Source organism: Mesocricetus auratus, unplaced genomic scaffold, assembly GCF_017639785.1.
Source record: "Mesocricetus auratus isolate SY011 unplaced genomic scaffold, BCM_Maur_2.0 Super-Scaffold_100676, whole genome shotgun sequence".
Classification (NCBI taxonomy): domain Eukaryota; kingdom Metazoa; phylum Chordata; class Mammalia; order Rodentia; family Cricetidae; genus Mesocricetus; species Mesocricetus auratus.
This window is the reverse complement of record NW_024429266.1, coordinates 43,158,539-43,302,717: the sequence shown is the minus strand read 5'-3', so window position 1 is coordinate 43,302,717 and position 144,179 is coordinate 43,158,539.

Below are 144,179 nucleotides of genomic sequence, written 5' to 3'. Positions count from 1 at the left end.
CAATCATTTAATAGGACTTAAGACCCACTCAGTAGCAAAGAACTCATGCTTGGCACCATAAAATTGACAAACTAACTATGGCTAGTGACACTACAGAACCTAGAGCATGACTTAATACTTCCACTCTATAAATCAATACAGTTTCTAGTTGCATTGTAAACACTTAACATTGTATCCACAGCTAATTGTAGCTTTCTCTCCTTATCAAAGAAGACCTTTGTAACATGGGGGATCATACAGAATTTTACAACTTCTCAATATGTAGACCAACTGATAATCGAGTGCCTGTGCCCACTTAATACATTTACAAAACAACCCCTGAACTTACTAATTAGAGACTATCATGGAAGAGGAGGCACCAAGACTGAATCATAAGACCAAAACTTCTGTTGTGAGATAGGTTTTTTTCCAAAATAAAATCATGGAATGGGGAGTGATTATAGGGAGGAAAGGTATATGTGGCAAGAGTTCAAGGATAGGTAGAGGGTGAATATGATGAAGGTATTATATTTTTTAGTTGTTAAGAATTGATAAAGGTATGTTATTTATAAAGATTACTGAAGTATTCCTTGCAGAAACTGCAAGTAACTATAAATTGGAATATAGCAGAAAAGCAAGATTCTAAGAAAAAAGAGAAATATAAGATGAAGTTGAGTATGTAATGATGCATCTAAGCCCTAAAAGAAAAAGAAACTTGTAGACCTTAATTTGTATGTACCATACTGATTTCCTTTAAGTAAGTATATAAAGACTTTCCAAGGCAAACATTAAAGAATCCTCAACACTAAGGTAACATCGTTAATGACAGTTGATCCTACATATAAAACAACAGTATAAAAACAAGAATCGGAAAAATAGAAGAAATAAATGCCATCAAAATTCTAGTGAGGTCAGTTGAAATTATGAAAGGGAAATAAATTTTTAAAAATCACCAGAATTAGAGAAATGATGTAATGCTTTAAATTATCACCCCATTTAAAAATGTTGACCATGTAAGACAGGCTTGATGATTGATTGAATTAGAAAGCAAGACCCATCTATGACCTCTCTGAAGAGTCTGAAGAAAAGGAATGAAGAAACCATAGTGTCTCTAACATGAGGTGTTGCTAATATTGCACATGTACATGTAGAATTTTGAAAGTAGACACTGACTCTCTATTTCATAAATTGTAAATTAAAAAACATATTTCAATGATTAGAAAAGAATAGATCCTGAATTTTAGAGAATTAGAAAATGGAAGTGTTGGAGAGTGAGGAAGGGGTAGGAATGATGTAAATAGAATACTCATATGTGAAATTCTCAAAAGATGTAAAAAGAAAAATCAAATTTACAATTTATTTAAATAAAATCCCAGATTAAAATATATAACAAAACTTTCAATTAAATGAGAAATTACTGAAAGCATCATTAGAAATATTTTAAATAAAATTGATACATAGTCAGTAACTTCCAGAAACACTATTGGCTTAGGACATTATGGAAAAAATTGACAAACTAAGGTCATACATAGAAGAATAGGCAATAAACAAAATATGGATAAAGTGGATAATCTTTCTCAGCTATTTATTTGAGAAAATTAATCTAGAGCCAAATATATGAACAACAAAAAATCATTTAATTCAGTAGATAAATAAGTATATATAGCAAACAGTATTCAATTACCAATAAATACATGAAAGTTTGCTAAACATCTTAAGTCTTGGGAAACTGGAAAACAGAAGGATTTTGAAATTCTATATTTCTCCAGTCATAGTGGCTATTATCAAGGAAGCATAAAGCAGCAAATACAAAGTGATGACATTGAGTTACAGAAATTCATATACATTATTATGGAGGATGTAAACTTGAAAATATGGTAATCAGTTTGACAATTATTTAAATATTAAAAAATAAAATTAACATGTCATATAACTATAATCCTTCTAAGTCTATACCCAAAGTATAGAAATTCAACATACATTGGAGAAACTACATATTGATATTTATTTTGATAAGATTCACAATAAAAAAGAAGTCATCTTATTTTCCTGAGTGTAGATGAACTGGCAAGTGAAATGTGACATATATTCACAATGAGATGTCATTTGTCCCCAAAGAAGAACAGAATAATATTATTTAAAAGGAAGTGGAGCAATGTAGAGATAACTAAATGAGTGAAATACAGCAGACTCCAAAGTCAAGTAGCTACTTCCTCCCTCTTATTTGTGAATGAATAGTAATGATATGAGAGCCACACATCTTTTTGTAAAGAAGGTGGCATCAAGCATAATCAATGGGCAGATATGAGCAAAGTGTATCATCTCCCAATATAAATTGTCTTAATGAAACCCATTATGAATGTTAATTTTAGTCTAAGCTTGTGGATGGCCTTTTCTGTATTCTCCACTGTTAGATTTTCAGATAAGGTTCCTGTATGTGGGCACAAGACAAAACTAGTTCAATGTTGGTTAAATATCTGACCTGAAAAATCATGAAAATGTATTTGAGTTTGAAAACATGAAAAAAGATTGGTGTAAGGAAAAGAAAGCCCTCAGAATAAAGTTAAAATTTCTCGGGGAGAGTGATTTTGGATTCATAACTAGGAAGAAGAATATTTAGTTCTTTACCCCACTATTTAATTGGAATTTTTGGTGGCTAGCTTCTTGAGTTCATTTTATTTTTTGGAAATCAGCCCTCTATCAGAAGTGGGGTTGGAGAATATCTTTTCCCTTTCTGTGAGCTGTCATTTTGTTTTGTTGAATGTGTCCTTTGCCTTAAAGAAGCTTCTCAGATTCAGGAGGTCCCATTGTCTATGCTATGTTCAGGAAACAGTCTGCTGTAGTCTGCTGTACCAATTCTTTCAAGGTAGCTTCCCATGTTCTCTTCAAGGAGGTTCAGTGTACCTGGATTTATGTTGAGGTGTTTGATCCACTGGGACTTAATTTTGTGCATGGTAATAGATATAGATCTATTTGCAATCTTCTACATGTCCACATCCAGTTAAGCCAGCACCATTTGTTGAAGATGCTTTTTTTCCATTGTATAATTTTAACTTCTTTGTCAAAAACCAGGTGTTGGTAGATGTGTGGGTTAATATCAGGGCTTTCAATTCAATTCCATTTGTCTACCTGTCTATTTTATGCCAATACCTAGTTGTTTTCAGGAGTATAGCTCTATAACATATCTTGAAGTCAGGGTTGGTGATGCCTCTGGAAGTTCCTTTTGTGTGCAGGGTTGTTTTGACTATCTTGTGTTTTTTGTTTTTCCATATAAAGTTGAGTATTATGCTTTCTAGCTGTGTGAAGGAGTGTGTTGGTATTTTAATGGGCATTGCATTGATTTTGTAGATTGCCTTTGGTAAGACTGCCAGTTTTACTATGTTGGTCCTACTTATCCAAGATCATGGGACATCTTTTGATTTTCTGGTGTCTTCATTAATTTCTTTCTTTAAAGACTCAAAGTTCTTGCTATACAGGTCTTTCACTTATTTGGCTACTGTTATCCCAAAATAGGATAGTTTCTTCTAGCTCTATCCATTTGAAGATTCCATTGTTTTCCCCAGAGTAGTACTTCATTGTGTAAATGTACCACATTTTCTTTGTCCATTCTTCAGTTGAGGGGCATCTAGGTTGCTTCTAGGTTCTGGCTATTACAAATAATGCTGCTATGAACATAACTTGATATATGAATGTTCATCCTTTGGGTATATGTCTAACTGTGAAATTGCTGAATCTTTTTTTTTAGTTTTAAAGCGCAGTTTTTTAATTTGAGAAAAATAAATGGAGAAAACATTATTGTGTACAATAAATAACCAACTTTTTTGTATAGAAAGCATTCTTAAGAGCCAAAAATATCAGAGAAATGTGTTTCAATATGGTTTTGAAGGCCTTCTATAGCTTCTTTTTATGATCATTTTTTATTTTAATTTTAAATAGCTTCTTTTACATGTCAATCCCAGTTCCCTCTCTCTCCCCTCCTCCAGCACTCCCCTTCCCCCCCACCCTCCCAACCTATTGCCAAATCCTTCCACATAGGGGATATCTAGAGTCTGTTATTTAACTCTGGGTAGGGTCCAGGCACTCCCCTAAGAGTACAGGCTGAGAGAGCATCCCTCTTTATGCTATAGGCACACAAAGAATGTTTGTATACCAGGGATAGACGCTGATCCACTGCTCAGGGCCCCATAGGTTGCCCAGGCCTTCTCGCTGACACTCACATTTGGGGGGTCCAGATCAGTCCCATGCTGGCCTCCCCACTGTCGGTCTGGGGTCCAAGAGCTCTCCCCTGTTCAGATCAGCTGTCCCTGCTGGTTTTGCCAGCCCATTCTTTGCCAATTTGCTCATCACTCCTCTCTCTCTGTCACTGGGTTCCTTGGGTTCAGTTCAGTGATTAATTGTGTGTTTGCCTCTGCTTCCATCAGTCACAGGATGAAGGCTCCTGGATGGTTATAGACATCAAGTTCATTATCAGGAATGGGCATTCGAGGTGGTCTCTCCACTATTGCTTAGCTTGCCAATTGGTGTTATCCCTTTATATCGCTCAAGGTCACTCTGGTGCCTGATCTGTATTCGATCCTATGATTCCCTCTTCCCCCTATTCTACCCCCACCCCCTCAACTTCCTGTTCCCCCATGACCAACTCTCTTCTTCTTCACCCCCTCCCTTCTTCCCAGGTCCCACTCCCCCCCACCCTTCGCCGTGTTCCCCATCCATTCAGAGGATCTTGTCTCAATCCTCTTCTCTTGGGAACTATGCATATATGCATATCTTTTAGGTTCTTTCCTGTTTCCCAGACTCTCTATCAGTGGAAGTGCAGACTGGCACTATCGTGATCCTTGTCTAAAATCCATATATGAGTGAGTACATACCATGTTTGTCTTTTTGCGACTGGGTTACCTCACTCAGGATGGTTTCTTCCAGTGCTATCCATTTCCCTGCGAATTTCAAGATTCCATTATTTTTTTCTGATGAGTAATACTCCATTGTGTAAATGTACCACATTTTCTCTAACCACTCTTCAGTTGAGGGACATCTAGGTTGCTTCCAGGTTCTGCCTATTACAAATAATGCTGCTATGAACATAGTGGAGCAGATGCCCTTGTTGTATGAACTTGCCTCATTGGATATATGCCTAAGAGTGGAATTGCTGGGTCTAGTGGTAGATTAATTCCCATTTTCCTGATGAATCTCCATATTGATTTCCAAAGAGGCTGTATGAGTCGGCACTCCCACCAGCAGTGGAGGAATGTCCCTCTCTCTCCACATCCTCTCCAGCATAAATTGTCTTTGGTGTTTTTGATTCTAGCCATTCTGACAGGAGTAAGATGATATCTCAGAATTGTTTTGATTTGCATTTCCCTGATGGCTAAGGATGTTGAGCACTTTCTTAAGTGTCTCTTGGCCATTTTAGCCTCCTCTACTTAGAATTCTCTATTTAACTCTGTACCCCACCTTTTAATTGGGTCCTTTGGTGTTTTGGAGACTTGTTTCTTGAGTTCTTTGTAAATTATGGAGATTAGCCCTCTGTCAGATGTAGGGTTAGTGAATATCTTTTCCCATTCTGTGGCCTGCCTTTTTGTCTTTTTGACTGTGTCCTTTGCCTTACAGAAGCTTTATAGTTTCAGAAGGTCCCATTTGTTAATTGTCGATCTCAATGCCTGGTACACTGGTGTTATGTTTAGGAAGTGGTCTCCTGTACCAACTAGTTGAAGAGTATCTCCCACTTTCTCTTCTAAAAGTTTAAGTGTGCCTGGATTTATGTTGAGATCTTTGATCCATTTGGACTTAAGTTTTGTACAAGGCGATAAACATGGATCTATCTGCAATCCTCTGCAGACCAGTAACCAATTATGCCAGCACCATTTGCTGAAGATGCTTCCTTTTTTCCATTGTACAGGTTTAGCTTCTTTGTCAAAAATCAAGTGTTCATAGGTGTGTGGGTTAAAATTAGGGCTTTCGATTCGGTTCCATTGGTCTACCTGCCTATTTTTGTGCCAATACCAAGCTGTTTTCAGGACTATAGCTCTATAATAGAGCTTGAAGTCAGGTATGGTGATGCCTCCTGAGGTTCCTTTATTGTATAGGGATGTTATGGCTATCCTGGGCCATTTGTTTTTCCATATAAAGTTGATTAATGTTCTTTCCAGGTCCTTGAAGAATTGTGATGGAATATTGATAGGGATTGAATCTGTAGACTGCTTTTGGCAAGATTGCCATTTTTATTATGTTGATCCTACCAATCCAAGAGCATGGGAGATCTTTCCATTTTCTGGTATCTTCTTTGATTTCTTTCTTTAAAGACACAAAGTTCTTGATATACAGATCTTTAATTTCCTTGGTTAACATTATCCCCAGATATTTGATGCTGTTTTTGGCTATTGTAAAGGGTGGTGTTTCTCTGATTTCTTTCTCAGTCACTTCATCATCTGTATATAATAGGGCCACTGATTTTTTTGAGTTTACCTTGTATTGTGCCACATTGCTGAAGGTGTTTATCAGCTCTAGGACTAACCTTGCGGAGTTTTTTGGGTCACTTATGTAAACTATCATATCATCTGCAAATAGTGAAAGTTTGACTTCTTCTTTTCCTATTTGTATCCCCTTTATCTCCTTTTGTTGTCTTATTGCTGTAGCTAGAACTTCAAGTACAATATTGAAGAGATATGGAGAGAGTGGACAGCCTTGTCTTGTTCCTGATTTTAGAGGAATTGCTTTGAGTTTCTCTCCATTTAGTTTGATGTTAGCTGTTGGTTTACTGTATATTGCTTTTATTATATTCAGGTACGTTCCTGTTATCCCTGATCTCTCTAGGACCTTTATCATGAAGGGGTGCTGGATTTTGTCAAAGGCTTTTTCAGCATCTAGTGAGAGGATAATGTGGTTTTTCTTTCACAGATTGTTAATATGTTGGATTACATTGATAGATTTTCTAATGTTGAACCATCCCTGCATTCCTGGGATGAAGGCTACTTGATCATGGTGGATGATTTTTCTGATGTGTTCTTGAATCTGGTTTGCGAGTATTTGAGTATTTTTGCATCAATGTTCATGAGGGAAATTGGTCTATAGTTCTCTTTCTTAGTTGTGTCTTTGTGTGGCTTGGGTATCAAGGTAATTGTAGCCTCGTAGAAAGAGTTTGGCAGTGAGCCTCCTGCTTTTATTGTGTGGAATACTTTGAGGAGTATTGGAATTAGCTCTTTGAATTTCTGGTAGAATTCTGCACTGAAGCCATCTGGGCCTGGGCTTTTTTTGTTTAGGAGATTTTTGATGACTGCTTCTATTTCATTAGGGGTTATAGGTCTGTTTAGATTGTTTATCTGTTCTTGATTTAGTTTTGGCAAGTGATATCTATCCAGGAAATTGTCCATTTCCTTTAAATTTTCAAATTTTGTGGAGTACAGATTTTCAAAGTATGCCCTGATGATTCTCTGGATTTCCTCAGAGTCTGTTGTTATGTCCTCTTTTTCATCCCTGATTTTGTTAACTAGCATGCTCTCCCCGTGTCTTTTGGTTAGTTTGGACAGAGGTTTATCTATTTTGTTGATTTTCTCAAAGAACCAACTCTTTGTTTCATTGATTCTTCTCAGTGTTTTTCTGGTTTCTACTTGATTGATTTCAGCCCTCAATTTGATTATTTCCTGGCGTCTGCTCCTCCTGGGGGAGTTTGCTTCTTTTTGTTCTAGAACATTCAGCTGTGCTATTAATTCTCTAGTGTGACTGTTATCGAGTTTTTTCATGTGGGCACTTAGTGCTATAAACTTTCCTCTCAGCACTGCTTTCAAAGTGTCCCATAAGTTTGTGTATGTTGTGTCTTCATTCTCATTGAAGTCGAGGAAGTCTTTAATTTTTTTATTTGTTCCTTTACCGAGGGATGGTGCAATTGTGCATTGTTCAATCTCCGTGAGTTTGAAGGGTTTCTGCGATTTGTGTTATTGTTGAATTCTAATGTTAATGCATGGAGGTCTGATAAGATGCAGGGGGTTATTCCAATTTTTTTGTATCTGTGGAGATTTGCTATGTTTCCTATTATGTGGTCAATTTTAGAGAAGGTTACATGTGGTGCCTTGAAGAAGGTATATCCCTTGTATTTGGGTGGAATATTCTATAGATATCTGTTAAACCCAGTTGGGTCATAACTTCTATTAGTTCTTTTGTTTCTTTGTTACGTTTCTGTCTGGAGATCCTGTCTAGCGGTGATAGCGGAGTGTTGAAGTCTCCTACTATTAGTGTGTGAGATTTTATGTGCATTTTGAGCTTTAGTAATGTTTCTTTCACGAATGTAGGTGCCTTTGTATTAGGGGCATAGATGTTTAAAATTGATACTTCGTCTTGATGTATTTTTCCTTTGATGAATATGAAGTGTCCTTCTTCATCTCTTTTGATTGATTTTAATTTGAAGTCTAACTTGTTAGATATTAGGATTGCTACACCCGCTTGTTTCTTGGGACCGTTTGATTGGAAGATCTTTTCCCAACCCTTTACTCTGAGATAACGTCTGTCTTTGATGTTGAGATGTGTTTCTTGTATGCAGCAGAAGGAAGGGTTCTGTCTTCGTATCCATTCTGCTAGTCTGTGTCTTTTTATAGGCAAGTTGAGGCCGTTGACATTGAGGGATATTAATGACCATTGATTGGTGATCTTTGTTTGTGCTTGATTTATTGTTAGTGAAGTTATTTTGTGTAGTTTCTCCTCCCTTTTTCTTTTGGTGTTTTGTAAAGTGTGATTATATATTGCCTGTGTCTTTGTGAATGTAGTTATCTTCCTTGGCTTTAGGTTTTCCTTCTAGCATTTTCTGTAGAGCTGGATTCATGGATACATATTGTTTAAATCTGGCTTTGTCATGGAATATTATGTTTTCTCCATCTATGGTCATTGAGAGCTTTGCTGGATATAGTAGTCTGGGCTGGCATCCTTGTTCCCTTAGCATTTGTAGGACATCTGTCCAGGATCTTCTGGCTCTCATCATTTCCATTGAGAAGTCAGGTGTAATTCAGATAGGTCTGCCTTTGTATGTTACTTGGCCTTTTTCTTTAGCTGCTCTTAATATTTTCTCTTTACTCTGTAGGTTTGATGTTTTGATTATTATATGGCGAGGTGACTTCCTTTTCTGGTCAAGCCTATTTGGTGTTCTGTAAGATTCTTGTACTTTCATAGGCATATCTTTCTTTAGTTTAGGGAAGTTTTCTTCTATGATTTTGTTGAATATGTTTTCTGTACCTTTCAGTTGAATTTCTTCACCTTCTTCTATACCTATTATTCTCAGGTTTGGCTTCTTCACGGTGTCCCATATTTCTTGGATATTTTGTGTTAAGGATTTGTTGGTTTTGAGATTTTCTTTGGTTGACGACTCTATATACTCTAATGAGTCTTCAACACCTGAGATTCTCTCTTCTATCTCTTGTATTCTATTGGTGATACTTGCATCTGTAGTTCCTGTTCGTTTACCCAGCTTTTCTATTTCCAGCATCCCTTCATTCTGTGTTTTCTTTATCGTTTCTATTTCAGCTTTCAATCCGTCAACTGTTTGAGTTGTTTCCTTCATTTTTTTGGTTGTTTTTTCTTGGTGCTCTTTAGATTCTTTGAGATTTGTTTATTTCTTGAATTTTTCCCCCATTTCATGGATTTTTTTTGTTTTTTCTTCTATTTCTTTAAGGGATTTCCTTGTTTTTTCTTTGAGGGTCTCCATCATCTTCATGAAATAATTTTTAAGGTCTGTCTCCTCTTCTTCATCTATGTAGTGCTTTTCGGGTCTTGCTGGTGTTGGATCCCTGGATTCTGGTGGGGTCATGTTGGTGTTTCTATTGCTGAGTGATCTCTTATTCTGTCTTCTTCCCATCTCTTCTTCCAGTGGGTGCTGATGGGGTCTTTCTGTCTCCACTGGTCTCCTTCCTTCCTGCAGCTGAAGCTGGGGATACTGACACGGAGTTTGGGTCCTGGTAGGGCTGATGTCTTTCCTGAAGCTGGACTTGCTGGGGTTGTGGTCTTGGAATTGTTGACATCTTTGCTGTGTGGGCAGGTCTCCTGAAGCTGTACTCGCTGGGGTTGGGGTCCTGGAAGGGCTGATGTCTTTCCTGAAGCTGGACTCGCTGGGGTTGGGGTCTTGGACAGGCTGATGTCTTTCCTGAAGCTGGACTCGCTGGGGTTGGGGTCTTGGAAAGGCTGATGTCTTTCCTGTGTAGGCGGGTCTTCTGGATGTCAGGAGTGGCCCAGAAGATCAAGGGGATGGGTGATGGGCAGGGGGTCCTGCTGGAGACCCAATCTCACCTGAAGCTGGACTCACTGGGGTTGGGGTCTTGGAAGGCCTGATGTCTTTCCTTTGTGGGCGGGTCTTCTGGATGCCAGGAGCGGCCCGGAAGATCAAGGGGATGGGAGATGGGCGGGCGGTCCCTGCCAGAGTCACAATCTCACCTGAAGCTGGACTCGCTGGGCGAAATTGCTGAATCTTGAGGTAGACTGGTTCCCATTTTCCAGAGAAACCTCCATACTGATTTCCAATGTGACTATACAATTTTGCACTCCCACCAACACTCCTTTCTCGATATTGTTTTCAGCATAAACAGCAGAAATGACTGGTTTTTTTTCATTGTATAGCCTGTGTTTAAACTGTGGCTTTTGTTGCCATTCTTATAAAGATTAATGTTCATTTCTTCCTTTATTATATATTGATCCTTTTTATTATTTTTGAGTTCATGATATCTTGTTGGCATCTATGTCTATGCATAGAGCTTCGGTGTTTTTAATCTAGCATGTTTTTAAGTTTAAAGTCTGCTTCATTCTAAGCTGATCCTGATGCATAGTGAAAGTTGTCCAATTTCAGTCTTCTTTAGGAGCATTTAATTTTTCTCCACAAGCCTTTCTCATATGCATATATTTGTTCTCTTTATAGAGAATAAGATGGCTGTAGCTACATGGTTTTGCTACTAGATCCTCTATAGTATTAAATTTTTCTGCCTATCTGTGTTAGTGTCACTAGCACATGTTTGTTTATTTTTTTAATTGCTATGGACCTATGTAATAATCTCAATCAAGTGTTTAAATACTTCCATTACCCTCAATCTAGATATCTCTGGCTGTATTGGAACTCACTACACAGACTAGGTTGTTCTTAAACTCACAGAGATCCGTGGGAATCTGCTGCCCAAGTGTAGGGATTACTCAATTCCTGGTTCTTTCCTTTTATTTGATTAATTATTTTTCAATCTTGTATAACAGTAATCCTGGGAATATGTGAATAAATATCTATTCATTCCAGATACAGAACTCACAACAGTTCAATGTAAGGTTATCAGTAATGTCAAACTGGTTGAATCCGTATTATATGGGGTATTTGAAAGACTATGAGTAAAGAGTTACAAAGGCAGAAATGACTGGAAGACAGTTACATCACCAGTGTTCACCCCAGCATGGGTGACAGCCAATGAAAACTACAAATCTTGAGTGCACTGCCTTCCCTGCAGACAGCTCAACAGATTGGTTGGAGAATGTCATTTTTCCCATTGGTTAATTAGTTTGAATCTCTTCCAAGCAGCTTTTTTGTCTCATACAGGTGGGTCAGCTTGTCTGAAAGTATTTTTCTGCAGTTCTTAATACCTATGTGTATTTCAATACTTGCTTATTTTGCCAGTTTCAGACAATCCCTGAAGTGTTTGAGTTTGTTTTGGGGGCTTAAAACTTCTTGAAGAATGGAATGTTTTACAATACTAGGTCCCTACACCTCTCCCTTAAGACATATTGCATCTTTATGAGGTTTCCTGCTTATCTCAGAGAAAATTGTTATATAAAATCTTGGATTTCTTCTTTTCAAGGAATCAAATTTCTTTGGTTCATGTTTTCTATTGTTCTTTAGTTTGAAGTTATGCATTGCACCCCTGATCTTTAATTTTTATGTTTGACTCATTCTTGCTATTCCTAGCCTTGAGAAAGATTTTTATGTTACTTGTGATCTTTGGTTATTGAATGTAAGCAATTATGCTTGAGAATTTCCATTTTAGAACAATATAAGGATCCCAAAAGTTTTGGCAATTATGTTTTCTTTTATTTTTGTCTTGGTATCTTTACAAAGTAATTGCATGGATATTTTCAATTTCAAGTTAACTAGAAATAGTATAATTTTCAGTGTTCTTGTATTTTAATATAGTCTATATCAGTGACTCTCAACCTATGGTTCATTATCTATTTGGTGGCCGCATAATCAGATATCCTGCATACCAGATATTTATATTATGATTCACAACAGAGGCAATATTGCAGCTCTGAAATTGGAATGAATGTTATTTATGGGTTGTAGTTACCACAACATGATGAACTATATTGAAGGGATGCAGCATTGATCTATAGGTTTTGTTACTGATTTCTACACTTAAGTTATTATGATCAGTCTTCCTGAAGTACAAGGGAATATTCCACTATTTCTCAATTGTTAAAATGTGCTTTATGGTTCCCATACTGAGAAAAGTAGTACCAGAATCTGTACCACCTCCTTAGTGCAACATTGTGAAAATAAGTACAAGTACATAAGTCACAACTATTCAGAGGAGACTGGCCTCAGGCAACACTTACAACCTGCTACATCTCACAATTCTTCAACCAATACCAAAAGGAGCTTATTGGAAGAGGCAGGCTTCAATGAAGAAGAAGCTGCCTTAAATCCATTACAATATAAACAAATCAAGAAAATATTGAATAAAGATTTATCTCATTTAATATAAACATATCTCAGCATTTGCCAGAAAATTTAAAAGTGGACAGCAGATAAAAAATACATTTTACTAAGAAGAAGGATAAAAGTAAGACATAATCTGTATCTTGGCTTTTATCAATACTTATGTAACAAGTGAAAACAAATTCAAATGATTTTAACTAATAACTGATGGCATAATTTTGCTGTCTCTTACATTCTAACATTTATCTCATTTGTTTCCACTTACGTTTCAACATCAGTCTTTGTGTTTATATTTACTTATCAGTAAATAAGAAATCTAGAACAATAGTAAGATCTTAATTGAATGAATAATTTTTGATTCAGGGGAATTATTTCAAATTGAAAACAATCACTTTTTAATTAGTCACTTTTATAACATTATAATTTATTGCTAACAAGTGTGTTCAATTAACTGGAGTGTAATCTGAATTAATGAGATAATTATGTAGAATCTTAATTTCCCTGAGTAATGGTGGACGCTAGTTTTATTTTTTCAAACATTGTCACATCAGAATAATTGCTCCAGTACTGCTTATCAATGTACTTTTCCTTTCAAATGTAAAACAATCAAAGTCACATTATTAAAGGTAGTAGTAATTAATATTTAACCAAACTTTACTTTGAAATTATACCAATTACTTTAAAAGAATATGCAAAATTACTTTCAGAATTAAAATTACTTTTGAAATTGTTGTAGTCATATATTCACTCAATTTATATAAAATATGCATTACATTCCCATTTTGTTTACTCAGTGAAAGCAAACAATCATGGATCTAATTAAAACAGGAAAGGTTTTACTCTGCTTCAATGACAGAAAAAAAATACTCTTCTTGAAAAATCTTAGAATACTATGTAACTGCATTCTTTCATCATTTTCATTACTCACTTAATCTGTTTTTTAAATGCTTTACAAATCTTTCTGTCATATATGGAATTATAATAGATCTCTTGTATTTTTACCTGTTACACCATGATATACATATGTACCATGTCATTGCTATTTTTACAATTGTATTATGTATATTATTTGGTTAGGTTAACCTTCTGAATAATATATGAGCCCTCATTTACTTTTGGGACTGTTTTCATTAAAATTGCTCATTAGATATTTACATTAAATGCAACCCTTCTTTTTTCAATTTAGAAATATTAACTTTAGGGATCTCTAAAGTCTGTCATTTCATCCAGGGCAGGACCTAGGCCCTTCCCCATGTTTCTAGGCAGAGAGAGTATCCCTTTATTTGGAATGGGCTCCCAAAGATCATTCGTAAGCCATGGTAAACACTGATAAGTACCTAAGGCCCCAGTGATTTCTGTAGCCTCCTCACTGAGACTACATTCTGGAGTCTGGATCTGTCCTCTGTTGGCCACTCAGAGGCCAACTCTTGAATCCTCTGTGGGACTCAAGAGCTCCATCTTATCCCATCAGCTGTCTTTGTGGGTGTCACCATCACGGTCTTGACCCCTTTGCTCATCACTCCTCCATCTCTGTCACTAGGTTCCAGGAGTTCACTTCAGTGTTTAGCTGTGGGTATCTGACTCTGCTTCCATCAGTCACTGGATGAAGGTTTTAGGATGGCAAATAAGGTAGTAATTAACCTTACCATCAAGGAGGGGTATTTAATGTAGTCTCTCCACTATTGCTTAGTTTGCCAGTTGGTGTTATTCTTGTAGATGTCTGGAGATCTCACTAGTGTCAGATCTGTCCTCAAGCCTATAATGACTCAATCTATTATGGTATCTCTCATCCTGCTCTCCGCCATTTTTACCTCGACTCAACCTTCCTGCTCCCCATACTTTCTTCTCCCCTCCTCTTATCCCCCTCTCTTTTTCCTGGCTCCCTCTCCCCTCCCCCACTGTTCCCAATTGGCTCAGGCGATCTTGCCTCATCCCACTTCTCCGGGCTATCATGCATCTCTCTTGAGAACCTCCCTGTTTCCCAGAGTCACAGGCACTGGGATTGTAGGCTGAGATTCCCCTGATCCATATCTAAAATCCATAAATTAGTGAGTACATACCATGTTTGTCTTTTTGTGTCTGGGTTACCTCACTCAGGGCAGTTTCCTCTAGTGCCATCCATTTGCCTGCAAATTTCAAGATTCCATTGTTTTTCTTTCCCACTTAGTCATACTCCATTGTGTAAATGTACCACATTTTCTCTATCCACTCCAGTTGTGGAGCATCTAGTTTGCTTCCAGGATCTAGCTATTACATATAATGCTGCTATGAACATAGTGGAACATACATCCTTGTTTTATGAATGGGCATCTTTTGGGTATATGTCTGAGAGTGGAATTGCTGGGTCTTGTGGTAGACTGAGTCCCATTTTCCTGAGGAATCTCCATCCTGATTTCCATAGTGGCTGTATGAGTTGGCACTCCCACCAGCAGTGGAGGAGTGTTCCCCTTTCTCCACATCCTCCCCAGCACAAACTGTCTTTGGTGTTTTTGATTTTAGCTATTTTGACAGGAGTAAGATGATATCTCAGAATTGCTTTGATTTGCATTTCCCTAATGGCTAATGAACTTGAACACTTTCTCAAGTGTCTCTCTGCCATTTTATTCTCCTCTATTGAGAATTCTCTATTTAGTTCAGTCCCCCACTTTTTAGTTGGATCATTTGGTGTTTTGGAAACTTGCTTCTTGAGTTCTTTTTAAATTTTGGAGATCACCCCTATGTCAGATGTGGGGTTAATGAATATCTTTTCCCAATCTGTGAGGTGTCTTTTTGTCTTGCTGACTGTATCCTTTGCCTTACAGAAGCTTCTCTGTTTCAGGAGGTCCCATTTATTAATTGTCAATCTCAGTGTTTGTGCTACGGGTGTTATGTTCAGGAAGCAGTCTCCTGTACCAATTCGTTCAAAGGTACCTCCCACTTTCTCTTTAACAGGTTCAGTGTGTCTGGGTTTATGTTGAGGTCTTTGATCCATTTGGAATTACGTTTTGTGCATGGCAACAGAAATGTATCTATCTGCATTCTTCCACATGCCAATAAACAGTTATGCCAGCAACACTTGTTGAAGATGCTTTTTTCCATTGTATAATTTTAGCTTCTTTGTTAAAAACCAGGTGTTCATAGGTTTGTGGATTAATCTTAGGGCTTTCAATTCAATTCTATTCATCTACCTGTCTATTTTTGTGCCAATACCAAGCTGTTTTCAGGACTACAGCACTATAATAGAGTCAGGGATGTTGATGTCTCCTGATGTTGCTTGTTAAGCATGGTTGTCTGGGCCTCACCCTACCTGGGGAAGGATGGGGGAATTGGGTGGGAGGCCAGGGGCTGATGGAGGGACAAGGGAGTTGGGGTGGGAGAGGGAGCTGGGATTGACATGTGAAGCATTCATATTTATAATTTAAATAAAAGCATTACAAAAATATTAACTTTATTCTATCTCCAGTAAAATGTGAATTCTATATTTATAGCTTTGTAAATGTAGTTATTTATAAAAAAGGCAACTTTATATTAAAATCTATATCATTACTAGAAGTTTTGTGAATACATGCCTAAATTGTTACATGTAACTAGGATAATTGAGGTTTCTTCTCACCGATTTTTCAGTTGATCAAATAATTTAAGAACAGACTCAGAAAGAAACTTAAAATCACCTTTTTCATAGACTAAAAGAAAAATTCCAGGGCACATGCTCAGAATAAAAAGATGGGAATAAAGGAGAGAAAAAATCATACAATTTGAGTAATCCAGATACTTTTGCTATAAAGACTTGATAAACAGCCACATATCAGAACTGGGGGAGCTTCAGAGAAAGGTTTAGAAAGTTTATATTTTCTAGTAAACAAACAGGAATTCTGGTAAAGAATGTAGCTCTTATATTTTTGGTTGTGAGCATAGCCTTTAATGGCTCAGCCATCTTGGGAGCCCATTCCCTATGGAGGGATACTATTGCAGCCGAGATACAGAAAAGAGGGTTTAGGCCCTCTCCCAAATGATTTGACAGACTTTGATGATTTCCTATTGAAGGCCTTACTATCCTTGGGGACTGCATTGTGGGAAGATGGGAGGGCAAGGGAAGAGGGGGATTGATATTTAAAATAAGATTGTTTCTAAAATAAAAAAGATTTAAAAAAAGAATGTAGCTCTTCTTTGCAAATGCTACTACATGCTCTTTATGTGTTATTTACATTATTTAGTGTTTCTCCATTAGCCAAAAACATCCAGAGGATTATTAGCAACCAAATACTTGCATATATAAAAGCAGACTTATTATAGTGTCTCACATGTTGACAAGAACAGAACATTTCCAGGATGTTTGTAAGCTCTGCAAGATCAGAGAAACCAGAATCTTTACAAATAGTGTTATAGATCTTAGTTAATTGTTTCAAGAATCATCACTGACACAGATTCCTAAATCCAAAATTGATGGGACCTGGGATCTGAAGAACAAGGGTTGTGGCAGCAGCAGAAGCCAATGAAAAATGAAGCCTTTTTCTGTAGTTTTCTGTTCTATCTTTGACCTTGGCTAATTTGGATGTAGCTCTCTTATTCAGAGATTACTTTTTTTCATCTAGTTGGATAATAAACATGTAAGTCTTCACTGGAATAAAACTATTACACATATACAAATACAACAATGGGATGGATTCTCAGGAATCTCTAAAAAGGAAAGATGAGACTCAGGGGAGCAATAATGAACACCATCTCATGGAAGCAGACTCTCTCACTTGATCTTGGTACCATGTTCATCCTACTGGATTGTCTCAATCAGATCTCTTGATATGAGGGTTTGTGCTTAGCCTTATAGTATCTTGTTATGCTGCTTTCAATTGTTATGCCTGGGAGTTTTTTTTAAGGAAAATGGAGGGATGGGTATGGGGAGAAGGGAGGTGGTTTGTATATGTGTGTGGTGGTGAGGGGGCTGATGTTGGATGAATTGAATAAAAAAGCAAAAAGTTGGATATAATGATCATAAAAAGTTACTGCCATCGATGCTGGTATTTAAATTGCTATTTGACCTTCATTTGGTATTAAAGTTTCTGATGCTTTAGGAAATGAAGCCTTTCTAGAAAGAGTGTGTCATTTAGGCAAGATTTGAGATCTTATGGTCTCACCCTAATTTGCTTTCTCTGTTTCTTGGTTGTGGGTCAAGAAGTAAACTCTTAGCTTCCTACACCAGCTAAAATTTCTGCTGTTTGTTGACAGGAGTTAATATGTCAGGAACTGTAAGCCAAGTAAAATCATTCTTCCATAAGGAAGCTAAGTAAACTCCTTAATTTTTGCTCATAATGCTTTATCATGGAACTATAAAAGTAATTATTAGAGACATGTATAGTTTTGTGTGTTAATTTCACTAAATGTGTTCACCAGATGTAGGAGCATTTTAGTGTTTTTTGAATGTTTTAAATGTAGAAGAATACCACCTACAAATACTGACACTGATTTTTGCCTTTCATTTTTATGTCTTGTCTTACAATCAAGTACTATAACAAACAAAAACAGAGAGAGGGGTCACCTTTTCTTTATTCCTGATCTTAATGAAATTTTTGTGTATTTTTCTGTGTTTTATACAAGTTTGGGTATGTGCCTGTAATATATTACCATATATTATCATTATTATGTTGAGGTATGTCACCTAGGTTCCCTAAGAATTTTTTTATTTTTTTATTTTTAAATTTAAATTAGAAACAAGGTTGCTTCACATGTCAATCCCTGGTCCCTCTCCCTTTCCCTTCCCTCCTCCCATGCCGTCCCACCAATTCCCCAGTACCCTCTCATTTCCCAGGGAGAGTGAGGCCCTCCATGGTATGTCTATAGTCTGTCATTTCATCCAGGGCAAGGCCTAGACCCTCCCCCAAGAATAAGAGTGCATCCCTCATTGTGGCATGGGTACCCAACGTCCATTTATATGTGAGGGATAAATACTGATCTGATCCCTAAGAATTTTAACATAGGGATGTTGGATTTTTCCAAAGGTCCTTTCTTCTTTAAAGGATATGATCATGTGATTTCTGTCTTTGTATCTATTTATGTAGTAGGTTACATTTATTGATTTCTATATATTGAACCATTTCTGTTTCTCTGGGATGAATCCAACTTTGTCATGGCAGATTCCTTTTTGATGTGCTCTTGAATTTGGTTTACAATTTTATGGAGATTTGTCTTGTATTTATGTGCATCAAGCCACTTTTCCTTTGATTTCTACATGACCCCTTGTCTCTGTTTGCTTTTGATTGTTTATCCATTAGTTGTTTTTTTTCCCTTCTTTTAATTGTTTTTTTTTTTTTGTCCATTTTGGATGTCAAGGTAATACCAGCTTCATAAAAAATTATTGGAAGTTTAATTTCCTTTTCTGTTTTAAAGAAAAACTTGAGGAGTATTGATACCACTTCTCCTTTTGAGATCCATTTGAGTTCTGTGTTGAGTCGATCTTGCTCTAAGTGTCATTGTTTTTTATGGGTCTATTCTGTGTTGGGGAATACGTATTTTGAGGTGTGTGAGAAGAAGCAGCAAGTGAACAAGAAAAGAAGGGCATCAGGGGACAGCTACCTAGTCAACCAGTCAGCCATAGAAAAAGAAGGAAAATAAGGTTTACAGAAGAAAGAAAATAGGCCACAAGGAAAATATAGATGGGATAATTTAAGAAAAACTGACAAGAAACAAGTCAAGCTAAGGCCAGGCATACATAATTCAGAATATACTTCTGTGTGTGTCTTACTTGGAAACTGGGTGACTGGCCCCTCAAAAGATCACCAAAAAGCCAAAAGTGTAAGTAGTAATAAACATCATAACATAATAGTTCAATCACTAGATTTCCTATGAGATTGAGAAGAAGAAACCCATTAAAAATAGTCTGAGATAAATCTTGAAATAAATGTAACCCCAGAAGTTAAAAACTTAGACATTGGACAATATAATATGTTAATGAAAGAAATGTAAAATGATACCAAAAGATATACTTTCTATACTCAATGATCGGTAGTATAGATATTATAAATATGACCAAGGTTTCAAAAGGAAAGTGGAGATCAAGTGCAATCCCATTAAAATTCATATTCAAATTCTTCATATGAATTGAAAAAGAAAACTAACCATTTATATATCATAAATATAAACAAAAACTGTCACATTAAAATACAATGTACAGATGAATAAAATAGGAAGAACTGAGTGACAGTTCAAGAAGTCCAGTGCTCAGACGGTCTTAGATGTCTGCTACAAACACGAATAGTAATTATTTTTAAAAGAATACTTATTTGTTAATGTCTTTGTGAGAAAAAAAACTGGCTTTAAAACTCAGAGTAAACATTGTGTTGTTACAATGGGTCAGATATTCCAAAATTTCTAATTTATAACACTGACATAGCTGTCATCTGATGTTTTCCATTTATATAAATGATTAGACATTGTCTTATGAAATTAATGGTATGTGGGATAGAAAGATGGGGATAAATTTATTAATATATGAAATAAGCATCTGTCTTGACAAGTTAATATAATTGGATTATTTGGTAGTTTTCTGACTAGCTTCTTGATTTCTATGTATATTTTGGAAATCACCCGTCTGTCAGATGGGGGGTTGGTGAGTATGTTTTCCCACTCTGTGGGCTGCTGTTTTGTCTTGTTGATGATGTCCTTTACATATGCTTCTTAGTTTTAGGAGGTCTTTGATCTGTTTGGACTCAAGTTTTGTGCATGGTGATAGATATGGATCTATCTGAAATCTTCTATACAACAGCAACCAGTTATGTCAGCACCATTTGTTGAAGAAACTTTCTTTATCCATTGTATAATGTTAACTTCTTTGTCAAAAATCAGGTGTTCATAGGTGTGTGGGTTAATATCAAGGTTTTCAATTTGATTCCATTGGGCTAACTGTCTATTTTTATGTCAATATTGCTACCATACTGTTTTCAGGACTATAGTTCTCTAATAGAGTTTGAAGTCAGGGATGGTGATGCCCCAAAAATTCCTTTATTGTACAGTTGTTTTGATCTCCTTATCTTTTGTTTTTCCATATAAAGCTGAGCATTATTCTTTCAAGTTCTGTGAAGAATTGTGCCAGTATTTTGATGGAGATTGCATTAGATCTGTATTTGGGGTTCAGAACTAAATAGAGAATTCTCAATAAAGGAATCTAAAATGACTGAAAGACACTTAAGAAATTCTTCAACATCCTTAGTCATCAGGGAAATGCAAATCAAAACAACTTTGAGATACCACCTTACTCATGTCAGAATGGCTAAAATCAAAAACAAATGATAGTTTATGCTGGAAAGGATGTTTATAAAGTTTAACTCTCCTCTGCTGATGGTGAAAGTGCCAACTCACATAGCCATTTTGGAAATCAGTATGGAGATTCCTCAGGAAAATGGGTATAAGTCTACCACAAGATGCAACAATTCCACTCTGTCCAACTATGTTCATAGCAGCATTATTTGTAATAGCCAGAACCTAGAAGCAACCTATTCAGAACAGTGAGTAGAGAAAATATGGTACATTTACTCAGCAGGAAGAAAAACAATGGAATCTTGAAATTCGCAGGTAAATGGATGGTACTAGAAGAAAACATGCTGAGTGAGGTAACTCAGTTACAAAAAGACAAACATGATATGTACTCACACATATATGGATTTTAGACATGGATCAGGATAGTGCCAGTCTGCAATTCCATTGACAGAGATTCTGGGAAACAGGAAAGAACCTATGAGGGATATGCATGGTACCTCAGAGAAGAGGAATGAGGCAAGATCTTCTGAACAGATTGGGAACCTGGCGAGGGGTGGGAGGTGGATACTAGGAAGAAGAGAGAGGGAGAAGAGGAAGAGAGAGTAGGTTATGGGGTAATAGGAAGGTTGACTGGGGGGGTAGAAATAGGGGGAGAACAGGATGAGAAATACCATAAAAGAGGGAGTCATAGGTTAAAAGACAGATCTGGCACCAGTGAGACCTCTAGTGATCTAAAGGGATGACACCAACTGGCAAGCTAAGCAATAGTGCAGAGACCACCTTGAATGCCCATTTCTGATAATGAACTTGATGTCTACACTATATGCTATCCTAGAACCTTCATCCAGTGACTGATGGAAGCAGAGAAAACACCCACAGTTAAACACTGAATTGAACCCATGGAACCCAGTGACCGAGAGAGAGGAGCAATGAGCAAATTAGCAAAGAATGGGCTGGTAAAACCAGCAGAGACAGCTGATCTGAGAAAGGGGAAGCCCTTGGTCCCCAGACCGACAGGTGGGAGGCCAGAATGTGAAAGTCAGTGAGGAGTCCTGGGCAACCTATGGGGCCCTGGGCAGTTGACCAGTGTTTATCCCTGGCCTACAAATGGACTTCGTGTGTCCATAACACAAAGAAGGATGATCTCCCAGCCTGGACTCTTAGGGGAGTGCCTGGACCCCACCCTGAGTGAAATGACAGACTCTGGATATCCCCTATGTGGAAGGAAGTGAGGATAGGGTGGGAGGCCGGGGGAGATGGTGGATGGGTTTGGGAGGAGGGGAGGGAGAGGGAACTGGGATTGACATGTGAAGCAAGCTATTTAAAATTAAAGTAATAAAAAAGGCAAATATGGTATGTACTCACTCATTTTCGACATACAGCATAAGATTACTAGCCTACAATCCACACCGTAGAAGTTAGGAAAGAAGGAGGACTGTAAGAGTAACATGCATAGTCCCTCAGAGAATTGGAAAGGGACAAGATATCCTGAGAAAATTATGAGCATGGGGGTAATGGAGAGGTAGTTAGAAGGAAAAGCAGTGGAGAAGAGGAAGGGAGAGAAGAACAGTAAGCAGCAGAAATATTGAATAGAGGAGAGAAAGAAAAGAGACACATCATTAAAAGGAGCTTTTATAGGTTTAAAGAGAAATCTGCCATTAAGGAAAATCCAGAGATGTACAAGACTACCAACTAACAATCTAAGCAATAGTGGAGAGGCCACCTTAAATGTTCTTCCCTGATAATGAGATTGATAACTACCTCAGATGCCATCCTACAGCCTTCATCCAGAAACTGTTGGAAGCAGAAGGAGACACCCATAATGAAACACTGAGCTGAACTCCTGGAAACCAGTTGCAGAGAGGTAGGTGTGATGAGCAAAGGAGTCAAGACCAGGGTGGAGTACCCAACAGAAATAGCTGACCTGAACAAGGTGGAGCTCATGATAAGTGAGAAACCAGCATAGGAATCATAGGTGGGAAACCAGCATAGGACTGATCCAGAACATCTGAATGTGGGTGTCAGTTAGGAGATGCCATTTAAGAGGCCTGGGCAATATATAGGTCCTCTAGTAGTAGATTAGTATTCATTCCTAGTATAGGAATGGGCTTTGGGAGCCCATTCCACATAGAAGTGTGCTCTGTAAGTCGAGACACATGGGTGAGGGACGAGGCCCTGCTAAATTATATGACAGACTCTGAAGATCCCTCATGAAAGGCTTCACCGACCCCCTCAATAGCATAAAGGAGAAGGGATAGGGAGTTGGAGGGGTCCAGCGGGGGAGGGGGAGGAGAGAGACCTGTCATTGACATGTAAAACAAGCTTGTTCCCAATTTAAATAAAAAGAATAGTTAAAATATATTATCTGAAAATAAATTTCTTCAGATAATTTGTCTGAACCTTAAAAATAAAAAGAAATAATGAATTTTTTGAATTAATGAGAAAAATATGAATGTAATCAGCAGCCTAAACAATTTCTTTGTTGGCTTGAAAGATAAAGCAGAAAAGAAACTATGGTAAGAAGGAGGAGGAAGATGGGAAAGGGGATAAGGAGGGGTATGAGCAGGGATGGAGAGTGGAAAAGAGAAAGAACAAAGGAGGGAGGCAAAAAGGCTGTCAGTCCATATACACAAAATTTGCTGATGCCTTTGAATTAACTATACGTATTAAAATAATTCTTGTAACCACATATACTTTTCTATGACACATGAAAATATAACTATAATGTAATCCTTACTAATTAATGTCAAATATTAAACTATTTAAGTTCTTTGAATATTTATCTTAAGTACCACAAAACAATTTGTTAAGTAATGCTTTTTCCAAACTTTTTATGTGTTTAGCCTATGAATATTCTAAATATATTAACTTTTATTTGGAGAAATGAATATTATGGCTTCTACTATATTACTCCAATTGCATTTAATTTTAAAAATGTATTCAAAAGTATTCATCTTATAGCTTTAAAACACAGTGATTTCTTCAGTTCTTTTGAATTCCTGAATTTAAAGGCACTGAATAGGCCGGGCGTTGGTGGCGCATGCCTCTAATCCCAGCACTTGGGAGGCAGAGGCAGGCAGATCTCTGTGAGTTTGAGGCCAGCCTGGTCTACGGAGCGAGTTCCAGGATGGTTTCCAAAACAATACAGAGAAACCCTGTCTTGAAAAACCAAAAAAAAAAAAAAAGGCACTGAATAATGAGGTGTTAATATATATCATGCTTTTAAAGTATTATATATGTTCCCTGAATACCTACCCCTTTGATCAATGGCTGGAAACTTTGGGGTACTCTCACAAATATTACAAATAATGGGCTAGCATCAGCCCTTTGAAACTCTGTGTCACACATTGATGTACAAGCTTCTCTCAGTGTAAGAACAGCTTTGAAAGCTGGATGCACTTTTGGCAGCAGACATCTCCTTTTGTGATCTCCACAAATGTTTTTTAAGTGTTACTTCTCTACTTGGAAGATAGTTGGGATTATATGGTTATTTTCTGGTCACTTTTATGTATTTGACTTTTCTCAGAAGAAAAACAATGCAAAGATTTATTTAACAAAATAAGTCACTTTAAGCACAGATAAAATTTAGATTTTAAATCTAAAGCACGTGATTCTCGTCATTGTATTGATGCTAGACCATTTCACATACAGGTGGGGGAGCAAATTTGAAGGCCATTGAACATGACTAATGCTGCTAATGCATCACTATTACCGAGACACCTGTGCTAAATAATCTTGCCATATTTCCAGGAAAATGAACAGTGTTCAATAACCCTCAAAATATCTTATTTCATGCTGATTCATGTCTCCTACAGCCATTTTTCTGTGACATTGCTTCCATAACATCATAACATGTGTTTGAAACAGCAAAGCATCCTTGTCCCTGTAGTTGTGTTTAGATTCTTCGGCCTTCATTTTCTTTTTATAACTAAGATCATTGTCTTGAAGTGCTTATCACAAATATTTTATATTTTCTTAAAGAGGACAAATTAAAAAATGGCACTATTTGTTTTAATAAGTCAGTCCAAACATTGTCACCCTACATACACTGGGGTCACATGCTGTTAAATTTTACAGATAAGTGCTTGACATTAAGAATCACTTGCACCACAGCATCCTATTTCAGTGCTTCAAAAGTCACCCACTGCCTGATGATGTGTTTAATGGCAAAAGCTTGTAAACCAGGAGGTCCCAATTAGAGGCTCATTTGCCCTTGCACCAAGGTAGTGATGTGGATTTCTACACTTGAATTATCATCTGTAGAGAGAAGCCTTTTTCTTGTCTGCTGTTTTGGTTCTCCCCTGCCAGTTGCCAGGGCTCTGCCATGTTGTATTCCCCAAATATCACACAGGGTGCTGCATTAATTATGAAGCTGTTGGCCTTGCTTGTTTCTTACAGGCTAGCTCTGACTTAAGTATTTAACCCATCTAAGTATTTCTCTTACTGGACGGACATCTTACTTCTCTGGCAGGCTACACGATGACTCCCTGTGTTTCTCCTACCCAGAGTCCTCCTGGACTCCTATTGCCACCTATCTTGATTCCCTATTGGCCAACAGTGCTTTATTAATATATACACAGGACTTCCCCATCAATCATCTTTATTTCACAGTTAAAAGGAAATGAAAAGAAAACCTGAGATGGTCACCTAGAACTAAAAGAATAATGTGAGTACTAACATTCACAGATAGCATACACACTTAAAGGGAGGAAAGTTGAAATAATATATATTAAATAAGGATAATATAAGGTTTATAAGGTGGTCCAGTGTGTAAAAGAACTTATCATGAAAGCCTGTCAACATGACTTCTGTCCCCAGAACCATGCTGGAAGGAAAGAACCTTCTCCAAAATGCTGTCCTCTGACCATTAAATATACCATGGTATGTTCATACTCACATTCACAAACACCCACAGATAATAATTATAAATGTGTAAAAAATTGTGTAGAGAGCATATCCAGAAATAATCACAAAATCATATCCAGTACATATCTAATTGATATTTATTGAAGGGAAAATTCATAATCATCAATGAGGCATCATTATAACATTCAGCAATCGATTTGAATGTAGTAGAACATCAATTAGTCTGTGTCTCTCATTATGAGAGTTGCTAAAATGCTGTCTGTGTTGATTTGTGAGACTTACTGACAGGAAATTCTGAGATACCTTTAACCAACCATCTGAGTGAGTGAATAAATGATGGAAGGAATACTTTATCGGGAACAAATAATTTAGTTAATATATGAGTATCAGATCAAAACTTTGATTTCATAGGTAAGGAAGGATACTTTTTATTTATTTTTATTTAAATTAGATACAATCTTGCTTAATATGTCAATCTCAGCTCCTTCTTCCTGCCCTCCTCCCCGTCTCCCCACCAACCCCCTAATCTCCACTCCACTCTCCAGGGAGGGTAAGGCCCTTCATGGGGTATCTCCAAAGTCTGTCATATCATTCAGAGCAGGGCCTAGGCCCTCCCCCATGTGTCCAGGTTGAAAGAGCATCCCGCCATGCGGAATGGGCTCTCAAAACCATTTGTATGACAGGGATAAATACTGACCTAGTACCCTATAGATTGCCGAAGCCTCCTCACTGACTCCCACATTTAGGTGGTGATCTAGGTTGGCCTCTCAGCCAACAGTCTGGGGACCATGAGTTCCCCCTTGTTCAGGTGAGCTGTTTGTTTCTGTGGTTTTCACCCACCCAGTCTTGACCCCATTGATCATCACTCCTCCCTCTATACAACTGGTTTCCAAGAATTCATTTCAGTTTTTATCTGTGGGTGTCTGTCTCTGCTTCCATCAGCCACTGGATAAAGGCTCTAGGATGACATACAAGTTATGTGCATGGCGATAGACATGGATCTATCTGTAGTCTTCTACATGCCAGCATCCAGTTGTGCCAGCTCCATTTGTTGAAGATACTTTCTTTTTTCCATTGTATAATTTTAGCTTCTTTCTGTACTCAGATTCTTTACTACTTTTAATTAAGTTGTCTGATTTTCACATGCAAATTCTCTCTCTCTCATACAAACACACTCACACACAGACAGAGGGAGGGAGGGAGAGAGAGGGAGAGAGAGAGAGAGAGAGGAATATATATTGCACGCCAATGGTTCATCAACTAGGCATGGTGACACCATATTTCTTGATACTGAGAGACTCACTGTAAAATTGTTTCAACATTATTATCAGCCTGAGCCACATAACAGATAAACAGATACCAGGACATCTTGGGCTACAGGAAGATTCTAAATCAACAAGATCAAACAATGCAGTCTCAGATGTACGATTTTAAATTACTTTTCTCCCACATTTTACATTATTTTTTTTGTTCATGCAGTTGCTTCTTTTGTCAGACATTTTGACATAATGTTCCCTGAAGGTCTTCATGTTTATATCCTATGCTTTAAAGTAAAATACAAAGAATCAACTGTTTGGCTATATTAGCTATCTTTCCATTGCTGCCATTAAACACCATGACCAAGGCAACACTTTCTTTGTGAAGAGTTTAATTTATTTTATGATTTCAGCACATGGCAGGGTAAAGGAATATTTGAGAGTTCATAGCTTGATCCACAACCACTGGGCAACTAGAAAAAGGGAGAAAGTTTTAGCTATCAGGGGAGTGTTTAGAAAAATCAAAGCCCGCCCCAAGGGGCACACCTCCTCCAAAAAGGACACACATCTGAATCCTTCTCAATCAGTTCTACCAACTGGGGACCAACCAGTGAAACACATGCTCCCATGGGTGCGATTCTGATTTCAATCACATCAAAGATTGCAATGGAACCCTGCTTTCCATTTGCTTTCATGAATGCTATAATTTCTGAGTTTTAATTTCTTTATCAATTTGGTTTAAGATAAATATTTGTCACTTCTTAGCATATAAAAATTAATTGCCTAGTTTTCTCAATGTTCTGTGAACATTTAACTGTACATCAGAATTCGTAGTGAACAATCACCTTTTCCAATCTAACGATCTGCATTTATAGGAAGATTTATGTTACAGAGTTTTGAAACAGAAGCTTGAGGCATGAAAAATGGGCAAATGGGTCCTTTTTATTTACAGTTTTCCACTTGAGAAACCAAACACATGTTTTTCTTTATCACTCCAAAGGGACAAAATGGTATCTAGTGTGTTCTGAGTGATCCCGGTTGTAATCTGAGGGGCAGACACAAAACATTAAGTCATATTTGCAATGAAAGGAAAGACTAAAAAGAAAACTTCAATCAAACTATATTTCCTTTCCCCCTTTCTGTCTGCAAGTGGCATGAAAGTTACTATATACCTTCCTAGGTACTTCACATCCTGTTGTAGTTAATTTATTCAGTGCAAGAAACTTAGTTTAATCTGCTGTTGGAAATGTGTCAAAAAACACAAGCAAATGCTGACTGCATTTTTTATTTATCCAGCTTATAAAAATAGCATTATGGTGCCAGACAGTTGTCTTATCCTCCTGCCACTCTTTCTTTGCTCTGTCATTATTTTTGAAAAGTTGTTCTTCTAAATGTACTCCTACAGTAATGATTCCACTTGTATGGACCGTGAAGCACATTTGTATAAACCGAACTCAAAATTTAGGGCTTTTCGATTTTCCCTGGCAAAGAAGAGATTAAGGATCACTGCTCATTTATCTTTCCAAACACAGTGATTCTAAATTACTTGATTCCAGGACACTTATCTGTTTCAGATATATACTTCATCAATTTCTGTGAGGGAGACCATAAAAATGTCATGCATATAGAATATTATTGCTAAAAGGAATTGAACTGAAGGAAAAAGAAAAGTATCTAAATAATACAAGTGTATTTATGTGAGTGGAAGTAGTTAATGTGCTGCAGATAAAACCACTTCTTAAATACCATTACTTATTGTCTGTTGGTATATTAACTTATATCAGTCAGTGATTTACTATTATTATAAAACATGAAATTCAAATGAAAATTGCTCATATCATATGGAGTCTTTAGAAAAACTGTATTTTTTTTAATGGAGTGAATAAATTTCTTTCCCATGAATGGTAAGAAAATATTGGAGAAGTTTTTTGTTAGATTTAGAAACTATTTTCTTAAATGATGTACAATTATAGATAATTTAATGTTACTTTCAACATTGCAAAATGTGGTAAACTCATCTTTGTTATAATAAAGAAGAAGAATATACATGCCACTTAAATTTCTACTTCATTGAGACCCTTATATTCTAAGTCCCATGTGGAACATTTTTCTACAAGCTCTACCAAAGTGTAGTTAGGATGACATTATGTGGTATATTTTTAGAGTTATTAAGTAGACACAAAGAGTAAGCACATGTTAGTGTTAGTGTCAATGATAGTGTTAGTGTTAGAACCCCAAATTATTTCTGCATATAGATATGGCCTACCATTATATGACTTAATTCCTTTTGTTTTTATATTGTAAAGAGTAACAAGAAAACAGACAAGTTACTTAATCATGATATTGCATACTAGTTATAATCCATAAACATAACAACAACTATGCTTTCATAGTTATGAAAATATCTGGCCTTTTATCAGGATTATTTCTCAAAGACATTCCACATTTAAGGTATTCAAGTTATTTGAAGACTAGGAAATAAACAGGCAAGCTTTCTGTGTTTTACACATGTATGTGCCATAGGCATGGAAGATCTGAGAGAAGCATTTAGGGTTGTCTGAGAGAGGCACTATTATGAAGACAATGTAACAAAACATTCATTGTTTCAGTACCTAAGAGGTGACATTGAGTAAACTAGAAGATATGGAAATAAATGTAACTAAATTAAATAATGTGGAACTCAGGATGTGGCTTAGGGAAGTTGTTCTGTAGAAAACTTAACATTTCTACTATAGTTATCAAAAGAACACGCACTAATACAATATTCTTTCCGCATGTGATTTCTTCCCAATATTTTTGTTCTGATGAAGTGACCATCGAAGTCCTCCCTATTTGGAGCTTAATTGATGACAACTCAGCTCCACACAAGAAACCAGAAGTTTATTCATACTTTTATTCTAAAGCAGAGCAAATGCTTTCTTATTGGAATTAGCACAATGTAACACTGAAAGTTAATAATTATGTATGACAATATATCAGAGAAATTAACATTTCAAACATTTTTAGGATCAACTTGAAAGCAAATATTATAATGTGAGGAACACACAAGAATGAAGTGGTGAATTGAGGAGTTTGTGTTTCATGACAACTTTCAATGTTGAAGACAAACATAATGTGTGATCCGAGTCTTGCAGGGGTCAGGGTATCTTCTGTAATAGTGCAATTCAGATTCTGGGAAAGATTTAAATTCATAATCATTGATTAAGTAAATCCAGTTTTATGTATTTCTGCAAAATGGTGTAATTACTACTAGACGTTTCCTTAGAAACAAAGAGTCTTAACACAGTTTTCACATGTAATAAGTGGAAAGGAATCTGCACTCGTCTTATTTTGTTTGTTTTTTTCTTTTTTTAGCTAAAAATCCATTCTTACTTTCCAATTGATACATAGTGCATGTGCTTTTATGGACAGTATTAAATTGTAAGTGAACTTTTTGGAAGTTTATGACCATTGCTAATTTTTAGTCAAACTTTTACTACAGTCAGCATATTGAACATCAATATGACCATTATAGTGAACATTGGAACTGCAAATTAAAGTTCCATTCTATAAAAAATCAAGACTTTTCTTTTTCAATTATTAACAAATTCTTTAACAAAAAACTGCAATTTATCTAGTGCATCATCTTTCGTTTCATAACCACCCAAATATTTACACAAGTGAGGAAATTTGTGTAAATTATATTAAATGATTGCTCCAAGGCTTAATGGTATAACATAACTCCTTAGCATGATTGATTTTTTGTTTTATTGATAAATTAATATATAATGGTTAATGTGAATTTTGAACAATTTCACAAGAAGATTAATGAATTATTGAATTATTCAGCGATCAGAATCAGTCAGCTATCTGATATTATGATGATCAGTAGAACTGAGACAAGAACATGGGCTAAAAGAAGTTTCCTTTGCTACCTACATAAATATGATAATTTTACTTTTAATTATTATAAATGTTTAATTTTCACTTGGAAAGTGTATGATTGGATTTGTGTGTTAACTTAATACAAGCTATAGTCAGGAATGTAGAAAGAGCCTCAATTTAAATGCAGCTGTAAGACATTTTCTCATTTAGTGATCAATGGAGCAAGGCCTAGGCCATAATCATTGTTAATATACCTGGTTTGCTGACTGGGCTCTATAAGAAGGTGGGTTGAGCAGGTCCTGGGAAACTAGCTAGTAAACAGCTCTGCTCCATGGACCCTGTATCAATATCAGCTACTGCCTCTGGGATAATGCTCTGTTTGAGTTCCTGCCCTGACTTAATTCAGTAATGAAAACCAATGCTGAAGTGTAAGCCTAATAAACCTTTTTCTCCCCAAATTTTGTTTAGGGCATGGTGTTTTGTTGCAGAAACAAAAACCATAACTAAGACAGAAAGTTTTTCCTTCTTGCCAAAATCCATGCAGTTAAAGACTGAGATTACTGATAGCTGTTATTACATGGGTGGATTCCTAATTTTGTATTACTTTAGTTATTTGTCTATTAACAAATATAACACAAATGAGGAATAGAATAGCGCAGTTACCTAGAAGACAATTTCTTACATGTACAGGAGTATGTTAATGCTTTAATAAGATCTACAAATTGGTTAATAAAAGGAGGAATCAATTCATAAAGTTTAGTTACTTAGGAAAAGTAGCAGCCACTAACATTTGTTGGATATACTGTAAGTACATATTTAACAGAGTCAGTATGATCTTCACTGATTTTTTTTTAATATTCTTAAACCTATGCTAAACTGAGAAAAGAGATCCAGGGGGAAACATGTAATAATATGTCTCAAAATGTTTTCCTTAAGCCATGCACAAAAACTCTCTCGTATTTGTTTTTTAACATTTTTATATATTTAAATTAGAAATAAGCTTCTTTCCTATGTCAGTCCCAGCTCCCTCTCCCTCCCCTGCATGCCTACTCTCTCCCCACAGCCCCTCAACCAAGCCCCACAGTCCTGAAAATAGCTTGGTATTGGCACGAAAATAGACAGGTAGACCAATGGAATCGAATTGAAAGCCCTGACTTTAACCCCCACACACATGAACACTTGGTTTTTGACAAAGAAGCTAAAATTGTACAATGGAAAAAAGAAAGCACCTTCAACAAATGGTGCTGGCATAAATGGATGCTGGCATGTAGACGACTGCAGATAGATCAATGTCTATCGCCATGCACAAAACTTAAGTCCAAATGGATCAAAGACCTCAACATAAAACCAGTCACACTGAACCTTTTAGAAGAGAAAGTGGGAGGTACCCTTAAATGAATTTGGTACAGGAGACTGCTTCCTGAGCATAATACCAGTAGCACAGACACTGAGATCAACAATTAATAAATGGGACCTCCTGAAACTGAAAAGCTTCTGTAAGGCAAAGGACACAGTCAACAAGATAAACAGGCAGCCCACAGATTGGGAAAAGATATTCACTAATCCCACATCTGAAAAAAGGGCTAATCTCCAAAATTTACAAAGAACTCAAGAAGCAAGTCTCCAAAGCTACATAGGATCCAATTAATAAGTGGGATACAGAACTAAATAGAGAATTCTGAATAGAGGAGACTAAAATGGCTGATAGACTCTTAAGAAGGTGCTCAACATACCAAGCAATCAGGGAAATGCAAATCAAAACAACTCTGAGATACCAACTTACTCCTGTCAGAATGGCTAAAACCAAAAACACCAATGAAAGGTTATGCTGCAGAGGATGTGGAGACAGAGGAACACTCCTCCACTGCTGGTGGAAGTGCCAACTAGTACAGCCACTATGGAAATCAGTATGGAAATTCCTCAGGAAAATGGCAACCAGTCTAGTATTTATAAATAGAATAAAAAGTTGAAATTGTAAATCCCTGTAAGTATTTACTGCAAAAAGAAATGTGGCTCTTTCTATAAATAACAACCAAGTTTTATATAATGGTTAGGACTATTAGCATAGAAGTATCTTCCCTACATTTGTTCTACTTGTTCATAATTGACACCACTGGTGGGTAAGGGCTATAATATGATCATATTTAAAATAAATTTATTCTTAGTAAACATATATATGTATTATATATTTAGGCAACAGTCATCATTTTTGATAATTTAAAAACAGATCAATCATAAAGAATGCCTCTAGCAAAAGAAAGAATTCAACATTACATGTATGAGAATTATGATACATTTTCAAAACTGACCAAGCATGTTATGGGGATCTGGCAATGTATCATAACACAAACACACACACACATACACATGCACACACACACACATATATGTATGTAAACGATCTCACATGTATCACCATTTTGTATTAGATATTTATGCCTTAATATGTGGAAAGTATATCAGTAATAATTTGGACATGTCCTTTTCTTTTAAACATACAAATTATATGCAAAATATTTTGCCAACTTCTCAGTTATGCTCTGATAAGTTTCTTCCAAGAACAAAAATCTCAACAAAATGAAAACAAATTATGTTCCTTAGATCCATTAGACACCTGAGGTAGTGAGATGTAGTACCCCCTGGAACCTAAACAAATAGGTTAATCTGCAGTTTCACAGAAAAGATACCCTTCTGGAGCTCAAGATAAAATGAACTGATAGAAAACTCAAGGGTAATTATGACCAGTGCCCCAAGGCTGAGTGTGAGTTTGTTTGTGGTTTAGAAACTGCTTAACTGCTGTCTTAGCAAGTTATCCATTTGCATGGATTTTACTTCTAAGAAACTAACCAGGGTTGAAGTCCCTAAAAAATTTTCATACGTTAATCCATTTTTCAAGATAACAACAGGAATGAAAAGGAAAAAAAGAAGAAAATGTTCCTTAAAGCTACTGAATTCTACCTGCAAAGGACAGAGTTAAAAGTTAAAAGTCTCAGAATAGGGAGCAACACTTGTGAAAATCTGGAAGATAGTAGGACTCAAAATGCTTGCAACTGGAGATAATCATATTAAGTGACTTAATACATTCTCATATAGATAAATATTATATTCTTTCTCTTGTGTGCACTTCCTAGGATTTACACAGATGCATAGAATTTTGCATTGATACAGGAGAAAAAATGGACAAAGTAAGTAAAGGGAAGATATGGGCTATATGGGGGCTCACAATCAACATACAATATATACATGTAATAATAACAATAATTATTAGATGTCTATGTTCAATTTTAATTTTAAAAGCTCTTTGCATTTTCCTCTTTTCAACTATGTATTTACCATAAAATATTACATTGTGCTCACAATCTAATTTCTAGTATCAGTATCTCAAGGAAGAGTGTGTAAAGGGCTCTTCAGAAAATAGATAATGCTGATACTAGGTATGGGCAGGGAATATATGCCAGCATGGACCCACACATGATTTGAAAGAATGAGTGTGAACTAAATATATGTCATGCACAATTGGGAGAAAATTACTGAAGTCAGCACTTTTTAAAATTACAATAAATGAAAAAGCAACTTAAGTAGAATCTACTCTTTTCCTCAAATGTTAATACATGTCTTTAAGTCCATATTAATGTAAGTTATTGGGCAAACAAGACACATGGAAAAATGTGATATTCCTGTGCAGAACACAAATATTTTTGTAGTTATTAAGCTAAATAATACACAATTACCCATTCCTTTGACATTTGTTTCTTTTATAGGCTTCTTGAGAAAAATGTAGAAGATAAATAGGTCTAAAGGTAAACATGCAAGAAAGAAACCTGAAACTTGCTACCACAGGATAAATAATACATTTCCAATGTTCACTTGGTAAGTCAAGTTGCTCTATGAATCATTGACAAAGTGTGATGAGAATAGAATCTTACTCCATTGATTTTTTCCCTAAGCTTATAAAGTACTTTTTAATAGCACAGGAATTTAGGATATATTTCAGGACAGGCACATTTTCAAGAGTTTTCTAAAACCTCATATGACAGAAGAATACCAGACGATCTGAGAAAGCAAGTAGGGTTCTTTTTTTTTCTTTTTCTTCTCAATATATTTTCTATTTAATTTAGAAACATGCTTATTTCACATGTCAATCTCAGCTCCCTCTCCCACCCCTCTTCCCTTGCCCCTTTACCAGCTGCCCCAACCCCCCACCCAGTCCCCATGTCATTCACCAGGGAGGGTGAGGCCCTTCATGGGGGAATCTCCAGAGTCTGTCACTTCATCCGGGCCAGGGCCTAGGCCCTCCCCCATGTGTCTAGGCTGAGAGATGTTCCCTACATATGGAATGGGCTCCCAATGTATGTATGTATGCCATGGTAAGCACAGATCTACTACTTAATGCCCCAAGATTGCCGAGGTGTCCTCCCTGACACCATATTCAGGGGGTTTGGATCAGTTCCATGCTGGCTTCTCAGCCATCAATCTGAGGTCCAAGAACTCCCCAACGTCAGGTCCACTGTCTCATCGTCTTGACCTCTTATCTCATCACTCCTCCGTCTCTGTCACTGGGTTCCCTGAGTTCAGTTCAGTGTTTAGCTGTGGGTATCTACCTCTGCTTCCATCAGTACTGGATGAAGGCTGTAGGATGGCATATAAGGTAGTTGTCAATCTCATTATCAGGGAGGGGCAATTAAGGTAGTCTCTCCACGATTGCTTAGTTTTCCAGTTGGTGTCATCCTTGTAGATCTCTGGAAATCCCACTAGTGTTAGCTCTCTCCTCAAATCTGTAATGACTCCCTCTATTATAGTATCTCTCATCCTGGTATCCTCCATTTTTCCTTCGACTAAACCTTCAGATCATCTGCAAATAGTGAATGTTTGACCTCTTCCTTTCCTATCTGCATCCCATTGATCTCCTTTTCTTGTCTTATTGCTCTAACTAGAACTTCACGTAAATTATTGAAGAGGTATGGGGAGAGGAGACAGCCTTGTCTTGTTCTAGATTTTAGAGGAAATTCCTTGAGTTTCTTCCCATTAGTTTGGTGGGTGGCTGTGGTTTGCTGTATATAGCTTATATTATGTTTAGGTATGTTCCTGTTATCCAAGATCTCTCCAATACCTTTATCATGAATGGGTGCTTGGTTTTGTCAAAGGCGTTTTCAGCATCTAGTGAAATGATCATGTGATTTTTGTTTCTCAGCTTGTTTATATGGTGATTACATAGATGGATTTTCATATGTTGAAACATCCCTGCATCACTGGGATGAAACCTACTTGGTCCTGGTGGATTATTTTTCTGATGTGTTTTTGGATTCAATTTGCCAGTATTTTATTGAGTATTTTTATGCCAATGTTCATGAGGGATATTGGACTGAAGTTCTCTTTCTTTGTGTGGCTTGGGTATCAATGTTATTGAAGCTACATAAAAAGAGTTTGGCAAAGATCTTCCTGCTTCTATTGTGTAGAATGCTTTGAGGATAATTGGTATAAGCTGTTCTTTGAATTTCTGTTAAAATTTTGCACTGAGGCCATGTGGCCCCGGGGCTTTTTTTGGTTGGGAGACTTTTGATGACTGTTTCTATTTCCTTAGGTGTTCCAGGATTATTTAAGTTGCCTATCTGTTCTTGATTTAATTTTGGTAAGTGATATCTATCCAGAAATTTGCTCATTTCCTTTAAATTTTTGAATTTTATGGAGTATAGGTTTTCAAAATATGATCTGATTATTCTCTGGATTTCCTTACTGTCCGTTGTTATGTTCCCCTTTTCATTTCTGATTTTGTTAATTTGCATGTTCACACTCTGCTGTTTGGTAATTTTGGATAAAGACTTGTCTATATTGGTGATTTTCTCAAGGAACCTAATTTTTGTTACATTGATTCTTTGTATTGTTATCCTAGTTTCTACTCTATCGATTTTATCCATCAATTTAATTATTTCCTGGCCTCTCCTCCACTGTGTGAATTTGCTTCCTTTTGTTCTAGAGCTTTAAGTTTTGCTGTTAATTCTCTAGTGTGAGCTAGGCTTCAATGGCGCATGCCTTTAATCACAGCACTCGGGAGGCAGACACAGGCAGATCTCTGTGAGTTCGAGGCCCAAAACAATACAAAGAAACCCTGTCTCGAAAATAATTCTCTAGTGTGAGTATTCTCCAGTTTCTTCATGTGGGCACTTAGTGCTATGAACTTTCCTATTAGCACTGCTTTCAAAGTGTCCCATAGTTTTGGGTATGTTGTGTATTCATTCTCATTGATTTCTAGGAAGTCTTTAATTTCTTTTTTTATTTCTTCTTTGATCCAGGAATGGTGCAATTGTGCATTATTCAATCTCCATGAGTTTGCAAGGTTTCTTCAATATGTATTGTTGTTGAATTCTAACTTTAGAGCATGGTGGTCTGATAAGCTACATGGAGTTATTCCAAAATTTTTATATATGTTGAGGTCTGCTATATTTTTAAGTAAGTGGTCAATTTTTGAGAAGGTTCTATGAGGCCTTGAGAAGAAGGTATGTTCTTTTGTGTTTCTATGGAATGTTCTATAGATGTCTGTTAGACCCAATTGCGTCATAATTTCTATTAGTTCCTTTGTCTCTTTGTTAAGTTTATGTCTGGTAGTCCTGTTTAATGGTGAGAGTGGGGTTTGAAGTCTACCACTATAAGTGTGTGATGGTTTATATGTAATTTGAGTTTTATTAATGTTTCTTTACATACATGGATGCCTTTGTATTTGAGGCATAGTGTTTCAGAATAGAGACTTCATCTTGGTCATTTTCTCCTGTGATGAGTATGAAATGACTTCCTTTTCTCTTTTGATTGATTTTAGTTTAAAATCTAATTTGTAAGATATTAGGATTGCTATCCCCACTTGTTTCCTGGATCCATTTGATTGGAAAATCTTTTCTCAATCCTTACCTCTGAAGTAGCACCTGTCTTTGAAGCTGATATGTGTTTCTTATATGCAGAAGAAGGATGGATTCTTTCTTTGAATCTATTGTTATCCTGTGTCTTTTATGGGTGAGTTAAGACCATTAATATTGAGGGATATTAAAATGACCATTGATTGTTCATTCTTCTTTGTTTTGGAATGGCTGTTGTTGGTGGAATTGTATGTGGATTTCCACCCACTGTTTCTTTTGTCTGTTGGTAAATTGGGATTATCTATTGCCTATGTTTTTCTGGTAGTAGTTAACTTCCTTGGGTTGGAGGTTTCCTACCAGAACATTTTGTAGGGCTGAGTTAGTGAATATGTATTGTTTTAATCTGTTTTACTCATGAAACGTCTTGTTTTCTCCATCTATAGTGATTGAAAGCTTTGCTGGGTATAGTAGTCTGGGCTGGCATCCGTGGTCTCTTAACATTGGTAGAATATCTATCCATGACCTTCTCACCTTCAGAATTTCCATAGAGAAATCAGGTGTAATTCTGATAGGTTTGCCTTTATATGTTACTTGGTGTTTTTTCTTAGCTGCTCTGAATATTATTTCTTTATTCTGCATGTTTGGGCTCTTGATTATTATGTGTGGAGGGCACATTTTTGGTCCACTCTATTTGCTGTTCTGTAAGTTTCTTGCACCTTCATTGTCATGCCTTTCTTTAGGTTGGGAAAGTTTTCTTCTATGATTTTGTTGAATATGTTTTCTGCCCTTTTGAGGTGGGTTTCTTCCCCTTCTTCTATACCTATTATTCTTTTTTCCTCAATATATGTTTTCATTTAAATTAGAAGCATGCATACTTCAAATGTCAATCCGAGCTCTCTTTCCTACCCCTCCTCCCTTGTCCTTTCACCAGCCCTGCCAAGCCCCCAACCCAATCCCCACATCATTCCCCAGGGAGGGTGAGGTCCTCCTTGGGGGGATTTCCACAGCCTGCCATTTCATCCAGGGAAGGACTCAGGTCCTTCCCCATGTGTCCAGGATGAGAGAGCATCTCTCCATTTGGAATGGGCTCCCAAAGATCATTTGTACTCCATGGCATACACTGATCGACTACCTAAGGCCCCTGCTGGCCTCTGCCATCACTCTGGGGTTCAAGAGCCCTCCCTTGTCTGGTCAGCTGTCTTTGCGGGTTTCACCAGCACTGTCTAGACCCCTTTGGTCATCACTCCTCCATCTCTGTCACTGGGTTCCAGGAGTTCAGTTTGGTGTTTAGCTGTGGGTGTCTGTCTGTGCTTCCATTAATCATTGGGTGAAAGTTATAGGATGACATATGAGGTAATCTTCATCCTTATCATCAGGGAGGGGCTTTTAATGCAACCTGTCCACTATTGCTTAGTTTGCCAGTTTATACCTATTATTCTTCAGTTTGGTTTTTTCACAGTGTCCCATATTTCTTGGATATTTTGTGCTAGGGATTTGTTGGACTTAAAATTTTCTTTGGTCGATGAATCTATTTCTCCTAGTATATCTTCAACACCTGAGATTCTCTCTTCCATTTCTTGTATTCTGTTGGTTATGCTTGCATCTGTAGTACTTGACTGTTTGCCCAGGTTTTCTATTTCCAGCATTGCTTTAGACTCTGTATTTTTGTCATTTCTATTTTGGATTTCAGACCTTGTACCATTTGAACTGTTTATTGTAATTTTTGCTTTGTCTTTTCCTCCATTTCTCTTCTATCTCTTTAAGGGATTTTTCTTCTATCCTCTTTGAGGGCCTCTGTCATATTCAAAAAATTCTATTTAGTGTCAATCTCTTCTGTTTCATTTGCATTGGGATGTTCAGGTCTTGTTGGTGTAGGGTCTCTAGACTCTGGAAGTGTCATATTGTTTTTTCTGTTGCTGTGAGTGTTTTTATATTGTCTCCTCTCCATTACTTCTTCCAGTGGGTGCAGAAGGAGCCTCTTCCTCTCCTTGAGGGTATGGAACCAGGGTTCCCTTCAGGTGGATGTAAGCAAGTCCAATGCTCTGGTAGCTCTCCTCTGCCTGGTCTTATGGATGGAGACATGGACTAGGATCCTGGGGTGCTTTGTATCCCACTGGGATGAATGGAAGCCTCAGTGGTATACCCCAGGTAAAGGAAGGCAGCCTGGATATATTCCCTGGTTGATTTAATCTCCTGGGTAGAGCAGGAGCCTAGGATACTGGGGTACTTTGGTTCCCACGGTTGAGATGGGAGCCACTGTATAGACCCCAAGCACAGGGAGCTTACCTATTCTCGTGGGTGGAGCAGGAGACTAGGATGGTGGGGTGTGATGGTGGGGTGCATTGGCTCCCTCCACCGGGTTGGAAACTGCAGTGGTTTACTGTAGGAGGGTTTCTTAAGGATAAAAATTTTGTCATATAAAATTAAGAACAGTTGTTTCAAATAAGGACTCTATTATAACAATTCACCCATTGTGTTTGTGATGGGGAAGTCCTGTATATATGTCAATAAAGCACTGTTGGCCAATAGAGATGTAAGATAGGTGGATAAGGAGTCCAGTAGGACTCTGGGTAGGAGAAACACAGGGAGTCATCATGTAGTCTGCCAGAGAAGTAAGATGTCTGCCTGGTAAGAGAAATACTTAAATGGGTTAAATACTTAAGTCAGAGCTAGCCAGTAAGAAACAAGCAAGGCCATCAGCTTCATAATTAATACAGTGTCATGTGTGTTATTTGGGGACTACAACACGGCAGAGCCCAGGTGACTGATGGGGAAAAACCAAAGTGGCTGGCAAGGAAAAGGCTTCACTCTACATGTTTGTAATTAAGAAAACGTACCATATACAAGATGATGCTGACAGACACTAGATGTAAATCTATGGGAAATCTTGACTATTGCTACAATTTTACTTTTGATAAAGAGTTATATCAAATAATTAGTTCATATATTTTAATACACAAGTTAAAAAGTGTGCAAAACTTTTTAGAATGAATGCAATCATATGTAAGTACAGAAATAAATTATTTCATGATCATTGTCAGTCGATTTATAGTAACTGATTATCTCATATTTACTGTCCTGGACTGGTTTGGCCACATTTTTAATATTATATACATAATATAATACAGCATGATATATGTATGATACATGCAGTATGTTCATTTTTATTAACATACATATGCAAATAAAACTATTAGATTTGTAATGAACTATTTTAAAGCCTAAAACAAGAGTTTGATTTTTAAAACCTGTAGGAAAAAACTGGGTATCAATATATTCTTATAATCACAGAGCCTATCAAATGGGTGGGAGGATCCCTGGCCAGACACCTTAAAATACTAATTCAGTTGCAGGCCACTGAGAGACTGTGACAAAAAGAAAACATGGCTGGCAAAATAGAATGACACATGAGGTTGTCATCTATTCTCTACACACACAGACACACACGTACATGCACATGCACACCTACACATACATGAACACACATGCATCCACAAAGAAAAGAAAGAATATGCCTTAAAATATTTACTATGTTGCATACATTGTATTTTTTCAGAAATGTTTTCTAACTAGTAGTTATACAAAGATGAGCTTATTTTAATTGATTCTTGAAGGAATCCAACCCTTGTACATTCTTGGCAAGCACTTTTACACTGAGCTACCTCCCGATCTCAGTAAGTATTATTCTTGGGTGGACATTTGGAAGGTTACCAGTTTTTAACTGTTCTGATAAATTACTAAGACTGTGTGTGTGAATCTTCATGTTCATGCACTTGCTAGCATTTTAAATACATACTTAAAAGTGAAATATCCTGACCCAGTGACAAGAGGCTACAAAAGGCCAAATTGTTTCCAGACATAGTGTGTTACATTCCTTCCAGCAAAGGAAGACTTCTAACTGCTTCCCTTTGATCAGCCATGAGTACTCTATAGGTTTTCATCTCAGCCATTCTAACCTCTAAGCCTTCTTTTCTGTGGACAGTGTAGTAGAGTCACCTATTGGAGACAATAGGAACTTGGGAAGGGGTATAAAGGCCGGTCTAGCTTCCTTAAAAAAGAAGTCTGCAGCATGCTCTGCTATGCACTGTCTGAGTCTTGGAACTGCATCTTCTCACCCCCTCTCCCAAGGAGTGCCTGAGCAGGGTAACTCTCAATGATTTTAGCCATGTTGCCTCTGCATATAAGTAGAAAGTTGGCTTAGATAGAACTGCTAAATATTCCAGCTTTCCTTTCATACTTTATTAAAAATGAAGCCATATATTCTCATTTAGAATTGTAATTATTACTATAAATGGTTATTATAAAGAGTCATTTGGGGGTATACTAGCAGAAAATTTAAAAAACAAACAAGCTGATATTAGTATGCATTTATACATATGTAGGGTTGTCCAACTGGCGTCCTTTGGGGAAAATGTTTTCCAGGACAACCTTGAATGTGGAACAAAACAACATCAATTTTAATTTAAACATTGTCAGTGATTTTTGTATGTGACTTTCTTCTGAAACTGATTGCACACATCCCCCAATGTCTTTCTTCTGCATGATTTATATGTATGTGTGCAAAAGTTTGTGAAGATAAAAACATCTATGTTGAGGTCAGTGAGTAATGTCAGGTCTCTTTTTCTATTGTCCTACTCCTTATATTTTTAGGCATAGTTACCTAGTGAACCTGGAGATAAGCATTTCACCTAGATTGGCCATCAAGACTCTGAGGATCTGAGGATCCCTGTGTTCCTGCCTTTCTGCACATCTAGGAGTTATAAAAATCTCACACTGATTTTCGTATGTCTGTCTAGGTCCTCCTGTGTGTGCAGCAAACTGTTTACCCATGGAGTCATCTATACAGTAAAAGGTTTCATGGTTGGTTACCTAGCATGAACTTTACAGTTGACAGTATTGTACTACAAAGCCAGAAGACTGGACATACCTAGGAGCAAGTAGCAATTCTGAGAACATAAATTATTCTGCATAGGTATTGAGCCTGTATCTTCATCTGTAGAAAATGGTCTGCTTTCAAATTTTATATGAGTATGCATTTTATTTTATTTGGGTTTTTAGAGGCAGGATTTCTCTGTGTAGCTTTTGGAATCTGTCCTGGAATTTGCTCTGTACACCAGGGTGCCCTCAAACACACATAGATCAGCCTTCCTCTGACTGCACAGTGCTGTGATTAAAGGCAAGCACTTTAATACAAGTATTAGAAATGTAGAGATTGATATTGGGGTTCAAGCTGAAAGCTGAAGATCAGAGTAGCAAAGCAGCCAGCCACTACCTCCTACTTTTACCTCAGGCTGAAAGGGCTGTCCAATATCAGCTTGACTCGAGAATCAATCATTTATGAGACCCTTTGTTTCTTCCTTTTTTACCACCCTAGTTCAGGGATTAAAGGAATATGATCCCAGGTGCTGAAATCAACTTTGTGTGAGCTGTTTCCCTTTAGGACTGGATCAATTTCAAGTAGCTCAATCTGTCCCTGAACTAACAGAGATCCATCTGCTTGACTCTTGAGTCCTGGGATTGAAAGTGTGCGCCACCACTGCCTGGCTCTATGGCTAGCTAGTATGGCTGCTGGGATTAAAGTATGTATCACCTGACTCTATGGTTTGTGGTTAGCTTTGCTTTCTGTATCCTCAGGCAAGTTTTAATAAATAATAAATAGTATGTCATTACAGTGTACCCCAACACCCAGCAGAGTATGCATTTTAAATGTGATGGTCATCCCAGCTTAGACAGTGATTGCCTCCATAATCACAAATTCTTAACATTACATAAATGTTAAAACAAATATCGCTCTTAAAAAGATATCTGTTGTTGAGTACACATTATCATTTCCAAGAAGTCCCACATGTCATTTGGTATCTGTAACTCTTGCACAAATATAATCCTATTCAGGAAGTTCTTTTATACATCGGTATCATGTGGCATACTGACTATGTTTTCTTCAAGCAGCTAAGTGTTTCAGATTTAAGATTTAGGTCTTTGCTCCATTAGCTAAATTCAAGGTGACAAATATATAGTTTGAGTTTTATTCTTTTACATCCAGTTACCAAAGCACTATTTTTGGTTTTGGGATTTTTTGTTGGTTTTTTATTCCTTATTTATTAAAGGTTTTTTATTTATTTTATTTTGTCTTAAAGTATTTTTTAATATTACATATCAACCCTAATTCTCCCTCTGTCACTTTCTCCAATCCCTCCACCTTTCCCCATCCCTACTCTCCATCCACTCCTCAGAGGGGATAAGGCCTTCTTTGGGGAGTCAACAAAGTATAGCATACCAAATTGGGGTGGGACCAAGCTCTTTCACCCTGTACCAAGGCTATGTAAGGTATCCCAGCAGAGGAGATTTGCTCCAAAAAGCCAGTTCATGCACCTGGGATAGGTCCTGGTATCATTGCCAGGGCCTAAACCCACAAAGAGATCAACCATATAACTGTCACTCACATTGAGAGGACCTAGTTCAGACCAGGCCAAAGCAGATTCCTCAGTTGCTAGTTCATAATCTGTGATCTTTCACTAGATTGGGTCAAGTATCTCTGTGGGTTACTCCATTATGTTCGTGACCCTCCTCCTTTGTTCATATGATCCCTCCTCTTTCTCTTCATCTCTATTCCAAGAGTTCAAGCAAGTGTGCTTTCATTAGTTACTAGATGACAGTTCAATGAGGACAATTAGGGGAGCCACTAATCTGATTTAAAGGGGAAGGCCTATTCTGACATCTCCACTATTGCTTTGACTCTTAGCTGGGGTCATCCTTGTGGGATCCTGAGTATTTCATGACATCAGGTTTCTCCCTAACTCCATAATGGCTTCCTTTCTCAAGATACCTTCAAGCTCTACTATAGAGCTACAGTAACCAAGAACAATTCTTTTGAAGATGCTTTCTTGGTTTCCATGAAAATTACTCCCACCCCCAAGGCTGAGTTTATTGTAGTAGAGGTGCATAAAAATTGTAAGAGCCAGAGAATCACTAGCAACTACAACTAGCAAGTTGTACCCTAAGTTGCAACAACATGGCCACCCAAATGTAACATGAACAAGGATGACATCAAACTTTCCAAACCAGATGAGGAGAAGCCTAAGAGGTCTCAATTATACACACAGAACTACAGATAATGAGTAAACCTGGGAGTAGGAGGAGATGATCCTGCTAGGAAAAATCACACTAATTGGTTGTCCAGTGTCCAATGGTCAGATCTGAAAACATAACAAAATGACATTACATGTACTCAACAGTTTATATTTGGGGACACATATATTTTTTTACAAATACACATATGCATGTAGTATCAATGAAAAAGGAGTTGATAAATTTGAGAGTGGAAAGAGGTGTAGTTTATGGGAGGGTTTAGAGAGAGGAAAGGGAAGGAAGAAATACAGCTAAATCACAACCTGAAAAAATAATAATGACTATATCTTTTAATAACAAATGAAGTATATTTATTTAAAGTGGCAACAAAAGTTTAATTCTTCAAAACAAAGAGAATTTTCAGAGAGATGTGCTTTTTTATATTTTTGTATGATGTGTGTATACATCTGTGTGTGAATTCATGTATGTAAATGAGGATGAGCAGTTCTACAGAACAGATGTAGAAAAAAGAGAAACTTTGTATGTACCTATGTTTGAAACAGTGATTCTAATTATTTCTTGCTACTTTTCATGCCAGAATTTCTGGTATACAAGCTTCTAGGAATTCTCCTGTCTCCAATTCCCAATCCCCTTAGGAGATCTGTGACTGAATATATGTACTGCTATGACTTGCTTTACATGTACATATTCTGAGATTTTAAAATCTGGTTGTTATGCTTGTATTACAAATTCTTCTTTTATCCATAGAGACATCTTATGGCCTCAGTAATATATTCTTACCAAAAACTTAAACATAATCATCTGGATTTTCAACCTAGTTACAGATTAAAGAAAGAATAATTTTACTTCTTGTTTTGTTTGCAGTATTCAATTATGAAACATTCTCTTACTATCACCTTAAAACTTGTCTGTTACAGTCTGAAAAGGGAAGGAAATATAGTATGAGGCTGTGTCAATATTCCATTAAGATTAAGACCTAAACCTTAGGGAAAAGTGGAGTGACTATTTCTTAGCCTCAGTTCAGAAATAAGGTAAATGTTATGGCTAGGATACTTTGCACAGCTACCTTTCAGGGCATATTAAGAGAATCTTCTACCTTTAAGGAAATGAAATGCTTTTTCAACTGTAGATAAAGACATGGTTGACACAAAGTAAACAGTGAGTACTTTATTACACTCCGAGAAATTCTGCTTCTGTAACAGTGGAGATCATTAATCATCAGGGAGCTATGATAAATTCTCCATCATTATTATGAATCAATAATGTATATCAAATAGATGCTTTGAACATACAAAAAAATTAAAATCTGAATATGTCTTGTGGAGACCCTACACTTTAAATTTGTATATGAGAGTTCTAAGGACATATGTGTGGGCAAGATGATTCTATGATGACCACAGAAAATCGCCTGCTCCCCTTTGAAAATAATTGGGTGCAATGTCATATTATTTTGTTAGGATTTTAAATTGATTTTTTGAGTTGGCACAGGGTTCCATTTAAGAAACCAGGATGGCCTCAAACTCACTATGTACCTGAAGAGCACATTGAACTCCAGATCCTTCTCTCTAGATCCAAATGATTTTATACACTACATTCATCATACATTTGCAACTACATTCATCTTAACACATTTTTTACTCAGATATAAGGATGAATACAGTTGATATAAGAGACTTAACAGATACATCTTTACATCTTTCAGAAATATTTATATCACAAATAAGTTTCCTATTCAAACCATGAAAGATGGAGTTAAAGAAATCAGATGGGAATTTTAATGGATCTACCCATGAGAAGTCATCATCAGTCCCATATTCAACTGCCAGGGACTGAATTTGACAGTTACCAGTGGATTTATAATCTTGACTGATAAATGATCTCATTTTAGGTCACCTTTTGCAGAAAATCGTTATTTGTGCAAGGGATTTTGGGCCTAAAGAAACTGTGGAATAAATGGATCTTTTTCAGTATTCATTAGTGTGTGCTGTTTTGTTTCAATGCAACAATCTTGGAAATTGATACCCAGAAACCTCAAAATATCTATGATTAAGTGATTTTGTTGAGAACATATATGCATTTATTGTCTTACCCAGGAGAAATGAACCCTACAAAAATAATTACGTGGTTATAAATAAAATCATACAAGCAAAATTCAAAATAGTCTTTAACAGATATAATAGATATTGTTTACACAGATTTTTTAACTGTTCTATATTGAGAATTATGTAGGTAATTCAAAAGTGCAGCTATATGTATGTCTGAAAGTTTGCTTCCTTAACGAATGTCAGCACAGTTTTCTAGGCTGGGAGCTCAGTAGCTATGTGAGGGAAGAGAGGAAGGGACGTTTGTGTTCTTAATTCTTAGTGCTTTTTGGATGCCATGAAGTGAACATCCTGCTCTGCCACATCCTCCTGCAGGACTGAACTCACTGATATCATGACACCAAACTTGAACTCTGTACTGGACTGCCGGGCCTCCTGAGCAGCCTGTATCTGAGAATGTGACGAGGTAGTTGGGACAGATGACACAGAGACCAATCGGTTGCGTTAAGAAAAATTTATGCTCCCCAAATCGGCTTAGAAGAACTTCCCAAGAAAAACTCTTCCTTCAGAAAAAAACTTCTGCCATCCAAACACTCACAAATCTCCAAAAGACCTCTCACAGACCTCTCCTTCCTCCTGGCTGGTGGTTAAATCTCTAGCACCACAATAGGAAAACAGCAGGGAGTAGCTAGCCATTGGGAAGATCAAAGTCAGGGTGTTTCAGTGACCGAGCCCTTATCAAGACCTTATCAGGAATTTATGTCACTGAATTGTTTTCAGTAAACATTGTCTTGCAGCTACCTGCTCCCAGGCTGATCATGGAGGAGTGCCTTTCCGGCCAGGGTCTGTGATCCCCACACTGGACAGTTTATGTAAACTTGACACAAGCTAGAGTTACTTTTTTTGGTTGATTTTCTTTTTATCATTGTAAGATGTGTGTCAGAAGTTATGTGTGTTCATGTGTGCGTGTTTGGTTTTGTTGCATTGCTGTACATGTCTGTTTTTGTTCCAGTACTATAACATACCATATTGTGTTTATCACTATGGTTCTGTAATATATCTTTAAAAAATGGAATGATAGTTCCTCTTATATTGTTCATTTATGCTGAGGACTATTTGGGACTTTTAAATGTTCATATGAATTTTAGAATATATTTTTTCTCTTCCTATGGTAATGAGTTTGGAATTTTGATTGGAAATGAATTTAATCTATAGATAGCTTTTGGAAAAATGTTTTTTAACAATATTAATTAAAACGCTCTGTGAGCAGGACATATATTTCTGTTTTCTAATATCATTCTGTACCTCTTCAGAGGTTTACCCATTGTAGATTCTTTATTTTCGTTGGTTAGATTTATTTCTTGATATTTTATTTTCTTTTAGGCTATTGTAAGTGGGAATGTGTCCACAATCTCTTTTTATGTTGTTTACTTGTTGGTATATAGAAAAATCTATAGATGTGATCAAGCTGATTCTATTTCCTGATACATTGTTGAATTAGGTTTTGATTTTGGTGTTTTCTTTTAGAATTTTTGGGATTTTGCAAATATGGATAATTTGAATTTAACTTTCTTTCTTATTTTAATGCTTTGAGAACATTATTGAAAAGGAGTGGGGATAGTAGACATCCATGTCTCATTCTTGACTTCAGGTGATTGTTTAAAGCTTGTTTCTATTTAGGATGATGTTGGCTGAGTTTTTTTTATATATACAGCTTTTACCTTGTTGAAGTATATTACCTCTAAGCCAATATACACTAGGATTTTTTATCATGAATACATATTGGATGTTGCCAAAAATTTTTTTGTGTATCTATTGAGTTGATAATTTTATTTTTTGAATTCTATTCCTGTGGATTACTACATTTATTGACTTTCATATTTTGAACCATACCTAATTTTCAAGAATAAAACAAAATTGGCAATGGTGGATGACTTTTATGCTTTATGCCTGTACTCTTTTTCCAAGTACATTATTGAGAATTTTTGAGTTTTTTTGTCAAGGATATTGGTATGTAGTTTCTTTTCCTTATTTGGGTATTAAAGTAGGACTGGTTTCATAGAAGGAGCTCAGGGGTCTCTCATTTATTTTTTCTTTCTTTTGGTTTAAATTCTGGAAGAATTGTTTGCAGATCTTTATTGAATGTCAGTGTTCTACTGTAGCTTCAAGACTTTTAATAATTATTCATTGTGGTTCTGTTTAGATTGTTGACTTCCTGGTTTAATTTTGATAATTTGGGTGTATCTCAGAATTGATCCATTTCTTTTAGATTTTCCAGCTTAATGTAGGACTGGTTGTTAAAATATTTTCTCATACTACTCTGATGTCTTTGGTGTTTGTTAAAATGCTTCTTTATTATTGTTCATTTCTAGCTCTGTTAACTTGGGATTGCAGTCTTCTTTTTCTTTTTTGAATTCTTTATCTTTTTTTATTTGTTTGATCCAGAACCTGTGTTGCTGATCTTCTCAAGGAAACACATTTGCTTTTTGATTTCATAATTCTATATATTGTTTTAATTGTTTCAATTTTGTTGATTTGGGGCTTTGATTTTAATTGCTTCTTGTCATCAAGTTGGTTTGAGTATGGATTTTTTCTTTTTCCAAATTTTACCTTTTTGTTCAGGAATTCTCTGAAGTTTGCAAATGTAAACACTTAGAACTATTCATTTCCTTCATATGTGTGTTTATATCTCCTTGTTGAATTCTGTTATCAAGTCAGGGATTGTCTTATATTCCATCATCTTTAATTTTGTGTTTTCCTGGAAATTGATTAGGAGTAGCCATTTATTCTCTTTAAGCCCCTTCTCCTTAATTTCATTGAGCTGTTTCTATGCATCTTTTTAAAATTGTTTTAATTTTTTCATCAAGTTTAGGATTGTTCCAGTAAATTCTTTGTCCTTGTTTTCATCTAGTTGTTTTGTTGTTGTTGTTGTTTTGTTTTGTTTTTTTTTTGGTCTTTGGAAAACATTTACAAAGGACTAATAGGTTTTGAAGTGAAAAGTCTGGCCATATGTATTTCATAAAATTTGTATTTTGTAGATGATGTGATCTAGGCATGTGGACATCATTTGTTAATTCAATGTCTAATATAAACAGAGAAGTTTGGGGCATAAGACAAGATATATATGCAGATTGATCTTGAAGTTAGAAATGACCTTGGTGGATTATAGTCAGGTAGGCAGAGATGTCTTCTTGGAATCGGTTTGCCAGTGTTTTATTGAGTATTTTTACCTCCATGTTCATGGGGAATATTATTCTATAGTTCTCTTTCATAGTTGTGTATTTGTGTGGCTTGTGTTCCAAGGTTATTATAGTCTCATAAAAGGGGTTTTTCAATGAACCTTCTGCCGCTATTGTCTGGAACAATTTGAGAGTTTTGGTATTAGCTCTTCTTTGAATTTCTGGTATAATTCTGCACTGAAGCCATCAGGTCCTGAGCTTTTTTGTGGGGGAGACTTTTTATGACTGCTTCTATTTCATTAGGGGCCATAGGTCTCTTTAATTTGCTTATCTGTTCTTGATTTAATTTTGGTAAGTGATATCTACCCAGAAAATTGTCCATTTCTTTTAAATTTTCACATTTTGTGGAGTATAGGTTTTCAAAGTATGACTCAAAGATTCTCTGCATTTCTGCAGTGTCTGTTGTTATATCCCCTTTGCCTTTGATTTTGTTGATTAGCATGCTCTCTCTCTGCCTTTTTCTTAGTTTGGATAAGGTTTGTTTTTCTTGTTGATTTCTCAAGGAACCAACTCTTTGTTATATTGATTTTTATTGTTTCTATTTTATTGATTTCAGTCCTAAGTTTGATTTTTTTCCTGGAACCCACTCCTCCAGAGTGAGTTTGCTTCATTTTGTTCTAGAGCTTTCAGTTGTGCTGTTAATCCTCTAGTGTGACTATTCTCCAGTTTCTTCATGTGGGAAGTTAGTACTATGAACTTTCCTCTTAGTATTTATTTCAAAGTGTCCCATAAGTTTGGGTATGTTGTGTCTTCATTTTCATTGAATTCTAGGAAGTCTTTAATTAATTTACTTATTTCTTAATTGACCCAGAAACGATTCAATTGTCCACTATCAATTTCCATGAGTTTGTGGTATTTCTGTAATTTGTATTATTGTTGAATTCTAACTTCATAGCATCTTGGTCTGATAACATACAGAGAGTATTCCAATATTTTTGTACCTATCGAGGTTTGCTATGTTGCCAAGCATATGGATGATTTTAGAGAAGGTACCATGTAACACTGAGTAGAAGGTATAATATTTTTTGTGTTTGGATGAAATGTTCTATAGAAGTCTGTTAAACCCAATTGGGTCATAACTTCTTTTAGTTCCTTTGTTTCTTTGTTAAGTTTCTGTCTGGTGGTTTTGTCTAGGGGTGACAATGGGGTGTTGAAGTATCCCACTATAAATGTGTGAGGTCTTATGTATGATTTGAGTTTTAGTAATGCTTAATGTTCCTTTTATGCCTTTATATTTGGGACATAGATGTTCAGAATTGAGATTTCTTCCTGGTAGATTTTTCCTGTGATGAATATGAAATGTCTTCTGATTTATTTTATTTTGAAGTCTAATTTGTTAGATATTAGAATTGTTACATCATATTGTTTCTTGAGTCCATTTGATTGGAAAATCTTATCCTATCTATTTACTATGAGGTAATGTCTGTCTTTGAAGTCGATGTGTGTTTCTTATGTGCAGCAGAAAGATGGGTTCTCTCTTTGTATTCACTCTCTTAGCCTGTGTCTTTTTATAGGCAAGTTAAGACCATTAATAATGAGGGAAATTAAGGACCATTGAGTGCTAATTCTTGTTTGTTTTGGATTCATTGTTGTTGGTGGTATTGTGTGTGGATTAACCCTGATTTTCTTTTGTCTTTGGTAAAGTGGTATTATCTATTGCCTTTGGTTTTTGGAGTGTAGTTAGTTAACTATTTTAGGTTGGAGTTTTGCTTCTAGTACTTCATGTTTGGCTGTATTAGTAGACATGTATTGCTTAAATCTGGTATTGTCATAGAATGTCTTATTTTCTCCATCTATAGTGATTGAAAGCTTTGCTGGGTATAGTAGTCTGGGCTTGAATCGGTGGTCTCTTAGTGTTTGTAGAATATCTATCCAGGACCTTCTGGCTTTCAGACTTTCCATGGAGAAGTCAAATGTAATTCTGATTGGTTTGCCTTTATATTTTACTTTGTCTTTTTCCTTCACTGCTCTCAATATTCTTCCTTTATTCTGTATGGTTGGTGTTTTGATATGACAAGAGGACTTTTTTGGTGGTCCACTCTCTTTAGTGTTTTGTAGGACTCTTGTTCTTTCATTGGTATGTCTTTCTTTAGATTGGGAAAGTTTCCTTCTATGATTTTGTTGAATATACTTTCTGGACCTTTGAGTTGGGTTCCTTCATTTTCTTCTATACCTATTATTCTTATGTTTAGCCTTTTCATGGTGTCCCACATTTCCTGGACTTTTTGTGTTAGGGATTTGTTGGAATTAAAACTTTCTTTGGTTGATGAATCTTTTTCTCCTAGTGTATCTTCAGTTCCTGAGATTCTCTGTTCTAACTCTTGTATTCTGTTTGTTATGCTTGCATATGAAGTTCCTGATTGTTTACCCATCTTTTCTAATTCCAGTATTCCCTCAGAATGTGTGTGTGTTTGTGTGTGTGAGAGTGTGTTTTAATTGTCTATATTTCAGCTTTCAAACCTTGCACTGTTTGAATTGTTTCTTGATATTTTGGTTTGTCCTTTCTTCCATTTCTTTAAAGGATTGTCTCATTTCCTATTTTAGGGTCTCTATCATCTATATGAAGTTCTTTTTAAGATCATTTTCTTCTGTTTCATCTGTGTTGGGATGTTCAGGTCTTGCTGGTGTACGGCCCCTAGTCTCTGTTGTTATCATATTTGTTTTTCTGTTGTTAAATATGTTCTTGTATTGTCAACTTCCTATCCCTTCTTCCAGTGTGTGCAGGTGGGTACTCTTCCTCTTCTCGTGGGTACAGGGCCAAGGTTCTCTTCAGGTAGGTGCAAGCACTTCCAATACTCTGATGAGTACCATGGTGGGTGCAGGTGGGTCTGAGGTACTCCCTCTCCCTTGGGTGGGAGTGGGACTTGCACAGTTATGGCAACAAATTTGAGATTGCTTGTTCTACTGGGGCTAGTCAACCTGCCTGCTATCCCCAGTTCTGGAGATCCCAAAGTGGAGAAGCAAAATTCATGCCTGAGACAGGGGCTGAAGCTAACTTCTCACCTAATTGGGGGCAGGAGTATCCCAGCAATATCAGCAGACTCGTGGTTTCTTGGTTTGCTGGGGGCAAGTCAGTCTGCCTACATTTCCCATGCCAGGAGATCCCAGAGTGGGAAAGCTGAAGTTGGGCCTGAGAACAGAAGTCCAAGCTCACTTCTCCCCTAAGTGGGGGCAGAAATAGCCCTTTATTTAGATTTCTATACCCTGTTTTAAAATAGATTGTTTAGTTTGTTGATGTCTAGTTTCTTGAGTTCTTTATATATTTTGGATATCAGTTTTGCATCAGATGAGAAGATGATGAAAATCATTTGACTTTCAGTGGGCTGCCATTTTGGTCTATTGACAGTCTTCTTCTATTCCATGATGCCCCATTTATTAACTGTTGATCACAGAGTCTGAATGATTGATTTCTGTTTCTGTGCCAATGTGGTCAAGGCTATTCCCCACTTTCTGTTCTATCAGGTTCAGTGTACCTGGCTTTATGTTGAGTTATTTGATCTCTGGCACTTGAGTTTTGTGAAGGGTGATAGATATGTATCTAAATACATTCTTCTAGATGCTGACATCCAGTTGTGTCTGCACCATTTGTTAAAGATGCCCAAACTGTTTTTAATAATTATAACTCTTTACTTCAGCTTGAAATAAAAAATGGTCACACAACTAGAAACTATTTTATTGTAAAGGATTGTTTTATCTATGACATCTTGTTCAATGTCTTTCTTCAAAAACATGAAGTTTGTATTTTGCAAATTTTTCACTTGCCAGGTTAGAGTTACCCCAAAACATTTTATATTATTTTCACTACTGTGAAGTGTGTGGTTTCACTGATTTCTTACTCAACCCCTTTATCATTTGTATAAAGAGGGTTATTCATTTCTTGTGACTTAATTTTGTCTCCAGTCACATCAGTGAAGGTATTTATTGGCTGCTAACATGACTAAATGCATTTTAAAATTTTAATTTATTAAAGTTAATCCTATTTTAAATGAAGTAACCAGATGTGACTTTCACCTAAAAAGTTGTAATAAAGAGAATAGAATGTGTGGCTTGAATGAAGTCCAACATGGAGGCAGGTCACTTCATTTTCCTAAACTTTTGAATTAACTTAAAAGTTTTGCTGTGAAATAAATCCAAATACAAAATGTTAAATAGTACATACAGTAATTTAAATATTTTCCTTAAAGCCTTCAGTTTGGTCCTATAAGTACTCTTAATTTTTAGTGCAAACTCTTCATCTTGTTTTTATTATCTTCAGGGTGATAACTGTACAGAGATCTACTTCATATAATTTAGAATTATCCAACTGAAACAGTTGATACCTCACACCATATCATGCTTTACAAAGCGTGAAGTCAGAATAATGAGGTTTTACAGTGTATGAGTTTGAAGGTCAGATCAGTCTTGGGGTCACAAATAGTCATGCTATGTAATGATTATATTGCCCTGAATATACGAAGTGCTTTAGGTTTCATATTCATCATTTGCACAATATCAGTAATCATGCTTAACTTCAAAGATGTCTATGAAAATTAAGGGAAGCAACATTGACAAAGCCCTTGGCAAAAGGAAATGGTTCAAAGGATTAGCTATATTCATGTTGTCACTGTTATAATAAAGCAGTATGAATATAAACAGTTTCATCAGTATTTTTAAGTTGAATATTCTTTATTCTAATTAGAAAGCATCTACAAAACACAAACACAGTGGGGTATCAAAATTAGATGACTTTTGGCTACACTCAGGCAGCCGCACTACATTCTGAAGCAATCTGCATGATCAGGGTCTCCCACAGGCAATATGAGTGAGTAGTATAGTCACATAGTTTGCTGTTCTAAAAATTATTAGTAGTAACCTGGAATCACAGCCATTTGTGTAGACAGTTTTGATCCAAATTTGGCTTGGCCAGGGTCCTAAACAGCAGAACTTTTTTGAACTGTCTAATGATAATTAACTACTGTGTGGATGGCTAAGAGAGTTGGAATGTTTTCTGAACTGTGGTGCTCAGATAGCTGTAATTTTGGGTTTCTGTAGAGATATACAGGAAAACAAAACTGTGGAGGATTTTCTCATTTGAAAAAATTATAACCATTATTTGTGTAGTCATATAAACTTGACATTTTTCTGGTTTTTAAGGATATTGAACGCTTCAAATAAAAAAGAATGCTTTTAGCATAATTGTACAATAATATAAATTGAGTCTATTATCTTCAGTGTTCTTTACACTTCTGTTGTTCCTTGACTAACATTTTTCCTGTGTTACATAACTGAGTTTTCTGCTTTGTTTTCTTCTAGCGATATAGGTTCTTTAAAGGTCTATATGTTATAGTCACTTGTTACATATAATCTATTTATAAGCACATCTATACAGAAAAATGATTAGGACATCATCCAGCTACAGATCTTCTGCATTAAGAAACTTCTGTCAGTTTTTGTACAATCAGCTATAGAGAGATGGGTAGGTCTACATGCCATAAAGATCAACCAATTATAAAGAAAGCAACCTCCACTACAAGACAGTTAACAAACACAACTTTGGATTTCAAGAAGTTAAGCAGCCTTTCTGAGTTGTCTATAAAAAGATAAAATATGACAGTCTACATATAGTTTGCTAAGCTTTTCATCTAAACAAAATATTCTTGGACAGTTAAAAACATATGCATAACTTTATATTGCAGAAAATACAGTAAATATTAATGGCATGTCAGTTATTACTTATAATTATTATCTGTGATAATGAGATTCATAGATTTATTTCTTAATATGGTATTGGGGAAAGTACATATTAAATATTAATATAAAATATTGCATGGGAAACTGAGTAATACATCATAACATGTCATTGATATGAAATTAATTCTATTTTATGGTTTATTTTGTCTATAAAAGTTTAAATCATTTATATTTGCATTTAATAAATATGACCTTACTTTTTGAATATTTTCAAATTTGAAATTTAAAGACTAACAAGTCATCTTATATAACTTATACTAAAATATACTTCTAATTGTTTGTATCTTGCTATTATTGGATTTGATTACAGGTGCTAGTCCCTACCAAAGGAAAATATCCTTGAACTGTTGCTGATTGTTTTATGTGATTCTATTTTAATATTGCAATCCGTTTTGTAGTCAACATTAAAACTTTAAACATTCCCAATCTTATGCAATGCATATAATTTGTTGAAGTTTTGTTTGGGGGTTGGGTTATGTGTGTGCTGGATATGCATATTAGTGTTTAGGTTTGTGTGCCTATGCAGAATCCGTAGAAGGCCATCTGGTGTCATGATCTAAAGTCTATTTTTTTAATCAAATCTTTCACTGAAACTAATGACCAGATATCTCCAGTGCTACTCCTCATGTACACAGTGCACATGTACTGCCATGACTCGCTTTTCATGTGGGTGCTGGGGAATCAAAACCTCAGCCTCATGAATGGGCAAGTATCCTAACATAGGAAGAAATCTCTCCAGCCCCATTTTGGCTTTAATTTATTTAAAATACAGATGCAGTTTTTAATATTAACCTTTCATTCAATTTAATTGAAAAACATGAATATTTTTGTTTAAATTTACAGACAGCAACTGTTTTATGAAATGTGCATCTAGGGACTATAAGGGTCATATTCTGACATTATATGCCTTATAGATAGCTCCTCATACATACTTATCAGGAAGTAACTATACCTTCAAAGCATGGTTTACATTTTTCAATGGATACATATTAGTTTGGGTATTGTTAAAGCAAACAAAATGTGCTTCCTATGCAAGCCTAACAACCTGAACTTGGATCTCCTGGACTCCATGTAAAGAAAGGCTCAGAAAGGATAGTACATATTTGTAAATCTAACACTTCTATGATGTGATTGGAGTTAGAGGCATGTGAATCACCCCCAAGCTTATTGGAAAGTTAGCCTGTTATTTAATCAAAGTTCTTACTTCAAAACCAGGTGCAAGGGACAGGTAACCAACCCCTAACTCCTAAAAATTGCCAGTGACCTCTACGGGGTGCTGTGTCATGCACACATCAACGTAGACATCCACACATCACAAGCACATACGCGATTTTTTTAATGGTACCATTAAAATGGATATTTTAAGATTCATCATTATTGAATATGTGTCATCTTTAAATGATATTGCTAAGTAATAAAAGTAAAGTTCTTAGACTGTGAGAAAATATTCTCAAATATATAATTTCCACATGTTTTTAGGAAGGCTTTATAAAGCACTATGAAAAAATAAAAATAGTAAAAAAAAATACATCAGTAGAAATGTGGGCCAAAGGTAGGAGCAATCACTTCTGTAAAGAGGGTTAGCTGTGGTGCATTAGCGATGGCCTGCTGAGGAGCTTGCCGAGAGTAGAGTTGGCAGCAGCTGGCAGCATGAATAGCACACTTTCTCTCGGCCTGCTGGTATCAGTTTCAACGTGTCCTAGATGGGCACCCACTTCAGACTCTCACTTAAGTTCAGGGAAAGCATTACACTTTCTGAAGTCTCTTCTGAGGGTCCTTGGGTGACGGGAGCAAAGTCAATTTTAAGCTTGTGTGATCACTTGAGGAGTCAGATATCTCAGACACAGTCCTTTACTTCCTTGATGTGTTTTGGGTCCACTTTTTGGTCAAACAAGAAATAAATGTGTGTCTTGCCAATACTTAAAAAGAGAGAATTACATCAGGTGGTTGTGGCGCACGCCTTTTAATCCCAGCATTTGGGAAGCCGAGGCAGGCAGATTTCTGTGAGTTCAAGACTAGCCTGGTCTAAAAGACATAGTTCCAGGATAGGCTCCAAAGCTATATAAGGAAACCCTGTCTCTAAATACCAAACCAAGCCAACCAACCAACCAACAAACAAAGAAAAACAACAAAATAAAAGAATTACACAAGAGTATTGCTACAGAGTAGAATAATTGGAAGCTGTTTTGTGGTTTGTCTAGTGCTAATAGCAAATGAACATAGGAAAAGACCGTATCATTGATTTGGGGAAGAATACTCATTTGAAACCCTGATATACCACACCAGACCTTTGCAAGAGTGAGTGAAAAAAGAAAGCTGACAATACAAGTTATGATGCTATGAGAAAAAGAGCATGTAACACCCCCAAAACCATAATCTTTAATAAAGTTTCCCTGGTTTCCAGATGATTTAGTAAAGTATTTCTTATAGTAACTCAAAGTATATACATTTTGTGTAATTTATTTGTTCTCTCTTAATATATGGGATGCAGTTTTTCTGTTAAGTTTATGACCAAACTGGAGGCTCAATGTTCTAGTATATTTATGTGTAACATATGTATCTATCATTCTCAATATTCTTTTATATAGTTTGTATTTGTAGGCTAATGTTATATCCATATATGCAGTTCTTTATTACATGCATTTTAAATACTATGTAACTAAGTCTAGTAATTATCATGTTTAAGTGATATGTTAAACACACTATCTGTTTGAAGTTATCTTTGCTAATCTCATCATTGTTCTCAAATGACCCAAAGAGAGGACACTACTTATGCAAAACCACTAAAATGTTGCTGTATAAAAGGAAGGACATCTTCAGAGAGAGAAAGAACCAAGGAGACAATGTAATGATTCAAAATGATATTTTCCTATGTATCACTAAACAGCCAGCCTCTGTCTAAACACTTTTCTCAACTACTAAGGACTGGAGACGTACTCTGTCTTATAGAAATGGCTTCTTCTGTACCTGTCTCACTAGCTACTTTGTGCTAAGTGTATGAAAATATTCAACACATCTCTGGTATCAAGACCTTCCATTTGAGGGCCTCTACCTTAAAGATCAGTACTTCTTTAAATCAGATCAAAGAAGTCTGATGAGTTTAGATCTGTTAAATTTGGCCTTCAAAGTAAAACCTGGTATCTTAATCCAATGGGAACTGTGGGAGAGTTTAAATTTTCCATTTGCTGAAGCAAATATTTCATTGTTTAGAGACAAAAATAAACTTTAAAATTGCAAATGCGGATTTAATTTCTACTATGAAAATATGCTACCTGGCAAGAGATTACATTTAAAATAAGACTGGCATATTTATTGAGTATTTTTAATTATAAAAGGGTTATACTGAAATTTAAATTTAACAATATTATTTAAAATATGTCATTTGCCACTGAGACTTGAAAATGAGATACATTATTCAGAAATGAGCACTTATCTTAAATATTATACCATATTTGAAAATAGTTTGATAATTAAAAGTAATTAATTTCCTGAATCCTATTTTTCTTATCTTTGAATTATATAATATATATAGTATATATATATATTATATAAAAGAATTATATAATAATTCTATTAGTAATCACAAGTGATAAATTATTCACAGTTAGTATGTGTATCCCATCATTGGGAACAATAACAATTAATAATATATGTACCCAGTCATATTAAATATTGCTATTGCAATTCAAATTAAGTTTTTTTAGATATGCTATTTTTGATTCATCAACAGTCTTTATTACAAGAGAAGGGGAAAGTTAACATTGCATTCCATCTCTTAATGTGGTCACTATTGTTAACTCTATGAATGTGTATGCCACTCAGTTACCCTTCTCACTATTCTGAAAACACCAGAAAGAAAAAAAGTACATTCTCTGTATAAAACTTTTATGTTTAGGATTCCTTTGTATAAAGATATGTGCAAGTTAAATATTTTAAAGAATCAATCAAGAGGGAGAAATATTACAAATAATGGTTTATTTTAAGGTATGTCTTCTTGCTCTTGCTGATGCTTTCGTGTCTGGATTTACAGCTAATTTTTCCCGAGTTATAAGGTCTTGGATAATATACCCCCATGACATCTCCTGCTTTTAAAGCAGCTTTACAATTTATTATAGCAATTTAACAAAAGTATTGCTGCTTACTGTCAGAATTTACTGGCATCTCTGCTCATCGCTGGAGGTTAAATATGTCACTGTGACCCTTAGCTTTATCCTTGAAGTGTGGCATTAATGCTGTGTGTTCTTCCTTCTGGGTTTATGTGTGTTTGCAGTTCATATATCCCTTCAAAACTTCTGCAATGAAATTCTCATATTTGATGAAAATCAAATTCCTCTTAGTATCACATAATGAGAAAAATCCAAAATCCTAATGCAGAAAACCTGGGAAAAAAGCAATAAACAGAGAGCTATTTAAGGACAAATCTGACATGAACAGAATAACTAAATCATAGCAGAACTATAAACTACATATAATGAGTCATGTGCATCAAAGGAGAATGGCAGTTGTGCTGTCTTTCTGTAGTGTTCCTCGTGCATTACTTGATGAACACTCTGGGAATAATAATCAGGCTTTCTCTTCACCAATTTCCCTTCTCCCCTTTTAACATGGTGAGTGTGATGTTTTATGAAATAGTAAGAAAAAAAAACAATAGTACTTTAATCCTCTTTTATAACTCAATATATCGAAGCCGTCTTACAAGTGTGATTGTCTCCTGTGCCTAAGATCATTGTGTGTCCATTTCAATAACCTCATATAATTTAGATGACCACAGGGAGGCTGTTGAATTTTCTTCTTTTCTTAATAAGTTTGCTAGACGGTAACATAGATGAACTTTTAGTATTTACACAGCAGAATTCCTGTATTACTGAAACAACATTCTCTATAAATATTATGGTGATGATTCAATGGAAAGCAATTTTAAAATTATGAAAATGTTGTCTTTGCATTTTTAAAGTAATCAGAAGTCTATTATTTTTATATTGATCCCATATCTTGATCTGAACTAGTTTCATGTTCCTAATTGTAAGGAAACAATATTTTAAAATTTTTAATATTTTAATTGTATAGAATGTCAGAGTGAAAAGTCCTAAGAAAAACCCACTTGTTTACACATGTCGCAAGAACAGAATCCCACCTGAAGGAAGAATTTTCTTTGTTTTGTTTTTTTGTTGTTTTACAAGACAGGGTTTCTCTGTATTGTTTTGGAGGCTGTCGGTCCAGCCTGGCTTCGAACTCACAGAGATCCGCCTGCCTCTGCCTCCCGAATGCTGGGATTAAAGGCATGAGCCACCACCGCCCGGCTGAAGGAAGAATTTTTATAACATCTGTGTGTATTAGTATACATATATGGAATTACAGACAGACATATAGGCTTGAGTGTGTAAGTAAATACACATGTATGTAACTATAAATCAACATACATGTATATGCATATATATATGTATATGTATATATATATACACACAGGAAAGAAATGTCAAAAATTCATTTTTAATGAAACTCATTTAAAATACGCAATTATTTTTATTCCATTTAAACCAGTATTAAAACTTGGAGGATGATGAAATAATTCACTTATAGTGCCACAGACTAAACCAAATGTTAAAGTATTGATTCCTTTGTAGATATATGTTATATTCACTGACATTCAAAGAGTTTCAACTTAGAATCACTCTTACTCTTGTAGCATCCACAAGTAAAAGATTAAACAAGTATAGCTAATAAAGTGATAGTAAAATAAAAGTGGGGGAAAATCTTGAACAATACAAAATTAGAACATTTTATTTGTAAATGCTTACATATACTTTAAAATACTAAATAACCCCTTTATCTGAAAACATTTGCTAAGTCCTTGTGTAAAAATCAAAACTAACATCTAGAAATAGATCCTTGAATAAAATCTGTAAAGTTTCTTACTTTCCTTTAATTTAAATTACAGAGTTGGAAGAAAGAAGTTACCTAGTTGTGAACTGTAAAGTGTTTTGCCTATGTGGACTGAACAGACTAGAATGAGGTGACTGTATAATTTTTAGGGTCCTCAAAGCAGAACACTATATGACATGTATGAGGCTTCAAATGACTGTAGCAGTGTTTTGGTGTTCTGGGGCAATTGCTGAAGCTAATAATGTGTGAGAGTCAGAAAGTAAAATTGAAAGTGCCACTTCCATTTACTGTTTGAAGTTGCTATATTTTAAATGTAAAATATGTAGAATGCCAAGTCATATATGTGTGGGGTGTATGTGGGGGGTTCTGTGTGTGTGTGAGAGAGAGAGTGAGAGAGAGAAAGAGACAGGGAGATGGAGAGAGAGACAGAGATAAGGAGAGATACAGAGAGAAACAGAGATAAACACACACACAGAGAAAGAGAGAGAGAGAGAGAGAGACAGAACTAGTGAATGTCAGTTGTCAATTATTTTTTTAAACAATTACTATTTTTTATTTAGGTTAGAAACAATCTTGTTTCACATGACAGTCCCAGCTCCCTCTCCTTTCCTTCCTCCCCCTCCCTCCCTACCAGGTCTCTCAGCCCCCCAACAAATTTCCACACTGATCCCCAGGGAGTGTGAAGCCCTCCATGGTAGATCTCCAGTAACTGTCATTTCATCCAGGAAAGGGCCTAGGGCCTCCCCCAAGAGTCCAAGCTGATAGAGCCTCCCATATTGTGGCATGGGCACTCAAAGTCTATTTGTATGCCTGGGATAAATACTTCCCAAAGCCCCATAGATTACCTAGGCCTCCTCACTGACAGCCACATTCAGGGGGTCTGGGTCAGTCCCATGCTTTCCACACAGTCATCAATCTGGAATCCAAGAGCTCCCCCTTGTTCAGGTCAACTGTTTCTGTGGGTTAAACCAGCCCAGTCTTAACTATTTTACCCATCCATTCTCTCTTTCTGACACTGGATTCCAGGAGTTCAGTTCAGTGTTTGTCTGTGGGTATCTGCCTCTGCTTTCATCTGTCGCTGGATGAAGGTTCCTAGACTCTCTGGCAGTGGGATTGTATGCTGGCACTCTCTTGATTCATGTCTAAAATCCACAAATGAGTGAGTACATACCATGCTTCTCTTTTTGTGACTGGGATACCTCACTCAGGATGGTTTCTTCTAGTGCCATCCATTTGCCTGCAAATTTCAAGATTCCATTGTTTTTTTTCCACTGAATAGTACTCCATTGTGTAAATGTACCATATTTTCTCTATCCACTCTTCAGTAGAGGGGCATCTAGATTGCTTCCAGGTTCTAGCTATTACAAACAATGCGGCTATGAATGAAGTGGAACAGACATCCTTGTTGTATGAATGTGCATCTACTGGGTATATGCCTAAGATTGAAATTTCTGGGTCTTGTAGTAGACTGATTCCCATTTTCTTGAGGAATCTCCATACTGATTTCCAATGTGGCTGTAAAGGTTGGCACTCCGACCAGCAGTGTAGGAGTGTTTCCCTTTCTCCACATCCTCCCCAGCATAAACTCTCCTTGGAGTTTTTTATTTTAGCCACTCTGACAGGAGTGAGATAGTATCTCAGAGTTGTTTTGATTTGCATTTCCCAGATGTCTAGGGATGTTGTGCACTTTCTCAAGTGTCTCTCAGCCATTTTAGTCTCCTCTACTGAGAATTTTCTATTTAGTTCTGTACCCCGTTTTTTGATTGGATCCTTTGGTGTTTTGGAGTTTTGCTTCTTGAGTTCTTTGTAAATTTTGGAGATCAGGCCTCTGTCAGATGTGGGGTTAGTGAATATCTTTTCCCAATATGTGTCTTGCAGACTGTGTCCGTTGCCTTACAGAAGCTTCTCAGTTTCAGGACATCCCATTTATTAATTGTTTATTTTAGTGTCTGTGCTGCTGGAGTATTATTCAGGAGCCAGTCTCCTGTGCCAATTCATTCAAGGCTACCACCCACTTTCTCTTCTAAGAGGTTCAGTGTGACTGGATTTATGTTGAGGTCTTTGATCCATATGGACTTAAGTTTTGTGCATGGTGATAGACATGGATCTATCAGAATTTTTCTACATGCCATCATTCAGTTTGAGACAAAACTTAGTTCATGAAATTAGATACTGCAGAAAAAGCATTCCAGTCCTGAGCTTTCATGGTTCTTTAACATTTTATGTATAGCAAATAGAATAATAATTCAGCTAAAAGCACCGGGGCCTATCTACAAATGTTGAACAGAAGCAGATTAATGTGCTATTCTGGAATTGTATCAAAGTGCTTTTGCAAACAAGAAAGAGAAATAAACAGAGCCAAATGTTGCTGAAGCATAAATTTAGACCTGGTTAAAGATGTGTACTAATAATGAGTTTTGATAAAAAGCAGTTTAGTGTGTGCGGAAAGGGTCTTGGTGAAGCCACCTATGGAAGTGGATCTGGGCTCTATGGGTATGATGGCATTGTTATTGAACCTCAGTGGCATGGATTGGAAGAAGTGTAGTTCCCTGACCAGAAAAGAACTGTAAGCATGTGAGTGTATAGACTGCTTTTATTCTGCTAAATACTTGTTATCTTTTTCATAATATAATAATCATAGTATGTGTAATTGGTAATCAAAAATACTGTCAGCATGCGTTGTTTGAGAGGTTAATATTTTACATAACTCTGCTGTGAATCATTTATGAAGATATGAGGTGATGATACACACTTGAAATCAGGTTATAGCTTCAACTTGTCTTGTATCTTCATTAGGCAAAATGGAGAAGAGAATTCCAAAGGCATGCTACATATGGAAAAAATGTTATTCCTGAAGTTATAACACACACAATTCCCATCATCCTCTAATGAGTGCCGTGACATTAACACATGCATTATGAATGACACAACATTCAGTGCTTAAGTAACACCAATATGTAGAGGACACATTCCTTTAAATGCATTCCATTCTCTTTCCAACTTACATGACCTATGACTATTTCTGTACCTGCTCAAAACACAATCTAATCTTAAGACCTTGATGTGCATTTTCCACTGCCTGTGTTAATGATAATTCTCTCTCACATATCCATGGTCCTTTCCAACACTTCCATTCTCTTAAATAGTACCTTTTCAAAGCCACCTTTTTTTTACCTGCTTCACATAAAGCAATGCCACGGAATTTCTCACATTTCTGTTTTTGCTTGTTTTCAGCAATAAAACCTCTCCCTATACATTCTATGTTTTGAATCTTATTTCCAATTTATTTCTGCCGGAGAACGGAAACTATATTTATGCAAGCTCTATATCCATTACTTGGAAAAACATCCATTGTTTTACAGGTCACAATTACTATGTACTGAAAAGTAATGAATGGATTAAAAGAAGATATTAGTAGAATCTGCTTCTAAACAGTGAACCATGAACAATTGAAGTGGTAAAAATTCTCATGTAGATTAAGTCAATCTCAGTAAAATTAATTTGGATTAATTACATGTTGTCATTTAAATGGATACACACACCTTTATGATACTATTTTAGAGAGGCTATTTTACAGTTTTGAGGCTAATATCTACTCTTTTCCAACTAGCCTGCTTTCTATTAGGATATGAGCATACACCATTTCAGAAAAGAAAACAATTTGCTATACTTTCATGAATCCATGTCTCATTTAAACCCAATTTGGATGTATTGGGTGCTAATTGATTATAAGTGTATAACTCCTAAGACAAAGCAGGGTAGGAAGCCCTTAGATATGCCTATTTTGCTATTTCTTCAAAAATCCAATGTAGATACAGAAAACTGAATCAAAACAAATCAACATTTGTATTATGCCCTTGCTCTTTGAAGAGACAATCTTACTGCTTGTCAGGGTTATATCTAGAACCATTATTAACATGACTAGGAAGATGCAGAGAAAGATTAATCAGAAAATCATGAAGGGACAAGTGTTGGCTTTACGGACGCTGTAATGATACGCGACACACAATTACTGAAAATAAGGCTAAGTATTTTATATAGAAAATTACTCACAAGATACCAAACCCCGAGAAGCCCAGCAGATCTCAGCTAGCGACTGGACTGGAAGCCGAACTCCAGGAAAAGAGAGCGAGACTTCCTGTGCGCTGTCTTTTATGCCTTCCCCCCGTAACGCCCCTAGCCATGCCCAAAAGTGGGCTTGGCTAGTGACGTAGTTCCGCCTACGTACGTATACGTCTTTACGTCCAGCCGTATACGTCTTTAGTCCTGCCTAAAGTGGGTGTGGTTAGCGGTGTGGTAAACCGCCCTTTTATTACCTCATCTGTATGCGCCTCTAGTAAGTCACATGTTTAATGGCGGCATAGACTTAGTAAGTCACATGTTTAATGGCGGCATCAGACTTCCTCCTACAATTCCCCTTTTAGTCTAAAAAAAGACAACTAACTTGTGTTCATGAACAAAATGTATCAAACATCTATTCTATCTAAACCTAAACTTATCTTAAAGAAACACCCAAATATGAACACCTCCTTCCAATCCCAACTCTAAAATAATTGAAAACTAACACTAACAGGTGTAATCTTATAATATCAATAGTAGGGAGAGTGGGGCGTGGAATTCTCAAAACTACTTCCTGCTGAGATGGGACGATGATAATCTCATGGGGACCTGTGAAAAGAAAATGTTAGTATAACAAAATCTGAGTAGATCAGACAGTCTCAGTATGGCAGGAGATACTTGATTGAAGTTCCTGACTGGGGTTCTAGTGTTGATTGAAGCTCTTATCTTGAAGCTCTGGTCAGATTGTAGAAGATGTGCTATTTCCGTTCCTTGGTCTGGAGTTGTGTCGAGTGATGTAGTTTCAAGCCCGTTTCAGGATAGTGCTTGTCAGGTGGAGTCAATGATGTGGGGCAGTTCAGATGCCTCCAGTCGAATCAGGTGAAGTCAAGGAAGTGGATCCTCATTCTCTTTTGGAAGCAGTTCAAGATTGCTGTCAGGAAATCCCTTGTTCTCTGGAAAACTCAAACATTAATGTTAACAAAGAAATATTACAACTTTCATATGTATGCATACAGAAGAGGTGACAATAGGGAAGATGGAAAACCTGGAGGAAATTAGACTGTTCAGAAAAAGAAATCCATAGATAACAGTCCCTCATTTTATTTCTTCTGTCTTATATCAATGGCTCTTTGATATAATACAGAAATTCTGAATTGTATTTAAATAACATGCTTGGGTTTAGAGTAGGAGAGCCAATCCAACTCCAAAGCCAGCTTCAGTTTGATGAATGGGAACTGAGGTATGTGAAGAAATAAAGATAAAGGTGTACTATGAAAAAGCAATATAGAGAGATTTAGACTTTGATACCACACAGTGTGTGTTTGATGGTCCTCAGGGTAGCTATTCATTCTTCTACAGGAATCCATGTGTCCAGTATTCTTTGCTGAGTTTACCTGTGAGGACAAAAACAAAGCACTTCTCTTTCCTTTTAGGAGGTCACTTTACCCATTGTGGACTATGAATTTGTAGATGGGCTGTTATCTTCCTCCTCCTGAGATGTTTTCTGTTCTGATCGAATTTTAATTAATTTTGATGGAACCCAAACCTTTTCTTCTCCTGTGGAAACAAAAGCATAACCCCTTCCCCAACGTAACACATATCCTGGTTTCCAGACTGAGGTCATAACATCCTTAAAATACACCGGTTGGTTCAGTTCAGAAGTCTTCTCTGTAGTCCAGTGTCTTTCTGCTGCAGTTTGTCCTTTTTCATCAGCATTAAGAAAATTCAACGTTAGTAAAGCATTGTGTAACCTGTGTCTAGGTGTCTTTGTTTTCCCTGGCTGTTTATGAAGCATCTCTTTTAAGGTTCGGTTAGACCTTTCAATTATTGCTTGTCCTGTGGGATTGTAAGGTATACCAGTTACATGTTTTATATTATAATATTTGAAGAATTGTTCCAATTTACTGGAGACATATGCTGGACCATTGTCAGTTTTTATTGTTTTAGGTATACCCATAACAGCCATTACCTCTAAGAGGTGTGTAATAACAGAGTCAGCTTTTTCAGAGCTGAGGGCAGTAGCCCATTGGAAGCCTGAGTACGTGTCTATAGTATGGTGTACATATTTCAAACTGCCAAATTCTGGGAAGTGAAATACATCCATTTGCAAAAGTTCATTTCTGTGAACACCTTTAGGATTACAACCTGCTGGTAATGGAGTTTGATTGTACAGTGAGCAACTGGGACAATTTCTTACTATTTCTTTGGCTTGTTGCCAGGTGATAGAAAAATCCTTCTTTAAACCTTTGCTGTTAACATGGTGTTTCTTATGAAATTCTGAAGCTTCCAACACATTACCTACTAATAAACGATCAATTTCATCATTGCCTTGTGCCAGAGGACCTGGCAGACCTGTATGGGATCTGATGTGTGTTATATATATAGGATGAGTCCTGTTTCTGATGATTTCCTGCAATTGTAAAAACAATGAGGTTAATTCTGTATTATCAGGAACAAATTCTGCAGTCTCAATGTGCAGGACAACTCTTTCTGCATACTGAGAATCCGTGACTATATTGAGAGGCTCTGTAAAGTCTTTAAGTACCATGAGAATGGCATATAACTCTGCCTTTTGTACGGAGTTGTAAGGGCTTTGAACTACTTTACTTATATTTCCTGATTTATACCCTGCCTTACCTGATTTGTTTGCATCCGTGTAGAAGGTAAGAACTCCAGAAATAGGTGTTTGCCTCACGATACGTGGAAGAATCCAAATTGTTTTCTTTATGAATTTGATTCTCTCTGTTTTGGGATAGTTATTACTAATACTTCCCAAAAAGTCACTGCAAGCTATTTGCCAATACTCATTTTCCTTCCATAGGGAGGAAATTTCCTCATTCGTTAAAGGTACAATAATTTCAGCTGGGTCTTTCCCAGTCAGTTGACGAAGCCTTAATTTACCTTTTAATATCAAATCAGATATCTTTTCTATATATGTTTTCAATTTTTTATTTTGTTTATGTGGCAGAAATACCCATTCTAGAATGATGTCGTCCCTCTGCATTAATATTCCTGAGGGGTATTCTCTAGATGGTAAAATAACCAGAATACAGTCCAGATTTGGATCCACACGGTCCACATGTGCTTCTAATATTCTCTTTTCTACCCATTCTAATTCTTTTTCAGCCTCAGGTGATAGTACTCGCGGGCTGTTTAGGTCTTTATCTCCTTTTAAAGCCATTTTCAGGTGTTTTAAATCATGCCCTTCTACACCAATAATCGTCTGTAATTGAGAGATTTCTCCTAATAGTTTTTGAAGATCATTAAGAGTCCGGTAACGATCTCTTCTGATCTGTACTTTCTGTGGTCTAATTTTCTGAGCATCTATTTTATAACCTAAATAGTTAATAGAATCTCCTCTTTGTATTTTTTCTGGGGCAATTTGTAATCCCCAGCGAGGCAAAATTTCCTTTACTGCCTCAAACATCTTTTCCAAAGTATCCTTATTTGAATCAGACAATAATATGTCATCCATATAATGATATATTAACGAATGTGGAAATTTTTTACGAATTATTTCTAGAGGTTTATTCACAAAATATTGACACAAAGTTGGACTGTTTAACATACCTTGAGGTAGTACCTTCCACTGGAATCTCTGTACCGGACGGGAATTATTATAGGTAGGTACTGTGAAGGCAAACTTTTCTCTGTCGTTTTCTTGTAACGGTATGGTGAAGAAACAATCTTTTAAGTCTATAACTATAATTGGCCAATCCTTAGGAATTAGAGAAGGTAACGGCATCCCAGGTTGTAGAGACCCCATAGGCTGAATTACCTTGTTGATGGCTCTAAGATCAGTAACCATTCTCCACTTACCAGACTTCTTCTTGACAACAAAAACAGGCGAATTCCACGCACTAGTTGATTCTTCAATATGTCCAGCATCTAGCTGTTCCTGAACTAACTTCTCCAAAGCCTCTAACTTCTCAGATGTCATAGGCCATTGACCCACCCAGACGGGTTCATCTGTCAGCCATTTTAATGGTAGAGCTTTTGGTTGCTCTGTAGGTTTGGCACTAGCATCTTGCTTCTGCACAGCCTGTATATTTGGCATCTGTTTTCTGTACTGTCTCACTATATTCTTACTACCACTAAGAGCTTGTCTATAATTCCTAGCTGATACAGGAGGAATTTTAATCTGCGTATTCCATTGCTGGAGTAGATCACGACCCCAGAGGTTTATAGCAATATCTGCAACGTATGGCTTTAACCTTCCTCTCTGTCCTTCTGGCCCAATAAAGTCAATCCATCTAACGCTCTGTTTAACTTCAGATAGGGTTCCGATCCCTAAGAATTGAACATTAACCTCTTTTAAAGCCCAGTTTTGTGGCCAGGACTGCTGATTAAGGATAGTGACGTCACTTCCGGTGTCCAGTAATCCGTAAATCACCCTATTATTTACCTTAACCGGAAGTTTGGGTCTATGATATTGTATAGAAGTTTGCCAAAATATATGTTTTGTATCTCCTCCTGATGTAATTGATTCATCCTCTGGAGCTAATGTATTATCCAGTGCCGTATTATTTACAATGGGCAGTGGATCTTCTAATTGTCCTGGGAGAGGCTGTCCTCCACTGTCACTGGGAATGACCGGATAATCTTCCTCTTCGGGGCTCCATGGAGCCCCGGAAGCCCGTTTCCCTGCTGTAAAGATCTACCTTGTCTGTCTATTGTGGAAAAGCATTCATCAGTCCAATGGCGCCCCTTCCCACACCTCCTGCATAGACCAGGAGGCTTAGGCCTTCTGTTTGATACATTCCTGGTAAAAGCATTATTTCTAGGAATGCGTTGTCTACAGTTCCTACTAAGATGTCCTATTCTACCACAGTTAAAGCATTTTGCATCTTTACGCCTATTTAAATTCTTTGAGATTGCCTTCCCTACCCATGCCTCTATATCATCACAGGTAGGGTATTTGGCATCCTGGTGCCTCCTCAAACCTGTAGAAATAGCTTCACCTACCCAAGCTCCTGTATCCTGACTTTTACATTCCAGGTTCGCTGTATGCAGAACCAATTCCTCCAATGGCGCTGATCTTATTTTTAATGGCCAAATTACCTGCCTGCATTGAGGATTCGCGTTCTCATATGCCAAAGATTCTATAAGAAGACGCCTGGATTCTGGATTCGCTACCTGTACCTCTACTGCTCTGGATAATCTCTCTAAAAATTCAGTGAACCTTTCCCTTGGGCCCTGTAATACCTTGGTGTAGGGTTGCATTATCTCTCCTGTTTCACAAACCTTATCCAAGGCATTTAAAGCAGCTGTACGGCACAAAGACAACATGTGCTCATCATATGCAGATTGAACCTGCGTGTCAGCGTAAGGACCCTCCCCAAGAATCTTGTCTTGGGGTACTTCATGACCGTTCTGCAATTCCTGAATCTCAATTGCTTTTGCTTCTTGCCTCCACAAAGCTCTCCATTGAATTTGGCAAGAATTTTCGAGTACTGCAGAGGCTAATTGGGCCCAGTCTTTTGGGGTTACTTTATTTACAGTAGCCCATGAGGTTAGGAGCTCTCTGACAAAGGGAGAATGAAGACCATACATGACAATGGCCTCCTTAATATTTTTTAGATCCTTCATCTGTATAGGCTCCCAGTGATAAGCAATGGGACCATTTGATTGTTTTTTCGTTGCTGGTTTTTCTGATACAGATACTGGAAAAACCATAGGGGAACGCATAGCAACCTTAGGGAAATCATTCCGGCATTTGAGAAGCTTTGGGAAACTCCTGTCCTGACCTGTTGCCTGTATTTCTGATTCTGAAGTATCAGATTGAGCGTCTTCTAAATCCTGCAGTCTATTCATCATTGTTTCTCTGAGCTCTTGAAGTTCTTGGGACAAATGATTTTCTAAGGATGTCATGGAATCTTTCATTTTTTACATTCATCATTTACATGTGATTCCAAATTTCTAATATTCTCATCCTTAGCAAGTACCTCAATAGCATGTAAACTGCCTTCAACAAATGATATTCTATCAGTTAGTTTACCATTGCTCTCAGACATGGAACAATTCTTTTCTGCTAGCATTTCAATTTTATGTTCCAGTCTTTGTAATTTGCTAGTGAAATCATCAAACATGGAACCGTGTTTGTCGTTAAATGTTTCCACATTATGTTCCAGTTTTTCAATTCTATCTATGGAACACATTTTTCCTGAAAATAATTCAATTTTGTGTTCCGTCTCTTTAAACCTGTTCGTCAGACCTACATTATCATTTTTAATATCCTGAATATTTTCTACCAACCTTTTCTTACTCTCCTGCAATGAATTTTGCATTTCCTGAATCCTTTGTATTAAGATTTCAAAACTATCCTGCGATGACTGCATGACCTGTATAAGTTTATTCCTATTTTTGAGCCATTTCATTAACAAAATTATATTGATTATGAAGCTAATAATCACCATCATGGGTAGGAAGCACCTTTCAGGTAGGTCCTCAACCCTTTCTAAAATCCCATCCATACAAAAAACAAGAAAATTCTTAACATCCTGCATCATAGTGTTAGCTGTTGACATTGTATAAAGCAGTTACGTTTGTTACCAATGGAGTAATTCAGGCCAAAATCAACAGGCTGCCAGCGAAAGAGCACGTGGCCGGAGTCAGCTGGCCGCCAGTAAAACAGCACGTGGCCGCGAGAGAAACCTTGGAATACCTAACCTTACCGGCAGGTAGAAGGTGCTGGTTCCTGGCGGCAGGAATCGTGCCTTGCCGAGCGAAGTAGTGAGGAACTTAGCGAAAGGAGAGTCCACGTGTGCCTGGTCGGGCCGAGAGAAGCCCTGGGTCCCGATTCCAATCCCGCTCCGACACCAAACTGTTGGCTTTACGGACGCTGTAATGATACGCGACACACAATTACTGAAAATAAGGCTAAGTATTTTATATAGAAAATTACTCACAAGATACCAAACCCCGAGAAGCCCAGCAGATCTCAGCTAGCGACTGGACCGGAAGCCGAACTCCAGGAAAAGAGAGCGAGACTTCCTGTGCGCTGTCTTTTATGCCTTCCCCCGTAACGCCCCTAGCCATGCCCAAAAGTGGGCTTGGCTAGTGACGTAGTTCCGCCTACGTACGTATACGTCTTTACGTCCAGCCGTATACGTCTTTAGTCCTGCCTAAAGTGGGTGTGGTTAGCGGTGTGGTAAACCGCCCTTTTATTACCTCATCTGTATGCGCCTCTAGTAAGTCACATGTTTAATGGCGGCATAGACTTAGTAAGTCACATGTTTAATGGCGGCATCAGACTTCCTCCTACAGACAAGCATAACAGTTCTTAGTTCTGGCTGTATGCTAAGCACACTCAGTACAGTACAACTGTCCCCACAGTGAAAAGAACCAAGGAGATTGCTACCTGAATTCGTACAGAAGTAACACTTTGCATAGAATATTTTAATTGCATCTTAATGTTTGTATGTGAAATTATAGAGTATATTTTAATGTAATGAAATTTGAATTGCAATTTCAAGAGTCCTTTTTGTTGCCAAAGTAAAAATCAAGACAATCTCCAATTAAAATTTAAATATTTCAGTATCCGGGCCTGCCATCCAGTACCTTGGGATTGCCTGGGGACTGCTACAGGGCCTCCCCTTCCTGCAGGAGCTCAGCAGCTCAGATACCTGGATTTCTCTTCTGCCAACGAGTCGAGGGGACCAGATAAACCAGACCCTGTATCTGGGCCTGCGTTCCAGTGCCTGGGAATGGCCTGGGGAAGGCCTGGGGACTGCTAAAGAGCCTCCCCTCCCAGCAGAAGCCATGCAACCCAGATACCTGTCTGAATCTTCCACCCTCAGGACCAGGGGACCAGTGCCTGCAGACCACCATTGGGAGCCTACCCACCCCAGATAACGAGTCTTCTTCTCTACCCAGGGACCAGGACTAGGGAAAAGGAAGAGGAGAACTACCAGATTATTGGACTTGCTTTCACCCACCAAAAGGGAACTCTGTTCCCCTAACCACAAGACCAGTAAGGGGCTCTTCCTGCACCCAGTAGAAGAAGAGATGGGAAAGAGACAATACAGAAACACACTCAGCAACAGAAAAACAAATATGATACCACCAGATTCTAGAGACTCCAACATTCCAACGCAAACGAAGCAGAAGAGAATGACCTTAAAAAACAATCTAATGAAAAAGATAGAGGCCCTAGAAGGAAGATATAGGAAAATCCCTCAAAGAAATGGAAGAAAAAACAAACCAAAAACTGCAAGAAATGGAAGAAAAGGAAAACAAAAAGTTCAAAAATGCCTCAAATGGACAAAAAGACAAATCAAAAACTGCAAGAAATTATTCAAACAGTGCAAGGGTTGAAAATTGAAATAGAGACAATAATAAAAACACAGTCTGAAGGAAGGCTGGAATAGAAAAGCTGAGTCAGGTACTGCAGATGCAAGCATAACCAACAGAATACAAGAAATGGAAGAGAGAATCTCAGGTGTTGAAGATACACTAGAAGAAATTGATTCAACGACCAAAGAAAATCTTAAGTCCAACAAAACCCTAACAAAAACATTCAGGAAATATGGGACACCATGAAAATACCAAACCCAAGAATAACAAGTGTAGAAGAAGGTGAAGAAAACCACCTCAAAGGGGCAGAAAATATATTCAATAAAATAATAGAAGAAAACTTTCCCAACCTAAAGAAAGCCATGCCAATGAAGGTACAAGAATTCTATAGAACACCATATAGAGTAGACCACAAAAAAGTTCTCTTGCCATATAATAATCATGACCCCAAATATACAGAATAAAGGAAGAATATTAAGAGCAGCTAAGGAAAATGCCAAGTAACATATATGGGCAAACTTATCAGAATTATATTTGAGTATCAATGGAAACTCTGAAAGCCAGAAGGTCCTGGATAGATATTCTACAAACACTAAGAGACCATGGATGCCATCCCAGACTACTATACCCAGCAAATCTTTCAATAACTATAGATGGAGAAAACAAGATATTCCATGACAAAACTAGATTCAAGCAATACGTATCCACTAACCCAGTCCTACAGAAAGTTCTGGAAGGAAAACTCCAACACAATGAAGTTAACTACAACCAGAAAAACATAGGTATTAGATAATCCCACCTTACCAACAGCCAAAAGAAAAAAGGGGTAGAATTCCACACATAATTCCACCAACAACAACCATTCCAAATCAACGAAGAATGACAATCAATTGTCATTAATATCCCTCAATATTAATGGTCGCCCATAAAAAGACGCAAGCTAACAGAATGGATTCAAAGACAGAACCCATCTTCTGCTGCATATGAGAAACACACCTCACCCTCAAAGATAGACATTACCTCAAAGTTAAAGGATGGGAAATACACCAAGATGAAGTTTCAATTCTGAACATCTATGCTACAAATACAAAGGCATCCACGTTTGTAAAAGAAACATTACTAAAACTCAAATCACATATAAAGCCCCACACATTTATAGTCAGAGACTTCAACACAAAGACACAACCAAGAAAGATAATTTCAGACCAATATCCCTCATGAATATTAATGCAAAAATACTCAATAAAATACTGGCAAATTGGATCCAAGAACACATCAAAACATTCATCACGATCATGTAGGTTTCACTCCAGGGATGAATGGATGGTTTAACTTATGAAAATCCATCAATGTAATCTACAATATAAACAAGCTGAGACACAAAAATCACATGATAATCTCGCTAGATACAGAAAAAGCCTTTGACAAAATTCAACACCCTTTCATGATAAAGGTCTTGGAGAGATCTGTGATAAGAAGAACATACCTAAACATAATAAAAGCTATACACAGCAAACCAGCAGCCAACATCAAACTAAATGGACAGAAACTCAAGGTGAGTGCACTGAAATCAGGAACAAGACAAGGCTGTCCACTATGTCCATGCCTTTCCAATATTGTACTTGAAATTCTAGCTAGAGCATTAAGACAACAAAAGAAGAACAAGGGGATAAAAATTGGAAAGGAAGACATCAAACTTTCACTATTTGTAGATGATATGATAGTTTACATAAGTGATCCAAAAAACTCTACCAGGGAACTCCTACAGCTGATAAATACTTTCAGCAAAGTGGCAGGATACAAGATCATGTCAAGAAAATCAGTAGCCCTACCATATACAGACGCTAAAAGGACTGAGAAAGAAATCAGAGAAACATCACCCTTTAAAATAGACACAAACAACAAAATACACTGGGGTGATGCTAACCAAAACAAGTGAAAGACCTGTATCACAAGAACTTTGAATCTTTAAGGAAGAAAATTAAAGAAGACACAAGAATATGGAATGGTCTCCCATGGTCTTGGATAGGTAGGATCAATGTAGTAAAAATGACAATCATGCCAAAAGCAAACTACAGATTCAATGCAATCCCCATTAAATACCAGCAGAATTCTTCACAGACCTTGAAAGAAAAATTATCAATTTTGTATGGAAAAACAAAAGACCCAGTTTAGCCAAAACAACCTTCCTCAACAAAGCAACATGTGGAGGCTTCACCTTCCCTGACTTCAGCTTCTATTATAGAGCTCTAGTCCTGGAAACAGCTTGGAATTGGTACAAAAATAGACAGGTAGATCAATGGAATCAAAATGAACACCCTGATATTAACCCACACATGTATGAACATCTGATCTTTGACAAAGAAGCTAAAAATATACAATGGAAAACAGAAAGCATCTTCAACAAATGGTGCTGGCATAAGTGGATGTTGGCATGTAGAAGAATGTGGATAGATCCATGTCTATCGCCAAAAGGCAGCGCACAGAATGGGAAAAGATATTCACTAACCCCACATCTGACAGAGGGCTGATATCTAAAATTTACAAACAACTCAAGAAGCAAGTTTCCTAAACACCAGAGGATCCAAGTAAAAAGTGGGCTACAGAATTAAATCCAGAATTCTCATTAGAGTAGTCTAAAATGGCTGAGAGGCACTTAAGAAAGTCCTCAATATCCCTAGCCATCAGGGAATGCAAATCAAAACAACTCTGGGAAAACATCTTACTCCTTTCAGAATAGCTAAAATCAAAAACAATGACAGGTTATGTTGGAGTGGATGTTGAGATTGGGTTACACTCCTCTACTGCTGGTGGGAATGGCAACTCATACAGCTACTTTGTAAATCAGTATGGGGGTTCCTCAGAAAAATGGAAATAAGCCTACCATAAGACCAAGCTATTATTTGTAATAGCCAGAACTTGGAAGCAACCTAGGTGCCCCTCAACTGAAGAATGGATACATTTACACGATGGATTACTATTCAGCCAGAAAAAAAAACAATGGAATCCTGAAATGTGCAGGCAAATAGATGGCAATAGAATAAGCCATCCTGAGTGAGGTCACCCAGTCATAAAAAGAGAAACATGATATGTACTCTCTTGCAGAAGGAAGTCTGTATGCTGCCATTAAACAGGTGACTTACTAGAGGCGCATACAGATGAGGTAATAAAAGGGCAGTTTACCACACCGCTAACCACACCCACTTTAGGCAGGACTAAAGACATATATGGCAGGACTAAAGACATATATGGCTGGACGTAAAGATGTATATGTACGTAGGCAGAACTACGTCACTAGCCAGGCCCACTTTTGGGCATGGCTAGGGGGCGTTACAGGGGAAGGCATAAAAGACAGCACACAGGAAGTCTCAGTCTCTTTTCCCAGAGTTCGGCTTCCGGTTCGGCAGCAGAAAACTACTTGGCTCATCTGGGTTACTTGTTTGGTATCTTGTGAGTAATTTCTACAATAAATACTTAGTTTTACTTTCAGTAAGTGTCGCTTATTGTTACAGCTTCATTTGTTGCTACACTCTCTCATTTATAGATTTTAGACATTGATCTGGGGTGTGCCAGCCCACAACCTTAACTGACAGAGAGTCTGGGAAAAACAACCTTCATTCAATGGCTTATGGAAGAATAGGCAGCCTCCAACAGCTAAACACCTAGCTGAACTCAAGGATCCCAGTGACAAAGAGGGAGGACTGATGAGCCAAGTGCTTAAGAATGGGCTGGTTTAAACCCCAGAAATAGCTGTCCTGACCAGGGTAACCTCTTAATTCCCAGACTGATAGTTGGGAATCCAGCATGGGACTGACCAAGACCCCCCTGAATGTGGGTGTCAGTGAGGAACCCTAAGCAATCTATTGGGCATACAAATTGACTTTTGGTTCCCATACGACAATGAGAGATGCACTCTCATCCTGGACTCTTGGCAAAGGGTGTAGGACTTGTCCTGGATGAAATGACAGACTATGGCACAACATGGATAGCCTCAGCCTCCCTGGGAAATGACAGGGTACTAGGGGGGTTGGAGGGAGGGCATGGGAGGAGGGGAGGGAAAGGGAATGGGACCTGGATTGACATGTGAAGCAACCTTGTTTCTAATTTAAATTTAAAAAATTCAAATATCCCATAAGGAGAAGAAAATGAAGATATACTTTACTTAAACATTTGATAAAACAGAAATTCAAAATAAATCAATTATCGATCATACTGTTCTTAAATTGATATATGTATCAATGGGGAATCGTGGAGAAATACTTTTGATAGATTAATGATTTTAGTTCACTTAATATAATACCTCTTCTTCCTAGAAAACTCAGTAATGGATATCTTCTTATCATAATTTCAGTCCATATGATAGTACATATTACTCATGAGAAAATACATTTCCTCAACAAAACCATTAGGAAATACATTTGATAATTAAAAGTTACTGGAATATTGTGAAGACATTTCATAAAGGACTTTTAATTTATTAGCCAACTAAGATGGAATGCCAGGTATTCATGATGCATATATAAAACATAACTTGCTCTTAAATATGTTGAGAAAGCCTTGGGTGAATGAGCACAAAACAATGCATGTTATTTATATAAAAGAAAAACTGTTTGTAGTGAAAGATGATAATAGAAAACCAAACCTTATTGAAATGCAGATATTAAGAAAACAAATGGTGCCCCTTCTCAGCTGATAAATCCAGAAAATAATCCCTTAACCTCAGCCTCAGAGATCAGTATGGAAAGATAGGAGGAATATTGAAAGAGCAATAGGAAAAGAAAGTTTCGTGTGAAATAGTTTCTCCTAGAAATACCAGAGAGACTGTATCCATGAAGTTTCATCAACATGACTGCCTAAAGAAGGCAGCAACAACTATTACATTAATGGACAATGATAATATATAATAGAGAAAGCTTGAGGGTTCTTAACTCTAGCCAAAGATTGGCACACTACCAGGGAATGCTAAATGAAAGAAGTGGTCTTCTTTGGGGACACCCACCCCCATTTGTTATTTAATATCAATATGTAAGCAATGAAATTTTACATACATATATAGTCCTATATATGTAACATTATATTCATATGTTTGCAACATATATATTGATGTTACATCATACAGAATTAACAAATTGTATAGTAATTATTTAGAGTACATATTTATATGTACATAAGAGTATATATAAAAGCAAAGAAAGAGAGGCCATGAATTTGAATGAGAGCCAGGTATGTTCATGGGACAGCAGGAGGAAGTAAAGGTAACGAGGAGATAATATATTATTCTGGTGGTCTACATAGGAATGGCTCCCATAGTCTCATGTGTCTGAATGCTTGGTCAAGAGGGAGTGGCACTATTAGGAGGTGTGGCCTTGTTGAAGTAGGTGAGTTCTTGTTGGGGGAGGTATATCACTGGGAGCAGGGTTGAGAATCCAGTTAGTCTGCAGTGGTCATTTGTGGGACTCGTGGAAAAGCTAGATGCACCTTTAATTCCAGAGTTGAAGGTACCAACTTCTGATGAATGCACCCACTGTCTGAGTCCACAACTTTTGACCTTGGACTCAGAGCCTTCATGGCTCTGACAATGGCATCACAATTTCATCTGAGAAACAGTTACAGATGATAATGCATCACCCTAATCCTCAACAAAAAGCTGTAATGTTAGGTCTAAAGGAAACTGAGACCCTGCTGGCCAACCTTACCAACCCCACTACTGTCATACTTCACCTCCTGGGTCAGGTCACAGGGGCTGATTACCTCACTACAGAATAATAGACCATCAACAACACCTGGAAAGATTCACCAAGGATAAGACTGCAATGAGGTGTAGATTAATAAGGATGTTTGGTCTGATTATGTTCCCTCCAGCTCTTTAATGAGATATATGTCTATATCACACTTTAAGATCAAATGAAATTTTGCTGTTGATGCCTCACAACCCCTGTTCACCACTTCCTCAGGTGGACATTTCTTTCCTTACAGCTCAGTTTAAAATGTCTGTTTTGCATAACATGATGGATTACATAGCTGCTTGTCTGTTTGGCATAAGCATTCCGCTCCAGTATCTTGTACCTCAGTATTCCTATTTCCCTGGATGTTTGTATATGACTGTACAGCAGGGAAAGAGAACTTGAATTTGCAAATATTTTCAGCACCATAGGGCAAAATGAAGAAAATAGTTTCTTTCCTTATACCTCTCATAGTAATCTTAGAGTGTCTGGAGCGGCTCTCGGGAGCAAGAGGCACAGTAACGGCTAATGTCAACTACAGAAATTTTGAGCATCAAATAACCCAGGATTTACTTGCATTAGGAATTTCTTTTTGGGAGGTGGCATGTTGTGGAGCAGTAAGAAAACAGGAAGGGAAAGACATGGGCACAGAAAGTCTTTTGTTCATTGCATACATGTTTGAAATTATCAAAAATTAAAATGCATGTAATATTTATATAATGCAAATGGCTATATTAACAACTGTTAGTCAAGATCCTTATGAATCTTGGTGGTTATATTATCACAAATCTAGGATCTTCATGTTAATGCATTTTTGATAAAGAATTTCTAGCTCTGATCATTTACAAATATTCTCTAATTAATCCTATATTCGTTATCATATTTAGAAAATGATATTGAAAATTTCATTTGCATCTTTGTTTTATTCAATATGAAATAAGGTCCTGAAGGTCTGAACTGCTTTCCTTCATCATTCAGGTAACACTTTTAGTCATATGTCGTGTTGCATGTATAATAAACACAGCAAATATTTGCCTTACCACTGAGTGACATAAGATAACAGGGATAATTAATTTTCATAAAGTTAGCCTTGATGAAGCCAAAACTCGCTAAGCACCCAAAAGCCACCTTGGCATATGTAATTTGGAATTCATGAATTTCTGTGGCTGTAGTGAACATTGTTGTCTCATAAGAGACCGTCCATAGATCTTCATTACTGTAGTTATTTAGTTAGTAGTTACTAATTAATTAATTAATAGCAAAATCAACTAATCAAAGGCTCAGACAAAAGATATTAAAATCTCCTTCCTTCATTTTCCTTGTTTTTAGATTTCTGCATGTTGTTAATTTTCCATAGGATATTGTTTCAAATAAAATTTCCTTTTGCCTTGCAATACCTCTGATAGTCTTTTAAATGTATCGTTCAGGTAGTCTCATGGATTAGATTTGAAAATTGCTTTTGCTCAATCCACAACTCATTTGCATACTGTATATAGTGATAGTGATCTTCCACACATGGCTAATCACCTATGTCATGCTGACTTTAATTACTTTTGATTTAAATCACAGACTTAGCCTCTTAGTAGAATGCATGAAGTAAATTGTATTTGCAAGTGCCATCATGCAAGACAGTCCAGTTCTTTTTCATATTTAGTGCAGCAAGACATAAAAAATTCAAAATGATATCTTAAGTTTTAAAGAACAAAGATAACTGCAATTATAATGAATTTTATCAACAAATTTTAACATCCTCAATTATACCACATTATCAGCATGTCCTTGCTTGGTACTGTTGTTGTCTAGAAATCCTGTCTTCAATTTTAAACAGTTGGATTTGTTCATTGCAAGTCCTTTTCCCATCTTTGGGGAATTTCATTTTGCTTAGCTTCCTACCTCTTCAGATCTCAGGTTCCCCTGTCTCCTTTTTAATGGGTTGATGATAAGATCCTCAGTGATTCAAATTAGAAATTGTGCTTTCTACACTCCATTATATTTATTTTATCAATGTTAGATAATGTGACTTGTAAGATATCAAGATGGAAATAAAAGCCAGGAATAATTAACATAAAATATAATTTCCATAGGCATTGAATATTCCTATATTCCATTCCAAATCACAGAAAATATTTATAATTTATAGTATATAGAGAATGAACATATTAAAATTATTTTTAATTTTTATACATTGGAATTAATAAAGACAAATTTTATGGATTATAGAAAATTAGAACTTGAAAATTAAGAGAGGTAAAAATAACAGCCAAACTTTATTAATAAGCAATAATTATAGTTGTGGCCTACTCCTTCCTCCTTCCTGCATGGATCTGTTAACAGCTAGGAATGATTTTATGCCAGTCAGACATCACATATATTATTTGATTTGGCTGCTCATTTTTCATGATGAAAAATTGGTTTATTTATATTACATAATATTTGAAAGTGAGATAAACACCTAGATGACAGACAGTATAGAAATTTATATAGTGTAAGTTTTTCACTTCTCATTTCATTAATAAACAGAGGCTTTTGGTTGAATTTAGAAGATATATTTGCCTCTATGCTTCCTTCATATGGTCAAATGTCTTATGTGCTGATCACTGGATATCATTATGAATTAAACTATAGTATATTTATGAAACAAAATCTTAAAGGAAGTATGTGTCACTGTAAGATTAAATGATTGAATTAATCATCTGATGTGTAACTTATGTTTTAAAGGAGATGTTTGACTTAATATTATTTGTATTTTGTATAGTGTTTTATCTACAAGGTCTTAAGTATCACATGAGGAATGGAACTTAAGAGGTAAAGTAATTGTGGGCTCAGAAACGAAGAAATCAAATTATATCAACTATGGGTTAAAAAAGATTATTCTGAGAAAACAACTTCATCATACTGATTATTGTAAACCTTATCACTTAGGTCAAAAAGAAATTTTAATTTTGTCAGGATCATGAAACTGTCAAAAGGCAATCAGATCCCTCTATATCAGTATATACCTAATATTATCTACATCTTTATTTTTGGGAAAGAGAATTATTCTCAGCCTGCCATATATTAATAGATTATTCACCATGAATTTAAAATTTGAAACCCTGTAAACAGACATGTTGTGACACTATGGTTAAGCTGCAGTCTGCATAAGGGGGTGGGCTGCATCCTCTGGTGTCAAGGACTGGCCTTCTTTTCTTTGAGTCCATAGCACGATATAGTTTTCCTGACCAAATATTTCCAATTTAGAGACATACGATATATAAAAAAGTTTTTCCTTTGTATCCACTCTGTCATCAACATGAACTCAGCCAAACTGAACTTCTTAGAAGAGAAAGTGGGTGGTACCCTTGAATCAATTGGCACAGGAGACTGGTTCCTGAATATAACAGCAGTACAACAAACAATAAGATTGAAAATTAATAAATGGGACTTCATGAAACTGAGATGCTTCTGTAAGGCAAAAGAAACAGTCAACAAGACTAAAGGCAGGCAACAGAATGGGAAAACATCTTTACCAACTCCATATCAGACATAAGGTTGATTTCCAAAATAAAAAGAACGCAAGAAGTTAATAACCAAAACACCAAATGATTCAACTGAAAGGTGGGATAAAAAACTAAACAGAATTCTCAATAGAAGAATCTAAAATGCTTTAAAGAAAACTTAAGAAAGTGTTCAACATCCTTAGCCATGAGGGAAATGCAAATCAAAACAACTCTGAGATATCATTTCACACCTATCAGAATGTCTAAAATAAAAAACACCTACAGTTTTTGCAGAAGAGGATGTGGAGAAAGGAGAACGCTTCTCCCTTGCTGGTAGGAGTATAAACATGTACAGCCACATTGGAAATCAGTAAGGCAGTTTCTCTATAAAATGGGAATCAGTCTGCCTCTTGATCCAGCAATTCCACTCCTAGGAGTATACCCAAAGGATGCATATTCATACAGAAGGATAGCTGTTCAACTATGTTCATAGCAGCATTATTTGTAATAGCTAAAACATGGACGCAACCAAGATGCCCCTCAGCCAAAGAATGGATACAGAAAAGGTGGTACATTTACACAATGAAATATTAGTCAGTGGAAAAAAACAATGAAATCTTGAAATTTGATGGCAAATACATGAAACTAGAAGAAACCATCCTAAGTGAAGTAACTCAGTCACAGAAAGACAAAGATGGTATGTCCTCACTCATATATGGATTCTAGACATAGTAAAAAGGATTTCTAGCCTACAATCCACACCTCCAGAGAACCTAGGACACGAGGAGGATCATAAAAGAGACATACATGGCATTCCAGTGAAGCAGAGACGGACAAGAGCCCCTGAACAAATGGTGAAATGGAGGTAGGAGAAAGAGGAGGGGAGAAGAGGAGGGGGAAAGGAGAACATGAGGGATCGGGAATTTGGAGTGTGCAGATGAACAGGGGATCAAGAAAAGAGACACATCAATAGAGGGAGCCACTATAGGTTTAAAGAGAAATCTGGCACTACGACAGAGAGATCCAAAAGGATGATCCCAACTAGAACCCTAAGCAATAGTGTAGAGGCTATGTTAAATGACTGTCACCTATACTAAGAATTACTACTGCCTTAAATGCCATCCTAGAGCCTTCATTTAGTAGTTGATGGAAACAGAAGCAGAGATCCACTGCCAAATATGGAGTGAAACTCCTGAAATCCAGTTTCAGGGAGATAGGAATAACGAAAAATGGGGTCAAGAACACGATGGGAAAACCCACAGAAACACCTGACCTAAGCAAGTGGGAACTCATGGACCCCAGTATAACAACTGGAAAAACAACATAGAACCAAACCAGGAGCCCTGAATGTGGGTGCCGGTTAGGAGCACTGGGCAGTCTGTGGGTCCTCTGGCAGTGGAAATAGGATGTATTCCTAGTACACAAACTTCAGGAGCCCATTTCTGATTTAGGGATACTCTCTTAGTCTAGATACACAGGGGAGGGTCTAGTCCCTGTCCCAAATGACTTGACAGATTTTAGTGATTCCTCATGGAAAGTATCACCCTCTCTGGGGAGTGGTTGGGGGATGGGATTGGGGGGTCATTGAGGGATATGGGAATATGAGAGGGAGAGGGAACTAGGATTCATGTGTAAAATAAGATTGTATCTAACTGCAATAAAATTAAAAAAGTAACAAATGTTTCCCCCTTTGTTTTCTCTTGCTATCTATCAAAATTAATACTGTACAATTTAGAGCAAATTTATAAAATTCTACCAAAATGTCAGGAATGTTTGAGGGAAATGTTAATAATATAAAGTTAGAAGCATTTACTTCATTTTTGTGTAACAGCAACAACAAAATTAATTTGAGGGCATAAACTCAACATTTTTATGAACTACATCCAGAAACTATTTCTTCTATTTCACTGTTCTGTCAGAAACAACAAAAAATATATTTTAAACAAAAATATATTTTAAAAGGCACTGTGATTATCCAATAATAAACAAATATGAAACCAAAGAAATAAATGTCACATGGAGGTGACAACACAGAAGAGATGACAAGCAAAATCAATACTAGCATGTAAATATGAGAAAAATGGTGAATATCAGTATAATTGAGAAATATAATGTGATTATGTATGGGAATAGATACATTTTCATGTATATTACATTTAGATATTTCAAAATTTAAAATAAAAAAATACCTAGTATTGATGACATCAGTGTTAAAAAAGTGAAAATACAAAACTGTATTGAGTGTCATCTATTAAGAACAAACAGTAACCACCCAGTAGGGGAGGTAAGGGAAAATCATTGCTCTATATGCCATGCAATGTCCTGGAAAATGCAGGATCATAATCTGGATTATAAGAAAATTTAGACTACTTAAAACGATTTTCCTCATATAGCTCAGGAGATAGCTCACAGAAACATTCTAAAATTACATATTATTCCTGTTGTAACAAGTATATAAAAGACAAAATAGAAATTTTAACTATTATTATTTAAGTAAATAAATAAGATTTCAATTGCTTCAGACTATTCAAAAATGTAAATAGAATTCTAACTTTGGAAAATATTTTCCTTTGAAATTCAGATTATCTCAATCAATTTCTAAATGATTACATCTTACCTTTAAATAAATATGCTTTTAGAAAATTATTTCTCAAAATAGAAAATATCAGCACTATTTTAGTCATTTAAAATGAATACTATATTTTTCTTATTTTATGTTTTTAATCACCCTCCAGTCTTACAAATTTTAAATTTTAAGAACTTGATAAAGAAGAAAACACACTTGAGTAAAGTATCCAAATATTTTAAAATATAGATAATGAAGAAAATAAATAGACACATAAAATGGTATATACCAAATTTAAAAAGATATCAAAAAGTTTGAAGCACATATTCAGTCACAAAATAATGCCTACCAGGAATGATATCTCTTATCTTTAAAATATAAACTGTGTTATAGAAATATATACATGTTCTGTAAATGAGTAATCAACATAGTTTCTCTGCTTGAAGGCTCACTTGTGTCTAGAAAATTTATAGATCCTATTTTATTTATCGATGACCCTTATCATTAATTTTATGTTATGTTTTTGACTAAAACTATTTTCTTAGGAAAATAAAGAAGTTACAGTATATGTATTTAAGTAACTTCCATGCAGAAAGCACTTACAGTTACATAGAGAACACATTGTGAATTTTAAAAACATTAGCTATAAATGGATTAAATGTGTGTTTGATTATAAGAAATCAATATTATCTTTAAAAAGTTGTCAAGGAAAGTGTTCTCTTTCAATAGAAATAAGTCCAATTACAGAGAAATCATAAAGAAAAAATATTTTTCACAGAGAAGTAAAACCATAAACTAAGTCAACAATCTTAAACCTAAATCACAAATGAGAAGTCATGCAGTGATTGATAAAAAACAAAATTGCACAGAATAAGATTCAGAGAATTAGTGTTTTGTAAATGTCAGGGTTGGAGCATGTTCATTCATTCTTTGACCATAACAAAATTCTTATGGTGGTTATGGAATCATCTGTAAAACAGTGGAAAATAGTAAATTGAAAATTGAGAGACAGCCTAGGTATTCTTATACTACCACACACACACACACACACACACACACACACACACACACACACAGAGAGAGAGAGTGAGAGAGAGAGAGAGAGAGAGAGAGAGAGAGAGAGAGACTATATATGTCCTGTGACTTGTGTTGAGTGCCCAATAGGAATTATTGACATAAGCATTTTCTCATTTTGGAAGATCAAAACTGCTGAGAAAATAAAAACAAAACTCAGAGAAGGTTAAGATTAAATTGGATGGTCATGGGAAAAATGGCATTGCATTTATTGCATTTGATAGTGAAGTGTTGTAATTTTGAAGGGTTGGTGAAGGTAGAACTTTTGGCATGATAAGCACAGTCTGTTTCTAAATCTAGAGAGCCAGTGACTTCTGCCATTGATAAATAAGGGAAACATGTATGGTGACTGGATCTCAGGTCACATGCAAACACTCCAAAAAAATAAAATTCCCATAATCAAATACTTTTATTTCTGAATCAGCTCCCAAGTAGGGAATTTCTTTTAACTTTCTGAATTACTAAATTCTTGATGGATACCCCAGAAAGTGTCAATAATGTCTTTTACACCTAATACGACTCTTGAATTTCAGTTTCATGTTTAGATGACCCATTCATGAAAGTTTATTGAATGTGCATTGCTTGACATGAAGTCCTACAGGAGTTGAGGTCAACAAGTTAGCAAAGAGGACAAAGTTTCCTCCTTAAGAATTTTTTTGTCTTGATGACCTGTGGTAGAGAGAAGCAGAAGATAAAATAGACATTTAGTTTTAGGCCCAATAAGGTAGAGTCACATGGTATAAGGGGGTACATTTCCTAAAAAGTCAGAGGTCTTGCAGCAAGGGGTCCTAGTTTATATTCAGTTTTCATAAAATACTTACTCATGTGATATGACATGTAAAGAAAGACCAGAAGGAAAGAAGGGAGATCTAGAAAACAATTCACAGAGCCAGGAGGAGTAAAGGAACAACAGATATGTGCTGCTTGAATTGATGAAGGATAAGTGGAATGGGGTGTGATAATGAGATAGGAGGAAATTAAGAGGAACAAACTGACAAGAGATATTCCCCACCTAGGCATTCTCTGGGTTCTTTTTCAGTACTCTGATGAGGGATCCAAGATGTAACTGTTTCTTCAGTTCTAGACACATATTTTGACCACCACTCTCAGAAATCTAGATTTTTGGACCTAAAACGTGATACATAAAATCTTTACAGTGGTTTGATATTTTCCTATATTAAATGACAATTTTTGACATTGAATTTGTATACATGAATTGAAATAGTAAAATAGTAGAAAGATAGCTCTACCTTACTGAATGAATCCAAATTTTTTTAACAAAAATATGATGAATTTTGTTATTAAAGCTAAAAAGGAATTAAAACAACAAAACTGAGAACTGACAAGAGGGGAGACCATTGAATTAATTAAAGAATTAAAAAAAGAAACCAAAAATGATCTTTCCAATCACAGTCTTCTCAAAGCATAATATTACATATTCTACTCTTCCATATACACCCTTCATTATCTATAGACACAGTTTGCGATTTGTTAAATTAACTATGATAATCAGTAACAGAAGTAAATAAAGATACTTTTGTCTATTCAGATGTGAATGAAAAAGAAATCCAATTTGAGAATAGGATTTAATATAGACAGGAAGCAGGTAAAATACGAAGTAAAACAGTATGTAATGAAGAACTGTGGAGTTTTAATACATGTGAAGGTTTTGTATTGAACCTGTATAATAGGATACAAGCCATGTAACTCCTGAAAATTAGCTGAGTAATTTAAACAATAGAATCTTATAAAATCTGTCCTAGAATGAACACTCCCCTCATTAGACATTTTAAAGAAGAGAGGCCCATTTAACACAAATTAAGTGACAAAAGTAATGCAAATTAAAGTGACATATTAGAAATTGAACACTATTATTCTTTTCTTGTGTTGAATAATTAAAATTAAAATGTACCTAATATTTTATACAATATATTATTAGTAATAAACAGCAAGGTCATGGGACAAAAGCTAAAATCAATGCTAAACGCAACTAAAATAAAGCCATTTTCATCTTTTATGATCTATTGAATTAATGATATTAATACTTGCATTTCCTTATATTCTTGTTATTTTCATAATTTATTTAATTTCTATGAGGAAATGTAGAATCAAGAATAACAGTATTGGAGATGTGTAATATAAAAGTATTTTGAATGCTAAATAGACTTTAACTAAAACTAAATTTTTGATACAAATTGAAGCCATATGATTATTTGATACATATGCATATTATATAATGCTAGAAATGATCCACATGAACACAATGGGAATAAATCATTTACAACCTAGGGCTTCAGGGATGTATAAGTGGAGAAGAACATTTTCTCAACTTGCAGAGTATCCAAATTTGGTTCCTGCACCCATGTAGGGAAGGTTGAAACTATGTAAAGAACATCAGTTAATCCCCTTTGGCTTCTAAGTCATGGTGTGTGGCATACACACACTTGCACACAAATAAAATATTTATTAAAAACAAATATATCAAGTATACATGTAAAGGCAGAACTACAGATTAGAGCTTACATTACAAAGCATATTTGAAATAATTCTGAAATGTGGAAAACATAATCACTAGAAACATTAATTGGTCTACAATATTGAAAGCATAGTATATATTTGCCTATTTGACTCCTTCTTAAATAAGGATCTTGGATCAGTTCTGAAAGGGCCATATATTACATTCCCTAAGGAGAGGACATAGAGAATGTAAGGGTCATTTCAATTGCTTACAACATAAGGCATAAAGATAGCACTGATGGTCATTTAATCCCTTATCATAGTCCCTAATGTAATTTTGCACTCGAATGATCTTGAGTGAATAGCTGTTGTTTCCACTAGAATATGATGCTTTCCTAATGAACACCTGTGCATGATATAATAAATGATTCATTGAATTGCTCACACCAGAAATCAAATTCTGATCTATGGGAACTATTTTGCAACTAACCAACCTCTACTAAAATATGCATTGTTGCATGTCTTGCAAAACTAAAGAAAACAGAAATAGACAGATTTTATTTCTTTATTTTACTATTAATTTTTCTTTAATTTTTATTCATTTTGAGAATTACACACACACACACACACATATATATATATATCCAGTATAACATATATATTATATATAATGAAATATGGCACCTACCCCCGTACACACACATATATATACCTCAAACATAATATATAATATATACTATGTATGTATATAATGAAATATGGTATCTACCTCCATTCTCCCTTCCAACCCTCACTTTTTCTCCCTACTATACCCCCTTGCAACTTCAAGACTTTTATTTCCATAACCTGCTAAGTCTAGTTAGCACTGCCCGCATGCAGCATGTGTAGGGGAACATCCACTAGAGCATGGGAAACCTACCAGCGTCTACATCCTCGGGCAAGAATGAGTCCCCTGCCCCCAACATCTACCTACTGATGATAGCTTCTCAGTAAGAGGTGGAGTCTGGAGATCGTCTATCAGTTTTTCCTAGCTTGATCTTGTGTAGGTGTTGTGCAGGTAGGCACAGCTGCCATGAGGTCGTGGTTGTGTTAGTCATGCCATGCTCAGAAAGCTTATTTCTTTATACTTCTTCCATCTTCTGGTTCACATTCTGTCCACCTCGTCTTCCAAAGCAATGCTCCCTGAGCCTTGGTGGTGGTGGGGTTAAGTGAACTCACAAGACATAAATATTTAATGTAAGGGAAATATTTATGATTTATACTTTCTATGATAGTCTGAAGATCTGAGACAAAATTAGAAATATATTAAAATATACTTAAATTACATTTACTCCCTACACCAAAGTAATAAGAAATAAAAAGCCCCAAAGCCATTGAAGTTACTTCATGAAATATACCAATTCATTTTAAGAAAATGAATCTTAATTTATAATCAAAGTAGGCATCCCCTGAAGTTAGAAATACAGTCTACCTTGGTTATTTTGAGCATATATCTATATTTAAAATAATCACACTAGTTTATTCTGATGTTTGTTTTAGAAATTAAACTTTCAGAAAGAGTATAAAAATATAGTTAAAGAATTTAGGTATATGTTCCACTTTATTATTTTAAACATCTTATATTTTAAATCATATTTTAATGATAATAATGACTGAGAAAGAAATCAGAGAAACATCACCCTTTACAATAGCCAAAAACAGCATCAAATATCTGGGGATAATGTTAACTAAGGAAGTGAAACACCTGTATATCAAGAACTTTGTGTCCTTAAAGAAAGAAATCAAAGAAGATACCAGAAAATGGAAAGATCTCCCATGCTCTTGGATTGGTAGGATCAACATAATAAAAATGGCAATCTTGCCAAAAGCAGTCTACAGATTCAATGCAATCCCTATCAAAATTCCACCACAATTCTTCAAGGACCTGGAAAGAACATTAATCAACATTATATGGAAAAACAAAAGGCCCAGGATAGCTAAAACATCCCTATACAATAAAGGAACTTCAGGAGGCATCACCATACCTGACTTCAAGCTCTATTATAGAGCTATAGTCCTGAAAACAGCTTGGTATTGGCACAAAAATAGGCAGGTAGACCAATGGAACCGAATCGAAAGCCCTAATTTTAACCCACACACCTACGAACACTTGATTTTTGACAAAGAAGCTAAAACTGTACAATGGAAAAAAGAAAGCATCTTCAACAAATGGTGCTGGCATAACTGGGTACTGGTATGCAGAAGACTGCAGATAGGACAACAGAAGTGCTATAATCATAAACCTGGGGAAATATTCTATCATTGGCTCAAAAGGTATCAGAAATATTAATTATGTTAAAGGAGAATTTTTTAAAAACTGGAATCTTTTATAGTTATTTTGGAAAGAGAAATATCATGATCAAATAATGAATCTTACAGTAGCTGAATAAAACCGAAAATGTTTATACCCAAATATAAGAACATTGCAGCATGTTGCATTAAATGAAAACACAAATTAAAGATAGAAACATTTATAAAATCAGTTTTGTTTCCTAAATAAGAACCACATAATGAGAACACTAGTTGGATATCCAGTAAAGTTACTGATTTATATTATCATACCATCTTCAAATAGTGAAAGTTTGACTTCTTCCCTTCCAATTTGTATCCCATTGATCTATTGTACTATTTTTCTACTAGAACTTTGAGAACTATATTGAATAGATACAGAGAAAGTGGATAGTCTTGTCTTGTTCCTGATTCTAGTGGGATCACTTTGAGTTTCTCTTCATTTAGTTTAATGTTGACTGTCAGCTTGCTGTTAATTACCTTTTTGATGTTTAAGTATGTTCTTATATCACTAGTCTCTCCAAGACTTTTATCATGAAGGGGTGTTGAAATTTGTCAAAGACTATTTCAGCATCTAATGAGATGATCATGTGTTTCTTTTTCTTTCAGTTTTTTTTAATATGGTGAATTACATTTCACAGATTTTCTGTGTTGAACCAACCCTGAATCTCTGGGATGAGGACTACTTGATCATGGTGGATGATGTTTTTTAATGTGTTCTTGGCTTTGGTTTGTCAGTATTTTATTGAGTATCAATGTTCATGATTGAGTTTGGCCTATAGTTCTTGCTTTGATACATCTTGTGTGGTTTGTATATCAGGGTAACTCTAGCTTCATAAATGGAGTTTGGCAATGTTCCCTCTGTTTCTACTGTGTGGGACAATTTAAGAAGTATTGGTTTTGGTTATTTCTTAAAATTTTTGTAGATTCTGTGCTAAGCATTGCCACTCTTGGGCATACACCCAAACAATGCTCAATCATAATACAAGAACATTTGCTAAACTATTATCGTAGCAGCATTATTCATAAAAGCCAGAACTTGGAAATAACCTGGATGCCCCTAAATTATTTATGCAGTGAAGTATTACTCAGCTGTAAAAAACAGCATCATGAAACTGATGTGCAAATGTATAGAACTAGAAAAAATCATCCTGAATGAGGTATCCCAGCCACAGAAACACAAATACCTAGTGGATACTAGATATATAGCAAAGATAACCAGACAGCAATTCATAGCTCCAAAGAAGCTAGGTAACAAGGATGATCCTAAGAGGAAAGTATATGAATTGCTTTGGATCTCCTGAATAAACTATAGGCAGGGAGGAGTAGAGTGGAGGAATAGGAACAAGAGGAAAGGGGATGGTCAAGTTGGTAGAGGCATGGAGTGGGAGAGCAATGAAAGAGATATTTTAATAGAGAGAGTCATTATAGATTTAGGGAGAAACTCTGTACTAGGGAAATTCCTAAGAATCCATGAGGATGACTCCAGCTAAGGCATCTAGCAATAGTGAATAGGGTGCCTGAATCGGCTTTCCCTTTGACCAGATGGGTGAGTACCCTAACTGTCATCATGGAACCTTCATCCAGTAACTGATAGAAGTAGTGCAGAGATCCACAGTTAAGCAACTCTGAGAGTCCAGTTGAAGAGAGGGAAAGGGATTATATGAGCAAGGGGGCAGAGGTCAAGCTCTTCATGAAGATCCCACAGAGATAACAAAACCAAGATCATAGGAGTTCAGGGACTACAGACCTACACTCTGAATGGGAACTTAACTAATCCCTCTACATGTGTGCAACAGTTGTGTAGCTTGGTCTGTATGATGGGTCCCTGGTGATAGGAGTAGGATCTATCCATGGTGCCTGATGAGCTGGCTTTCTGTAAACAGTTCCTTCTGGTGGATGCCTTGTTCAGACTTAACACAGAAGGGAGGGTCTTGGTCCTGCCTCTACTTAATGTGCTAAGCTATGTTGATCAACCATGCGAGACCTTGACCTTTCTGAGAAATGGATAGGGGAGATGTGTGTGGGGGAACAGTAGGAGGGAAGGGAGGGGAAAATGTGGTTTGTATGTAAAATGAATTAAAAAATTGAAATGAAAAAAGAAAGAAAAAATATCTGGTGTAGATTGGGTTGCTTCAGAAGGCCCCACACCTAGATGAAAAGCTGATGGTAGCTGAGAAGGAGAGACTTTATTTTCTCCAGGGAAAAGATCCTTGATAGATCATCCAGTCCTTACAAGTCAGCACTAAACACATTTATATGCAAACAACACTAAATGAACTAATTGTATATATACAACAACAACTACAAAAGAGGTCACAACTTAAGAAGGAGGTGGTAGTGTTTGGTAGGAGCCGAAGGGGAAGAGGAAAGTATAGGGGAGAATGTAAATATAGTGCTAATGAGTAAAAATGTCAAAAATAAAAATTTCACTTGAAAATTAATTAAAGTAAAAAAGAAATCCTAGATGATTAAAACATTGAAAATTGAGGAAGAAATAGAAAAGAAGATGATGAATATTATTTAAGAATGTGCCTGGGGTCATGGAAAGTGGCTCAGTAGATAGATGCTTGCCACCAAGCAGGATGATTAAGTTCAAACCCTGCTACACACATGGTCAAAGGACAGAACGGGCTCCTACAAATTTGATCTCCATATGTGTGATAGAGATTCCAAACAAGTGCAAACTACACACACATACACACCACAAACACAAGACATAATAAACAAACAAGCAAACAAAGAAATCCAATGAAATAAAATTTTGCAGTATATAGCTGGTTGTGATGGTGTGTGGACCAGTAGAATATGCCAAAGAGTATAAGGCATGAGAATAAAGCCACCTTGGGCTACTCCTTGGTGATTTTGGATGGCTCAGGTGCAGAGTTTCTTACCGCCATGTTTTAAGACTTGAGTTACATCCCAAGGACCCATGTAACGAAAAAGCAAGGCTCATTGGGAAAGGAATTGCAACAAAAGCCTTCCAACTTGAATTCTATTCTAAGAACTCACGGTTTAAGAGAAAACGAATGCATGAAAGCTGTTCCCTGACCTTCACATGTGTAACTATAATCTTCACAGACACAAACACACAAGCGCATGTACACACACACACACACACACACACACACACACACACACATTTGTCCTTTGACTACACCTGCTCAAAAATAAACAGAAAACTCTAAAATGCCTGAAGAAACATCAAGACAAAAGGTGACAGGATCCCATGAGCTTGCTGTACATGTGGGTTAGAAAATGATCACAGGCAGTGAACAATGTCAGCTGACTGAAGAAGAGAGGTTTTTATTCTTTTGTCATTATTGATAAGAGCTTCCACTTTCAAATCCTTCATTCTATGTTGCATTTTGGATACAGAGAGCTAAACAAAAGTCACCTTCAGGATATTAACTCCATGTTATATTACATTCACTGGGCTTTGAAACTAAATTTGTTTATTTTAAAACCCAGTTAATATAAAAAAGAATTGTTAAATCTACTAAATGATTATTTTCAATAGAATATCTGGGATAAAATCATGTGAGAATCTTTCTATATATCTATTTTAACTTCATGTTGGGAAGTAATCACACAAGTCCTGAAATATTTTGACAATAAAAATATGCTATCAAGCCGGGCGGTGGTGGCACACGCCTTTAATCCCAGCACTCAGGAGGCAGAGGCAGGCGGATCTCTGTGAGTTCGAGGCCAGGCTGGACCAACAGCCTCCAAAACAATACAGAGAAAACCTGTCTCATAAAAAAAAAACAAAAAAATATGCTATCAAAATTTAAATTAGTCTCATTGATAACTTTGTAACTTTAATATTGTCCTAGGTTTTCTTAAGCATCCACCTAAAGAAACAGATGGTAAAATGTAACTTTTCATAATTCTAGTACTTCTCAGTGTTTCAAAAATATAGCACTGTTGACTCTTACGAATATCAAGAGAAACATGTATAAAGACTGTGAAAACCAATGTGACTCTCTTCCCGTGTCTAGAACCTACTTAGAAGAGCAGAATATCAAACTGTATTCACAAATGTACAGAGTTTTATAATAGTAGAATTGTGATTTCTAGATTTCTTGTACAATACTTATATAATAGTATCAATAGAAAAAGTCCCCAGTAGGTCTAAATTACACTGAGATGTTGTTTGCAACCTGGGCAACGTCTATAAATTTTATTCAATGATAAAAGAAAATGGGCAAAGAATCAATTAATTTTCATGCTATGAAATTAAATATGCATACATAACAAAAGTATCACTTTTAAAGTCAGCATATTGGATGCCTCCAACTTAATGAAAGAGGTAAAATTGCAAAGCAATCAAAAGATCATTGGCTGCCAACTGTAGGAAAGAATTAGAGAAGGACTAGTAGGTGAAGAATAGGTCAATTCTGTAGCTGTGAAAATTATTTTATATGTCACTACAATGGAGGATATATGTCATTTTGAAGTAGCAAAACTCATTAATTTTTATGGAGAGTAGACCTTTATGTATTCAAATAAATTTTGGTAGGCAATTGAGAATCCCATAAGAATAAAGATTATGACAGATTTAACTAATGATGTTTTAGGAGAAAAATTCCATGTAGCTATACGGGTGGGACAAAACATATGGACCAATATAAATTCAGAATAATTGATATCTATTGGACTAAGTTAGTGCCTCACTCTAGTTCATGGAACATTCCCCATGTGGGCAATGATTCACAACTTTTTTATTACTATCTGTGTATATTGAAGTTAATAAGTTGAGTATAGTTATAGCATAGAGTCAGAGTTGATTTGCCTGTTGAGTGAATAAAAATAAGTTTCTGAAGAGATGAAAGCCAGGTATCCTACTACCTTGCAGTTCTTAATTCTTTAAGGATATTAATCTGCTTGTATAAAATATGACTATATATTGAACTGACTGATAGGTTCATTGATGTATTTGCTCTATATGTTTATTGTCAATATAAGAAATTTAAAATGATACAGAAGTTATAGTAAATGCATTAGATATCAAGGTATTGCCATTTATTAATGATTTCTGGCTACTGGAATTGAAATTGGCTTTCAGTTATGTTGTACAACCATTGTAACATTGAACCACACATTTAGACATAGGCATTTCAATATTATTATCATGGATTAAATCATCAAGGATCCTTGGACAAGCAGGTGATTCTAAGAATAGGAGAGAAAATGTATAAAACAGCCATGAAATATACAAGAAAGTAAACAATATTTCCACCCTCTTTCAAAGCAATCACTGATATCAAATCCAAGTGGAATATGTACCAATGGATATGAGACTCATGTTAAAATGGCTGAATGGTCAAGGTTAAGATCATTTCAATCATAAAAATGTAATGCTATGATAAAGTTATATTAAGTTACAACACAAAGCAAAAATTAAGCATGCATAGGTTTTATATTATATTTAATTATTGATAAGATTATAAAATAATATAGTCAAAACTTTATTATGTTAGAAGTTAAATATGTGTATGAATCTTCCTGTTATAGAAATAAAAATAAACTTAAACTCCAAGCAAGTGTGGTCAGTGTGTAGTGACTTTCTTAAAGATGTGGAGTTTAACATGCAAGTAAGGACAGCTAATTTATAGTAAGATGTGCTAAGCAGTTTTTTTGGATGACAATTGACTTTGTAATTAAAAACAAATGCAAGAAAATCATTGTAATAACTTATTATGTATAGTCTTCCCTCTAAATTTTATAACCGGGTGATGATGAGAAGGCTCATCTGATGCTGTAACAATAAACGGCAGACTTATTGAAAATAAAAGTAAATATTTATTGTAGAAATTACCTACAAGATACCAAGCAAGTAACCCAGATGAGCCCAGTAGGCCCCCCCCCTCCTGCTGCCGAACCGGAAGCCGAAATCTGGGAAAAGAGACCAAGACTTCCTGTGTGCTGTCTTTTATTCATTACCCCGTAACTCCCCCTAGCCATATCCAAAAGTGGGCCTGGCTAGTGATGTAGTTCACAGCCTACGTACATATACGTCTTTATGTCTGTCCGTATACGTCTTTAGTCATGCCTAAAGTGGGTGTGGTTAGTGGTGTGGTAAACCGCTCTTTTATTATCTCATCTGTATGCACCTCTAGTAAGTCACATGGTTAATGGAGGCATACAGGCTTCCTCCTACACTCATCAAGTAAAGGCTTGCCCACTGGCCTGACAACATAGGATCAGTCCCTTGGGTCCCCATGATGGAAAGAGAGAACTTACTCCAGCTTGTCCTGATCTTGACCTAATAAAATATAATTGAAGTCCTGAATCTCTTCCAACAGCTATTTATTCAGCTACAGTGTGTTGTGTCTTTCTTCATGAAATGGAATTATTTTAGTGTGTTTTCTAAACACCTTTGAATGGCTTAGCTCCTTTTTGATTTTTCTCTGTTAAAGGCTGTCAGAGAGTTCAAATTTTTGACAAATGCCATAGCCTTTTCTATCTGAATGCTGTACTAACTGCTCCATATCTTCCCTGCTGAACCTCTGTTCAGAGCCTCCACAACCACAAGCTGGGCTTGTAATAAGGTTAACCAACTTCTTTAGTGCCATTTTTGAACTATGAGCCAGATTTCTCTAAAATATATATTGGATCATGCTATTTTTCAGTAATGCTCAGTGTTTGTCTACTTTACTCATAGGAATCTACTATGAACTCCATATTGCATCTCTCTGTCCCACTCTCTGTGTCTGTGTGTGTGTATCTCCTCTCTTGGTTGCTCTTGTGTGTGTATATAAATATCACAGTATAAATGTGGATGTCAGAAAGATAATTGAAGGAATTGGTATCTGCTTTCTTTCATGTTAGCCCGAATACTTAAGTCATGATGTGAGGCTTGGTATCAAATACTTTTGCTTCTTTTCCCAGAGCCATCATCTCAACCCCTATTATACATTTATCTGCATTCAAAATTATTTTTATAAGCAACTTGATGAGCGTAGTTTTTTTTATCAGTATGACTGTCTATACTCCTTGATGCCTAAACCAGAAATTTTCTGCTATATCAGGTAGCTTTAACACTTTTGAATACTCAGTGTGCTGTAATGTTACATTAACCCTTTACAAGTACACTCAGAATTTTCATTCATGTAAAATTTGTCTAGATTCTATACACAAAATCCTATGCACATTACAATTTTTCTCAACCATGTCCTCTTTATATTTCCTGAATGAATAGGTGGTGTATATAAAGTATACACTGGTTGAATTTGAAGAAAGTCGTCCAATATATGGTAAAATATGTAAACTAGTGCACAAATTTTCATATATGATTAAATAAGGAATCTATATTAGGACCAATTAACCCAGGATATATAACTGACATACTAGACATTTGCCCCACAAATTGATAAACTACTGTATAATGTGCAACAAAAACTATTTTTTCTGGGGTGATGATTTTTTTCTAGTCTTTAATTTTTATAGATCTTTATCACACTCCCCTTGTGATGTTGTTTGGGCCTTACAGGTCAATCAACATTTTTCATGTCGATAGTCAAGCAACTGATTTAAGATTTCGAAAGTAATTGACCAGCCAATGAATGTAGCTATCTTATACTTGTTATCTAAAAATGGAAATGTGTAGAATGTTGCCCAAGTTCTCTTAACTTCTGTAGAGATCATCTGCCAAGTCAAGCCCGAAATAGAACTTATATCTGGTTTCAGATGCATGTAATAGATATTCTTCTGGTTTAATATGCTTTTTGAGAGTTTATCAGACAACATAAAGTTTTTAAGTATCAGTATGGATATGACATAAAGGAAATAGGCTTTTGCCTGGAATTCTTAAAAGTGGGTGTTTGAAAAAAAAACTTTAAAACAAGAAGAGCTTGAAGAATAGAGTATAATTAAAGAAGAAAATCATGAAAATTGGGTTTACAATTAAAAAGTCATGATAAAATAATAATAAATTCAGTAAGAATGTATATATAAAGTTTCAATAAAGTATATATGACAGAATTATGGAACACATTGGATAGATCATGTTAGACTTCATTCACCCTTCAGGTGTGATGATGGTTGGTCATACAACTTGATCAGGATGAAAAGATAGCATGGATTTTGATTACTCAAATTTTTATAGAACTACAGGCATACCTACTGAAAAAACCTAATTATGTTTAACTAAAAGAAGTCTCTGAGTAAAAACAACAAATTGCAACCAACTCAGGAAAAACAAAAATAGAAAAATACATTGATATGAAAATTGCCATAATTATTCATATGAAGACATCATAACTGGTAAGTTAAAAAAGCAAAGAAGGAACAAATAGTAAGAATGTGACTTTGGTATTTTTACTCATAACTTGGGCTTTATTTTATTTTAAATATTTCAAACATATTGAAAAGAACCATTTTCTCCTCATGGGGTTGTATGTAGTACCCAAACTGGCTCTACTTCATGACTGTCAAATCATAAAATCAGTGAAGAAAAATGAAAATACCAGTTGGGAGAAAAAAAGCTGTTGCACTACTATCAATTGACTTTCTCTTTTATTAATTTTCCTATAATTTCCTTTAAAGAAAAAACATCTTCTTTTGTCAAGCATATATATTATGTCTGCTGCTTTTCTTCTTATAATGAGTGTGTCAAAATTTTATCTCTAAAACCAATCTATAAATTACAAGTATGCAATAGCATTCTTGGTTCTATGGAATAGTGAATAACACATTCATAAGTGTAGACAGATGTTGAATTGCATAAGAATTTAGACTGGAAACAAGAACACTATTGCCTGGAGTCTTTACAAATGAGTTTGGGGAATAAGCAAGAATTAAGCTTGCTAGAGCTTAGAAATCTGAGCTGAATATAGAGACAGGCAATACGGAAGCAAAGCAGTTTTCCATTAAAGGGTGATGATGTGACAAATCGATAAGGGTGAAGAGGACTGTGAACATTTTACTTTTCAAGTTGCCTAGCTTCACAAAAGCTCACGTTCCAAAGAAGGACTGATGGGAGGTCAAGAGGCCTGGGAAGGACACTGGATTTTAATGTTTTGAAATGATGACCTAAGTATGTAACATTTTTGGCAGTAAGGATTCATTGAAGGTGTTAATGAAAAATGGTTGAACCTAGTATCTTATTTTAGAATAACTTAAAAAAAGAAAAAGAAGAGAGTTGATGGTAGAAAGTACTTCAGATGCAGTGAAAATAAAGTTACTGCAAATTTTCGGGTAGGACAGAATAAAACTAATAAAATTAACACGAAGACAAAAGTTTGCAGAGATTAAAGTACTAATAATGTGGAGGACAGAGAACTGGTGGTTGCTCTTTTCTTGGCCAGCATCTTTTTTTAACATTTTATTTTTTCATTAAAATAAATTTTTATTACTTCACATAACAATCCCACTTATCCTTACCTCAACCCCCATCCACTCCTTAGAATGGGTGAAGCCTCCCCTGGGTAGTCAACAAAGTCAATCACATCAGTTGAGGCAGGAACAAGGCCCTTCCCACTTATCAAGTCTCAGCATGCTGTCCCTCCAGAGGGAATGGGTTTCAAAAAGTCAGTTAATGCACTAGGGATAAATCCTGGTACTGGACAGCATCTTACAACAAACCAAAGAAGGTACCTCTGAAATAAAGGTCCTTTTTCATGCCAGTTTTATTACAAGGAGTCTACAAGTTCATTTTTCCTTTCTTCAATTTCAGGAATTAAAAATAAATCATTACTAATAATTGAATACTGAACTGAACTGAAAATATTCTGTAAATCAATGTTTGAATTTGAGGTTGAGGAAGAAAAGTATAGGTTTATATTCTCCACAGCTTTTACGATTTAAAATGAAGTAGAGCAATTTCACATTTAGGTAGATTAGATTTATTTACACAAAACTATAAAAAATATTAACAGAAAAGTTTGCTATAAATCATAAAACTTAAATCGCCTCCAGTAGATTGTTCTTATTATCAGTTCAGGAGGATAATCAAGGACATTGGAAATAGTCTGTGATGATTAAGGATCTATGTGAACTCATCTGCCCATATCTACATAAGTTAACAAATTCCTTCTACTGGGCTTTTATATGTTATCCTATGGTATTTAGTGGGGGCATTGTTCTCTCTTCAATTGGGTAAGACTTAAAATCTTTGGGTGTTGCATATATTTTGGAAACTTCTGTAATACTAGGCTTCCATGTGATTTTTTGTGAAAATTTTATTTATTTTTTTTCAATTTTTTTATTTTAAATAGCTTGTTTTACAGGTCAATCCCAGTTCCCTCTCCCTTCCCTCCTCCCGCACTCCCCTTTCCCCCCACCCTCCCACCCTATTGCCAAATCCTTCCACATAGGGGATATCAGAGTCTGTCATTTTACTCTGGATAGGGTCCAGGCACTCCCCTAAGAGTCCGGGCTGAGAGAGCATCCCTCTTTGTGCTATAGGCACACGAAGACTGTTTGTATATCAGGGATAGACACTGATCCACAGCTCAGGGCCCCATAGGTTGCCCAGGCCTTCTCGCTGACACTCACATTTGGGGGTCCAGATCAGTCCCATGCTGGCCACCCAATGTCAGTCTGGGGTCCAAGAGCTCTCCCCTGTTCAGATCAGCTGTCTCTGCTGATTTTGCCAGCCCATTCTTTGCCAATTTGCTCATCACTCCTCTCTCTCTGTCACTGGGTTCCTTGGGTTCAGGTCAGTGATTAATTGTGTGTTTGCCTCTGTTTCCATCAGTCACAGGATGAAGGCTCCCGGATGGTTATAGACATCAAGTTCATTATCAGGAATGGGCATTCGAGGTGGTCTCTCCACTATTGCTGAGCTTGCCAATTGGTGTTATGCCTTTAGATCACTCGAGGTCGCTCTGGTGCCTGATCTGTATTCGATCCTATGATTCCTTCTTCCCCCTATTCTACCCCCACAACCTCAAATTCCTTTTCCCCCATGACCAACTCTCTTCCTTTTCACCCCCTCTCTTCTTCCCAGGTCCCACTGCCCCCCACTCCTCGCTGTGTTCCCCATCCATTCAGGGGATCTTTTCTCCATCCTCTTCTCTTGGGTACTATGCATATATGCATATCTTTTAGGTTCTTTCCTGTTTCCCAGACTCTCTATCAGTGGAAGTGCAAACTGGCACTACACTAATCCATGTCTAAAATCCATATATGAGTGAGTACATACCATGTTTGTCTTTTTGCGACTGAGTTACCTCACTCAGGATGGTTTCTTCCAGTGCTATACATTTCCCTGCAAATTTCAAGATTCCATTATTATTTTCTGTTGAGTAATACTCCATTGTGTAAATGTACCACATTTTCTCTTTCCAGTCTTCAGTTGAGGGGCATCTAGGTTGCTTCCAGGTTCTGACTATTACAAATAATGCTGCTATGAACATAGTGGAGCAGATGCCCTTGTTGTATGAACTTGCCTCATTTGGATATATGCCTAAGAGTGGAATTGCTGGGTCTTGTGGTAGATTAATTCCCATTTTCCTGAGGAATCTCCATACTGATTTCCAAAGAGGCTGTATGAGTCGGCACTCCCACCAGCAGTGGAGGAGTGTCCCTCTCTCTCCACATCCTCTCCAGCATAAATTGTCTTCAGTGTTTTTGATTTTAGCCATTCTGACAGGAGTAAGATGGTATCTCAGAGTTGTTTTGATTTGCATTTCCCTGATGGCTAAGGATGTTGAGCACTTTCTTAAGTGTCTCTTGGCCATTTTAGCCTCCTCTACTGAGAATTCTCTATTTAGCTCTGTACCCCACCTTTCAAGTGGATCCTTTGGTGTTTTGGAGACTTGTTTCTTGAGTTCTTTGTAAATTTTGGAGATTAGCCCTCTGTCAGATGTAGGGTTAGTGAATATCTTTTCCCATTCTGTGGCCTGCCATTTTGTCTTTTTGACTGTGTCCTTTGCCTTACAGAAGCTTTTTAGTTTCAAAAGGTCCCATTTGCTAATTGTCGATCTCAGTGCCTGTGCCACTGGTGTTATGCTTAGGAAGTGGTCTCCTGTACCAACTCGTTGAAGAATATCTCCCACTTTCTCTTCTAAAAGTTTCAGTGTGGCTGGATTTATGTTGAGATCTTTGATCCATTTGGACTTAAGTTTTGTACAAGGCGATAAACATGGATCTATCTGCAGTCTTCTGCATACCAGTACCCAGTTATGCCAGCACCATTTGTTGAAGATGCTTTCTTTTTTCCATTGTACAGTTTTAGCTTTTTTGTCAAAAATCAAGTGTTCGTAGGTGTGTGGGTTAAAATTAGGGCTTTCGATTCGGTTCCATTGGTCTACCTGCCTATTTTTGTGCCAATACCAAGCTGTTTTCAGGACTATAGCTCTATAATAGAGCTTGAAGTCAGGTATGGTGATACCTCCTGAAGTTCCTTTATTGTATAGGGATGTTTTAGCTATCCTGGGCCTTTTGTTTTTCCATATAATGTTGATTAATGTTCTTTCCAGGTCCTTGAAGAATTGTGATGGAATTTTGATAGGGATTGCATTGAATCTGTAGACTGCTTTTGGCAAGATTGCCATTTTTATTATGTTGATCCTACCAATCCAAGAGCATGGGAGATCTTTCCATTTTCTGGTATCTTCTTTGATTTCTTTCTTTAAAGACACAAAGTTCTTGATATACAGATCTTTAATTTCCTTGGTTAACATTATCCCCAGATATTTGATGCTGTTTTTGGCTATTGTAAAGGGTGGTGTTTCTCTGATTTCTTTCTCAGTCACTTCATCATCTGTATATAATAGGGCCACTGATTTTTTTGAGTTTACCTTGTATTGTGCCACATTGCTGAAGGTGTTTATCAGCTCTAGGAGTAACCTTGCGGAGTTTTTTGGGTCACTTATGTAAACTATCATATCATCTGCAAATAGTGAAAGTTTGACTTCTTCTTTCCTATTTGTATCCCCTTTATCTCCTTTTGTTGTCTTATTGCTGTAGCTAGAACTTCAAGTACAATATTGAAGAGATATGGACAGAGTGGACAGCCTTGTCTTGTTCCTGATTTTAGAGGAATTGCTTTGAGTTTCTCTCCATTTAGTTTGATGTTAGCTGTTGGTTTACTGTATATTGCTTTTATTATATTCAGGTACGTTCCTGTTATCCCTGATCTCTCTAGGACCTTTATCATGAAGGGGTGCTGGATTTTGTCAAAGGCTTTTTCAGCATCTAGTGAGAGGATAATGTGGTTTTTCTTTCGCAGATTGTTAATATGTTGGATTACATTGATAGATTTTCTAATGTTGAACCATCCCTGCATTCCTGGGATGAAGCCTACTTGATCATGGTGGATGATTTTTCTGATGTGTTCTTGAATCCGGTTTGCGAGTATTTTATTGAGTATTTTTGCATCAATGTTCATGAGGGAAATTGGTCTATAGTTCTCTTTCTTAGTTGTGTCTTTGTGTGGCTTGGGTATCAAGGTAATTGTAGCCTCGTAGAAAGAGTTTGGCAGTGAGCCTCCTGCTTCTATTGTGTGGAATACTTTGAGGAGTATTGGAATTAGCTCTTCTTTGAATTTCTGGTAGAATTCTGCACTGAAGCCATCTGGGCCTGGGCTTTTTTTATTTGGGAGACTTTTGATGAATGCTTCTATTTCATTAGGGGTTATAGGTCTGTTTAGATTGTTTATCTGTTCTTGATTTAGTTTTGGCAAGTGATATCTATCCAGGAAATTGTCCATTTCCTTTAAATTTTCAAATTTTGTGGAGTACAGATTTTCAAAGTATGCCCTGATGATTCTCTTGATTTCCTCAGAGTCCGTTGTTATGTCCCCTTTTTCATCCCTGATTTTGTTAATTAGCATGTTCTCCCTCTGTCTTTTGGTTAGTTTGGACAGAGGTTTATCTATTTTATTGATTTTCTCAAAGAACCAACTCTTTGTTTCATTGATTCTTCTCAGTGTTTGTCTGGTTTCTACTTGATTGATTTCAGCCCTCAATTTGATTATTTCCTGGCATCTGCTCCTCCTTAGGGAGTTTGCTTCTTTTTTGTTCTAGAACTTTCAGCTGTGCTATTAATTCTCTAGTATGACTGTTCTCCAGTTCTTTCATGTGGGCACTTAGTGCTATAAACTTTCCTCTCAGCACTGCTTTCAAAGTGTCCCATAAGTTTGTGTATGTTGTATCTTCATTCTCATTGAAGTAGAGGAAGTCTTTAATTTCTTTTTTTTATTTGTTCCTTTACCCAGGGATGGTGCAATTGTGCATTGTTCAATCTTCATGAGTTTGTAGGGTTTCTGCGATTTGTGTTACTGTTGAATTCTAATGTTAATGCATGGTGGTCTGATAAGAGGCAGGGGGTTATTCCAATTTTTTTGTATCTGTGGAGATTGCTATGTTTCCTATTATGTGGTCAATTTTAGAGAAGGTTCCATGTGGTGCCGAGAAGAAGGTATATCCCTTTGTATTTGGGTGGAATGTTCTATAAATGTCTGTTAAACCCAGTTGGGTCATAACTTCTATTAGGTCTTTGGTTTCTTTGTTAAGTTTCTGTCTGGAGGTCCTGTCTAGTGGTGAGAGCGGAGTGTTGAAGTCTCCTACTATTAGTGTGTGAGATTTTATGTGCATTTTGAGCTTTAGTAATGTTTCTTTCACGAATGTAGGTGCCTTTGTATTTGGGGCATAGATGTTTAAAATCGAGACTTCGTCTTGATGTATTTTTCCTTTGATGAATATGAAGTATCTTTCTTCATCTCTTTTGATTGATTTTAATTTGAAGTCTAATTTGTTATATATTAGGATTGCTACACCCGCTTGTTTCTTGGGACCATTTGATTGGAAGATCTTTTCCCAACCCTTTTCTCTGTGATAACGTCTGTCTTTGATGTTGAGATGTGTTTCTTGTATGCAGCAGAAGGAAGGGTTCTGTCTTCGTATCCATTCTGCTAGTCTGTGTCTTTTTATAGGCAAGTTAAGGCCGTTGACATTGAGGGATATTAATGACCATTGATTGGTGATCCTTGCTTGTGCTTGATTTATTGTTATTGAAGTTATTTTGTGTAGTATCTCCTCCCTTTTTCTTTTGGTGTTTTGTAAAGTGTCATTATATATTGCCTGTGTCTTTGTGAATATAGTTATCTTCCTTGGCTCTAGGTTTTCCTTCTAGCATTTTCTGTAGAGCTGGATTCATGGATACGTATTGTTTAAATCTGGCTTTGTCATGGAATATTTTGTTTTCTCCATCTATGGTAATTGAGAACTTTGGTGGATATAGTAGTCTGGGCTGGCATCCTTGTTCCCTTAGCGTTTGTAGGACATCTGTCCAGGATTTTCTGGCTTTCATCGTTTCCATTGAGAAGTCAGGTGTAATTCGGATAGGTCTGCCTTTGTATGTTACTTGGCCTTTTTCTTTAGCTGCCCTTAATATTTTCTCTTTACTCTGTAGGTTTGATGTTTTGATTATTATATGGCGAGGTGACTTCTTTTTGTGGTCGAGCCTATTTGGTGTTCTGTAAGATTCTTGTACTTTCATAGGCATATCTTTCTTTAGGTTAGGGAAGTTTTCTTCTATGTTTTTGTTGAATATGTTTTCTGTACCTTTAAGTTGAATTTCTTCACCTTCTTCTATACCTATTATTCTCAGGTTTGGCTTCTTCACGGTGTCCCATACTTCCTGGATATTTTGTGTTAAGGATTTGTTGGTTTTGAGATTTTCTTTGCTTGATGACTCTATATCCTCTAATGAGTCTTCAACACCTGAGATTCTCTCTTCTATCTCTTGTATTCTGTTGGTGATACTTGCATCTGTAGTTCCTGATCGTTTACCCAGCTTTTCTATTTCCAGCATCCCTTCAATCTGTGTTTTCTTTATCGTTTCTATTTCAGCTTTAAATCCTTCAACTGTTTGAGTTGTTTCCTTCATTTTTTTGGTTGTTCTTTCTTGGTGCTCTTTAGATTCTTTGAGATTTGTTTATTTCTTGAATTTTTCCCCCATTTCATGGATTTTTTTGTTTGTTTTTTCTTCTATTTCTTTAAGGGATTTCCTTGTTTTTTCTTTGAGGGTCTCCATCATCTTCATGAAATAATTTTTAAGGTCTGTCTCCTCTTCTTCGTCTATGTTGTGCTTTTTGGGTCTTGCTGCTGTTGGATCCCTGGATTCTGGTGGGGTCATGTTGGTGTTTCTATTGCTGAGTGATCTCTTATTCTGTCTTCTTCCCATCTCTTCTTTCAGTGGGTGCTGGTGTGGTCTTTCCGTCTCCACTGGTCTCCTTCCTTCCTGCAGCTGAAGCTGGGGATGCTGACACGGAGTTTGGGTCCTGGTAGGGCTGATGTCTTTCCTGAAGCTGGTCTTACTGGGGTTGGGGTCTTGAGATTGTTGACTTCTTTGTTGTGTGGGCAGGTCTCCTGAAGCTGTACTCGCTGGGGTTGGGGTCTTGGAAGGGCTGATGTCTTTCCTGAAGCTCGACTCACTGGGGTTGGGGTCTTGGAGGGGCTGATGTCTTTCCTGAAGCTAGACTCGCTGGGGTTGGGGTCTTGGAGGGGTTGATGTCTTTCTTGTGTGGGCGGGTCTTCTGGATGCTGGGAGGCCCCGAAGATCAAGGGGGATGGGGGATGGGCGGGTGGTCCCAGCCGGAGACCCAGTCTCACCTGAATCTGGACTCGCTGGGGTTGGGGTCTTGGAGGGGCTGATGTCTTTCCTGTGTGGGCGGGTCTTCTGGATGCTGGGCGGCCCGGAATATAAAGGGGGATGGGGGAAGGGCCGGCAGTCCCGCTGGAGACCCAATCTCACCTGAAGCTGGACTCGCTGGGGTTGGGGTCTTGGAGGGGCTCAAAAATTTTATATTTTTATGTTTCGTTTGTGTTTTGTTTGTGTATATGTAAATGTACATTGGTATAGAACCTACATAGTCCAGAAGACAGCATGGGCTGCCTGGAAATGGAGTTACAGAAAGCTTTGAGTCACCTTATGTGTTCTAGTAAACAACTCAAATCTCCTGGAAAAGCCATATAATGCTAAGAAATGTGGTTGCCCCTTTGTGTTACTTTAAAACAATGCTTTCGTGGCAGTTATTCCTCCCTCATTTACATGTTCATCCATTGCATGAACATAGGAAAACAGAAACACTAAGAATCATAGTTAAATTTTCAATGTGCTTGCATGAATTAAAAACTCCTTTACTTTAATAAGGACTGTCTTGCTTCCATAGAAGTAGTATAGTTTTATAATACTAAATTTATTTCAGAAATTGTTCTTCTCATCAGTTGGTAAATTTCAATCTCTAATGAGAACTACTCTAGAGATTATTTCTGTGAATGACTGTGTAGGTACATTTGATCTTTATTTGTCTGCTTTCCATCTCATCTGCTCTTCCTTCTGTATGATTTGTCCTTTATCTTGTAATTTCCCATGCAGAATGATAGACTGAAATGGTTGTTATTAGTTTAGACAAACATAGCAGAAGCAGTGGATTAGGATGGCAAGAAATTGTATTAACTGTATCTGCTAGTTATGACAATGAAGTTGAGGTTCATGAGTTTTGTTTTACTTTTTTTCTCTCAGCTTTAATATTACTTATACAATTTTCTTTATTTTTAATAATCACTTACATCAAAGCAAAGTTTTCTGTTCCACTGCAGGTTCCTTGTGACATGTTTCCTACCAAATGAAGTGTTGCTGATTTTGATTTATGGTACACTCTAACGTTCTTAGGTATGAAGAAAATTAGCATGATCAAGACAGGTGTTTTCTCAGCGTGTAATACGGGTTTTGCATATATTCCCTTTATAACTTTACACAAGAACACTACATTGTGTGAATAAATTCCGTGTGATCTTCTGTTATTTGTAATTTCAGAATAATTTATACCCATTTTTTGCAAGTAAAGTTCAGAAGCCTATAGTGAAGATATTACATTACTGGAGACATTTATGTACTTAATTGATAACATACTAAGTGACATGCTATACTCCAGTTTGTTGAATCAAAGCTGGGGAGACAAATGACAAAATTATTTGTTATAGAAATGACAGAAAATGGTCAAATGATTTACATCAAACAGTCTACTGATGGATATAATTACACAGGAAGGAGGTAGAAGGATTCAATTACTTTGAGGATGTTTGAAAAAGTTGCAAAAATCACTTCATTAACTATCTACCTAAAAACTCCATGTAATACATATGTTTGTGTTGGAAAATACATACATTGTTTAAATGAAAATTTTACCTTTTGGTGGACAATGTTCCCTGACAAAGCCAAAACAACAACATGAACTCAACAGTAATAACAACAACAATGAAACTAGCAAAGACTCCAACCCCAGGCATTCGAGGTTGGTCAGGATTTCCAAGAGACTCCCAAAATAACAAACTACTGCTGCTGTCTTTGGTTTGTCCCAAGAGATTTCTACCCTGAAACTGACCTCAATTTATTCTCCCTGAGGTTTTATGATACCAGAAAGCTCCATACAAACTTCCAAATGATGTTTAGAGCCGACGGTCATACCCAGTAATGATGCTTGTGAACCACAACGGTGACCGTCATGGCACAAACACCCGAATGGTGCAGTAGCGGCACGCATTTCTTTGTAGTAACTGACAGCTCTCTAAGTGACTGAAGACCTACATAGGAAGAGGGAAGCCATACCTAGTCATGGTTACTTAGCCAGCTAACAAGGCCGGTGAAATGATTCTTAAAGGAGAAGCCTCAAACCGCCCCGTCCTAAACCAGTCTCACCCCTTGTTACATTCTAAATATTTGTGCTTATCCTGACAGGTAACACATACAGATAGTTACAGAAAACCCCAACCAAAAAGTTGTGAAATCTACTTACAATGGATCTATCTACAAAAAAAAAATCCTTCCATATCTAAATCTCATGGTTTCTTGTAGAAGAGTCAGCTGAAAGACCGAAAGAACCAGAGGATCAGGGTGTTTGTTGAAAGACTGTTTAATCCCAGGAATTTCAGAGCCACAACCTTTAAAGTCTTACCAACATGACTGCATAAAAATGAGCTAAACAAGATCAACAAGGATAAACACGCTAAAGTGAATGGCGGGAAGAGCATGGGTTTTCAGTCCTACACAAAGAAACACAGAGAAATAAGACATCCTGACAGTTGGACAAACAGTCTTTGCTAGGAAATAATGCATCAATTTGTTATCCAAACCAAACAGCCAGATTTTAAGTAGTACAAACAAATAATATTATATAGACGGAACAGGTTGTATCTAGAAATTATATGAATACATATATGTAACAAAAATGAAGAGAAAGATCATGAAGATTATAAGTATTCAAATGAATAAACAAGTAAATAAATAAATTTGATAATATTTTCAAAAAATCTTGGAAAAGTAGAGGAAAATTGGATTTAAATAGAAGTTATTGGAAGAACACTTACTTAGCATGACTGAGATCCTGAACATGAGACCTAGAATCACAAGATTAAAGATAGAAGGAGAAAAAAGAAGGTTAAAAATTTCAATAATAGTAATATAATAGAAATGTTCAGACAGTACATTTAAAAAACAGAAAATGGGAAAACAGAAGTTTCAGTTCAAATCTCAAGATCAAATAGGTAGTAAGTAAAATACATTGTAATATGTTACATTATGTTGGATTTTGGAACATAGAATGTATGTTTGCATCATATAATGAAATGAGTACATCAATAATAAATTTATTTAAATATTATGTAAAGACAGATCATTCAAGAATAAATATTATATAAATCAAAGCTCACAATACAGGTTTCACCTGAGAACAAGAATGAGTGTTTTGTTTTATGAAATTACAGTGTTCATGGAAGCTATTTTAAATTTCCACTTTACTTGAACATTTTCATCTTCCTCATTTTATACGTTGTCACAAAAAGCCTTTTCTTTATGCCTCAGGCCCTTATGTGGCTGCATTTTATGCTCTGCTTAAAAGTGACATGACAAATAAAAATCAACAATTTATTGACAAAACAAACGACTACTGTACATATTATAAAGAGTTAATAAAATGCTTTATTGATGTGATTTATTCATCTCATATAAACAAGGGTGAAAATACGTTCTTGAAGTCTGCCAATATCACAAAATCCTATAACTTGAAATGCAAACAAATATAAATCAGTTTCCAAGCTGTCACCAAGACTTTTACTCTTGAGAATAATTAGAGTCTAATAATTTTCAGTAAACCAATATTAAATGGGCAACTATGTAATAGAATATAGCCATATCTTGATTTTGACTTCTTGAGTATTGTATTCTCACATCTTGTCTAATTATTTATTGAGTTAGAATAAATGACATGGAGTTTATATTTTAAAACATGTAGAGATAATAGAAAAAGACATGCAGCAAACACTTACGCAATATACACATACAAGTCTCATTGGAGACAGGGAGTTGATACACTTTAGCTCAAACCTAAATATTCAAGATAACAATAATTAAATATATGAGTTAAAATGATTTTGTTTTATGAGGCAAATTTTATGAGTTTTATTTATGAAATTATTTTGAATGATTTCAAAGGTGATAATTTTAAACATTTATATTTTTATTTATATTTTATGGTGAAATATGTTACAAACAAGACCATGCACAAAAACTGAGAAGATTTTGTCAGCATATATATAGTCATAAAGGGTGTGCTCAAATATGTCTTTTTCTTTATTAAAACCAAGCACATAACTCTGAGACTTTAGCACACTTCCATGTTTTGACTTTAATATCTGTGAAGTTCTCATGTAATTGTTTGAGAACAGGATACACTTATTTTGGCTTGCTTAACTCTTAATTGTATAGCAATATATTGTTATATTTTTATCATTAGTTCAATAAATTTCTGAGATGGAATGTCCTAAAATATTTGACTTTCAGTTAAATATTCCATTAGCACTCCACTCTGCAGATCAATGCATACACAAACTTTCATTTCAGAAAAGCAAGGCCGTAGACCAGATGGTTTAAACCACTAAATGCAATTGCAGCAAAAACTTGTTTTTTGTAGTTTTGTCAAGCTAATATCCAGAAAAAACTTAAATGTCAAGCATTATATGGTTACCAGTTAGTCCTTACCACTTGTGTCTAGATAGTGTTCTTCAGTACTATGTTCTTTAGTTGTCACAACTATCCTCAAATACACATTTCACATATTTTACACCATAATCCATTGAATCCAATAAAGTATTTAAGACCAGGAAAATAAGACATATCATATAAATTTAATGGAAATTAGTTCATTCTATCACATGTAACCCATCCACTAGTTAATTTTCTTTGTGTATATACCAGTATTTTCAAATTGTAAGTCTTAAGTAGAGCTACTTTACATCTTCTTTACAATTCTTCATTACAATTCTGTAACATTGTCTGACTTTAGCTTTCTACTTCATTTTGGCCTTTGCATATTGTAGCCTCTGTTTCAGCATATTTATAAATATCAGGTGCAGAAGGAGAATAACTATCAGAAAATTTAACATAATCCTTTATCTTGGTAGAAATATCATACATATTAATGTTTTAAAAGAGTATATAGGCAGCTTTGTTTTGTATCTTTGTATTATATATTTCTATTTTACTATGCCAATGCTTCTAAAATATTTTTTCCTCAGAGACACAATAACATAATGATTCTCACTTCATAAACTGTGTATTTTATTAGTAGTAAACACAGCACACTTAGTAACAGTTCAGTTCATCTTTTTAGAAGTTGCTAATGGAAACAAAAGCATCTAATTAGGTGTTATGAATTTTTGTGAAAAGGAGCTGAAAGTAACCATATCTAAAAAGAATATATGATATTGTATTTCCATTTCTATGCAAAACTGTATTCTTTTCCTCAGGATAAATTTCCTGACTATGTGCTTCATTAACTGTTTGCCACAAGTAACTCAATAATTGGTTTTCATTTAATAGTGGCAGATGTTGTATAGGAATTTATATAATTGTAGTTTTAAAATATTCTGAGAAATTCACTACCAATTTTATCAAGAGATGATAATTTCACTTTATGGCCTGTTGTAAAGCCCAGTAAATAGTGGTGGCACATGCCTTTATTCCCAGGATTCTGGCGGCAGAGACAGGCAGATCTCCTTGAGTTTGAGGCCATTCTTGTCTATAGAGAGAGTTCCAGGACAGAGAAACACGCCCCCCCAAAAAAAAGGAAAAGCAAACAAAACAAAACTAGTAAATTAAAAATAAAATGCACCCTTTCCAACCATTTACCATAGATGTCCTGGTCACTAATCATGCACTGTTAAATTAGTGCCAGACACAAATGTCTTACATTAATTTTAACATAAATAAAATCTTGATTAAAGTCACAAAGACTGTTAAAAAAGCAAGGGAACAGTAGTGATTGGGGGATTATTTGTATTTTGAGATATAAGTGAACTTTTCTCTTGTCCTTCCAAATTCCTAACCCAAAAATTTACAGATGGAGAGCACACTCAATGGATTTAACGAATTTATAAGTCTCTGTGTACCTGTGGATATTTATAGTGGCAACTCTAATTGCAAGTCACCTTGAAAATAATGCTTTGCTTTGAAAGAGGTAACAGTTTAGCAGTGAGAAGATAGCAGTCTGAATTTCCAAGATATTTGCTTTAACTTGAATGACATGCATCTTTAGATATTTGTGTCATTACAACATATCCCAAATGCATCTGCTTTCCTGTATTATGACCTTTGTGTTTTTAGTTGATCATTTTTATTAACTATTATTATGTTTTCCTTTATCGTCTCATTAATGTAAAAGTTTAATGACTTTTGTGGTACACAAGGCATCTTGATTGGATGCAAATCTTGGGAAACAAAATCTATATCCAAGTAGAAATTACGTAACTTATTGCCAGTTTAATCATATCATGAATTTTATGGTTTTTATGGCAAACATTAGCTTAGATTCATGGTCATTCCAATATTTGTGTAGTTCATTTGAAACATGATATGTTAAAGGATAGTGTGAGGAATATTTTTTTCTTAATTTTTAATTTTTAAGAATTTTTATTTTTTTATTTTTTATTTAAATTAGAAACAAGCTTGTTCCACATGTCAATCCCAGGCTGTCTCCCTCCCCTACTTCCTTGCCCCCCCTGCAACCTCCCCAACAACCCCACCCAGTGCCTACTTCCTGTCACAAAAAGAAAAGCATGGTGTGAGGAATGTTTATAAACTTCCCATCACTTCAACTGTCAGACATTTGTGTAACACATCAGCAACAACACCTGTAGACATCTGTATGGCATCCTGTTCTGTGGTACTTTGTTACATTTGTATATGGAAACAGAGAGAGTGAATAAAATTACTGTAGTAAAAACACTAAGGCTGAACTAGTGGGTGACAAGAGAGTAGCTGTAGTAATTAGGCTAAGACTATCAGATGAATCAAATAAAACATATACTGTGCTTTGTGATTTCATAGGGGGGAGCACTTATTAAGCATGATGAGAAGACTGAGGCCATTGCATTTGAGGAAAGCATATTCGAGTTTTTATTGAAAATCCTATTTCTTGTAAGCTGCACTTAAAGGATTTTACAGGACCCTGTTTTTATAGACCTAGTTTCACATGGCATGTAAGTCACAGATCTAACTTAAGATTTGAAAGTGCTAGTAAGGCAGGCTAACTGTGCTTATTTGAGAACAGCATTCTGTGGCTGTGCGCTCATAGTGCCTTAGAGGTCTGTAGGGTTCCCTGGCTTTGCAGGCAGAAAAATGTCCAACAAAACCACCATCAGTTCTAGAATCTCTATCTTCAGTTTCCTTAGTCCCATTCTGATTTCACATTGAAGACTGTTATACTGGAGGATATTCTGACTAGAAGTTGGAAATGTCAGGGCAGAAAGTGTTTCGTTGTGGGCAAGTCACTCTGGATTCCGTACAATAGGGTCAACAGTGTTGGTCAGTTTTTGCACGTCTGTCATTGTTCTTCATGATTGGTGAGCTCTGCAAGAAACTGCACATGCACCGAAACTGTGTTTAGTCCTTAGTGGGACTTCCATATATAAAATCCCATATAAAATAAATGTATTTATAAATGGCCATGAACTGAAGTCTAGGGGGTAGACTTTGTAAAAGAAATTAGAAAGGGAATGAAATAGAGGGTTGGTGGGGGGGGGCAGAGGAGAAGGGGAAGGAGAGGAAATTGAGATTGACATGTAAAACAAGCTTGTTTCTAATTTAGATAAAAAGGAAAAAAGGAAATTTCCTTATTAAAATATATTATTGTTCCAATATATCTGCTTTATTTAGTAAATTGTGAAGGCTTTGTGCTCTTTTATCCATTATTTTGTTTCTTCTGGTTCTCACAAAATCTTTCAGCAGAAGAAATATCCTCATGGCTTGTAGTATTTGAATAACACAATTTAATAAATGACCCAGAGACTGATATTTGGGTTCAAACTTCAAGCTGAAAAACAGAAAATCAAAGCAGCCAGCCACTAGCTCTTATTTTACTTCAGTCTGAAAGGCAATCCTGACTCCACCAAACCTCAGGCTGAAACACTCCTCAGTGTAACTGGAGAATCCTGAGACTGAGTATTTTCTGCCCTCAGTGTAGCTGGAGAATACATGTCTGACACTGACTACTGAAGACCCTGTACCTATCTTTTATAACCCTCTAGTACTGGGATTAAAGGTGTGAGATCCAGGGCAGTAAGATCATCTTTGTGTGAGTTCGTTCTCTTTAGGACTGGATAAATGTTGCGTAGATCTTGGTGGCGTTGGACTCACTAGATCGTATTTTTTAATCCTAAATCCTAGGATTAAACGTATGTACTACCACCTCCTAGCTGCTGGGTGATGGGATTAAAGGTGTGTGCCTGGCTTCTATGTTCTACAGCAGATTTTGCTTTATGAATCATCAGGCACACTTTAATAAATCATAAATAATATATCACCACATGGATATTTCAAATTTGAAGACCACATTATTTACATTAAAATACTTTCATGTGCATATAACAGGGTCTGGTACGTAAGACATTTTAAAGACTGCCATGATCATCACTTCATGGACAAAATATCCTCCTTGTATATTGAATTACAAAAATATTTCTTTTTTTTTGTACCAAACATTTATTAAAAGACTCAAACAAAATTTTGTGGTCTCTAGAGATCATGCTTCATTTTTGCTTCTCCTGCTATTTCACACTCACTGTCTTTACAGAAGGAATAATTCATGAAGTAATCTAAATGCTTTCAAATAGAAAATAATTTTAAAAGGTGAAAAACATAGTATTTACAATTACATCGTAAAAAATTTTTTTGAGGGTTTATAACATCCATCTTTTTTTTTTAATTTTAAATAGCTTGTTTTACATGTCAATCCCAGTTCCCTCTCCCTCCCCTCCTCCCGCACTCCCCTTCCACCCTCCCTCCCACCCTATTGCCAAATCCTTCCACATAGGGGATGTCTAGAGTCTATCATTTTACTCTTGGTAGGGTCAAGGCACTCCTCCCCTAAGAGTCCAGGCTGAGAGAGCATCTCTCTTTGTGCTATAGGCACATGAAGACAGATTGTATACCAGGAATAGACACTGATCCACAGCTCAGAGCCCCATAGGTTGTCCAGGCCTTCTCACTGACACTCACATTTGGGGGGTCCAGATCAGTCCCATTCTGGCCTCCCCACTGTCGGTCTGGGGTCCAAGAGCACTCCCCTGTTCAGATCAGCTGTCTCTGCTGGTTTTGCCAGCCCATTCTTTGCCAATTTGCTCATCATTCCTCTCTCTCTGTCACTGGGTTCCTTGGGTTCAGTTCAGTGCTTAGTTGTGTGTTTGCCTCTGCTTCCATCAGTCCCAGGATGAAGGCTCCCGGATAGTTATAGACATCAAGTTCATTATCAGGAATGGGCATTCGAGGTGGTCCTTCCACTATTGCTTAGATTGCCAATTGATGTTATACCTTTAGATCACTCGAGGTCACTCTGGTGCCTGATCTGTCTTCGATCCTATGATTCCCTCTTCCCCCTATTCTACCCCCACCCCCTCAACTTCCTGTTCCCCCATGACCAACTCCCTTCCTCTTTACCCCCTCTATTCTTCCCAGGTCCCACTACCCCCCCTCGCCCTGTTCTCATCCATTCAGAGGATCTTGTCTCCATCCTCTTCTCTTGGGTACTGTGCATATATGCATATCTTTTAGGTTCTTTCCTGTTTCCCAGAATCTCTATCTGTGGAAGTGCAGACTGGCACTATCCTGATCCATATCTAAATCCATATATGAGTGAGTACATACCATGTTTGTCTTTTTGCGACTGGGTTACCTCACTCAGGATGGTTTCTTCCAGTGCTATCCATTTCCCTGCGAATTTCAAGATTCCATTGTTTTTTTCTGCTGAGTAATACTCCATTGTGTAAATGTACCACATTTTCTCTATCCACTCTTCAGTTGAGGGGCATCTAGGTTGCTTCCAGGTTCTGAATATTACAAACAATGCTGCTATGAACATAGTGGAGCAGATGCCCTTGTTGTATGAACCTGCCTCATTTGGATAAATGCCTAAGAGTGGAATTGCTGGGTCTAGTGGTAGATTAATTCCCATTTTCCTGAGGAATCTCCATACTGATTTCCAAAGAGGCTGTATGAGTTGGCATTCCCACCAGCAGTGGAGGAGTGTTCCTCTCTCTCCACATCCTCTCCAGCATAAATTGTCTTCGGTGTTTTTGATTCTAGCCATTCTGACAGGAGTAAGATGGTATCTCAGAGTTGTTTTGATTTGCATTTCCCTGATGGCTAAGGATGTTGAGCACTTTCTTAAGTGTCTCTTGGCCATTTTAGCCTCCTCTACTGAGAATTCTCTATTTAGCTCTGTACCTCACCTTTCAAGTGGATCCTTTGGTGTTTTGGAGACTTGTTTCTTGAGTTCTTTGTAAATTTTGGAGATTAGCCCTCTGTCAGATGTAGGGTTAGTGAATATCTTTTCCCATTCTGTGGCCTGCCTTTTTGTCTTTTTGATTGTGTCCTTTGCCTTACAGAAGCTTTTTAGTTTCAGAAGGTCCCATTTGTTAATTGTTGATCTCAGTGCCTGTGCCACTGGTGTTATGTTTAGGAAGTGATCTCCTGTACCAACTCGTTGAAGAGTATCTCCCACTTTCTCTTCTAAAAGTTTCAGTGTGGCTGGATGTATGTTGAGATCTTTGATCCTTTTGGACTTAAGTGTTGTACAAGGCGATAAACATGGATCTATCTGCAGTCTTCTGCATACCAGTACCCAGTTATGCCAGCACCATTTGTTGAAGATGCTTTCTTTTTTCCACTGTACAGTTTTAGCTTCTTTGTCAAAAATCAGGTGTTCATAGGTGTGTGGGTTAAAATTAGGGCTTTCGATTCGGTTCCATTGGTCTACCTGCCTATTTTTGTGCCAATACCAAGCTGTTTTCAGGACTATAGCTCTATAATAGAGCTTGAAGTCAGGTATGGTGATGCCTCCTGAAGTTCCTTTATTGTATAGGGATGTTTTGGCTATCCTGGGCCTTTTGTTTTTCCATATAAAGTTGATTAATGTTCTTTCCAGGTCCTTGAAGAATTGTGATGGAATTTTGATAGGGATTGCATTGAATCTATAGACTGCTTTTGGCAAGATTGCCATTTTTATTATGTTGATCCTACCAATCCAAGAGCATGGGAGATCTTTCCATTTTCTGGTATCTTCTTTGATTTCTTTCTTCAAAGACACAAAGTTCTTGATATGCAGGTCTTTCACTTCCTTGGTTAACATTATCCCCAGATATTTGATGCTGTTTTTGGCTATTGTAAAAGGTGATGTTTCTCTGATTTCTTTCTCAGTCACTTCATCATCTGTATATAATAGGGCCACTGATTTTTTTGAGTTTACCTTGTATCCTGCCACATTGCTGAAGGTGTTTATCAGCTCTAGGAGTAACCTTGCGGAGTTTTTTGGGTCACTTATGTAAGCTATCATATCATCTGCAAATAATGAAAGTTTGACTTCTTCTTTTCCTATTTGTATCCCCTTTATCTCCTTTTGTTGTCTTATTGCTGTAGCTAGAACTTCAAGTAAAATATTGAAGAGATATGGAGAGAGTGGACAGCCTTGTCTTGTTCCTGATTTTAGAGGAATTGCTTTGAGATTCTTTCCATTTAGTTTGCTGTTAGCTGTTGCTTTACTGTATATTGCTTTTATTATATTCAGGTACGTTCCTGTTATCCCTGATCTCTCTAGGACTTTATCATGAAGGGGTGCTGGATTTTGTCAAAGGCTTTTTCAGCATCTAGTGAGAGGATAATGTGGTTTTTCTTTCGCAGATTGTTAATATGGTGGATTACATTGATAGATTTTCTAATGTTGAACCATCCATGCATTCCTGGAATGAAGCCTACTTGATCATGGTGGATGATTTTTCTGATGTGTTCTTGAATCCGGTTTGCAAGTATTTTATTGAGTATTTTTGCATCAATGTTCATGAGGGAAATTGGTCTATAGTTCTCTTTCTTAGTTGTGTCTTTGTGTGGCTTGGGTATCAAGGTAATTGTAGCCTCGTAGAAAGAGTTTGGCAGTGAGCCTCCTGCTTCTATAGTGTGGAATACTTTGACGAGTATTGGAATGAGCTCTTTTTTGAATTTCTGGTAGAATTCTGCACTGAAGCCATCTGGGCCTGGGCTTTTTTTGTTTGGGAGACTTTTGATGACTGCTTCTATTTCATTAGGGGTTATAGGTCTGTTTAGATTATTTATCTGTTCTTGATTTAGTTTTGGCAAGTGATATCTATCCAGGAAATTGTCCATTTCCTTTAAATTTTCAAATTTTGTGGAGTACAGATTTTCAAAGTATGCCCTGATGATTCTCTTGATTTCCTCAGAGTCCGTTGTTATGTCCCCTTTCTCATCCCTGATTTTGTTAATTAGCATGTTCTCTCTCTGTCTTTTGGTTAGTTTGGACAGAGGTTTGTCTATTTTGTTGATTTTCTCAAAGAACCAACTCTTTGTTTCATTGATTCTTCTCAATGTTTTCCTGGTTTCTACTTGATTGATTTCAGCCCTCAATTTGATTATTTCCTGGCGTCTGCTCCTCCTGGGGAGTTTGCTTCTTTTGTTCTAGAACATTCAGCTGTGCTATTAATTCTCTAGTATGACTGTTCTCCAGTTTTTTCATGTGGGCACTTAGTGCTATAAACTTTCCTCTCAGCACTGCTTTCAAAGTGTTCCATAAGTTTGTGTATGTTGTGTCTTCATTCTCATTGAAATCGAGGAAGTCTTTAATTTCTTTTTTTATTTGTTCCTTTACCCAGGGATGGTGCAATTGTGTATTGTTCAATCTCCATGAGTTTGTAGGGTTTCTGCGATTTGTGTTATTGTTGAATTCTAATGTTAATGCATGGTGGTCTGATAAGATGCAGGGGTTATTCCAATTTTTTTGTATCTGTGGAGATTTGCTATGTTTCCTATTATGTGGTCAATTTTAGAGAAGGTTCCATGTGGTGCCGAGAAGAAGGTATATCCCTTTGTATTTGGGTGGAATGTTCTATAGATGTCTGTTAAACCCAGTTGGGTCATAACTTCTATTAATTCTTTTGTTTCTTTGTTAAGTTTCTGTCTGGAGGTCCTATCTAGCGGTGAGAGCGGAGTGTTGAAGTCTCCTACTATTAGTGTGTGAGATTTTCTGTGCATTTTGAGCTTTAGTAATGTTTCTTTCACGAATGTAGGTGCCTTTGTATTTGGGGCGTAGATATTTAAAATCGAGACTTCATCTTGATGTATTTTTCCTTTGATGAATATGAAGTGCCCTTCTTCATCTCTTTTGATTGATTTTAATTTGAAGCCTAATTTGTTAGATATTAGGATTGCTACGCCCACTTGTTTCTTGTGGCCGTTTGATTGGAAGATCTTTTCCCAGCCCTTTACTCTGAGATAGCGTCTGTCTTTGGTGTTGAGATGTGTTTCTTGTATGCAGCAGAAGGAAGGGTTCTGTCTTCGTATCCATTCTGCTAGTCTGTGTCTTTTTATAGGTAAGTTGAGGCCATTGACATTGAGGGATATTAATGACCATTGATTGGTGATCCTTGTTTGCGCTTATTTATTGTTAGTGAAGTTATTTTGTGTAGTTTCTCCTCCCTTTTTCTTTTAGTGTTTTGTAAAGTATGATTCTATATTGCCTGTGTCTTTGTGAATGTAGTTATCTTCCTTGGCTCTAGGTTTTCCTTCTAGCATTTTCTGTAGAGCTGGATTCATGGATACGTATTGTTTAAATCTGGCTTTGTCATGGAATATTTTGTTTTCTCCATCTATGGTAATTGAGAGCTTTGCTGGATATAGTAGTCTGGGCTGGCATCCTTGTTCCCTTAGCGTTTGTAGGACATCTGACCAGGACCTTCTGGCTTTCATCGTTTCCATTGAGAAGTCAGGTGTAATTCGGATAGGTCTGCCTTTTTATGTTACTTGGCCTTTTTCTTTAGCTGCTCTTAATATTTTCTCTTTGCTCTGTAGGTTTGATGTTTTGATTATTATATGGCGAGGTGACTTCTTTTTCTGGTCAAGCCTATTTGGTGTTCTCTAAGATTCTTGTACTTTCATAGGCATGTCTTTCTTTAGGTTAGGGAAGTTTTCTTCTATGATTTTGTTGAATATGTTTTCTGTACCTTCAAGTTGAAGTTCTTCACCTTCTTCTATACCTATTATTCTCAGGTTTGGCTTCTTCACGGTGTCCCATATTTCCTGAATATTTTGTGTTAAGGATTTGTTGGTTTTGAGATTTTCTTTGGTTGACGATGCTATGTTCTCTAATGAGTGTTCAACACCTGAGATTCTCTCTTCTATCTCTTGTATTCTATTGGTGATGCTTGCATCTGTAATTCCAGACCGTTTACCGAGCTTTTCTATTTCCAGCATCCCTTCATTCTGTGTTTTCTTTATCGTTTCTATTTCAGCTTTCAATCCTTCAACTGTTTGAGCTGTTTCCTTAATTTTCTTGGTTGTTTTTTCTTGGTGCTCTTTAGATTCTTTGAGAGATTTGTTTATTTCTTGAATTTTTTCCCCCATTTCATGGATTTTTTTGTTTGTTTTTTCTTCTATTTCTTTAAGGCATTTCCTCGTTTCTTAAAGTACCATGTGCATGTGAGTGTGTGTGTATTATCTATAATATCTTGAATGTATCTTAGAATTTCAATTTTAACAAATCACAGATATTGCTTGTTTTAAATATCCTTGTCAGAATTAGTTGTGCTGTGGATCAGTCCCTCTTCAGTAAAAAGAACAAAATAATATACCCACATATAGAATTCGGTGGAAGCTCTCTTCTCTCTTTCTTGAGACACAATTGAAAAAATAACACTCAAAAGATTTTTAAAATTTCTGTCTAGTAAACTATGCTTTTAATTGGGGGAAGGCATTATAAAGAGAATGGAGAAAAATTGTGTAGCTATTCATCTGACAGAAGACTACATTTTAGAGTATAATTAATTAAAATAACTAAATATTGTAACAACAAACCTGGTCAACCCACAGCTTCTTTGGTAGTGTCCCTTGACCTATACAAGAATGCTAGGTTATTAGTAATCACAGATCCAGAAGAAGTTCATGGAGATCTTTCCTGCTGAAATATTGACTAATGAATTGGTGGGGGGTAGTTACCGTCTTTACATCTATATTCATAGTTGAGTCCATTATGAGCCGATGAACCAATGCCAATTCATGATAACATAGATGTCCATGTATATACTCCTAGTGGGTAAGAAAACAAATACATGAAGACAATAATCTAAGAAATCTTCACAGGAGAATTGGGAAGAGAGGTGAGGTTAGGAGGTAAAAATGAGCTAATGTATTGTATACAAGTAAGAAATCACTAAACACACATTTAAAACGACAAACTTTTTAAAAATTTGTCATTAAACCTGAAGTGTTTTTTACCAAGAAGGGATAGTATTTTCCATATTGTGCAAGTTACCTTTGGTTTGACACAGAGTGCTACAGACACTGAAAGTGATGACCAGCACCTGTAATACCAGGACTCTCCATCCTAGAGAGGAGGAACAGAAGGTCAAAGGAATTTTAGGTAATTGGAGTCAATCCTTGCATAGGAAATGTTGACTTAAAATTCACTAATTATTTATTTAATCAATATTACATATAAAATAAGAAAGAAATCTGATATTTGTAATAGTACTACTGAATGTGAAAGACATAAATGAAATAGTCCAAACATAGAATTATAAGTAATAAAAATGCTGATCATTTATGTTATATAAAATACATTATTATCTTGAAACACAATAATTCTGCCCAAGAACGCTTGGAAAAAAGAGGGAATTAAAGATTGTAAGAAGCTACAGTTAGAGTCTCACCAATATGACTGGCTTGCTATGCATTGAACAAGTATGACACCAATAGACACGCCAAGGTGGACTAGGGAAATCCCACAATGCCTTGACCCAACACAAAGTTCTATAAGCAACTGAGGGAGCAATGCAAGCAGATGAGGTGGTCTTCCTCAGAGAAGAGCATGGGGAAGAGCAGAACTGACTGTCCAGAGCCAAATGGTCATCCCTGAAAACACACAGACGAGCAACATTATCCAGATGGAACTGTTCATACTTAGGAATATAAATGTACACACACACACACACACACACACACACACACATACTCAATAGTAATTAGCGATAAAGGAGGAAACAATCTTGAAGGTACACAAGAAGTCTGTCTATAGAAGGACTTAGAGAGGGGAAAGAGAAGTGATAGATATAATTATATTATATAACTTCAAAAAGAAAATTATAAGAGGAGACAGCTCAAATGACTCTCATTTTATTACACAGGAAGGAAGTTGCATTAGTTGCTGTAAATATTAATGCCTGTGCTTACCACCATTCTGTCCTCCTGAAAGGTGCAAAGAGAGTGAATGAATGCACAACCACAACGTGTTCACTGTCAAATTGATGAAAATTTGGGCTAATTTTAAAAGCGGGTTAAACATCTAGTTTTGTCTTAATAGAGGATTTTTATCAAAGGTGTGTTTCTGATGGAGGAATGAACATAAAGGATCTTCTCTTGCTGCATATCCTTGAAGGCCTTTTCAATGAATAGGACCTATGCAGCAGAGAAAATAATATTAAACTCGATGTCTGAAAATTCAGGCCATAATTTAATGAATATGTGAACTTTCCAAAGTTAGTATCTCTGATGCACAATCATCTCATTATAGTTATATATTTTATATGGATTATATGAAAATTTGATTCAATATTTTTGAAATGAATTTATTTTAAACAAGAATATATTTCATTAATTAAACACTTTGATATTAAGCTGTGTTTTGTTATGTAAGAAAATATTTCAACACATGTAAGTACCTAAATAATTAGTGGCTAATCAATATTCTCAAAGATTCCTCTGAATCACTGATGTGTGAACTCCAATGATGGCATGTCAACAAATGTAGGACTCACTAATTATAACCTTGTAAAAATAAGTGTCTATTTTTAACTGATGCTTATTCATGCAAGAAAATAAAAAACACCATTCACATTTCTAATGCAACAATGAAAAAGTGAAATTGTGCTATGAGTTGTAAACACATGTTTAGATTAACAACCTTGAGCTAAATAGAAAAAAAATAGAGAATCATTTAAGATTGGACAGATTACCACAAGGTTGGAAATGGTATTGAGGAAGACAACCGTTTGGCACCTTATCATTGATTGGCCACAGTGTTAACATAGGTAGCCCTCAAAGTAACCCAGTTGTAATCCATTGTCAGGCTTCCAAAGGAAATATGTGCCTACATCACACACACACACACACACACACACACACACACACACACACACACACAAAAGAAAAGATACGAGGGGAAAACTTTCTGGATAGAATGGATGATTTTCTATCAAACATTCTTGAACTGCTTGGCTGAGAGTGTACAGTGAAAAACTGCATCTCTTGGCAGGAAATCACTGGACATGCAGAAGCAAAATCACTGTCTTATTTATTTGCCACTCTTGGGAACACTAATATGAAAGTGACTAATGTGGTATAATAGTTCCCAGAACCAATTAATTAATCATAGCATGTCATTAATAGGTAGGCTCCTTGGAGAGTATATTTCATGCTCAGGGAAATTAAGCCATTTTATTATGATAAAGCTTCCACAGTCAAAAATGCTTTAACTTTACGTTTTCACACTATTACTGAGGAGGCTATTTCCTAAGTGATGAATGCATTTTCCTATGGTCTACAGGTGATTGGGTAGGGTGTTATGTCTCTTTGTGTGGTAAAACTGTTTCTATATTTCTTTTTTGGTTTATAATAGATCAGTATTTATTGCATGGATCTCATTTCCCACATAAGAAACTGAAATTCTGAAACCTGAAGGGATTTACAATTTGTACCAAAGCTAATGAGAAGCAACCCGTTCTCAGAAACTTAATTTTCACATTGAAAATCTCTTTAAGGAGAGCATTTCCGTCAGATTACCATGAAAATGAATAAATTTCAAAACAAAACATAAAATATTAGGGACACATTTAACTATATGAACAAATAATTGATGTGGACACAGCTTGATGATGCTGGTCAGTCCCATTACTTAAACTTTTATATGTACAATCTGCATAATAACATTTTATTTAATGTACTTAGACATATTAAAGACAATAACTAGATGAAGGAAAAAATCAACTAGAAATTCAGTGAGGTATATATATTTTAAAACTTCATTTTTCTAAATCCCATGCATAAAAATATATTAAGTAAATTAATAAATAACAAAAGCTTTATGACATTGACAAATATTTACTGCTATGGAAAGATACTAACAAACTGCTCAGAATAAAACACAACTGTTGCAAAAAGCATAGGATGTGTAATTGCAATATTGTTTAAATGCATAACAATGTCTGTATTTTCATCCTTATGTAAAATTATTGAGGAAATTTCTGAACAAGTTTGCTACATTTATCTCTAAATTGTGTAATAACAATTGGTTTTAAATTTCTTCAAATAATTAAAACATATTTTACTTATAAAATCTTTCAAACAATTCCAGAAACTGAGAGCAGAGGCAGGTAGATCTCTGTCAATTTGAGGCCAACATGCTCTACAAAGTAAGTTCCAGGAGAGCAAGTTACACAAAGAAAAATTAATTCTTCCAGTGAATCCCTCTGTTGTCTATAACACAAATTGTTACTGCATCACCACTATCTTTTAAACTTCTCTTTATCTCTTTCCTACATCAAATAAATCAGAAATAAGTTTTGTGTTAGTTGAAACATTGACGTTTCGTCAACTAGGTCATAGATGCTTCTTTTATTATAAAATATTAGACGTTTTCCCATTACAGCCTATGAATAATCAAAATATCATGAAGACACAAAAGTGAAGACTTCTGAAGAGTTGAGTGTACATATTTCTCTAAATTTCAGGGTTGTTTTTCATGGAAACATGAAATATTTCCAGACTGCACAAAGCACATTGAATTTGTTTTTGTCTTTCCGCCTCCAAGATGCATTTGTCATTATGCTACAGTCAATAACCTGTTTCTGTTCTGCCAAGATAAATGTCATAATTCTTATAATTGTGAATATTTCTAACCATAGATATCAGGTGAAATGTTAAAACTTATATATAAATTTCATACATTTTTTTATCATTTTTTATTTTAATTTTAAATAGCTTGTTTTACATGTCAATCCCAGTTCCCTCTCCCTCCCCTCCTCCCGCACTCCCCTTCCCCCCCTCCCTCCCACCCTTCCACTATGTGCCAAATCCTTCCACATAGGGGATATCTAGAGTCTGTCATTTTACTCTTGGTAGGGTCAAGGCACTCCCCTAAGAGTCCAGGCTGAGAGAGCATCTCTGATTGTGCCATAGGCACATGAAGACAGTTTGTATACCAGGGATAGACACTGATCCACAGCTCAGGGCCCCATAGGTTGCCCAGGCCTTCTCACTGACACTCACATTTGGGGGGTCCAGATCAGTCCCATGCTGGCCTCCCCACTGTCGGTCTGGGGTCCAAGAGCACTCCCCTGTTCAGATCAGCTGTCTCTGCTGGTTTTGCCAGCCCATTCTTTGCCAATTTGCTCATCACTCCTCTCTCTCTGTCACTGGGTTCCATGGGTTCAGTTCAGTGCTTAGTTGTGTGTTTGCCTCTGCTTCCATCAGTCACAGGATGAAGGCTCCCGGATGGTTATAGACATCAAGTTCATTATCAGGAATGGGCATTCGAGGTGGTCCCTCCACTATTGCTTAGCTTGCCAATTGATGTTATACCTTTAGATCACTCGAGGTCACTCTTTTTTATATCTCAAAAACATTTGTTTTTATTTTCAGATTATGTATTTATTGAAACTTTTATTCCTTATATTTTTATCATATGTTCTTTTATCCTTATAACTTCTGTCAGTTCCTCCCCCCTTTTCTCTGTGCACCCAGTTTTGTGTTTGTTTTCTCCCCTAAAAACAGAGGAATGGAAAACAAATCAACGTTAAACAAAAAATCTAAAGCAACATGCAATCCAATTCATGTTTGCCAAAGACTCCTGAGCATGGGAGTTGTTTTGGAGTGTGGCTGATATTCTTGTGTCACTCTCTTGAAGAAAATAAAAATTTCCTGTTTTGTTAGGTTTGGCACTTTGTGCATGCTTCACCTTCTCAATGCTGACCTATTTTCTGGTTTGACTTGTACAGGTCTTGTGCATTCTGTGAGTTCATATGTACACCAACCCTATTTCATCAGGAAAACATACACACCATCTTTTACAATCTTTCTGCCTTCTTATTCACACAGATCCCTGAGTCTTGGGCCAGGCTGGTCAAGGGAGATAGCAAGTTTAGGCTACTTATCCACTATTACTAGGATCCACCCCCATAGACTCCTGGGAGTTTCCTCTGTGCCAAGCATTCACAAGACCCTGAAATGCCCCACATCAGCCATCCACCCAAAAAAAAACCCCACTCTTTCAGGGAATTTCTTAATTATCATACTCAGAACATAATATTAGCCATTATGTATGAGAATTCTAATTTGATTTTATTCTGTGTATGTAACAGCAAAACCCTATCATTTATGGCCAAACGGTTTATGTATTTCAATTATTTAGTTTAAGTACAAGCTGAATATAATATTTCTTACTAACATGTTTATTTTTATAGTTATTTCTAGTTGTTCACTATGTTAAATATGTATTAAGCTGTCATAACTTTCTTTAAGCATTTAAAGAAAACCTCAAGTACAACATAAATAGAATGTTGAGTGTTTCCTACATAAAAATGGTTTTTGGATGAGAGATTTTGAAGTTTATAGTATCCAACACTGAAAACACCATGCTTCAGTATTATTCTCTTGTATTTCTCCTCTCTTATGTTGCCTTGTTGTTACTTCTTGTTTCAGTTTTTCTCAGACTTATTATGATATCCACTAGAAATAATACTTAAAAAGAGTTCAATAATGGTTCACCAAGGGGCTGTAGCCTAGTTGACAAATACTGGAGACATTGCTTGTTCTTTGTTTCTAGTAACTTCTATTGACACTGATAATATAATAGAGCCAATAGAGTGTTAATTACAGTTAAATAAAAAGGCTGTAATAGCTTAAGTAAAACTTAGCTAGTGTGACGCTGACAGGTCAATAGTGACTTGACAACTGGAAATTCAGCCAATTTCACATCATCTCCAAAATCCTTGCTCAAAACAACAAGTAATGACAATATCTTTTAAAATATCTGAGGGGCTTGTAAGATGATTCAAATAGTTGCCCAAGAGTATTTGTGTTCAGATGCCAATCATCTCTGTAAGCAAGTAGGCATGAGAATGTATACTGTAACCCCAGCACTGGGAAGTTCAACACAGAAAGACTCTGTGGTGATGCTGCTCAGCAAGTCTTGCCAAATTGTTGACCTTCAAGCTTAGTGAGAGAACCAGTCTCAGAAAATAATCTGTAATGTGACTTGGAAACTGCCCTAATGTTGGCATGTGGCCTTCAAACGAACTTCTATATGTCTGAATGCAGACACATATGTAAGTAGACACATGGATATGTATACATATACACATGCTATATTGAAAAATAGAGACCTGAATATGTTATGAAAAAACTCATTTTGAAAATAAGAATTCCTGTTTTACATGTGAGTAACTACTGCTCTTTATTCTTCTGCAACAGTTGTGACTGATTACTTGTGATTGACAAGCCAGCAGTAAAATGCCTCTCTCCTAGGTAACCTTTGCATGGAGATTGTCGATATATGACTTTATCACTAGCACACCCTCACATATATAAGCCTTCTTAAGTTTTGTTTGACTTCAGTTTTATGTCAAACTACTTTGAGTCTGTGTGTTATCCAATGACTTTAAATCTATGAACATTGATTGCTTGAAGTTGTTATGACAAGATGTTTCCTAAATACAGGCTTATGCAAGATTTTCCAATGTTTCAGTTTTGCTGTTAATCAATACTTTTTTTACACATTCATATGTGATATTCTGCAAGACTTTTGGTTGTCATAAATATATACAAATATGTTAGCAAATGCTATTACTTAAAGACTTTACTATTTGAAACAAATATTTCTTTCTAATCAATTTTGGAAATGTTATGCAGAAAAAGCCTAAGGTGCCATATTCCTCATTATGCTGTTCTTATTGCCTTAAAATATTTGTTTATTGTTTTCTATTGTGTTGTTTTGAGGGGTGATTTCTTGCCTGTAGCTCAATCTGACAGAAACCCCTTCTGTACTCCAAGCTGCCTCATATTAAATGTTTTCTCCTTAACCCAAACAGTAGTTGGATTACAAACCTGTAACACAAAATCTAATGGAATTAATAATATTAAAAACTATTAAGTTTTAAAATATCACAGTATTTTTGTTTATATTTGTTTACAAGCACATTACATAAGAATATAGAGGACATTCTGCAATTGAATTTTTTGAAGATTTTGTTATTTTAGAAATTACTATTCATGTCCAGGAGAATACATTATCATGAGATACTCTTTAACTATAATACATTATTTGACTCAGATGAGTATTGCAGCTCTAGAAATAAATATAATAGTCTTGTAACAAATACTGCTAGTATATGCTATGCATTATAGTGAAACATCTAGTTTCCTGGAATTTATATTCTACTTAGTGCATGAAGTGTTATATGGCACATTAGCGAAATATGTAGTATGTCAGATAGTTCTAAGTTGCAGAGTGATCCAAAGGGAAAGAAGAGTATCTAGACAGTTACACTGAGAGATTTTTGTAGCATATATAAGGATCATATCAGCTTAAGGAAATATTTGAGAAAAATGAATAATACTATAATTAGTAAAGAATATGATGATCAACTGAAAGAACTGTACATTCATACATACATTCAGTCATAGAACCCAAATTCAAGGTTGTATATCTGAAAGTTTTGCAAAAATGGAGAGTTACCATGAAAAATGCAAAATTTCAAAAAGAAAATAGACAAATAATGACATATAGATTCTGTTAGAAGATGCAAGTTTCCTGAGGTTTTCTCAGGACATCTTACTATGCAGGGAAAGTCTTAAGAGGGTATTTCACAGAAGGATTGCATGTCACTTAAGTTTCTGTGTTGTAACTGATTCTTATAGGTGGTTCCTTAATTATGGAAATATGAGATATTCAAGTGACAATCATAGTCATTTATAGCATGAGAATACATGAATTTGTACAGAAAAAAATAAGCACCTGACAAGCAAGCAGATTAATTAATTACTGAATGATAAAGAATTGTTGCTATGAGAGGGAAGTCAGTTTCCTCCAGTGATGAACTCCAACCTAGCACTGTCCAGTCTTAACATGGCCTGTTCAGTTTCAAGTGACCCTAGACATAAACTAGCAAAGATAAAGTAACTGAATAATCTATATACATAAGTACGCATATAAATACATTCATACATATATGAAATGTATATACATGTTACAATAATAAAGAAAAGATAGTGCATTTGAGAATAGGAAGGCAGATGGACTTCATATGAAGAAAACACTCAATATCGATGTATGAAGTAATTTTTAAAAAATTACAAAGAAAATAGAACCGATCACTGTGCAGTTATATTGGAAATCTCTATGAAAATACTTTTTAGCCAGTACTGATGATGAAGGCAAAGCTTTTGACATTTTGAGGCATCCAAAGCATGACATATTGATTAAACATTTTTTTTGAAATTTGTTCATGCATTTATTTTCATTAATATGAAACGTGGTGAGAATTCTGGTCTGACCAAAATTAGAAATCTTTGCATGTCTTTTATCAGGCATAGTCAACTTTATGGCTCTTAAAAATTAGGCCATAAGCTGAATTTAACCAAGACCATAATTTTTGTCACATGGTTATGCAGAATATGTCATAAGACTCTCTAAGGATTTCAATATTCATATTTAGTCTGTGTGTGAGAGATGAAGGTGAAAGTTTTACAGGTGAAAAAATTCTGGCAAAAGCTATGGAATTGTTTCAGAGAAAAATTATAGCTTATTTATATGTATATGATTTGGAGGCAAATAGGTGTATTACAAAAATAAGGGCCAAATGGTTTTAAACATAGATATATCATTCTATGTAAGCAAACTTAAATGAAAACATCTTTGACATCATTGTGCTTTTCTCTGTACAGACTAATTTTGTGATCATTCCCTATGAAATTTCTGGGAATTAAAAAATTAAGAACATTTAATTAGCAATTGTTGACAGTATCAAAATGTATCATGGTTAATAAAACTGAGACGTGCAAACAAAAAAACTGAAAAACAATTAGTCTCCCCCATCCTATTTCCAGAGCTGTTCCATAATTGGTAGAGCATTGACATATATGTGAAATATTTCTGTGTAAAGCTCTGATTTTACAGAGAAAAAATTTGATGCAAAGTGATCATTGATTTACCATCTCTTCCAGATCATACTTAGTATTAGCAGACATGCCCTTACCAAGTGAGTTTCCCAATGTGAAACAATGTGAGGGCATTCTAATTGTGATATTAGTTTCTTCTGGAGAAATCAAGATGAGATACACATAACACAATCTGATCAAGGCATTGCTCATAAATTGTCTGTTAGTGATTTTAGAATGCTTTCAGTGATTATAATGCAATGATTAAATGATTACAGAGTAGTTATTACTATGTCTCCAATACAGCAAATGGGTATTTTGACTTAACAATTTTGTCAATACTAGAGCAACATTTGAAACTTAATGTGATTTTAGGTGCTCTAGCAAAGATAACTGAATTGTAATGTATGAGTGACTGAGTCACATAAAAAACCAAAAACAAACAAAACCTTTTTCTCCTCCAATAAACTTCTTGGACAATCAGATGTGGGTTTTATTTATTTTTTGTATTGCTGCTGTTTTTCTTTGTATATGAAATGTTTCCTACTTGCTCAGATCTGAAATGCTTCTTGTTCAGTGTACTTCAGTGGTAAGAGAGGCTGTGGAAAATGTAGGAGGTAAATTCTGAATAGAAGGAGATCACTAGGGTTGGGAAAGACGCTTATAGTCTGACCCCTGGATCCATCCAGTTCTCATTTGCTGACGTCACCCATGATGTAAAGCTGCTTCCACCACAGCCTCGTCCTAATGCAATATTCTGCTCAGGGCCACAGTGCCAACTAGGCAATTGCCTTAAATTTCTGAAACTTGAGTTAAAAAAAGTGTGTGATCCTTTAAGGTATATCCGTCATATACTTTTTTTCAAAGCATTGAAATAACAACTATTAAAGTTTCCACATCATGTATTTACATTGTAGCATGTAGAAAGGATTTCAGTGTATTACTTTTGTTGTTGCTCATTAGATCTTTAAGATATTTTACTAATATACATATTAATAGAGGTAAGCGTTATATTTGGTTTCAGATAAAGTCAAACATTAGATCCAGTATTTATATTTTATATTCCAGTTCAATCATCTCCAGTGAGGTCACTGTATACTTGAAATTAAGAATGCTCTGAAATAATTTGGAATGGCTGTAAATATAAATACATGAAAATGAGACATCAGAAATAACTGTAAATGGCCGAATAAAAAATTGTATGCACTTCTGGCAATTCTTCACATCATATACACTAAATAGTTAAAAGTGTATCAGGCCGAATGGATTTATTACCTGTAAACTGCATGAATACATGTTATCACTGTACTGTTTCATTATATCCTTGAGTTTGAAAGGTACTATACAAGAGAAAAATAACTTCTCTAACCACAAAGTGACATTCAATAGAAAAAATTCCAATTATCATAAAGATCTATAAAGATCTATCATGGGGGGGAAAGAAAACCCTAATTTAACTATCTTCAAAAGATTTTTTTAACACTTTCCTTTAATCACTACAAACATCTCATTAATAAGTGACTATTCAATTCAGGGTGAGGAAGGAAAACCCATTTAGCCACAAAATAATTATAGGAGAATGTCCATCATGGGATTTCCTGGAATAATTTTTTGTTACAGTTATAATTGGGATACTGATTAGCTTTTGCCCAAACCTGAGTACAGAAAAATTACTTGCAAAATAATTTAACTTATTTTCACAAACTGTAGTAAAATATTGGTAATGTGTGATAATAAATCCATTAAATACTTATTTGCAGAAAAATTTCACTTTTAGAGTTAACCACAGATTTTGAGAAACTTATTCTTAAAATATAGATACAAATTTTATCTGATACAAACATTCAATATTTCACTCTGCTTTGAATATGAAGTTGGTGCTGTTTCAGCAAACACGGATTCATGAAAACTAAACATTCAGTCATCATTTTCCAAGGGATGCATGATAGCTTTGAGCAACACATCTTCTAGCCTTAGAATGGATGGTATGTATACTTGATAAAGCTTAACACATTACTACAAAAATGCTATAAATTATATCTTTTTTAGCTAAAAACTGTAAACCCAGATAATTTTTAACAAATATTTTATTATCAGTTTATATATATATATTATCAGTTTATATAGCCACATAAACACATACATATATCTATATACACACACACACACACGTGTGTGTGTGCATATGTATATGCATTTATGTAGTAAACTAAGTAGGAAGAAAAACATAATTGTACACTGGATGAATCAGTGTGTACACGAGAAAGAAGCATTTAAAAGAATCTTTAAAGAAGTCAAACAGGAAAGAGCTGATGGATCCTCAATTACCATAGGGAAGTCGCTCCAACTTTACTCTGAAACAACCCACCGTGCCATACTCATATCATTATAGTATACTAATCACTCCACTCTTTGGGATTCAGTATACACATAACTTCCCAAGCAAATGTTTCGTAATTTACAATTACAATAGTAATGAAAGTGTGACATTTGTAAACTTACATCATCCTCTCTTACCAGTGTCAGACAGTATGGTCAGAGAGACTGCTAACACTTTTGCTTTGGGACATGTGACTTGGTTCTGTTGTGACTTATCACTGTAATTACTCATTTATATTGTCTTCTACAGACATTATTTATTGGATATATTAAAATAGGTGAACTGAATAATACTTGTCATTTTTAACAAATAGACCCATTTACATAAAATAAAGATTACACAATCTCTTCCATCTTTAATGCTTTGATTCAATTAGTTCATTTTAATTATGATAAACTTCGTTAAAACTTCCATTCACAGGTATAATTACATGTTTCTGAAATACAAAAATAGGATTATATGCTAAGTGTTAACTTTGATTTAAAGAAATTATATACTCATGTTTGTCAGATTAAAAACCACAACAGGTTGTTCCCAAAACATTATTAAAAGAATTTGTGGTTTCATAAAGGAGATATAAAGAAAAATATTAGAAACAAAACTTTTCCAATTAATTATAATCCTGTGCTTTATAAATAAACCTGTATAGATTATACATTTAAGTTCAGTGTCACAATTTAAAGCTAAATGCTCAATAAGTAATGAAAACAAATAATAGAAGTAACATGAAGCCACTGTCAAAAATCTACTTCAACAAATTTTAAGTGATGAAAAGATGTAATATTGCAAGTCCTTTAACAGTTGAAACACATAGGTCACTAAAGAAAATGATAAACACATAAAATAAATTTAGAAATTACATATGTCCATTCTCAAATATTTCAAAAAATATTTGTTTTTGTTGAGGATAATGCAGATAAAGGTGTGCTTTTCATGTACTGAAAATTCTATGACGCAGGTCCTCTGTCTTACTCAATCAGTGCTTCTTCAAATGCAACCTTCTCACCAGCCCTAATGCAAACTTATTCTTAGAATTGTATATATATATATATTTTCCTCTGACTGAAAAAACCTAAGTGCTTTCTATGATTATTCAGGAACATCTTATGGTAAATAACAAAATTATAATAAAAATTATCTCATTTAAATAAAATTTCCTGTTTAAACAAAGTTTTTTATTATTTTTTCATCAGAGAGCAGGCAAGAAGTTTTTGTCAAGTTTAATAACATGAAACTTTTATAGGTAGGAATACATTAATCTGTCCTTTCTAAGGAAAAAGAAACAAATTGCTGAAGAAAATTTCCCTGATAAGAGTTGAAAAGCCAGTCACCAAGGTAACTTCCAATTCTTAAATGTTTATTATTATCTACCACAAGGACAATGCTAAAAAAATCATAATTATCTTGCCAAATGTTGAATACAACTTACTATATTTATTCAAACAAAGACATTACGTCTTGATCAGAAAGGAATCAAAGAAATTGAAAAATAATTCAACACACATTTTAGTATCTGTAAAGTAAAACTCATCCATGTGACACAGGTTTGGATAACTCAAGAAGCAAGAATTTCTCCTCACAAATAATCTAGGTGAAGTAATTTCCAAAGATGGTGAAATTTCTTGATAGGAGCTGTTCAACCCATCCTGTAGAATCTCATTCTCCTGCTCTTCAATATCAAATTCTATACTTCCTTTTTAACTACAAAACACCCTTATAAAATTATAGTGTAAACAATGAGTTAGCCTTATAAATTTGCATATGTAAATATGTGCACATAGAACATGACTAAATCCAATAAAGTAAAAACAGATTAATATGTGCAGTAAAATCAGATCAGGTATTTGAGCCCTAGAGAAAACACCAAGAACTGGAGACATAGTTGCATATTAATTTTAAAGATGATTTTTCAAATATTAATACCAATTTGTCCTCCAAAACTGTGATCTTCACATGCATCATGAATTTGATATAATGCTTCTATGATTAAGATTGTTGCTTAATAAGAAGATAATACATTTATGTGCACAAAACACTTGTATTGGGAAATTAATCCCATATACACTCTTCATTATATAATTTGGAACGTGTAACAGTGTTATGGCAAACAAAGATGATTCCAGGTAATTAACGTTCTACAAAATTACCACCACAATAAAATTACAGGAAGAGAGCTAAGATTATGTTAACTTTTTAGAAATGCATTGTTGCATTGAACTATTACCATATGTTTTAGGTTACTTAAGTCAATCCTACCATGTATTTAAATAGTGTGTTTGGTTCCTGCTGCATTTTGTGAAATTGGAGTTGATAAAAATTTATTAAGCTTTAAAATAAATTTGTCTTTATCAATAAGGATTTATTGCAATATTCATTCCCTATGTTTTTATAAAATGATATTATTGCCTAGATTGAACATTTCAGTTATCAATTTAAATAAGAGTAAAGTAGTAGCTAATTGTATTTATTGAGAGTCTCTGGGGAAGTTATATAATCTTCCTTGGCCTGCTTATATTCTGTTTTAGATGGTATTGTACAAGTGAAATTATTCTCAGTCAAAAAAAGTACCTGCAAATACTCACTGCACTAGTTCAAATCTTTAATACATTATGTATGGGCAACTTTCCACAACCATTATTTGGCTTTAAGGATGAGCTAACATTTGATCATTTTGTGCAGAGCAAAATAATATATTAAAGGGTCATGATTCTTTTACAATCATATAGTCTACACTGTTTTTACACTCATCAAGTTTCACACTTTCTCATTTACTTCCTGAGCATGCCACTTTATGTTGATATTTTCCACTTTCCTAGAATATTTAACCTCAGAAAGATTATTGAAAACTGAACAACAAGGTAGACTTTTTAAAACAAATCTAACAGTACATCTAACATTCATAAATGTGTTTCTCTTATAAATATAATTTCAGTATTATAATCTATGTTAATATCTTCCACATTTAAAATAACATACAATAAAATAGAATTTAAATGATTTTCAATTTGTATTAAATGTTCAGAATGTCAAACTTTTGCTTAAAACAAATGAGTTATACACTTCTATTTGGATATTGTTTTTAGAGAAAAATCATTGATATATAAACCTTAACAGAGAAAAAACACTGACAGATTAAAAACCATGCTGTCATTTCCCATTTTCATGTTTATGTTTCATTCATTGATACTAAAAAGCCAAATGCTTCTCAAGAAATAAACAGGATTGCAATTATGATCCTCACTCTCCATAATGTGACTTTTCTCTAGAAAGTGCTTGTCACCACTACATTAAAAATAACACACTTGAATATATTATAGTGGCTAGCAACAACGTTGTGTTAATGTTCCTTGGGAAGTATTATCCACACTCACCCAAATTTGATCTTTGCAGATCCTATATAGAGGTGTCTATTGCTGATATATTTTCAAATAATTTAAATTTTGTCTTAATGTAATTATTTATTCTTTTCACCAAACTTGCCAACACACCTTCAGTTACAGATCTTGTGATGCCCCAAGGATAGGCACCAACACTGTGTTCCACAATGGCACACATGTTCTGAGTATTGTGGACTTCACTGACCAACTACTGCTACAATAAGGATATCATGTATTATTGAGATAGCCGATGTTATATGATATACAATATATTTATTTACCAGAGAGTCACACAAGCTAGGAGTTAGAAGCGTGGCTGGCTTCCAAGAGAAAGAGAGGGTCCTTTTCCTTTCACTTCCTTTTATATCTACCTGTGCTAATTTACTTGTCCCCACCCTCCTGGGAAGATATCTTTGCGGGGTTCACTCCTACAATTCCCCTTTTAGTCTAAATAGAAGATTTAAATTTGATACAAACTCAAACATATACAACATATATACACAGAGGGTGATAATTAAGTTATAATCTACTTATCCTAAGCTAAACATATCCATTCCACCTAAATTCTGAATTCATCTGAAAGGGATGCCTGAACACCTCCTTCCAATCCCAACCCTAGGATTGCAAATTAACACTAACAGTTGTAAACTATCCTCTAATATTAATAATAGGGAGAAGGGACATGGAATTCTCAAATTTACTTCCTGCTGAATTGGTATAAATACTTAAGTCATAGTTAGCTAGTAAGAAACTAGCAAGGCCAACAGCTTTATAATTATTACAGCCTCCTGTGTGTTTATTTCAGACTGATGCAGCTCTGGAACCAGCCTGGCGGGAAGGCTTCTCTTTACAATGTATGACCCTGGCCTTGATGATCATTTATGAAGGTGGTCTTGCAGGATCTCTATGCAGAATCCTTCCTGCAGATAGAGCAGGGTAAGGGCCAGTCCATCATGTCTCTTCCCTGGGGCTGAGCAGGATGGTGAGTGTCGATGACTCAGACCTTCCCCTGTTAGTTACAGGGGAGAAAAAGCACAGTCTGAGTCAGGAGTCTGTTGAAGCTGGATCTCGATTTATTCCAACAGGCAGAAACTATATGGCTGAGGCAGAAACTGATGGGAAACATAGGATAGGGTAAGGTGACATGAGGATTAAGGGCCAGTAGTATTCCACCAAGCAGACAGGAACCTAGGCAGGAGGCAATCTTGCATCAGGTCTGGCTGAGTCACCCTCACATGGAGGTTACAGTTTAGAGACAGGTAGCCAAACTATAGCCAGGCTCAGGAGCTTACACTGGGCCTTGCACCCGAGCCTTTCTTAGGCCCTACATCCCTACATATTTAATAAGGAGAAGAAGATCTTCTTCACGTTGCACTCATCTACACCAGGAAGTCTGTGCACTGTATAAAGAAGAACATTATCTGGTAGTACCATACACAGCAAAAGGTCCGTGGTGTATTCATTTGGAGGTGGTAATCACAAGCAGCACAGAAGGACACCTCCGTTGTCTTCAGAGTCAGCCTGCTACACGAGATGCATCCAGTTGCTGTTAGCTAGATAGGGAAGCATTGTAGAAACAATACTGTGTAAGATAGAAGGTCTATGGGGCTAGAGAGATGGCTCAGCACTTGATTGCACTTGCAGCTTTTCCAGAAGATTCAGGATTGATAACCAGAACATACCTGATAGCTTCCAACCATCTGTATGCGGAGTTGGAAGTGATAAGATTACTTCTCCTGCCCTCCATGGGCACAAGGAACATACATACATGCATAAATACATGCTGGCAAAAGACCCACATACATATAATAAATAGAATCTTAAATTAACCTCAAAACACTATATATTTATTTTTTAAATGGCAGTAAAATATTAAAATGAGGAAAGAATCAGTACTTATTGGAAGATACTTTAATTAAATAATTCATTTTATGGAAATATAGGTGAAGCTTGTACTTTATCAAAAATAATGTTATGTTATTATAGAATAGCACAATTAGTCAAACAATTCAGAAGACAAGTTTGTTAAATATTATACAATCAATTAGAATAGTTAAATATTACAACCAATATATAATAGATATTGAGATTATTATCTTGCTATAGCCATAAATCAAAATTGTTGTTGTTTAATTAATAATGGGTTATTTTATAGTTCTAAAGTAAAACTTTACCCTTAATAGTATATTTAAGTTAAAACTGGGTATGGACTTTTTCTTAAATGTAAAAAAAAAGATGAATAAGGCAGATCAATGTAGATACATGGTAATAATTAAGAATGAATAACATCAGTGTAAGTCATTGGCTGCTGTCATCTTCTCTGATAATGCATGCTAATTCTTGAACCCAAACTCATAACTCTTGAAGCTAAAATTCAGTTAGGAAGAGATAAACTTTGAGCAAAATTAGTATAAAGACATTTTATTAGGAAACTACATAATAATGATTAGATATTTTTATTATTATTTTTATTTTTATTTACATTAGAAACAATCTTATTTTACACATCAATCCCAGTTCCCTTTCCCTCCCATCCTTCCATCCCCTCCACCAATTTCCCCATCCTATTCCCAGTCCATTCCCTAGGGAGGATGAGGCCTTCCATGGAGGATCATCAAAGTCTGTCACATCATTTGAGGCAGGACTTAGGTGCTACCTCATGTATCAAGGTGAGAGAGTATCTCTCCATGGGGAACGGGCTTCTAAAGTCCATTCCTACACTATGAATAAATACTGGTTCCACTGCCAGAGACCCCATAGACTGCCCAGGCCTCCTAACTGATATCCATGTTCAGGGGACTTGGTTTGGTCCTACACTGGTTCACTAGCACTTAGGTTATTTTTGTAGTAAGTTCATTTCAAAATTTCTCACTATATTTTTAATTTGTTATGCTTCTTCTCAAAATCTGCATTTATATTATTTGTTTTTTGTTGTCTAGATGATAGCTTCCCAGGAGACCTTTTAATAAATTATGAGGGAGGTATGATGAAGAAAGTGAGTAAGCAATTTAGACAATCTCTCTTCAAAATGATATTGAATATCAAACTCCCTGTATGATCATGTGATAAATTAACCTGCATCCTTGAAATAACTGCTCATCTCTGGAACTTGATTTTGCTTACATGAAAACTTCTAAATGGGAAAAATTTTATTTTATATTGGGAGAAAATAGAACATCCCAGATATAGAAATATAGACATAGAGAAAAGAATGCAGATTACTGAATCTAATGTCTTAATTGTCCATGACTATAGTAGTGTATTAACTCATCATTCTCTCTTAGATTCTTCAATGATTGATTTGACACCAGGTAATGCTGGGCTGCCGTAGTGCTTTCTTTTTCTTTCATTCATTCTTTCTGTATTTCTCCCTTTATTGACATGTGGGAAGTTTTACATAGTGTGACAAATGGTTATTGCATCACAACCTCTTGCCTTTCAAGTTTTCCCTCTTTCAGATAAGAAATGAATAGACAACTGTAACTCATAATTATAAATTTCAGAAAACACACTTTTCCCTCAGCAATTATTATAATTTCTTTTGAAATGATCTGAAGTCTTTTTTTTAATTAAACAGATTGTAAAATAGCATACTAAAAAAACTTTATACATGCAATGATTAAAAACCCAATGAAAGGCAATATAGTAATCTCAAGAAATAATTACAAAAATATATACAAAGTGATTTGATGAAATCATCAGAAAAATAGTTCAGTCCCATAATTTACTGTTCAACTAACGCTGCCTGCACCATGGTTATTAACTTAATTTTTGTATAATTTATGCTGAAACAGTTTCCTAAAAGCATCTATATACTTACATTCTATTTTAAGTTAGGAGATCATACTTAAAATATGCACATATCATTGGAGAGCAAATAACACTTTTGACAGTATTTTTGTGTTTTAACAAATGTAAGATTTCTAATATATAAGTAGAGTACTTTGGGAGTCTGTTGTTCTGTGTTTATTAATTTATGTTTTGGTAAGAAAAAATAGCTTTTTATTAAAGTCATGTTAGTAATTACATTGGAAAAATAACAATCTCCTGGTTGTATAAAAGTGAACTGAGATGGCACTAACATTCCAGTTAAGCTGCTTTTATCACCTTGATTGATGTCCAACATAGGAAGATGAGCTCATCATCCATGCTGAAGGGATATTCAGAATAATTTTAGTATTTATGGAACAACTTACTTTGCTTTCCCATGATTCTTTTACTTAGTGAATTAGTTTATGGTTCAAAGCCATGTAACATAGATATTTCCCCTTCAGCAAAGTGTATTTCTTCCTTTTCTGTTCTTTTGAATGTCTTTTCTAAGTATAAATTTCCTCAATATTTTAGGTAGCACAAATATTCCCCAACACCACCACAACCACCACCACCATATGTCAGATTAAGATGTAGTAGTCTTTTACTTCTCTTCTCAATTTCCCTGCTGCAGCATGGAGGTGCTGAATTTTATTTTTTTCTCATAACCTGAAGTTTCTGTTCCAAATGCTAAGAAGTTATGCTTGAGTTTTTGTTTCCAAACTCATTGAACACAGAGAAATGTTGATGCCTAACTAGAGCCCTCACACCTAAGATTTCATGTTCATGGTACTTGATGGCACTCAGCGCAGTACCAATTTGAAAGGTAATCCCAAACCCAACTATAAAGTCATTGATCTACAACAATGATCTGCCTGAAAGGTGCATTATTGCAATCGTTGCACAGAGCTTGTGAGAGTATTGCACCTGTATCTGATTGGATTTGAGACCCACTCCATGAGATGGAACCCATCCCTGACACAACTTGGATGGCCAATAAGCTGAGATCAGATAGACCAGGAAAGTAGGGGAAAACCAAATATTATTGTTTAGTGAAATTAACCTAATCATAAAACGATTACTAATGCCGTTCTGCTATATTTATAGATCAGTGCCTTAGTCAGTCATCATCAGAGAACTTTCCCCCTACTGTACAAAAGAACAAGTACAGAGACTTAAAGCCAGAAAATGTGCAGACAGTGAGACACCTTGGAACACTCCACCCTAAATGAGAAGTCTCCAACAAATCCCTCCAGCAAGGGCCCAGGGAACTCTTCCTAAGAGGAGGTGGAAAGATTGTAATGGCCAGAGGTGATGCAGATATCAAGAAAACAAGGCCTTAAAAACAGCAGAACAGAGGTACATATGTCCTCACAGAGACTGTTGCAGCAAGCACAGGACCTAAATGGGTCTGTGACAGATGGGGTTCCAGTGCTGAGAGGAATAGTAGACACAACCCTCAAGCTTAATCCAGCTATCTCCAACTGATAACCACTGTTTGAGATCTCTCTTTAATTATTTTTTTTGGTTTTACGAGACAGGGTTTCTCTATATTGATTTGGAGGCTGTCGGTCCATCCTGGCCTCGAACTCACAGAGATCTGCCTGTCTCTGCCTCCCGAGTGCTGGGATTAAAGGCGTGCGCCACCACCACCCGGCCAGGTTGTAATTTCAATTATATTCTTCAAATATACATTGATATCTACATCATACTGTACATAAAATTTACATAGACCTCAAAATAGAATAATAAGAGTGGTAGTACATAAAATAAAGTAATAAAGACAATATCATAAAGATATTAATTATATATGAATACACCTCAGCTATGGCTTATAGACATCATTTTATTAAAAGACAAACTACCTGCATGCTCACACACTTGCTTTTGTGTACATGTGTGTAAGCTTGCAGGTTTCATATGGAAGAAGACAGTAAGGAAATTGGTAAGTGAGAAGAAATGTGAAAAAGAAAAGCAAAAGTGGGAATAGTTGTACAATTCTGATTGGTTTTGTAGTTGAAGTTTGTTACATTCAAATCTTAAAGTGATAGACAAGTCACGACTCATTCAACGTTTTATATTAAAGGACATATGCCACAAAAAGACTGCTTTTAATTAATTAATTATTTTGTTTTGGTAGACTCTGCTTAAAGAGGGATGATCATATTAAGAAATTCTTGGATTTGCAGACATAACACCCATATTTACAACTCAGTCTTACATTTATCCTCATTT